Raw genomic sequence first — 115,007 nt, 5'->3', positions numbered from 1 at the left:
AGGGAGCTACTTCGGACTCCTGGGTTGATGGATTAGTTTTCTTCCTCTGTTTGCTGGAATTTGATGATGTCCCAGTTTTGTGTCCCATGTGTTGCTTTGGCCTAACCACCTTTACATAGCTGGGTATCCAAAAGACTTGTCTGCTTGAGGGGCTTGTAAGAGTTTATTGAAGAGCGGTTTGGAATTGTGTTGGGGGAAGATGCCCTCATAAGACTTTGATTTGTTCATGTCCTCTGTGTGATGTGTGCCTCCCTGGTCCATTCCCTTTGCTGTCTGTGGGATGGTTTCAAGTGACTGCCTTGGCACAATTGGTCATTGGGCTGAACACCTTGGATGTCAGCCTGTCCCAGCCACTGTTTCCATCCAATAAAACTCTGTGTATACGTGTGTTGCATAGTAACTTCAATTTCTCTATAGGGTGTGAGTGTGTGTGACTACTGCTTCACTGCCCAGCTGTCATTTATTGTTCCTCATCTCCTATCTTGAAGCTGATGGGGAGGGCCCTCTCTGGATATCTCTAGGCTTGGTGTTGACTCTGCAGACTGGAGGGCTCGAGTCTTTCTACAACCGAATTTGCTCAAGCACCTAATGTACAACTTCAAGTCTGTGTTGGTTTCTGCTTGGAGGAATTATTTTGTGGAGAGAAAATAGCTGCTTTTTGCTAGCCTTTTCACATCTTTCTCCTTAGATTCTTAGTAATGTTTGTAGTGTTTGCTATCTGAAAATATGTCGCTTTGACCCAGTTGCTCTTTTAGATATAGAAGTTGCCATTGAGTGAATCTCTCTTCTCTTTCCTTATTTCCCTCCCTCCCCAAATAACATTTTATCTCATAGAATTTTGGGAACTTGGAACCCAGCTGGTTTCTTTCCATCTGGCTTCATTGTTGTTGTTTACTAGCAGTAAAGTTGTTTACTTTAATGTTAATATTAAAAATGTTAAGAGTCTTCCAGGCATGTGAAACATTCCGGTTCTTGGCTGCTGTGACTGATGCGTACCAGTCCTTACAAGACAGAAAATGAGAGTGATTGCTGTGGTACACGTATCAGAATCCCAAACTCCTGGTCACTCCCGTGTTTGCCTATAGAGAGGCTCAGTAGACATCCCTGCTAAAGGTGTAGCTGTTCATTGTATTTGGAAAATCTGTTCCTTTCTGTGTGAGCTACCCAGGTGGGTCATGCTTCATGTTATTTTCTGTCTTGAGGCACCTCTGAATGCCTCATCCAGATGGTGGCAATCCACTAGGGCTGCATTTTCAGTTCTTGGATTTTATAGTTGTGTCTTGTGGCTTTGTTTGCAATCAAGGCAGAGCATGTTCTTCAACTTGCACAAGTACAGCAAACTTGCTGAGTATGGTACTTGGGGTTCCCAGACCAGTTTCATGAGTTTGTTCAATGAAACGCTTTCCTGAAAGAGTGTCTGCTTTCCTTGAAACTGCAGATAGGTTAGTGTGGGGCAGTGCCTGGTGAAATATGAGAAATCAGGTGGTATTGGAATAAGATTTTCAGGCATTGGGGGAAAGACTTCTGTGTGTTTGAGCTCCATGCTCCTTCTGGTCACTGGCAGAGTTGAAATGAATAATCAAACATCTGAAAATGTTGTTGCTTTGTAGGTTTCAGAATTGGGCTCCTTGTGGGATGGCATTTGAGGGCTTAACCTTTTTATTATTGTTTTTAAACAATAACCTTGAATGCATTTATTTTGTCTCTGCTAATGGACATGGGTGGAAGAAGCTGATGAGCTCTACCCCAAAGCCATACATTGAGTATATGCAAAGGAGGCACTGCAAATAGCCAAGGCCCCAAAGTGGAGGAGGCTAGCAAATGTTTACTTAGTTTTCAGCTTGTTTGTTCAGGCGAAGTACAGTTTCATTCAACTGCCCTTTGATCTAGTTCTTTCATGCATGCTCTTGGAGGTGGGGAGATTATGGTACTGACTCACTGCCACTCTTGCAGAGACCATGTCCTCATCTAAGGCAGCCACAGGAGATTGCGTTGCTCTCGGGGTGGAATTTCTGCCTACCCCATCCAGCAGTTTAGGGCTTCTTGGCTCATGCCACAAGCATCTTTCAAGTAATTTACTTTTGAACAGAAACTTTCTTGCCGTTCATCATTAAGCAGACACAACAAGCCATCTAATCTCAAGACCTTCAGCTAAGATAACTTTGGAGGCTGCAAGAGAAACCATACAGCCATTTCCCAGAAATGAGATTTGGAAGAAGGAGCATTTTTTTTTTTTTTTTGAAGGACAAAAATTTGATCTGTGGTTGGATTGTTCACAAAGTTGGTAGAAGTCACAACGTGACTTTTAAATTTGTAGTCCACCACTTGCCCCAGGTGCAGGTTTGAATTTTCAGGATTATGCTCTTCCCCAATCCTTCCAGATAAAGTGTTAGGGCTAATGGTAATGGACTGCTTAGCAATGAAGCATTGCTCTTTCAGATCTCTTAAATAGAGGCTCCTGGAATACTTTTTTCTAGGGCTGATTCTGCAAAAACCAAGTTGGTTTCTTATTCAGGGCCCTGTTTTTAGATGTGGTCTTGTTAGAGGTGTGCAGACAGCAAATTTGCATGCAAATTTCTCAGGTAAAGTACTGATGAATTCACTTAAAAAAATTCAGGAAGTGTCATCCGCTCCTCCAACATCTTGTCTGTTGTCAGGCCCTGGGATGGGTAAGAATGCAGACTTGTTATAGAAAGACTTCCAACTGTTTAAGTGCCCTGGTACATTAAAGGTACTGCAAAGACCAGACCAGTCTGTAAAACATCTGTAGCAACACATCAGTCAGTGATGTCTCAAACTTGTCCAACTTGCAGAAGCTGCTGGTGTTCAACTGCTAGCATTCAGTATTCAACATGTCCATGGCAGAGCTGGATATGTAGGAAATTCATTTCTGAGGGACACTGAGTTTCTATATGGGGCAATGAGAGTGACCAACCCTTTGTGAAATAGATGACGAGTACCCTTAAGTTGCTCTAAGAGCAATGCAAGATGTAGTCTTGAACATGCTCTTATGTGTGCTTACCAAGAAGCAGCTCCCACCTTGTGCCGTGTACTTGGGAGTAAATACGCACACGCATTGAACCTGTCTTATGCGCACACACCCTTGTGCTGGAATGTTGCTGGCTTTACCCAGAAATGTAGCTGCCTCTTGCACAGGAACAAGAAGTTTTCCAGAATGAGAAGCACCTCTTCTAGGTTGAAAACATAGTCTTTGATCATTACTTATTTTGTTCTGAACACTATCCAAACACCTGTGAAATAGAGGCCTCTATGACCTTTGGGTTATTATGGCATGAGTTTTCATGGCCAAGATCCGACTGTTTTAAGGTATATGAAGTTGATGGAGGTGGTGAATATATACACACAAGATGGGAAGAGGAAGAAAGCCAATTTAAAAGGTGAAATGAAAACAAATGGCCTTATCTTCCTGGCAATAAATACATTACATGGTCCAATTGATGGTAATTGGAGACCTAGTGGAGTGCAGGCATCCCCATCCCTTGCTTGCAATGTTAGTGCTCAGCTTGAATACAAGCCTGGATATTTGTAACACCACGTTGGTGATTATTGTGTTCTACAGTGGAAGACAGAGTCATTGTATTTATACAGCCAAAATATCAAGTTTTGCAGATAATGTGGTGCAAGGCTTCCTGAAAGATATCGCACACATCTGTGTGGGTTTATAAACTGTTATACCTTTCTATCTACTGATTGTCTCAGGAAGAAGGCTTTTGCATGGGAAGGATAATATAGTCATTCTTCAGGGTACCTGGGATGTTTGCTTTAGCTTATTTACTGTAGCGTGTAACACTTCTCACCTGGAATCACTGTAGCTGTGGTTGGTCTGTTGTGCAATTAAGGCCACACATGCACTCCCTCTGTTCCTGCCAGCAAACATCTGTTGTGCTGCAAAGCCTTTGATCTTTTCACAAGGTATTTAGGCAGCTATTTCCCATGTAGTGTCTTAATATAATGGTTATACAATTGCAGGTGAACCTGCTCCTGTGGTTGGTGAGAGCCCTTAATTGTATCTGATCTTGGTTTTCTACCACACATTAGGCAGGTGGTAAGGGAGTTTGTATGCTCCAGTTGATAAATGATAACCCACAGCCCTCCTGAAATAGGTACTGGTTTTATTTGGATAATCAAGTTACCCCTTCCCATTCCTGCACTGGTAACCTCTATTAGTGCTTGAATTTGTGGTAGCAGGGAAAAAGCAGAGGATGTGCTTTCCTAATTTTATATCTCCACTGCCTTATTAAAAAGTAGCTAATGGGCTTGTACAAAGGGGGGCACGCTCCCCCTACCCCGTCCTTCCATAGTTTGAGCACCATGTTGGATATTACCATTCTCCAAAGCACAGAGGAGGCCATCCTATTGTGACCTTTACTGACTCTGATCCCACAGGTGTGGCAAACCACACAGATCCTTAAAGTAAGGGTGGCCTGAATAATCTCCCTAGAGAAGCACCTTGATACTATTTGCTATTGCCAATGAAAGTATGTGGTGCCTGTGCTGTGTTAAATTCCCCCCTAGCAGGCACACTGTATCTGCCTGATCTGTTGCAAAACCCAATTTTTTATTATTTGTTTATGCATGTGAAAAAAATGACACTATTTCCTTACTGCAATTGTTTTACACTGTTTTTGAAAGTTCACATGCAGAAACCCGGTTTGTTTTATTGTCAGAGGTGAGGTTAACATTGAATAATTATGCTGTGAGGGTCTCAAGGCATATGGCCCAGGTGGCCGAAAATGAGGGTTAGTCAGGCTGACACACTCTGGCCATGTGAAAACAAGTGCGGCAGACAGGACTGCACATTAACTGTCTTACTGAGTGGTTGGGGGAAAAAAAATACTTTAAGTGGCTGAGAGCCAGATAAATCTTGTAGTAGGCCAGATGTGGCCCCTGGACCATAGTTTGGAGACCGTTTATCTAGAAAGTGGCATTTTAGGAGAGGCTGGTTAGATGGAGTGGGAAGAATCAGTAGCTTCTCCCTGCACTTGTCAACTTCAAAGCAGCAAAAGGGGCTGCTAATTAGTATTTTGTGTTTGAAGATTCCACTCCTGGAATTTCTATATTGGGTATTGCTTGTCCTTTATTTCATGACATAAACTACTCACCTATTTTTCTTCTTAACCCATTTTTGCCTGGTCCACAGGTGTACACATTTGGTCCCTGTTGCATATATGCAATGTTGGGCAGAAATGGCTTAACCTTGATTGCTGAGACCTTATTCTTAAATGAGATGGGGAAAAGAAACCTCTTCAGGAATGTTCTTGCCTTGAATGCAGTTTGGCTAACTGTCTTAATATTATAGCTACCCACTTCCAGATTACAGAACATTTCTAGACTTCTTGAGGAGTGTGGGCATGTGTGAGTGTACTACAGGGCAGCCACTCCACCCATAATGGTAGTGGCCCTACCTTGGAGAAATATAGTTATTAGTCATTGGAAGGGATAGTGAAGCTGATAAATCTGAGCAGCAAAAATACATCCTCCTGTCTATGTCATGAATTTATTTACAAAATCATATATACAACATGTAACTGCAGGCCTGGGGTTTATCTTCCCCCACCCTTTCCCTGACATTTTAAATATATAAGTGGATCCTCAACTTGAGGATGTGAAGCTCTTGGGGTGAGCTCTGCTGTAAACAAGCCATTTTTGCTCTTACGGCTAGCTGTCAGGAGAGAAAATATACATACAAGGAATGAGTAGTAAGCAGCGTTGATTTGACCCAACCCTCTGTTTTTTCCCCAGGAATCACACTAATGACAAGGGGAGGGCCCATCTTGTGCTTCTCCACATTGACTTTCCATTTGAGGGGGGACACCTTCTGCCTAGATACAGGTGTACTGGCAGCACAGCTTCAACCTTCTGACAATGCTATAAACACATATTGCTTCCTTAACATATATGAAATGAGATGGGCAGAGGGGGCTGCTGGAAGAGTAGAAATACAGGAACAAAAAGGGAAGGAGAAAGGGAAACAAAATGAAAGCGCTTTTAAGTGTTTGCCACTTTGTGGCAAAATACAGGCAAGGAGCCTCTCAGGAGTGTTCAGTGAATCCTGCTCTGGGCGGCTCAAGTCCCAGCCTGTGCAGTATGAGACACAAGGGCTGGTTGTGTTGTGCAGGAGGCAGCCTTTGCCACTGGTTGCACAACCAGATGGACAACTGCCGTGTCAGTGCAAGGTCGGTCCAGCCTTTTCCTTCTTCATGCGCTCGGGCACAGCTTCAGGTACTCCTCAGTGAGGCTGGGCACAGTGACCACTTGGCAAGATGAAGGGCCCCTCATTCCTTAAAGCCTTGGATGCTGCACAGGATACGCTTCTGGTGCCCAGGGAGAGTCACACCCATTTGCTTCAAGTCCCTGAAAGAAAGAAAGGGGGGGATACAGGTGAGGTTTCTTATTTGCCAGAGAATGGGAAGAAGAAGAATGGAGGAGTGTCTAAAGCTGTGGAGTGCAAGAAATTTTGTCTTTTTCTCTCATGATCTAACCTCCCAGAATTTTGAAACTGATCAGAGAATGTTCGTTCATGCAAGTGAAACTGAGGTTGAAGAATGAATTTAGCTCAGAAATGTCACTTCCAGTTGGCTCTCTCTCTCAAGAATAAGCTGGTAGGTATAGACCAGCCATTTTCAACCACTGTGCCACGGCACACTGGTGTGCTGCGAATGGTCTGCAGGTGTGCTGTGGGAGATTGGGAGAGGGTCATTTATTAGTAGGGCCATTGGGGGATGTGCGCCCCCACCAACAGCATGGTGGTGCCTTGTCAATTGTCAGAAGACTGCTGGTGTGCCTTGACGATTGTAGTACCTTGTCAGTGTGCCACAAGATGAAAAAAGGTTGAAAATCACTGGTATAGACAGTTTTTCAGAGAGTTGAAGGTGTTATGACAAATCTAAAAAAGCTAATTATATGGAGGGGAGGGGGAAGAAAAAGTAAAGGGGCTGAATTCATAAAAATAAACTATGGAACCAGTAAGTAAGGATAATGAAATCCATGGTTTTCACCTCTTAAAGCCCCCTGGAGGCGACTGGAGCTGGGCTTTGGTCACCTCTGGAGGGCTTTCTAAAGCTCGCAGAGGCCATGCGCGTCTGCCTGTGGCCTTTGCAGGCTTCAGAAGGGCCTTTTCGGCTGAAGCTTCCTGGGCCTCAGAATGCCTTATAAGGTATAAAAACATCACTTCCAGTTTCTCTGGAGAAACTGGAAGTAGTGCTTTTTGGGCCGAAAAGGACATTTCTAAAGGTTGCAGAAGCCACAGGTGGCCTCTGGACTTCAGAGAGCTCTCCAGAGGTGACCAGAACACAGCTCCGGTCACCTCCAGAGGGCTCAAGTGGGGCCAGGTCTTGCTCAGTGTGGGTCTGGGGAACCTACGTTGAGCCAAATCTGCAGATACATAAGCTGCAGAGGCCCCACATGTATATAAACTTTCCTTAGGATTGTGAGAAACTCCGATCAATGTTTTAACTTTGTTTTCTTATTATCTGGCTACATGTTTTCATGTGTGTCTAGTACATTTTGGTAGCACTGACAGATGTATACTGTTCCATAACACAACATTTTTTGCTGGTTCACTAAGAGTGTTTTAAAACGATTGTGTATCTTTTTATTTTAAATGAACTTGGCTGCAATCCTATACCAGCTCACAGTTAAGTTTCATTAAAAAGAGTGGAACATGCATCTGAGTAAATATGCATGGAGTGTACTATAAGTGAACTTTTTGTGTGTATGTGGTGGGGGAAGAACCTGATTTTCGGAGGTTCTCTGTATCCTTTCCAGCTTTGTTTGGTGTTATGACTGCTATCACTGGCCAGGTTACATGCACTAGTATTGTGTCCTGCTATCATTTGTCTTTAGAAATTGTAGAAGCACAACTGTAAGTCAGACTCTGATTGAGAGGTAATGGCATGCAGGTCGAACCAGACCACTTTCAACTCTCCAAAAGGGGGAAAAAAAAAACCCAGCCATCACCTTGGTGGCCTTTAACCTCAAGTGGTAAATAAGATTTGGGTGGAGATGATTCAAATATCCATTCTTTGCTCTCCCACAAAACAGCATTGCTGTGCCTCTGCTGCGGCCAAGTTGGTTCCTTGCTTATTTTTCAGCCATAGCAGCAGGTGTTAACAAGGATGTGCAGTTGATATAGCGCATGCCAGCTGGGTCTTGCATCCCTGGTGAATCAGGTGCTCTGCACTGGCTATCACCTGCATTTACTTGCAGCCCGAGTGTCTCTCTCTCTCTCTCTTCTCGCCCGCACCCCCATAATGAATACAGGGCAGCTAGGATTTGAACCTTTCTATTGCCTTGCTTCAACAGCAGCTTTACACCTAGGAAGTTGTGTTAGGAAAAGTGTCACCTGTTCAATAGCTGGGTGGTAGCTTCCTGCTCTAGGCACAAAAATGGGGCTAGTAAGAAGCTGGCAACTCTTGAGTCGCTCCGTCCACAGCAGGGACCAAAGATTTTAAGGAACAAAATACGAGCTACTGTCTCATTCTGGAGAGGACTGTCAGTTTTCCAGCTAAGTTTTTGAGAAACGGGCATTGTTACAAATCCTTTGTTAATTCAGTGAGTGTAATTAGTAGGCTGATTTCATAGCTACAGGGCAATTGACCTGCTGTTTTACCCATTCATTCCTCTACTTTCTCCAGCCACAGAACATTAACAAGCTAGAGTGTCCCAAGCTTACTCAGTGGTGAGCTCCAGGATTGACTCCATGGTGTCTAGACCAGCAGTGCGAAAGTTCATGATGTAGCGTTTCATGCGGATAGATTCTAGCCACTCTGAAATAGAGCGATACGGGATGCCATCAGAGCCGCTGCAGCTGGGGAGACGAAGCGTTACCCTAGAGAGCACAAGAAGCACACTTCAGATCAAATGTGACTGTTAAAATAGCAATGTACAAGAAGTTCCTCCCTTCTAGAACTAGAAAGAACTGCCTGTTTTTTTTCTTAAAACAAAAAGCTGATAGTGTCCCAATCTCCTGGGGATGCCACAGAAATGCTGCCATTTTTTGTGCTTAATTAAGACCAGACTCTCTCTGGCACTGCTCTTCTCCATTTACATCTAGGAAGAGAGTTTTATTTTACACCTTAGGGAAGGTACTGTAAGTAGGGTTTGGAGTGTGGTGTAATTTGGCACTCTTTCTGTACTTCTGCAGAAATACATTGGGTATAGAATTCATCTTGCAGAGAATAAATTGTACACAGTAAGGAAGTATAAACTGCAAAATAAGAGATTATGCAACCTTGCATAACTTTTACAAACGCTAGCATTCAGCTTTTTCTTGGCTCAGAAACTTTAAAAAAGTAAAGGATTCACACAATTCTGGGGATTAGCACCTCCTTGCATACTCACTTGGGGTCAAAGTCAGCCACGGCTCGAAGCAAATGTGGGCTGGAGATAAAATATTCCAGCTGAGCATGAATCTCTCGGAAACGGGGCCTTCGTGCCCTATCATATGCCCAACACACTTTCATGAGCTCATAAAGGATGGAGGGACAATCCACAGGTGGAGGGAGACGGTATCCATCCTCTATGCTCTTCATCACCTGTTCATACAAAAAATGGGAGATCTCTGAATAAACTGTCTGGACAATTCCCTAGAAGGATTTAACAAACAAGGTGGAATTTCAGACAGAAGTATGGTCATTTTGTCCAGCATATTAAGAATGCTTTAAAATGCAGAAATTCTCCCTCCTAGAAGAGAGACATGCAGGTAAGTGATGATGGGAATGTGAATTGACTGCTATCTTTGGCTACTCATTAAGGGAAGTCAGAGGGACAATAGGGAGGCTGCATCTCAGGAGCATGGGTACTTTGTGCCATGGGAAATCTCAGCCACATGTTCTACAGAAGGGCTGGTTCTACTTTTGCTCCAACTTTGCTTGCTCAAGAGATGGCTTAATTGACTGGTACCACTTCCCTTTTAAGTTCTTACCTCCTGATTGGTCATATCGCCATACGGCTTGTCACCATACGACAACACCTCCCATGTGACAATGCCAAAACTCCAGACATCACTGGCCGAGGTAAAGATTCGATGGGCAATGGCCTCTGGAGCTGTCCACCGGATGGGGATCTTCCCACCCTATTGAAAGAATTTTATAGCTTAACTAGAAGAAACCAGTACTCAAGCTGCGAACTGTAAGAGTTGCCACCCTTTCTGAAATTCTTGATTTTTTTTATTTTTTCAATTAACAGGCAAAATGTCAAAGGCAACTGACTCCTGTTGCAAAGTGAGATCTAAAAAAGATAATTTCCCCCCCCCCCCCACTGCCACTTTCCAAAAATTATAGAATTGGAAGGTACTCATAAGGTCATCTGATCATCTAGCAGAAAATCTTCCTGGAGCATCTCGAGCAAATGCCTGTCAAGCCTCTGCTTGAAGAGCTCCAGTGAGGGACAGTTTTCCTGCAGGAGTTTTGTAGTTCTTTTTGAAACAGGCGAAGACTGAACAGAAACACATGTATTGCTAAACCCCAAAATCCCTATCTTCATCTCACTGTGTTCATTTGGCATTTTGGTCCAGGTTGTTCCATACACGCTCAAAATAGATAAAATGTGACCTGCCATCAAGTCAGTTTAAGGAGGCTGATGGACTAAACAGGACAGCTGCCTTCTCCTCCAGCTTTATGCAGGGTGTTAAAAAATGAGAATGCTTTTAATATTTATTTTTAACAATAATATGCTCAATTTGTGATATGTTTTTCCAGATCACAAGGGAGCTCAAGATAAGATTCTCCAGTCCAGTTTGTCAGGTTCCAGTGCTGTTTATGCTAATATCCAAACAAAGAAACTAATGACTGTGAAGAATGAACCACACAAATGGGCTATATCTAACAGAGCTGCACTGATTAGGTCAGAGGATGGAAGCACAGTGTAATAGAGCAGCAATTCCTTAAAAAAAGAGTCAGAATGTATTAACACATAATTACATAACGGGGGGGGAGTTACAGCTCGGAGTTAGAGCATGTGGTTTGCCTCTCTTCCACCTCTTGTTCAATGGATCTTGGGAAGGAGGGCTAGGAAAGACCCTCCCCTGTCAGCTTGGAAAGCAAGTGCCAGGCAAGTGCCAGCATATCTAGTTTTAAAACTAGATATGCTAGAAGGATAAATGGTCTGACAAAGCATAATGTAGCACATTAAAAATTTTCAGGACCTGGTGTTTGTGTTTATTCTGCTGTCTATGACTCATGAAGAAGTATCTAGTATGAAACATGTCAGTAGACCAGATTCCCTGATAGTGCCTTCAGAGGCAAGAAGACCACCCATTTCCTTACTAGATTAGGTCCTGGAAAGTTATTTAAAATTACTAGCCTTTCTATAATGTTTCTGCAACCTGAAACATTTATAGTTACCCAGACATACATTCATGTCATCAATTTCCCTTTAGCCTCATCTGCTTCCTACCCGATTCAGCTTTTTCCACGTTACCTTTGTTTCATACGTTCCTTCCACGTCATTTTCCAAAATCCGGGAAAGACCAAAATCGGACACTTTGCAGTGAAGGTTATGAGATACCAGAATGTTGCGGGCTGCCAGGTCTCGGTGTACATAGTTGCGATCTGACAGGTAGGTCATCCCGGCGGCAATGCCTTGCAGCATATTCACTAACTGCACTGACCCAAACTTGTCCATGTTCTCCTGTAACACACATAGATATAATGATGAATCTCCTTACTGTGATCAGCTACTGGCTTCACAGCTCAAAAAGGAGCTTAGAATTATTGTGGCATGAGATAGCTGCAAGTGAAGTTGTTTTCAATCACAGCTAAAAGCCTATGGTTCATTTGAACTACTTGATGGCTGAAGCGCATCAGACTGCATCTAAGACAGGCCTATATAATACATGACCCGCCAAGCCAAAATCAGCTTGCCACCAACAGCCTTGGATAGAGAGTGGTCTGCCAGGTACTGGACAGCTGCCTGGTTTCAGTCCCTATGGGCACCAAAACCAGGGGTTTGATGGAGTCCGTGATTGCCAGTGACTATGGATCAAACTTGAACAGGCCTGATACAAGGGCCTCAACTCCTAAGCTTCCTATATTTTGTTTTAAATATTCTGTCCAGATTTTTAACATAAAAGCTTCCAATTTGGCCTAACAACAGAAATGAAAAACTTGAATTAGTACAAAAATATCCATATAAGTGGAAGCAACTGGAATAAAATATTTTTCCCTTAGTGTTCAAAAGTTAACACAGGTGCCAACAAGAGTGTTTTTGGGGACAGTTCCACGACTGGGGAGAGCCACTCTAGAAAGGCCCTGTCTCTGGTCACTACCAACCTCACCTCAGAAAATGGATATTCAACAGGCCTCTGATGGAGAAGGCAGGACTTTAGGTACTCTGGACCCAAGTCACAAAGGGTTTATAGGTCAAGAACTGGTGCTTCAGCAGAGAGGGCAAAGTGGACCAATTTTCTCTCTTGGACCTACTTTTCACTGAAGTAAAATTTTCTGGCCTGTACCACTGGAGAGGCGGTGAGGGCTGATGTGGCTGAATGATCCTCCAGACAGGAAAAAAAATGTGTGTATGAAGAAAACTAGTTATTTGAAGACATGTTTTGGTCTAGCCCTCTTCCAGAGATGCTGTGTGTGGGGGGGGAGGGGTGGGGAGAACTGTTTGTGTGAAAGAGTATTCCCTCATGGAGTTTCCACTGCCATTCTGAAGTAGGTACAGCCCTGAGGCAGATTTACCAGCACCATGAGAGTTAGTTCTTAAAGGCATGCAAGTTCCTATACCAAATAGAAGTGAAGTCAGATCCCTCACCCGTAAAAATGTGTCCAGGGCCCCATTTTCCATATATTCTGTGATTATCATCATTGGGCTTCCTAGAAAGAGAAGAAAAAATTATATATTGCCAGGCTTTCCCCTTGTTGCTTCAGTTTGCCCCCACTTCACCTCCTACCTATGTGGCAGTGACACTGATTCCATACTAATTCAAGTGCGAGAGTTTTCACCTTAGGACCATACTCAAATATTTTTGAAAAGCCTTTGGTTTAAGATCCATTTACAATGCAATTCTATGAGTGTCCATAATAGGCCCATTCAGTAAAATTTACTCAAAACTTTCCCTTGCATGCCCAAAAACATAGGAAATGGAAGTAAACAAAGGGCCCAATCATACCTAACTAGCCAGCAGAGATGTAGCTATACCAATGAGGCACAGGTTGCATTCTGCAGTGGTAGGGGCAGTCACAGAGGCCTCTTCAAGGTAAAGCGACCTTTGTTTCCTTACCTTGGCATTGCAGCTGCATCAGCACTGGAAAGCTGGATAGGATTGGGGCCTAAGTCTCCTACTTAAGTACAGATCTCTGGAACCAAACCTGTGCTTAGGTTGAAACATCTAATTCTTGGCAGCTGGTACAGAAGCACCACTGAAGGACGTACTGTGCCTATGGGAAAGCATCACTGGGACATGAGTAACAGATTAATCCTAACTTGCAGTAGACCAGGTGGGCCAGCATGCCTGTGCTGTATCCAGAGCAAGTTTCGGGCTGCTTGTGGGTCAGCCTGAGGCAAGGGGAAACTTTTCCCCTTACCCCGGGGAGAGTTGCAGCAGTCCCAATGTGTCTGCTTGGATCTGTACCATCTCAGGAGGTTGCGCAAATCCAAGCAGTCTGGGATGTCCCTGGGCCACCCGGGAACAGGGCTAGAATCTGGCATAAGTGCTGAATCCTGGCCCCACTTCTGCTCCCTGCCCACCCCCTGTAATGCCTGCCGCCCACCCTCCCCCCACCCTGAAATGCCTCCCTCCTGCTTCCTCCCCACCCTCCCCCAGACCCCTGCACCAGCTAAGCTCGGCTGATGCAAACTTACTGGGCCCAAGGCTCATATCCATGCACTGGCCTGTCTCCCCTCAGAGTGGCATGAAAGTGCTTTACAGCACTTTTGCAAAACTCTTCATCTGGCGCAAGTGATTGCACCCTAAGGGAGCCAGTACAGTCGCAGTCTTTAAAAGTTAGGCTCTATACATTCACACTATAATCCTGGTCTTTCAGCTCAATATTGGACTGGAGAGGGATTCATCCAAGCAAAAATTCAAAAGGTGAAGTTTCCCCATAACTTGCTAGAGATAATATATAACAAGCAGAAAAACAGCCTTCCACCATTAGAAGCCCTGAATATTCGTTATCGTATCTGAAACCTCCATTCAAACTTCCTGAAATTTGGCACACAGTGACAAGGTCAGAGTCTCCAGCACAGTCTCCTCCAAAGTGCTCTTGTGGGGGACAGTGTTCAGATGTATAATCTTGAACTCATTACAATACAACAGCCTTGCAAGGTAGGTCACCAGTGCAAAAGACATTGATATGCCAAGCTCTGCCCCAGACATGCACAGAACTCTCCCATGTTACTATGAATGTACCCCTTGGTGTTGAAATAGGACTCTGGGAGTTTTTGCATACACACTGTCCATAAAGCTTACAACAGCCATGCAGGAGGAAGTTTTGCTTGTTGCCAGATTCTTTTTACGACAGAACTACTGAGCCTTCTAACAACAATTCAAATTGCAATTCCATGTGTGTTTATACAAAAGCAACTCCTACTGAGTTCAGCAGGCCTGCACTATGTGTGCTGCAATCCTATGTACACTTACCTGGGAATAAGTTCAATTGCCAAGGCTATGCTGGGACTTACCTCTGAGTAAACATACAACTAACCTCTCCTGTTTTGTTCTACAGTTCATTGTTGCTTTCTTGCTGTACAATATGAAAAAAACCTGGCTGCCTCTCAGTGGGGGTGGAGGGGAGAAACAATGACCTACTTTCCCAGCCCACACTCTTTCCCCAAGGGTTATCAAGGATGAGATCATTTTGAAACCACTATCCCCTTTGATTTGAAATAGGAAGGTAAATTCCAGAAAGTAAAAGTCAGCATGCCCTCACCTTCTCTGGGGCTTTACTTTTAAAAAGCAGGCTATCTTCCATTTTTCTACAGAGTTACCTGCCATTGTATGTGTGTTTACTCAGAGGTAAGCACTAATGGATTTAAAAGGGCTTATACTTAAGTTAGTGTGCTACAATCACACTTTTCTGTGAACAAGCACTATTAAACCCACTCTAGGACTTACTTCTGAGTAAACATGCCCAGATTGCTTCACGCAATGGAACAGGATGCAAATTTCTTGCCCTTAGTGCTCTTCCCATCATCTGCAACCTCTACTGCCAAGCCTAGAAGCCCTTCTATTTCCAATGAAGCAACCAGGAAACAAATGTGGCTGGGAAAACACTGAAAGGGCAGTCACTTGGCTACAGATCTACACCAAACTTTGGGAGGTGAGGGAGTGTGACTTCTGTGTTGAACCAGATTTCAGGAAGCCTGAAAAAGCAGTTGGTTTTGTGAACAGAAGCATGATCAGGCCTGAAAGGGCCATGTCTCACAAATTTCTCAGTGACTACATTTGGCAAGGTGGTGGTTTGTGACCTCTAGTTAAGTCATTTCTGCCCAACATTGCATATACGCAACAGGGACCAAATGCGTACACCTGTGGGCCAGGCAAAAATGGGTTGAGTCATCTCAAATTTCAGAGATGAATGGTGTTGGTTTTATGAACAGAACAATTTTAAATGCAGGCTGCTCTCAGCTCAGAAGTCAACAGCCACATTTGTTGAAGGCAAAGAAAGGCTGTAAACGTCATCAGCGCCTCTCTGCAGACACATGCCGCAATAAATGCCAGCGCAATCAGCCTTTAAAACGATGAGATTAAAAGCCTAATTACATAAAGTACTTGATTTTCTTTAAAAGGATATAATCCAAAATAATCTCAAACACAAATCCAAAGATAATGGAGTCAAGATGATGAAAAACAAAACCAAAATTTTCAGGCTCCTTAGGATTCAGGTATGTTTTTAAATGACTCGTTTCTCAATTGGACTGCAACAAACTAAGACAGGTGGTGGTGACTAATTATGCTGCACCAAATTTAAGGAAGACTTTTCACATTTCACATTTTATGTGCTCACATTTTATGACCACTACAATATCCATGGATTATAAAGGCAGAACACTATCCACATTCCCTTATTAATACAGAACTCCCATAAGAACAGCCCCACTGGATCAGGCCATAGTCCAGCTTCCTGTATCTCACAGCGGCCCACCAAATGCCCCAGGGAGCACACCAGATAACAAGAGACCTGCATCCTGGTGTCTCCCTTGCATCTGGCATTCTGTCATAGCCTATTTCTAAAATAGAATTCCTGCACCTGTCAGTTTATTGGTCCATCTAGCCTGGCAATCAAGGCTGCTTGGCAACAATACTAAGGCGACCAGCAGGGGTCACTCTCAGTCCTAATATCAGATAGCCTTTTCGCTAGAAATGCCTTGGCTTGAACCTGAAACCTCTGACATACATAACACGCGCTCCACCACTGAGTTATGGCCATCTTCAAAGTTGTCTCACACTGACTGGCGATTCACTACTGCAAACAGAGATGGCCTAAGACATTATAATGCCTGAGGCAGAAAATCTAAATAGTTTTTTGCTTGAAAGGTGGGTTATAAATTCATAAAATAAATGAATGGTGCCCCCCATAGAGGCAAAGCTATGATAATAAATAGTTGTTAATTTGCTTCCTTTGTATTGTTATCTCAGTGTCTGCTACCTGAGGCAATCTATCTCACCCTGCCTAATGGCAGAACCAGCACAGGTTACATAGGTAGCCCACTGCTGCCCTTCACGTGAAGAACACTGTTTCTCCCCTCTGTCACAGCTTGAGGGTGGTCCTGCTGGCTTCTCTTCTCCCTGCAGGTTTTCACCAGAACTTTTCTCCCCTTCTGTCACCAAATATGATCATCTGACCAATCCCCACTGAACACTTACGTTTTGTGACGACTCCTTCTAAACGGACAATGTTGTGGTGGTTGAACTGGCCCATGATGGTTGCTTCACGTAGGAAGTTCCACCACGTTGAGTCGGAGTAACTTGACTTCAAGGTCTTGATAGCCACAACAATGCGCTCTTTTCCCGGCAAGCGCAGAGTCCCACGATAAACCTCCCCGAACTCTCCTGAGGGGCAGCCAAAGAACAGACAATGGATATAGAGAAATGGAGAAATAGGGTCTCCCAAGACAGAGACAGCAAGATGAAATGATTCTCACCTTCACCGATAACATTCTCAATGTGGACAAGAGATGGGTCCAGCTCCTTGGTGAACTCTAAAACCCCTCTGCATGGATCCTCATAGGGTTGGAGATCTACATAAGGTTTCAACCAGATCTCATCTGTAATCAGAGCCAGCAAATATAATTTCTCCACAAAGATTATGACGAGCAAGAAAGGTTCATAACTACTGGCTCAAAAACAGAAATGCTCCCCCTATATCCCATTCTTTAACATCTTGACCCATGAGTAAGTCTCACAGGACATGATCAGAGGAACTTGGTAGAATATAACTGTACTGGATCTCAAAACAGACAACTATGGGAGAAACTGAACCATGGATGAAAGCAAGGATCTTTGCAGTAGAAATTTATTCAAGATTGTAGCCACAGGGAGAGAGATGTCCCAAGCCTTTCCCTGAATTTTCTGTTTTTATTTATATAAGGATATAAAGGAACATATGTAAGCAGTGCCTTACTGAGCTGCTCAGAAAGAAGTAGTGTGGTTTTTGGCTTCCATTGTAATGGCTGGGAGTAATTGGGTGACTGACTAGTATGTGGGACTTCATGTTTTTAAACTGTATTAAATTGTATTTTATTGAAACAATTTAATAAATAAAACTTTTCAGTATTATTTGATTTAAAAGATGTATATACCGCTTTTCCCAGAGCTCAAAGCAGTGTACAATATAACAGTAAAATTTTAAAAAAGGGTTTTGTACTTGAATTTAGGCTTTTGCATCTTCACACGGAACTAGAATGCTCTCCCTTACCTTACTGAGTGTGCCCTCAAAGCCACCTCTCCACCCCTAAAGTGTCTGGCAATGGTCTGGGATGTAATAAATAAATAAAATCATCTATGTGGACTGTCCCCTTTCCTGCCCGTGTTGTTTTGCAGAAGTGTATGCACTGATTACTGATTTTTTTTGCCTAGGAAGATTAAAACCTTGATCAACTATTTGATTCCTGAAAGTTTCCCTGTGCAGGAAAGGTCCAAACTATGTAACATGCAAGCTTCTTTATGTGGCAGCCCATTTACTATTATTACTAATAAGAATATATGAAGTTAATTAAAACAACATTCATAACAACATTAATAAAGTAAATACCCCTGCTAACTGGGTAAGAGGCACTTTTTCAAGTGGGTGCTCCTCTTTTAGCAGGGGGAGAGTAACTAGCCCACCTCACCCCAGCAGTGTCTTTTCTAGTGGCTGTCTGCTGGTGTTCTTTTGTATCCTTTTAGATTGTGAGCCCTTTTGGGACAGGGAGTCATTAGTTTGTTTGATTTTCTCTGTAAACTGCTTTGTGAACTTTCCATTGAAAAGCAGTATAATAATAATAATAATAATAATAATAATAATAATAATAATAATAATAATAATAATAATAATAATAATAAATTACATAGCCAAAAAAAAGAAAAAGAAAAAATGGCTAGATGGGCTCACTTTTGGCAGGGGGGGAGAGACACAAAGGAGACACCAGCAAGCAGCTCCTGGAAAAGATGCTATGTAGGAATGAAGAAGTATAGCTGCTCTCCCGCTTCTTAATATAAAGGAACCAAGTGCCTCTTTACCCAGATAGCAGGGAAATAGCAAGAGCCACTTCCGGCAGGGCCAAGCAGGAAGAGAGAAAGCCCAGAGGAATACTTTTTTTGTCTGCTCATTTCCCCATGCTAAATCATACTCCGACACAATTTTCTATCTGTGGGCTTTCAAATGCACATTTGCCCTTGCAAACACATGCAGAGAATCTTGCAGGGTAGGGCAAACACCCTGGGGGGGACACATTTAGAGAGAAAAAAGACAATGGGAAAGGTTAACCATCTCTCCCATGACATTTCTCAACTTCCAGTCACCCCTATTAGGTGTGGCTTTGATGTGGCTTTGGTGTCCTCAACTAGCCATCTCTAGACTATGTTGCTTGAATCTCAAAATGCCTAATCCTGTCATCCATCCCTCAGTCTTTCTTGGTCCAGGGGTCTCACCTCGGTCGTAGCCAGAGTGGTCGTGACATGGTCGTGCTCGATGATGATGAGCTCGTCTGAAAGGGACAACAATAAACATCAGAACAGAATGGGTGATCACCCAAAGAAGTGCGCAAAGCAGGATCCTGCCACCACACTACCCTCCCCCTCAGGGTCTGGCATCTCTACCTTCGCCGAAAAATGATGAGTCCTACAACCAGACCAATAAACAGCAAGATTCCAAAGATGATGGAGACAATGACTCCCCCAGATGGCATACCGGTGTCTGCAAAGTAAAGAATGAGATATACACATCATTATGACAACAGGGCTGTACCTCTTCAGATAGATTATAATTGCATTTCTCTAGGGCAGTATTTCTCAAACTGTGTGTTGCAACCCACTAGGTGGGTCACAAGCCAATTTCAGGTGGGTCCCCTGAAATATTCATTTCAATATTTTATTTTTAAGATATTAGACTTGATGCTACCATGGCATGCAACTGCATTGGGGGAAATGTTACAGATTTGTACATTTAACAAACTACTCTGTATATGCTTTTAACAATGATAGTAAATGATAGTTACTCAGATCACCCTGCTGAAATGGTATACATGGAAAAGAAATAAATAACTAACTTTCAACGGCTGAAATAACTTTTACTTTTGCTTTCCTAGCAAGAAGGCTCGATTCAGGCCTGGTCATTTAAAGGTATACTAACTTAATTTGACAGTGTTATTGACCTGGATTACTGATCCACCCCTTTTCGATATTAAAAATTAAGCATTACTTTGGACAAGAAGGGATGCAAGATAATAAGACTTGGATGACTCTTTAACTGTCTGACTGATTTGACATTGTTATTGACTGGAAGTGGAATATTGACTTACCCCTTTTGGATATAAAAATTGGAAATTAGCCTTACAAGAAGGTGAAACAAGATAATGAGAGTTGGTTGATTTTTTTAATTGTTGGACCATTTTATCTCTGTTTTTTATAGCCAGAGGTATATTGGCTTGATTTGGTATTGATAAGAATGGCATTCAAAAATTTAAAAGATGTTAGTAAAAGCCAGCCCTTATTAATGGATTTGTTGTGGGATTTCAGAAATGAAATGAAGCAACAGGTCAGAAAATTATCTGAACAAATGAAGCAAATAAACTCCTCCCTGACAAGCATGCAGGAACAGATTACAAATAACAGACAAGAAAAAAGAATGGATCAAATGTCGGATGAAACTAAAGAAGTGGAGATTTTTGAAATGAGACAGGAGATGGAAAATGCAACCGTTATTATCAGAATTAAGAATTTTAAGGAAGAAAAAAGAGGGAACTTTCAGAGAGCATGTCGTTTCAAGAAGAGGAAGAATTTTTGGATTAAATCCAAAAAGAATAGAATGAAGAAAGAAGAAAAGAGAGGGATTAAGAAATTTAAGAGAGTTAAGAAGAAAAAGAAGAAGTGGAAGGAGCAGGGGGAGGAGCAAGAAAGAAAACACCAATAAGACAAGTAGATCTTTTTTCTTTTCTTTTTGTAGATATTAATGGACCAAATTCTTTTTAGAAGTGAAGAGTATTCCATTAATTATATCAAATCAAAGTAGATGTAAATGAAAACAAACTTGGAACACAAATATTTCAAAAATTAAAGTGGTATTAAGATAACTAAAGGGGTTATTTTTTAAAAGAGAAGTTATATAAAATATTTTTTAGATGGTATTTAATTCCAGAGAAAATAGTAAAAATGTACCCTGGGTCATCAAACAAATGTTGGATAAGTAAACAATTGAGGGAACTTTTTATTATATGTGGTGGATATGCAAAAAAGCAAAGAAATATTGGAAAATGATATATAAACTGTTACATGAGATATTGAAGTGTGTATTACCATTCAAACTGGAAACATTCCTCTTAAATGTGACATCAGAAATTAAGAATCAGATGAGAAATATTTTATTTTAAATATTAGTTTAGTGGCAAGAAGAGTGTATAAGTAAAATCTGAAGCCTTTTTATGATTGGATAGATAATTTTAGATAAAGAATATTGATTGTTTAGTTAAATTATTCTGGGGAGATGGCTGGAAGTTGCTGCTGGGTATTTTAGAACTGTTTTAAACATAATGATAAATTGTTTTATTGTTTTAAACCTAATCACAATATATTGCATATCTTTGTATATTTATATATATGCTTATATATTTTGACATTCTATATGTGGCTGGTCTTATGACCGTAATAAAGATTTACTACTAGTTAAATTATTAATCATTAGATTAACAAATATGATAATTTTTGTTTTGATGAATAATTTTGTTTTTAGACATTATCAAGTTTTTTTTTGGGGGGGGGGGCTAATGCATGTTGTAATCGATGGCCAATACCCTCATGTGTAACCTGTGTAGTCCCAGCGATAAGTCTAACCTATTTTCCTTACCTGTATCTGTAATAAATAAATAAACTCCGTTGTAAATGATACTTACTCTTGGGTAAATGTGGGTAGGATTTCAGCCTAGGATTGTTAAAAGTTTTCTTGTTTGATGATATCACTTCCGGTCATGACATCACTTCCAGTGGGTTCTAACAGATTTTATTCTGTTCGATTCTAAATTCTAAAAAGTGGATCTCGGTGCTAAGAGTTTGAGAACCACTGCTCTAGGGATTCAGAGTAGACCTGTGCAGTGGGTTTGTGGGAAGCCTGCCATATGGTCAGTTTAGTCATTTCTATGCATAGGGTCCAATAATGTGCATATCTTACTTCCCACTCTGCAGCATATGGACCATGAATTTTCAGGTCTAAGTGACCTCTCTCTACTTGGATGCCACTATATGTTACATGCAGTATATATAATTGAGCTAGGCCCTGGGGCAGGTGTAAGTGTCCTTTGGGCAGGCTCCATTTGTATGTGTGCTTTCATTCCAATCTCCCCCCCTCCCCATCTCTCCCCCCCTCCCCATCTTTTCTTGGTTTATAAAGTCATAAGAACATAAGAACATAAGAACAGCCCCACTGGATCAGGCCATAGGCCCATCTAGTCCAGCTTCCTGTATCTCACAGCGGCCCACCAAATGCCCCAGGGAGCACACCAGATAACAAGAGACCTCATCCTGGTGCCCTCCCCTACATCTGGCATTCTGACTTAACCCATTCCTAAAATCAGGAGGTTGCGCATACCCATCATGGCTTGTACCCCATAATGGATTTTTCCTCCAGAAACTCGTCCAATCCCCTTTTAAAGGCGTCTAGGCTAGACGCCAGCACCACATCCTGTGGCAAGGAGTTCCACAGACCAACCACACGCTGAGTAAAGAAATATTTTCTTTTGTCTGTCCTAACCCGCCCAACACTCAATTTTAGTGGATGTCCCTTGGTTCTGGTATTATGTGAGAGTGTAAAGAGCATCTCCCTATCCACTCTGTCCATCCCCTGCATAATTTTGTATGTCTCAATCATGTCCCTCCTCAAGCGTCTCTTTTCTAGGCTGAAGAGGCCCAAACGCCGTAGCCTTTCCTCATAAGGAAGGTGCCCCAGCCCCGTAATCATCTTAGTCGCTCTCTTTTGCACCTTTTCCATTTCCACTATGTCTTTTTTGAGATGCGGCGACCAGAACTGGACACAATACTCCAGGTGTGGCCTTACCATAGATTTGTACAACGGCAGTATAATACTAACCGTTTTGTTCTCAATACCCTTCCTAATGATCCCAAGCATAGAATTGGCCTTCTTCACTGCTGCCGCACATTGGGTCGACACTTTCATCGACCTGTCCACCACCACCCCAAGATCTCTCTCCTGATCTGTCACAGACAGCTCAGAACCCATCAGCCTATATCTAAAGTTTTGATTTTTTGCCCCAATGTGCATGACTTTACACTTACTGACATTGAAGCGCATCTGCCATTTTGCTGCCCATTCTGCCAGTCTGGAGAGATCCTTCTGGAGCTCCTCACAATCACTTCTGGTCTTTACCACTCGGAAAAGTTTGGTGTCGTCTGCAAACTTAGCCACTTCACTGCTCAACCCTGTCTCCAGGTCATTTATGAAGAGGTTGAAAAGCACCGGTCCCAGGACAGATCCTTGGGGCACACCGCTTTTCACCTCTCTCCATTGTGAAAATTGCCCATTGACACCCACTCTCTGCTTCCTGGCCTCCAACCAGTTCTCAATCCACGAGAGGACCTGTCCTCTAATTCCCTGACTGTGGAGTTTTTTCAGTAGCCTTTGGTGAGGGACCGTGTCAAACGCCTTCTGAAAGTCCAGATATATAATGTCCACGGGTTCTCCCGCATCCACATGCCTGTTGACCTTTTCAAAGAATTCTATAAGGTTCGTGAGGCAAGACTTACCCTTACAGAAGCCATGCTGACTCTCCCTCAGCAAGGCCTGTTTGTCTATGTGTTTTGAGATCCTATCTTTGATGAGGCATTCCACCATCTTACCCGGTATAGATGTTAGGCTGACCGGCCTATAGTTTCCCGGGTCCCCCCTCTTTCCCTTTTTAAAAATAGGCGTGACATTTGCTATCCTCCAATCTTCTGGTACCGTGGCCGTTTTCAGGGACAAGTTGCATACCTTAGTCAAGAGATCTGCAACTTCATTCTTCAATTCCTTAATAACCCTTGGGTGTATGCCATCAGGGCCCGGTGACTTATTGATCTTTAATTTATCAATGAGGTCTGAAACATCTTCTCTTTTAACCTCTATCTGACTTAACTCCTCGGTTAGGAGGGGCCGTTCGGGCAGCGGTATCTGCCCGAGGTCTTCTGCCGTGAAGACAGATGCAAAGAACTCATTTAATTTCTCTGCCATCTCTAAGTCTCCTTTTATCTCCCCTTTCCCTCCCTCACCATCCAGAGGGCCAACCGCTTCTCTGGCGGGTTTCCTGCTTCTAACATATTTGAAGAAGCTTTTATTATTCCCCTTAATGTTGCTGGCCATGCATTCCTCATAGTCTCGCATAGTCATTAGATGGTTGGTTGACAGGAGACAAGGAATGGAGGATATGGATATTTATAAAGTGCATGTCCAATGCATGAATTCCAAATTTATCCCAAATGTTATATTTGGTTTTAAGATGGGGATGAAATTGCTTATGATGCTTTGGCCAGAGTCCAATTAAACTCTCAACAGTGAGTGCCACCTGGACAATTTTTCAAGTTCAATTTTTACAATTCCATTTCAATTTTTTTTTAGAAACCATGGTTGTTTCCTCCCTTTTTGCTTCCCAAATGTCTTCACTGACCTCCAGTGTCTTGTCTAGGTGCCACATGGTCACCAGTGGGTGCCAGAGAAGTTTCACACAATAATCATGTTTGCCACGGACAGTTAACAGTGATGTGTATTTCAGGAAATGCATGAAGTGTGAAAAGAAGCTGATTAGCACTAAAAATCAATTGTGAACCTACCATAAGGTCCAATGGGGCAAAAGCCCCAGGTGCAAGGCACCAGGACTCCGTGGAAGCCTCTCTGAGGCTCCCAATGGGGGTGGAAACTGCTTTTCCAGAAGCACAGTTTAAAGTGTCGGGGAACTTCACAGAGGATTCTCAGACACGTTCCTGGGTTGCACTAGGCTCCGTGAGCCTCAGGTGTGTGTGTGTGTGTGTGTGTGTGTGTGTGTGTGTGTGAATTTCTGCATGGGGTGGTGGTAGCCTACGGGGGCGCCATCATGGACCATTACCCTGGGCACAGGGCTGTGGAGGTCCGCTGCTGCTAAAAATGCAGTAGAAAGGTGCCAGAAAAAGTCAGAGAACTCAGGTCTCCCTGGTAAATGTCCCTAAGGGCTAAGAAACATGTGTCTGTCCTTCACATGCCATGCATTTCTTGCAGGAAACTCCTCTAGAGTAACCCCAAGGTAGCTGCAGAAAACACAAGTGCTGTATAAAGTGACTCTCCATTACTGAAGGAAAGGCATTTTCATTATGCCTTACTTCTGCAACACAGGTTTGAAGACATTTTGAATTCTTTTTATCATGCAGACAGTCAAACCATATTTCAGCAAAGCAGCTCAAAAGGCAGCTGCTGTTTTCTCAGCCCACTTTTGCACATGATGACTGAACAGCGGTCATAAATGCATTTTAACCAATGCTGCTCTGCTTAATTCCCTCCCTTTAGAGCTGGAATTAAACTGTAATGGCAGTTGTTGCCACCACCCAAAGCCAGTTCCAGTCAGGAGGAGGTCCCCTTGAGAAAACCTTCCTCTGTGCTTCTTTTCTGTGTAATTTAAGGTATTAAAAGTCGGCTCACAAATTCCTCATCATTGTCATCTTCCCCTGGTTTTGTTGCTGTTACTGTTGCTGGTGTTGTGTCAAGCACCCTGATTCACTCCACTACCCAAGAACCACTGTTCCGGACAGGAATCAGACTGGTCTCTCTCTCCTCTCTTTCTAACCTCTCTGCACCCTTCCTCTGGGTGCTATTGCAAGCCGCCACTCAAGCACTTGCTGATCTGCCTCTCAAGAAACCAAGGAAAGCAATCTTGGCTCCTTTGCCTTGCTTCCTTCAGTACAAGCCACAAAATGAAACAGTCATGGGTCCCATTCTTCAAAAGAATTGCACAGGAGTTCCACCGCACAATAGTTAGTAAAATGGAGAATATTTCATCATCTGAATCCACTCTTGGGGAGCAGGTAAGGAACAAGGAATTACAGGAGAAAATACCCCCATGAGGAAGAAATCCTCCTTTACAAGCAGGCAGGCACCAGAGTCTTACCTTTCGCAAGAGTGCGGAACTCATGTTCTTGGGAAAACGGTCCGTCTCCTAACAGCGTACTGGAGCGCACACACAACACATAGGCCGTGTCAGGTTTCAGGTTGGCCAAGGTCACTTGGGGCTCCTGGAGGTGCTGGACAGTGTACTGCGTGTCTTCTCCCTGTAGGGAGTGCGTAATTGGATTGTTTTATAGGAGCTCATGAAATGCAAGAAGGATTTATGGAGTTGGTAGGTAAGGGGAAGAAAGACACAGCTTACCTTTTCAAAGTACTTGACCTCATAATTTATGGGGATCTGATATGGTGGTGCTGGCCAAGTCACAGAAAGGCTGCTGTCATTCCGCCTGGCCAGGACGAGATCAGACACTGGAACAGGGGCTGCACATAAAGAAAGGGGAGAGGGTCAAAGCATAACCTGCCCTTGCAATAGGTTGCTAACCCCTTTGAACTTAACATTCCTCCAGCAAGAGTTCTGGCATTTTCAATGGCTTTTCCTGACTCTGTGCAATCACAGTGGTCGGGCCAAATTCTGCACAGAGATGCCCCAGCTATAGGCAAGGCAAATCAGCTACCTCAAGTAGAAGATTTTGGGTGCTGTTAAGGTAGCAAAGAGGCAGACGTATATTTCTGATCCATGGGACATAACATGCCAGAATCTTTCACTCACTACAGCTCCACTTAGCTGCAGAAGCCACTGCACCCACATGGCCAGCTCACTCACTAAGCACATCAAGGGTTACAGCAGTAAGGAAACCAGAATGTTGCTTGTTTCCAGGGTGGTTCAACTACTGCATCCAGTCCAGACTCTGACTGTAACCACCTCCAGACCAGGCCTGTTGCAGTGCCTGGAATTCCTTGAGAACAAGGGTGCTTAGCCCAGTTTGTACATACATACACACATGACATACATAGAACTTTATCATAGCCTATATTGAGCTAGTTATAGTCTGCAGTTTGGAATTGAGGCAAGATCCTGGGAATCATAGGGATACTGTTGAAGGATTCTTGTTGTTCCAAACAACATTGTTTTCTGGAGTTGAGCTGTCATTTGCATAAGGCCAAGAATGCCAAGATGTTTCTTCAGACTTCTAGGCACTGCTCCAAGAGCTCCAATGTCAACTGGCGCAATATTGACCTCCCAGAGGCGCCCACATTCTACTCTCAGGTCTTGATATCTTGTGATCTTCTCATGTTTTTTATCTTCAATTCTACTGTCATCTAGGATTGCAGTATTAATGATCCCAACTTGATTTTTCTTTTTGTCAACTATTGGGTGCTAGATGTTTATCTCTCTGTAAACTGAAGTCCCAAAGGATCTTTGCTTGATTGCTTTCAGTGATTTTATCAGTTTATTATTATTATTTATTATTATTACAGGTGGGTCCCCAGTATCCGTGGGGAATCCATTTTTGGACCCCCCCCCCCCCCAGTTACAGAAAACTGCAGATAAGTAAATCCAGGAGACCTGCATTGAGTCAGCTCTATGGAAAGAAAATTCACAGATACTGTGGCCACACCTGTATTATTATTATTATTATTATTATTATTATTATTATTATTATTATTGGAGGGTTAGTCACAGCCTACCTAATGGTGGCTGATGTTTTCTAAATATCAAGTCCTTCCCAAAGACCTAGGGTACTTAGAGGTATCTGTGTAAAATATGTGCAGTTTTAATATCAAGAATATTATTATATTTAAATATTGATTTTTCAAATTAAAATCTGCACAACGTAGTTTGCAGGAAAAGAGACAGTAAACACAATATAAAATAATCAAATAGCAAAAGCAGACAACTTAACAGAATGACAATATCAGCAAAAACAAGAAAAACAGATACCAAATTAACTTTAACGTTAGCTCTTAGAAAAAACTATATAAAGTTTACACACACACACATACATATACATACATATATACACACACCTCATTGGCATCCTTCAGTCTCAGAAGGCTATGGTATCGCGCTATGAATGGTGGTTCTGGAACAGCATCTAGTGTGGCTGAAGAGGCCGATTCGGGATGACAATCCCTTCCACGCTTGGGAGCAAGTGCAGTCTGTCCCTGGTCTGTCTCCCTGGCTACAGGCCTTCCTTCTTTGCCTCTTTGCTTCAGTCTGTTGTCCAAGTGTCTCTTCAAACTGGGAGAGGCCATGCTGCACAGCCTGCCTCCAAGCGGTACGCTCAGAGGCCAAGGTTTCCTACCTGTTGAGGTCCATTCTTAAGGACTTCAAATCCCTCTTGCAAATATCCTTGTTTCGTAGCTATGGTCTACCTGTAGGGCGCTTTCCCTGCACGAGTTCTCCATAGAGGAGATCCTCTGGGATCCGGCCACACACACACGTATACATATATACGTACACACACACACACACACACACACACACACACACACACGTATACATCTACATACATCTACACACACACACATATATACATACATATATATACACATATATATAAAGATGGCCGCACAATAGGACTTAACCCTATTACAAAAATACATAATATTTTGGATGCACTCCAAGTACAGCATGGCAGCATTACCATGTACAGCATGCACACCATGGTCCTGTACAGCACAACCCAGCACAGCAGTATTGGAAAATGGTTACACAGGTCTTATTAAACATATGAATACCACTTAGGCTGCAACTCCATACAATTACCTCAGAGTAAGCCCCAATGAACATAGTGGAGCTTACTTCTGAGTAAACATGTATAGGATGTGCTGTTAAGCCACCTTGAGTCCCTTCAGGGAGAAAGGCAGGGTAAAAATAAAGTATAATAATAATAATAATAATAATAATAATAATAATAATAATAATAATAATAATAATAAATCCATTAATCCTTTTGTTAAATGATGTACAGGAAAGTGTACCGCCCAGATTTTAAGTCTAGGATGCTGCAATAAAGGCAAGCATTGTTTGTGCCGCATATTGGAAGGTTAAGGTTAAGCCACCTCAATTTGACTGGTTGATAAAGTGGTGGGAAAGAAACAAACTGGGAAAACTATCTGCATATCATATCTTTTGAAGCTTGTGTATGGTTGAAAACAAGAGATTTGGCAACTGGTGGTCAGTTTTATAAGAGAAATTAGAGGGAACCCTCCAGATAGATCTGAATGGCTTAATTCCATTTTATTATTATTATATATAGAAATTTGAAGCTGAAACTTGACATGGTGTATTAATTTTGTATACTAAATTAGTGTTTATAAGATTTTGTATCAATTATTTATAATTAAAACAAAAACACACCTGGTCACTAGTTAAAGCAATGTCTGAAGTAAAAGATCAGGCAACAATCAGTTAAAGGCCATGTGGAACAGATGTTTTTATACATTGGTTCCCAACCTATGGTCCGTGGACCACAGGTGGTTCGCAAGTCCCTGAGAAGTGGTCCATGAGGTCTCAGGAAAAAAGTCACCTTTGATCACTTCCAGTGTCTCACCGAGCAAGTAATTTCCCAGAGATCACCAATGAGGAGGGAGAACAGACTGCCCACAGCCACAGACACTGAAGTGTCAGCAGTGGCTGTTGGTGGTCCATTTTCCGTCCTCTCTGATAGTCTGTGGGGAGCACTTGGGAGACAGACCACCAGAGTGGGCGGGGACCAGACCCCCCATAGCCACATGAGGTTCACAATTATTCCAATTTTTACCCCAGTGGTCTGTGGGTTCTTAAAGGTTGGGAACCACTGTTTTTATAGAACACTTAAAGGCAGAAAATATGAGGGCCTGACAGAACTCTTCAGGAAATAATTTCCTAGCCGCAGTGACACAACTGAAAAAGCCCTGTCTCTGGAAAAAGCCCTGTCACCAACCAAATTTCTGTTGGTGACAAGAAAGAGAGCCAGGCCAGAGAGAAGGACCTAAAGGTCTGGGGAGGCTCCTGTGGATGATCTGAAGATGCTACCTGAAGATGATCCTTCCTGAGGCAACCTGAGGCTACCTGAAGATGATCCTTCAGGTAGCATGGCCCCAGAACATTCAGGACTTTAAAGGTAATAAAAAGCACCTTGAATTGGGCATGGAAACCAAATGGCAGCCAGCGCACTTGACACAAGACAGGCGCGATCTGCACTGAGTGCCTCACATCTATCAGTCATAAGAACATAAGAAGAGTCCTGCTGGATCAGGCCAAAGGCCCATCTAGTCCAGCTTCCTGCATCTCACAGTGGCCCACCAAATGCCCCAGGGAGCACACAAGACAACAGACACATAGCTGCTGGATTTTTTGTGTCAGGTGACATTTCCAGTCTGTCTTTAAGGGTAGCCCAACCTACAGGACTCAATTCAGGATATAACCAACATGTGGCCAACTGAAGCCAGGTCCTCAGAGAGGTTTTGCCAGCACTGGCAACTCCCAAATTCAAGACTAAGAATTTACCTTTCATAAATGCATCAACAATAAAGGTTATGGAAATGTGCAGTTTGTGATAGTGGCCTCTTGGGGGCTACTTGGGATACTAGGGATTTAGGAAATGATTTGGCTGGTTCTTTGAGAGTAATAATTAAGGTTAGGCCCTCCCGAACTACGTAGGTTCCACAAAACACACAGATATGGTTCTGCTGAGGATGACCAGATACAATAGTGCTCTTGCTTACTTGCTAGTAATGGTGAGGAAGAGAGCATCTGAACACGTGTAGGTTTTCTCACCTCTGTGAGTGAGGCTGCACCTGCCAACTTTCCCAGGATAATCACAGTTTTTCCTCAGAAATAAACTACTGAGGTTTGGGTGCTGGGAAAACATGACATTGTCACAACAGAGGCACTTCCTTGGGGAAAGATATCACACTGCTTAGCATTTATATAGCTCCTGAGTGTTCAGAGTGTTTTACATGTGTTATCTCAAAAATCCTTACACCAAGGCAGTGGTTTTCAAACTGGGGCGTCGCGACACCCCAGCCTGAGAGCCCTGGGCAATTCTCCCTTAAGGGGTGGGGAGGAGGGAAGGCGGAGATGTGATGCCCAGCATTGCGCCTCTGATCTGGGCGCAGGGGCATGCTGCCACTCATTGCCGACTGCAGGAGCCTCCTGGGGGTTTGGGGGCGGTGCCAGCCTCAGCGGGCTCCCCATGCCTTCCAGAAGGCGATCACTACCACTTCCAGTTTTGTGACTGAGAAACAGGAAGTAGTTATAATCACCTTCTGGAGGGCTCTGCGCTGCATGGGGAGCCCTGCTGAGGCTGGCGACCCCTGGGAAGCTCCTGCAGGCAGCGGTGAGTGGCAGCACGCCCCTGCACACAGATCAGAGGCATAATGCTGGGTGTTGCGTCTCTGCCTTCCCCCCGCCCCCACTGCCTGCAGCAAAGACTTAGTGGCTCTCAAACTCTCTCTGAGTTTGAAAACCGCTGCACCAAGGTACAATCCACTGGTACTGCTATACACGTATTGCACTGAACCTGACAGCTAGTGTCTTGCCTCCATAATGAGTTCATGGCTGAAGCTTAGCATTTGAGTCACAGGGTCCCTGGCTCACTTAGCTACCATGAAACACCTGCTTTCAACTGAAGCTCAGTAGAACAACTGCAATTTTACTACGCACATTTGGCTGCATTTGGCTAATGAGCACGCCACAAGAAAAAAACACTGTCCAAGTGCTACGATTACTTTTATTTGCTTTGGCTGTTCACTTCCTGAGACTGAAACAATCTCTTCTTTACACTCACGCCTGTGACTCACCTGCATGCCTCACAGAAACCCAGGTGGCAGAACTGGTGCTGGTGCGCAAGGCAGGACTTAGCCCTGACACACCATTATGAGCCCGTACAGTGAAGCTATAATTGAAGAAAGCCTCCAAACCAGCCACCATCACGCTCGTCTGTGTAAGGCCTGATGCACTGGGGTCGAAAGTCACTTTGTTCTCACAGGGTTCACACACCAGGGAATTGCAGCGATGGCAAGAAACATTGTAGGAGACATCTTTGCGCCCGCCCTGGTCAGTGGGTGGCAGCCACCGAAGGGAGAGCTGAGTCCCTTTAAAAGCAAAGGTGACATTGGAAGGAGCTGAAGGAGGGCCTAGAAAGACAAAGGAGAGAGTATGTTAAAAATCAGATCCTGAAAAGAGGTTCTCACTCTATTCATCTCTACTTTCAAGTAGATACAGGATTCAATACAAGCTGGGCTTCTGTGATTCTGGGCACAGATCTGTTCTCTGTACCCTGCCCAAGAGCCCAGCTTGCTTTCATGTATTGGGCACAATGTGTAAGTAGTATCAGTGCACACACAGTCAACATACATTGGGTTGGTGAAATCCTTATAAATCTGGGGGTTGGGGTCATACTGAGAGTAGAATGATTGCAGATTATTGGATGTATTTGCATCATACTACATTTGTCTGTGTCATGTAACAGTGCACCCAAAGCATTCAAACAAGCCAATGCCTGGGGATAGATGGAACAGGGAGGCAGATATAATCTTGCAGCCCAGGTACAAGCTCACTGTATGCATTCAGAGGCTGGTGTGAACAAGGCTTCTGATTCACATGCCAAAAGGCAATTTCCCCTCCATCAACATGCCCAGGACTTACGGGTGCAGGCAACTGTTTGGTCTTCAGTAGGTGCTCGAAAGAAGTCTTTAAGGCAGGGGCACGCTGTGGCCCCAGGAGAACTGGAAGAGCTGTTTGGGGGACATTTCAGGCACTTGTCAGTCTCCAGAGAGTGACGATAGAACCCAGGCTGGCAGGCTGTGAAGAGGACAAACAGAGCATGACACCATGCAGCTCCCAAGTCAATGGCTCAGCACATCTTCTGAATTCTAGGAGACATACCAAATCAATAAAATCTCCAGTTTAGGAATAACATTTCTTAGGGATATCATCTCCCAGAAAGTCTTACAGAATTTTATCCTTCAATGAAAAAAGATGCATAGACCACATGGATCTATCTATCTATCTGGAAATATTTTCTTTCCAACTTCATAGATCCTCAAATGAGAGCATACCCCATCACATGGGTAGAACCACTTCAGAGCCAAGTCTCCTCTGGAGAACTTACATGGTCTCTATGCAACACCACCTAATTTCTCAATTCCTTCTCTCTTTCCACACACCTGTATACAGGCATGTCCCAGTATCAGCAGGGAATCAGTTTTGGAACCCCCTGAGGATAGCTGAAACCATGGATACTGGTGAATGCCCACCGCCACAGTCCAGGGCCCTCCCAGGAGGTGAGGGTAACAGAGCTCCTCGTCTCTCTGGAGGGGCTTCTGAGCTCAGTAGAGGCTGTGAAAGTCTGTCCATGGCCTCTGCCAGGCTCAGACTGAACTGTAGAGCTGAAAACATGTGACTTCTGGTTTGGCCGAGAAACTGGAAGTGATGTTTTAAATGCCTTATAAGGAGGCCCAGGGGGAGCCCTGAGGGGGCTTCTTTATAATGCATTAAAAATATGAGTGGACGCCTTCAGCATTCTCAGCTGCTCTCTATCTTACACCCAATATTTTGTAGGGTCCTGGGGACTCAAACAGCTGCTATGGGGATTTTAAGAAACCTTTTCCTTTTTGTTTATGAAAGTATATATTTCTGCATAACTAAGAAATCCCTCAAGCAAGTAGATCACTTCCAAACTGTTATGCACTTGCTTGCCTGAGTTTGCTGCTGCTGCTGCGGCCCATGACTGTGTGCATGCGCATGTCCTGCCAAACAGCAACTTCCACTGATAATTACATGGAGGAAAATCACATTCTGAATCCTAACACAGCAATTAGAAGCAGAAAAATCTAGCATGTTGCCAGCTCTTTGTCTTCACCCCAAATGTTTCCCAGACCCATTCATATCAGCAAAGCCCCTCTTCTCCTGGGAAATTTTTTTCCTTGCTTCTTTCCTCCCTTCCTCAAGCACCCTAATGCCATGTTTCTCAATGTTTGTCCTCTGCCGTACCACTTCACGTGGTCCACCTATTTGAAGTACCAGTGGAGGTAACTGGCAATGACATCATTGCCAGTTATTTCTGGGTTGGGAGGCCAGATGTGACATGACAAACACCATTAAGAGTCTCAGGGTGGATGGGAGGGCTTTCTCAAGCACAGAAAAGCATGCTTTGTAGCTTTGCCCACCAAGCCAAGCCTCCTACCACTGTTTGTTGTGTCACATTCCTGCTCTTGCTGCCAGGTGGCAGGTCTCCAAGGGTCCCACAGGTACCACTAGAACCCACCTTAAGTATTACTGGTGGTACCCATACCACTGAATGAGAAACACTGCTATAATGCATTAGCTTATATATCAGAGCCAAGAGTCACCATGCTAGGCAGAGCTAGTTCCTACTTCTGCAGACAGGAAAACAGAATAGGAAATTGTTGCGTAGGTGGCACAAAGGAGGTTCTGGGGAGTTGGGGAAAGAGCAAGGAGAACAAGGAGCACAGGGCTGCAGGTGCCAACTAGATTATGTCACTACAAGGAGGGAATGGAATGGAAACAGGGCAACTAACATAATCTACAGAGGTAGGTAAGAGACAGCAGGTGGCAGCACCCACTGTAAGAAGGAAGAATCTTCCTTTAACTTCCTATATATACATTCTCATATATGAGAATGAATAGCAATTTTTTTCCCCAAAATGTGGATGGATTGAATTTAAATTATTTACAATTCACTGTTCACCTTTAATTGCTAGCACATCCAGATTGAACATGTGATGGGATCCATGTGAACCTGGATTACCTGGGACTGCGTTTTCACTCAGGTAGTAAAGCTTCCTTGCTTCAGAATGCAGGTGGGAACTCACAGGATTAACTCCTCAACCCCAAATACAAAAAATGCTTACACACAGAAAAGAAGCCAGGAAAAGGATTCTAATCTAGTTTCCTCTGAAACATTCTGCTATTTTTCTAAGCAGTTTTGCTGAATGGAAGAGCACTCAATCACTTCTTCACTTGTATCTGTCCTACAGTTCAGATAAAGGTTGAACTGCCTCAGTGAGAACTAGGTTGGAAGGATTCCAAAAAGTGATGGACACAGGTGACTCCACATTTTGGAAGGTTGCAAAAGCTGAAATAAGCTGTAGTTCAGCTTTTCCTTCAATGGTCTCCCAAGTTTCTGGAACTGGTTCAACTTGGAGCACAGGAGATAATTACTCCTGATTAAATAGAGATGGATAACCTTGATGAATTCAGAGCAGCCAGGTTGATTTCCTTGGAGAAAGATACAAATTGCTAGGTGTTATGTCTATGCTCAGTCAGGTTGCCCTGAGTTGAGTAATGCCACTTCTAAGTAAGGCTTTCTGATCTGTTTTGTACATCATACAGTGGCCAACTTGGGTTTGCCGTTGAGCACACACTTGACAGAGAAATGCTACCCACCCAGGTCCTAAACATCTGTATCTGAACAATACAAATCTTTGCAAATACTTGCTTGTTGCACTCACATGCAACATTTTAAAGGAGAACATTAAAAAAACCAAAACTTTAATGTATGAAGAAGGTCACAGAGTCACATTCAGGGTCAAAGTGGGACAGTGAACCTTTACCAACTGTGGTTTTCCACCGGATTTGGCAAGAGGTTTCTCAATACCTATCTAGTAAGATACACAATTTCTACTTGTTTTGCTATGGCTGCTAGAATCCTGTCCTGCAAACAGCAGAGGACCCAAGTTCATCAATGCTAAGACAGACAGATGAGAAACTAGATGCAATTTGGGGAGGGAAAACAGAGAGACACCCCTCCCCAGTGTGGGGGTGACAGACAGTGGCACCAGCTCAGCCGCCACCACCCAGCAATTATCTTTAATGAGGCCTGTATGGGCTCATTAAAGAGATTGGAGCTTCCAGCCTTTGCTAACTCAGAGCAGAAGAAAGCTCCCCGTTAGGGAAGGCAGACTGCTGAAGTTCTTTCTATACAACCTTCCCATGCCACCTCTGTACCCTCACAGAAGTCCGTACCCATCGCCAATCAAATGTACTTCAGGAAAAGAGAAGACAACATGGGTGAAATTTGGCACTTCTCCAGTGATCTCAAGCTCCCTGATGCGATTACATTATTAAAGCTACAGAGGTCTCAGTAGGGTCTGTATACTGGATGGGAATCTTCTAAGAGCCATCTTTATGTGACTGTGAGCTTTCTGAAAGAAGAATAAATTAGCAGTATTGTAGCTGGGCCATTTGGTGCCCAGGGCAGGTGACACTATGATGCCCCCCCACGTCATCGCATTACTCCCCGTGCCTGCGCTGTCAACCCCTCCCCGTGCATGTGCAGCAATGACCCCAGAAATGGATCCATTTGGAGATGTGCAGAGCTGAAGGCAGGTGGGAGGGCTGATTTCATGGCACTTGCTGGGCACCTCAGGTAGGAGCTGTCACACACCCGCAGCAGAGAAAGTGGAAAACTGCCACCTTGCCGTGGGGGGGGGGAGGCATGGGGGGAGGGGGGAAGAGGTGTGGCAGGGGAGGGAGCGGAGCGGGGCCAGCAGAGCTCAGCTCCACTGGATCCTGAGCCCTGTCAGGCTACGTGGCCCGACACGGGACTCCTTGATTCTGCACCGGCTCAAGAGCCACTGTAGAATTGAGTAGCCCCATTGTAGGGCTACTTCCCTTACCCAGGGGAAGGGGACAAAAGTTCCAAGAACTCATGTGGATGGCAAAAAATGCACTATAGCAAATCAATTTAAAAAACAGTTTCTTTGCTCTGGTGATTTAAAAATAGCCTTGATGACCTTTGTAAGGCACACAGAGTCAATCAGTCTCTCTCCAGGAGCTTAGGCTTCACTAGGAGACAGCAATCTCTCCTTTCACCAGGAGCCCCAGTAAGGGGGAAAGAATGCAGAAGGTGATAATCACTGCCATTTAGCCTTCTTTCAAGTCCTCAGGGGGAAGGGAGAAGCCTGCAGAGAGAATGATTGATGGATTTTCCCTCTGTGGCATTATTAAAGGACTGTTTTCCTTTAATTTAAAGGGCCCTTTCCATCAGCTTTCAGATAGAAAAATCTGTGGATACTTAGGTTATACCTGTACTCATTTCCATGAGTAAATCAAGTTCCAAAGACACCCATTAAGACTCATCCATGAGTTGAGACAAAGAGGCCAGGACTCTGGACTCAACTCAAGTCTAGCCATGGTAGATTTGCACATCTGTCTGTATGTCAATCATCCTTTTTCTTCATTGACCAGAACACTGGAAGCTGGGAGAGATTTACTTCTTGAGGAGCAACTGGGTCAAAATTCTGCTTACACTTTTTCCTCTATGAGTTCAAAGGTAAAAAAAAAGTTAGAGATGTTTGCAAAATGAATGATAAACATACAGAAAAGAGCCCCAGAAATTTGCTGAGGGGGCCAGGCCCCCTGTGTTCACCCCCTGTCCCCTTCCTGGCGAAGCCAGCAACAACCCTCAGTAGGAGTTAAGTGACAGGGCTTCCATGTTCTGCATAGTCCCCTGCTTCTCCCCATGACTAGCAGAAGCAAAATGAGATGTGTAACCTACAGAACTAGATTTGCATACCATGAATTTGAATGCAGAATTTTTATATTTATAAATTCAGAATGCACACAGCCAGCATCACAGCCTCATTTTTGCTCATAAGAAGAAGGTTCATTATTAGGAAACCCTCCCTCTACCGCAAACAAAAGTGGAAGTTCAAGTAGAAGACTTCCAACCACATCTCCTCTTCCTTCCTTTGCCCATCCCAAGAGAGATCAAAGATCAGTTAGCACACACACACTCACACACACACCATCTGAATTAGACCGTTTCTTGGTCCCATTTGAAACTGACCCCACCCTGATCCTGGATCAAAGGCCAAAAGGTGTATCTCTGGCACTCTCCCAACACTGTGTAGGTGTAGCAAAAGATCTGGATCTAGAAAGTGCACTCAGGTCTGTTGACAACCTGAACCACACAGGACAAGAGCAGCTGCCAAATTTTCATGACTTTTATTGCGAGTCTTTGGAAGCTGGGAAGCTTCGAAGCAGCCAGAAAGGCAAGTTTCCTTCTTGAACAAAAGAGATCCATTTTCCACTGTGATGAGAGGGAAGAGTTTGAAAAGGTGAATGTGCCAAGGGTCAGAAAGCCTCAAGTGTACAAAGCAGTGGAGGTGGGTGGGGGTGGGGCGGGGCGGGGCGGTCAGCATCCTTTTTAAAAGACACAGAGTGTGTACATACAAGGAAGACTGTACCCTACAGAGACTTGACCACTATGGAGTGCAATGTACACCATTTAACCAGTTTCTGCCCAGCCTACAGGTGTATACATTTGATCCCTGTTGCGTATATGCAATGTTGGGCAGAAATGGCTTAAAATGTTGTTTTAATCTGTTGTACCTAATTCTGATGCTTTGTTATTTTGACTACTGTTATCATTGACCCAAATGGAATGTTTTCTTAAGGTAAACATCATGAGCTGTACACCTAGATTGGAACTGCTAGATTATTCACCTAGACTGGGTCACCCAGATTGGGGGGGGGGGGGAGAGTGTCACCACTGCAGTTTCAATCTCATTCGCATGTCCCTGCACTGTTATTTAATTGAAAAAAGGAGTCAGCACATACATTTAAAGACACACCCATTTTTACCCTTGGCTGACACTGGAGTCTGCCTGCACCCTGGGAACTGGCTTTTATGTATAGCAGCTTAAAGAAGACAGGCTGGGCTCATGACACTGCTGCATCTAGAGATGGCAATTACTATTTTTCCAGACATGGCTTGTCTCTCAAGGAAGGCCTCCATTTTGATTCAAACTTCCAACTTCACTCCCTCCTTTTCTACCAGTTTGAAAAGCAGTGAGATTTCCTTTGGATTCACTGTTGGAAGACATCTCTGTCTTTGGTTATAACTAAGCTGGGTAAAGGAGTAGCTAGCATGTCAGCTACTACATAGGACCTGCCTGGGCAAGATGGGTTCTCTATCCCATTCCAGGGAGGGTTCACAACCCAGGAGGGCGGGGAGAGAGCAATAATAAGTAGCAGCTAAGTGGAAAAACTGGCTAGGCTGTGGAAGCAGAGGGAGGGGCAGAATCCAAGGCTGGAAAAAATTTTCAACCCTTCCCCTGATCCCAGGTAAGGAGAAGTAGAAGAAGGACTGCCAGGCTCCGCAATTGCCCTGGAACTTCCAAGCGCTGGAAACGGTTCTCCTGATCAAGTGCATGCCATAACAACCCCACAGAAGAACCTGCTGGGGAATTTGGTCAAGTGGTTATATTAGTATCCTCATAGCTTTCCACAGTAAATACTAGGCCTGAGTGGATTGTTTGGAACTCTCATATTTCAAAAATAAGGTTCCAGGGGTCATGATATTGACCTATGTTCAATTGCCACTATATAGGCAATCTGGGGGTGGAGGCTGCTTTCAAAACAGGCAAGTTTAAAAGCACTGAGATTTAACATATAATGGAAAAGCATATTTTTAGATAACGCATTCATACATTATGGCAGATATCATCTTAGAAGAGGCATTTCCTCCTGAATACGAAAGATAATCATATAATTGTATGATGTTTAAGAGCTGCTTTGAATCCATCGAATCCATCGAATACTTTAATACAGTGGTTCCCAAACTGGTGGATAGTGATCCCCCAGGAACCAGAAAAGGACCATAATGGGGAATGGCCCAGAAAACAGCAGCAACACAATCAGGACAGTTGTGCTTCTGTCAGGGAGGGGAGGGTTTTTCCAACTTACCTGGGGGGCTGCTATGGCTCTTTGGAGGGCCTGGGGAGCCTCCAACCCCCTATGCAGCCCTCCCTGAGGCTACAAAGTTCTGTAAAAAAGAAAAAAGAAAAAACACTTCCAGTTTCACAATGAAAACAGGAAGTGGTCTTTTTCTTTTTTTACAGGACTTTGAAGCCTCGGGGAAGGCTGAAGAGGGGGTTGTAGGCTCCTCAGACCCTCTAAAGAGCCACAGCGACCCCCATGTGTATTGGAAAAACTCCTCACCTCCCCAGCAGCGGCATGATCATTCCAATCATGTTGCTGTTCCCTGCCCCTCCCCTGCTGAGGTTTTCAAAGTCGGAGTAAGACTTTGGGAATATGTTGCCAATTCATCTTACTGAATTGGCAACATATTAACAGGCAACATATTAACAGTGGTATTTGTTTAATTATCTAATTTTTTAAAATAAAAAATAGAGTTGCTGAGCTTTGGCCAGTGGCAGAATATTTTGGACAACATTTTTTGCCCCTTGGTTGAGTTCCACATGCAGCACCTGAGGTGGCAAATTTCGGCTAACATGAAAGATGGCAGAACGAGAACAGAAAGAACTGAGTCATGGGGCACAATCAATAAGAACTTCTTTGTTAATCTCATTGAAATGAATAGGAGCTGCAAGAGATCACAGGACTGCTCTTGCCCTATTCCTTTTTATGGGGCTTGCATGGAAAAAATTCCTGGTGATTTGTTTGTACCCCATGTTAATTAGTATGTGTGATTTTGATAAACACATGTAAAATATTGATATATGGATAACTACATTTTTTAAAACATGCTATTTATGAATGCATTTTTAATTTATATTAGACTGGGGGGCAAATATATGGGGGTGGGGAACAGGAGGTCATCTGGATTTTGTGACTAGCACTAAGAGTTTTCAGGCTGGCCTGCCAGTGGTTCACTTGATGCTTCCACACTGACCCAATTTCTGCTCCATGCAGAGAGTTGGGAATCCCTTTTGGGGTGAGTCAGCATCAGTCACACAGTTCTGCTTCCCAGAAACTGGCCTCTAAACTAGAAGGAAGAAGGAAGCTTCAAAGAAACAGGAGGAAATGTGTGCCCAGTTATTTCACAGTCAGAAGATGAGTAGAACAGTAAAAGTCAGGAAGGTGGAGGGACGCTGACGCATAAACAGCAATGGGAGTCAGATAAGCTGATGGGCACAGTCAGATGTAGACAATGAGTAACTTCCCATACCTCCCACCTATACATGCTGATGTTCTCAAATCTTGACATCTCCTCAAAGCCCCACCTCCTAGTTTATCCCTTTGCACACCTACCTACACATCTTTCTCTGGCATCTTCAAAGCCAGCGATGCATCTGCACCGACCCACCAGTACCAGCCACTCCCCCTCGGAACTGCAGTGCATCTTGGGTGGAAACCCCGCTTCCTCAGTTGCATCCTTTATGCAGACGCCAGGTACAGATATCATGTCCTTTTTCTGAGAGCTGGCCATTGTCTCTGAGAAGTGAGCCAGTCCATGCACAGTTTCTGGGCAGGTCTTGTAGTAGACTCTGACAGAGAACAATGCCACACAAGCCCCAGAGTTCTGAAAGGCCAGGTAGAACCCACGTTGCTGCAGTTTCCCTATAGTGCACACCTCTCTGTTCAACAGCAGGGTGCTCTGCTGCATATCCTGGTTTGTGAAACTGCGGTCTCCTGCAATGGTGTTGATCTGCAACAGAAGAGAATTAGGGTCAGTGTACATATTCAACAGAACCAAGCGGCAAGTCCTTTCCTGCAACACTTCACTTCATGGATGCTCAGCCATATTAAGAAGATTCCCTGACTCTAGAAGATTAGCAGGGTAGGGATGTCATACTCTCCCAAGGACCACAGACCCAAGAGCTTCTTAACTCTTGCCAGCATTTCCCATGAACAGGTAGGAAGAACCTACATAGGATGGAATGAGAGACAAGAGCCATAAAAATCAAGGACATTGAGAGCCTCGGGATGATGGCAGCCAGAGCAGCTGAAAGGATTTACAGGCTTCACATGGGAGAGAATGAATTTGGCTACTGGACTCCAGAGTACATAGAAAAACTGACACTAGATATCTGGGATGAGGAGCAGTGTGGAAAATGCACTGATCATTGACGAATGCATAACAGCCCAATCCTGAGCTTCCTAGCGCATGGGGCTGCCATGGCGACAAAGACAGCTGCTGCGGTATCCTGCATGCCCCAGACAGTTGCCGCCATCTCCCCCAAGTAAGCAAAGTTGCCCCGCAGAGTCCCGTGTCAGGCTGCGTGGCCCGACATGGGGCTCATAATCTGGTGGTGCTGAACTCCACCGCTCCTGCTCCCTCTCTTCCCCGCCATGCCTCCTACCCACCCTCCCCCCACCCCAGAATGCCTCCCCCCACCCTCACTCAGCTTTCCACCACCCAGCAGTCCAGGTGACTGGCAAATTGCGGGCCCAGTGCGGGCTCATGCTATGCTAGCTCCAGCGCTGGGCCCACAGTAATGAACATCCCTTTTTCTAAGGGGAACTGGCTGGGAAAACAATTCCAGTAGCAAGCAAGGCACATAAGGAAGGAGATGTTCATTCTTTCTTTACCTGTTCTGAAAATTGCCCCTTTGAACATAAGAACAGCCCCACTGGATCAGGCCATAGGCCCATCTAGTCCAGCTTCCTATATCTCACAGTGGCCCACCAAATGCCACTACAGGCATTTGAAGCAGCTACAGGCTCCTGGAGCAACACATTCACTTATTAAAAGACCAGGAATGAGAAATCAAGTCTGAGACTCTGACTCGAGTCGTGAAAAAGCGGGTTTTCCATGACTCGTGGGAAACTTGAGTTACACACACAAATGACTCAGGGTTGACTCACGACTCACAGCAGTGATTTGGAAAAGAGTCATGACTTGGATAGACTCATCAAGGCTCATTTTTGTGTGTTCTTGCAACTGTTTTGTGTGTATGCTTGTTTGCTTTTTCCCACCACCACTTCTACGACTTGAATCCCTTCTCAAAAAGTCTTGGACGTGAGCCAAAATGACTTGAAAGATGACTCTATACGAGATGCAATGGCTGCCCATTATGACTCATGAGTGACTCAAGTCAAGGGGGTGGAGACTTGGGACTTGGCACTGTGACTCCAGCACATCCCTGTTAAAGACTATTTAAATTACTATTTTATAATAATAAAATTATTATTAGGGAGGGGGCACTACTCTGTGCACAGGCGGTCCACTGTGTGCAGCATCTCTAGGCTGGCCCAGAAAAGTCCCTTCTCAGCCTGAAGCCCAGGAAAGCCACTGCCTGTGTTGATGCCAGGTGGGCCAAGAGGCTGACACACTGAAGGCATCTTTCTGTGCTCCTAAGAAGGTGAAGGCCCACTCCCTTAATCCCAAGGAAGGTATGCCAGCAGCCCTATAGGTCACTCTTCTGTACCTTCCCCCAGCTCCACAAGCTGTGTCACAGGCAGCACCCTGCAGCTTGAGCTTGGCCAGCATGAAGGGTTTCTAGGGACATAGATGGTCCTCCTACTCCTTCAGGCTGTACCCAAGTGTAGCCTTGCTGGCTCCTTCTGCAGCTCAGAAGCCAGCAATCCTTTAATGCCCCACACATGCTAAGAGGTAGTCCCGTGGTCTCTTCCAGGGGGGAGGTTCACCCCAAACTAACTCTGGGGTCTTTTCTCGGGGTGGTACAGGCTGGGCTAGGCGAGCTCAACTCCCTTTCCCAGAGTACCTGCTAAAGCGGCTGTGAGGGTAGCAGCTCCTGCTGTCGAGGCAGAAGCCTGTTTCAAATTGGTGATTTTCAGAATGAAAAACAGTGCACTGGGCCAGAGGAGAGAATTAACTTTGCCTTCTATTCATGCCCTAGACTTCCCAACATATAACTGGTGCCCCATTTTTCCTTGCTCCAGAAATTGACCTTTTCTCAGAAACCTTTTGCTTGACCCTTTAATTCAAATGAACAATTGTAACCAAGCCTCAGTGCATGCAGAGGAGTCACTATGGTTTCTGTCACCCAATGCAGGTGCTCAGTTTGTCACTTCCATGATGGACCTCCTCCTGTACCAGACCATGCAGAACAAATTACAATATCATACACACAACTGAAATGCAATGGCATCACTAGGATTGGTGTAACCCCATTAACCTTATTTATTCGTCACTTGGGATCCTACATGTTGATAGGAATGACACACTACATCACAAAGTCCTGCTATGTATCTTATGGGGTTAGGCTAAAAGATGTCCCAAAGCTCTGCTAGCTATTAATAAAGCAAGAGACTGCAATGATACTTCAAAATTATATCTTCATTAGAAGGCCTTAGGAGTGGACCTCAACAGGTGGGAAACCCTGGCCTCTGAGCGGCCCGCTTGGAGGAAAGCTGTGCAGCATGGCCTTTCCCAGTTGGAAGAGACACTTGGCCAACAGACTGAGGCAAAGAGGCAAAGAAGGAAGGCCCATAGCCAGGGAGACAGACCAGGGACACACTGCACTTGCTCCCGGTATGGAAGGGATTGTCACTCCCGAATCGGCCTTTTCAGCCACACTAGACGCTGTTCCAGAACCACCATTCAGAGCGCGATACCATAGTCTTTCGAGACTGAAGGTTGCCAACAGAACAGAATACATAACAGTACAGGTCGCCCAACAAATCAGTAACCAACAAAAATCCAGTGGCCAAATTAATGACACTCACACAACTGAATAAAAGTTTTAGTATTGGCTCTGACACATGGAAGTGAGAGGTGACTCATACTAACACCTCATTGTGTGTCCGCCAAACCACAGCTCGTGGGCTGGATCTGGCGTGATGCTGAATTCCTCCCCACTTTGAACAGTGCTTACCATTCAGCTGTGCTGCTCACAAGAAAGCCTTCCATCTGTGTTGCGCGATCCTCTGTGCAGTCACATCTGCCTGGAAACAAAGCCTGCTGGGACAGAGGGCTACAGACACGACTACCCAGAGTGTCGCATGAAAGAGATGGAGGGGCTTCTTGTGAGCTGTGTGGCATAAAGGTAAGCACTGGTCTGGACAGGGACAGCTTTAGCACTACACAGTGGTCATAAGTTTGGTTCCCTTATTGGTTCCCTGCTCTGTCAGAATAACCATCCAATTGCCTCTCAGAACAACTAGTTTCATTGGTCTGTTTTGAGTTAAGGGAATCAACTTTTTGTTACTTTCTGCAATTGTTTTCCTTTTCTGGTTATTTGGCTGTAACTTTTGATACAATACGCATATATTTCAATGTGGTTTGTTTCATTGCATTCTGCATTAAATTACCCATCGAAAGATATATATCATGATGGTATTATTCAAAAATACCAAGATTTTCACAATTTTGGCCAATAGTGGTGTCACCCGGTGCAGCCCACACCCTCCCCCCAGTGATGCCACTGAGTGTATGTACATACAGCAGTATTTTTCCCCATCCATCTTTTGCTATGATAGTCTCTCCAATCTTCCCCTCTCCCTTTGATGTCTTCCCCACCAACCCTGTTGGGGAGGGAAGCAGACAGGGCCCTCTCTTTTTCATGCTTGTAAAATTCTTGCAAAAGTTTTATGCTTGTCAGACTTCAATTGCTTCTGTATCACTAAGCGAAGAATCAAATTTTGAAAAGCTTTCCCACCACTGCAGCCCTGCTGACCTTGGTGAAGAGAGGGCGACGGAACTGAATGCCAACATCTTGCTCCGATTCCATGTAGTAGAGATTGAAAGTCTCCTTACAAGTGACTGCCTCTTCTTTGAGGCTCTTGCAGTCCCGCATGGTGAATTTCAGCTCCACATGAATGGGGGAAGAAATCTCGCCTCGGAATATCCAGTTGGTGCGGAGCCAGTGATCAGTGTCAGAGAGGATATTGCAGTCTTGGTACATGTACATAGCAGTGCCATTGATCATCACTTGAGCTTCACCCCACTACACATGAGGAGGAAGAGAGAAAAGAAAGGGTTATGTTATTTCCCAGTTGAACAAGAAGAATCATTTTTACATTAGTGCTATGATGGGACACACGGAGGAACACAAATATCTAAAGAGAATTTAAAAATTAACAATTTTATTTAATTGGTGGTGGTGGGGAATCAGATGGCCTACAAGAGGCAAGTAAAAATATGCTTTACTTACCTTCTGGTAGGCCACCTCTGGTAGGCCACAGAATCAAGTAAGCTATTTCGCTGGCATAAATTGAGAAGGCATGGCCAGGCTGGGAAAGGGGGATAGGATCCAGCATGCACTAATGCACATTTACTACTTACACGCTTACTACTGTACAACTACAACTACTTTATTTTTAGTCAACTTTTAGGTCACAAAAATGAGCCAATTTAATATCTTGGTTATCTGGGATTACCAGCCATCTCCCTTTGCCACTTAAAATTATTTAGGGCCAAACAACACATACATGGCAGATCCATAAGTGTATCTCCCAGTGGTTTTGGTTTTACTGCAAAGAAACCACGGGAAGCTCTCAAATGGCTCAGAGCAGTAGTGATGGCAGTGGAAATGTTTAACCCTTTTCCTGATGCCATTTTTCCAAATTAAAGGCCCGATCCTATGCCGGGGCAGTGCCAGCAGCCCACGTACTGCTCCGGCAATGGCTGTCACAAACATTCTATAAGGTGCTTCATGGTGGCCAGGAGAGGAAAGGTGCTGGAGGAGAGGCCAACACCAGGCAGCACTGGGCCTCTCCGCCTCTCAGATGGATGGTGGAAGCTTGTAGTGGTCACCAAGCAGCAGGAGAGGTGTTCTGGGGTGAGGGAAGGTGGGGAGGAGGCAAAACTGGGCACAAGGAGGGCAGCTTGAGAGGTGGATCAGGCTGAGGAGGGGAGCGGAGATGGCGACAGACGCTGCTGCAAAATCCTATCCCCCTCCCCACACCTGAAAGCTGTACATGGGCTACTCCAACCTGCATCCAAGTTATGGAGCTGATGCACATCCAACACAGCCCCTGTGTTGGGCTGCCTTGTCCCAACACAGGGTAAGGGAACCAATGTTCCCTTACCCTGAGGAGATCTCTGGATGCCTCCTTGGCCCTACAGGATACAGTGGCGGCCTTTTCAGCATTGCTGTCCCACGATGCCAGCAGCCAGTATAGGATTGGGGTGTAGGTCACCCTCCTGAAGCAGCTATTAGAAGCAGAGCAAAAAAACCAAAACAAAACGTACTCTCCAAATATTTATCTCAGATTGAGATACATTCAAATGTGTAAAACAAAACAAAAACAAAAAAATAACGAACACCGGATAGCCACTTTCATTTTTTTCAAAGCGAAAACCCACTTTAGGAGGAAACAATATGGTTGCTTCTCTGCCTATCACCTTTGTGTTGCCAGGCACTTCTGCTTTCATCTCATTGATTTTGCAAATGTGCTTTTGCAGAGGCACTAGAATCTATCCAGAATCTGGGGATTAGGTGTGAAGCAATTTAGGTATAGAAAGCTGCAGTGGAAAATTGATATATACATAGAAAGGGTTAAGCTTCCCACCTCACCTCCTACCAAAGCTACTTTTATGTAGCAGGCAGGGTTTGTTACACATGTGTACACATAACATTTAGTCGTATCTTCACTGATTCTTCACAACCCAAGAGGTAAAGTCATTTCCATACCAGAGAGGAGGAACTGAGGTTCAGAAGGACTGGGAGAGCCTAGACTTCCCCTAGGTCACCAAATAAGTGCTGGCCAAGTTTGTCTACCTTATGCTACTGCTCTTGCAACATGGACCAAAGCGGAGACATTTGCTTCCACAAAGATACTCACACAGGCTCTGACATGAACATTCTCACTCTTCTATATTTCTTATTTTAAGAAATTGGAAGAAAAAACATCTTAATCAAGGACCTGATCTTTTACTCCCCCCTTTTCTTTTAAAAATAAATTGGATGTATATTTTCAATATCAAGGTAAAAACATACGCTTCTGCCATCAACATTATAGAAACCTAACCGGCTTTTTATAACAGAGTGAGGGGTGGTGTCCATAGTTTTCTTCCACCAAACCTGATATTTTGGGATGAGTTTGTACAAGGAGTGAGGAAGAGAAAACAGAATGGAATAGAATGAAGATATGGGAGGGCGCACATTAGATGCAGTGGCTGTTTAGATTCTGTAGAAATTGGGAAAGATCAGAGTTTAGCAATCTGCAAACAATAGGTTCTGCAGGATTCAGCCTTGCTGCTCACATGTACCATTTTAAAGGTACTGACTAGACCATGGATGCCAAATTTCATACAAAGGTCTGAAGATGGCATTCATAGTGCCTGCTGAGGTCTCCTCCAGCAATTAGCTACAGCTTGCTCATTGTCGGCAAAAAGGGTGTGTGTCCAGCACAACTCTCCTAGTCCCACAAACACACCCTCCAGTTCTGAGGAAACTGACTGCTTGTCGCCCAGCCTGCCCTGCAGGAATGAACACGCTCCCAGGAAGAGGTAGCTGCTGCTCCCTAACCTGCAGGTTCACCACTTCCTTCCTCGCCTTTATCAATAGCAGAAGTAAGACAGGAAGCCCCGCTGAGAAAGGGGGGATCCTTCAGGTAATATGCACATACTGTAATGTGAAGGTGGTAAGGAGTTTAAATACCCCAAGAATCTGATCAAAGCATATGCAATATAACTTTTAATCTAATGTAATTAGATTACCCCTTAATCTTAATGTAATGTAATGTAATTAGATTAATGTAATTAGATTACCCTGCTAATTGGGTAAGAGGCACTTTTTCAAGTGGATGCTCCTCTTTTGTTAGCAGGGGGAGAGTAACTGGCCCACCTCACCCCAGCACTGTCTGTTCTAGTGGCTGTCTGCTGGTATTCATTTGCATCTTTTTAGATTGTGAGCCCTTTTGGGGCAGGGAGCCATTTAGTTATTTGATTTCTCTCTGTAAACCGCTTTGTGTACTTTTAGTTGAAAAGCAGTATATAAATACTGTTAATAATAATTAATTAATAATGTACACTGCTGCAGATTCATATGAGACTGAAGGATTTATTATTAAATTTATTTATATTTATTTATATTTTATTTTATATATATTTTAATATTGTATTTTAAATTAACATAAATATATAAATATATAATAAATAAAATTATATATATATATATATATATATATATATATATATATATATATATATATATATATATATATATATATAACATATTATTTATTTATTTATATTTTTATTTATTTGGATTTAACAAATCCTCTTCTGGTGGGAGTGGGGGAGAAGGGAGCCATAGTCTTGTTAATGGCAAGCATCTGTACAGAAGACTTTTTTTTCTCTGAAGTGCAACCACAGTGGAAAAGACACCATAATAACAGCACACCTAGTTTGCTTCCTTCTCTTTCATATCAGCGCCCATTTGGAGACTATTACGAATATTAGCACTGCCAAGATACCAAAGCTCTCTCTGGCAGAAGGGAGAAGCTGTAGTCAGGGGCTTATCTACATAACAAATGTATATCGTTTGTATAAAACACTCATGGTGCCCCCAAAGAATCTTGGTAACTGGGATTTAGTAGGGGTGATTGATTACACTTTTCTGTTAGCGAATTAAGGGGAAACACTGTCAAACCAATTTATAGTATAGACCAGGGGTGCCCAAACCCCTGCCCTGGGGCCACTTGCGGCCCTTGAAGCCTCTCAATGCGGCCCTCAGGGAGCTCCCAGTCTTCAATGAGCCTCTGGCCCTCTGGTGATTTGTTGGAGCCCACACTGGCCCGATGCAACTGCTCTCAGTGTGAGGGCAACTGTTTGACCTCTCACGTGAGCTGTGGGATGAGGGCTCCCTCCACTGGTTGCTGTTTCACATCTGTGATGCAGTAGTGGCAGAAAAGGAAAGGCCAGCCTTGCTTTGTGCAAGGTCTTTTATAGGCCTTGAGCTATTGCAAGACCGTCACTCATTCATATAAGTTCATCTTTATATATTCATTTATGTAAACGTATGTAAATTTATTCAAATTTGAAATGTAAATTAATTCTTTTTTTCCCCTGGCCCCTGACACAGTGTCAGAGAGACGATGTGGCCCTCCTGCCAAAAACTTTGGACACCCCTGGTATAGACCATGGGTCTCCAAACTACAGTCCAGGGGCCACATCCAGCCTGCCACAAGATTTAACCAGCCCTCAGCAACTTAAAATATTTTTCCCCACACAGTTAGACAGCTGACAAATGCAGTTCTGTCCACCATACTGCTTTCCATATGGTCAGAGTGGTGTCAGCCTGGCTAACCTTCATTTTTACTCATATATCATTTCTCCATTTAAGCACAACACTGTTTCTTTGTAACTGTCACATTCTTTTGTTCTGAATCATAGCATTCTTTGATTGCAAAAAGGATCCAAGTAAAACTTATTCATTCATTTAAATTTTGTTCATTCATTTATAAAACTGAGTCTTTTCGGCCTCCAAAAATGTGTAGAATAGATGAAAAGTATTAGATGAATAGTATTGAAAAGTTGGAGACCCCTGATGAAGACACACACACCTGCATATTCTTTACCACAATGCTAGAGCATCTTTAAAACAACACTCTGCTGCAGAGCCAGGCAATAGACTATGTTACACTCTTGTACTTTTCTACATACACTGACATACGCAACCATACTTCAGATTTAAGTAAGGACACTCCCTGGAAAATTATTTATTTGTTCAGCCCAGTTTATCAACTGCCTCTTTCACATTTCCCACCTACTAGAAATTTTATGGTTTGCACTTGGTCCCTAAAGGGCTTCCTTTAAGTTGAAGGACTTGAAAAGTAAACTTAGATCAAGTGATTGGTGTAGTTTAAAAAACTCTCTCTGCATGCAGAGACTGTGTTTAGAGGCTTCCTGCAGCTTCCTACTGATGAATGAACCAAGCTACTGCCCGGAGTCTTTTCCAGAGATTGCACTCCAATTGTCTTCCTTTCTTTCATTCCAGTCAAAAGCGATTTCTAGAGAGCATGCTGTTACTCTTGGAGAACACAAAGGCACAGCAAGTGGTACACAATAAGGCTTGGAACTTTGTGGAGGGTACACATATCAAGGGAAGCCGGGGAGGAATTTGTTGGAGGAATAAGAAACAGTGACTGCACTGTCGCTCCTCCAATGACACAATCCAAGTTCATGTGTTGGGCTGCAATCTGCAAAGCCTTCTTTGCCCTGCACGGCCAGGGCAATAACATCAGATCAATTAATTAAAACCAGGATGCTCAACTGGGCAGGGCCAATAATTTGGCAGCAAATTATATCCTGTGCATGTAGACGGCGCCAGGTTAAATCTCTAGTATTTCCAGCCAGAGTATTTCAGATAGGAAGTCTGGGAAAGGCCTTTGCATAATGCCATGGATTTATATGGTGCCAGATTAAGTTACAGATATTTCCAGGAAACTATTCCAGGAGTATTTCAGCAGGTGGTGCTGGGTTAGGTAAACAATTGGCCTTATCCAATACAAGGAGATTATTTATTATTAGAATAACAACATGTATCAGCCATGTTGAGAGACCTGTTCTGGGGCGGAAAGTGGAATACAGGTGTAACCTAAAGATCCATGAATTTTTCACCCATGTTTTTATTTCAACCATGAGTAGGGCCCTTTAAATTAAAGGAAAAAGGGCATTTAACAATAGCCTCATTAATGCAAGAGAGGGCAGCTGGCTGACAATCCATCAATCATTCACTCTCCATTCACCCTCCAGGCACTTAGGAATGGCTTCACTCGAGGTAAGCATCCCCTCCCTTCCCCCTGAGCATGTGGAAGAAAGATAATCACTTTGTGTTGGTGAAGAGGAGGGTCGCTGGCTGTGAAACCTTTCTATCATCTGGAGAGAGACTGATTGATGGATTGTCTGCCTAATGACTCTGTCTTACATCACAAAGGTCAGCAAGGCTGCTTTTAAATTGCCTAGCAAAGGGACATTGTTTTTAAATGAATTTGCTTTAAAGCGATGTTTGAGTTATAGAAATGGAACTCTTGCGAATAATGAGACTCAACCTGTACCCACTAAATAAAGTGTTCAGAGCATCCCTTACAACAGCTGTGTCATGTGGTCTAATAATACTATCATCATCCCCATATTCCAAATGGAGCAGAAAAGATGAGAAAAATTGCCTTGCTTGGCCAGTTTGGGGTCAGGGATGTTAGAATCAAGGACTCACAATCTGAAAGAGCATGTTATACCTGCTCTTAAATGAAAGAGACCCAAGAAGGACTTTAGGATCTCTTTTCAAAGGGCAGCCATCAGGTCTGTCACTCAGTCATTGTTTCTTCTCGCGTACTCGTATCTTTCTGTGGTGGTTGCATGCATGTCAGTTTTTTGCTGAGATTACCACTCCAGGGGAACAAACCAGAGTTTTCTGAAACTCAGGCAGAGGCATCCAGATGCCCAGGAGCAACACCCATAATTTCACACTCCCAAACCTCCTGGTTAATTTGTAAAAATTTCTCAGTTCCAGCCCCAATATGCCACACGTCCTCATCTGGCCTATCAAAATCTCTTCAAAAGCATCAGCATTGCCCCAGTCACCAATACTCCTCAGTCCTGAGCACATACCTGAAGCTCACCACTCTCTCCCCAAAGTTTCCTTCATTTGCCATGGTCAGCCTTCCAAATTCTCAAATGCCAAAATAGCTATTCTTCCATCCTACTACCTTAAACATTCAATTCTCCTTTTCCACTGATCAAAGGTCACTCATTCCACATCCTTTCCCTAGGCAGCAACTCAGGGTAGCTCCAGAAGTGAGATGTTTGTAGGGGTTATGTCTGTGCTGATCACAGTGCAGATACAGACATCTTGAACATTACTGACCATGGTGGCATCATTGTGTTCAATGCCAGATTGTTGGCCACCATGGGGCAGAGCCCTGCAGAGACCTCTTTATTGCATGCGGCCCACCACCATCACTACTGGATCGAGCATTAACTGCTACCAATGCCATCAGTACTGAAGGTTCAGTGCTTGACCTGACCAGGATGACCTTTGGGTAAAGAGTAACTCGTTATTTCATTAATTTGGGTTAAAGTAACTACAATAATCATGTATAATTGAACATGTACAGAATACACATACAAAATTGTGCTAGTTCAACCAGTGGTACGGGGGTGTCTGGTGGTACTCACTGAACTCTTGGGACCAGCAGCAAGACCAGCAAAGACTTTGTTTGTGATGCAACACAACAAAGAACGGTAGGAGACTTGGTTCAGTGGGCAGACCTCAAAAGCATACTCTTCTGCTCTTGAAAAAGCCCTCCCACCTGGCTCGAGCCTCTTACTGGTGTTTTGTCACGTTGCATCTGGCCTCCCAACCTAGAAGTAACTGGTGATTATGTCATCACCAATTACTTCCAGTAGTACTTTGAATATCTGAGTCATGTGAACTGGTAAAGCGGAAGGCAAACCTTGAGAAGCACTGTGCTAGTTGCATGATGCCACTGCCATGTTAGTTGCATGGTACTAGTTGCATAATGCCATCCTTTGCCAGACACCAGAGGGGGCACCAAGATGCAGGTCTTTTGTTGTCTTGTGTGCTTCCCAAGGCATCTGGTGGGCCACTGTGAGATATAGGAAGTTGGACTTATGGCCCTTTGGTCTGATACAGCAGGGCTCTTCTTATGTTCTTCTTAGTTTTTATATGCAAGAAATTTGTTTTGCATGGAGAAACTCTCAATAAAGTGAATTTCCACCACACTATAAAGTTTTCCGACCCAAGGACCGACCCAAGTTTTCCCTCTCAATTAGAATAAAACCTAGTTGCTGTAGAATGCGTGACAGGGTAATCAGAGGCCCTGATGAGTGTTGCACTAAAATCAATTCAAGTGTCCTCACCTTTCCAAACTGGGCACTGAGCCCAGAGAACTTGAGAAGAGCAGAACTGGAAGCAGTCATATCATAAACAGTGTGGCTGGGGGATAATCAGATAACATTGCGATGTTGACAATCTGTGGCAAAGACTTACTGTCTCTGCCTTTGGTAGCCCCTGAGCTATGAAGTAGCATTCATTCATCTGATACTGGTGTTTGTGTAGGCAGGGACTTACTGCATAGGAATTAACAAGAAGAATAACAAATTTGCTCTTTTCCATACATCTCTCTACATTTCCCTAGGGTCAGGAAAAAACAATAGTGGAAGAGGAGATGAAGACAAAGTTGTCCACAGATTGACAAAAGCTTCTTCAGTACCCACCGATGGCTAGACTAGCAATATTGGTGGAGAGAGCTAGGGATCTTCAAGATAGGAAAACAAGAGAGATGTTTTGTTAGGACTTAAAGCAGTGGCTCTACCTTCATGGATTTCAAACTGTGCGCCAAGTACAAGCATCCCTGAAAAAAACAGTTACTGATTACTGATCTTCCTTTGTAATGCACACATGATGCACTCTGGGATGGACTTGGGTCAGGCAATGCCATAGTAAATCTGCACCAGTGGTGTAGCTAAGGGGGTGCAGGGGGTAGCAGTTGCAACAGGCATCAAGCTTTAGGGGGGCAAGAAGCTGAGCTTGACACTAGTGACCAAAATTGTAAAAATCTTGGTATGTATGAACAATACCATCAAGTTATATATCATTGGAAAGGTAATTTAATGCTGAATGCAGTGCAACAAACTGCACTGGAATATCTGTATTCTAACAAAGGTTACGGCCAATTAACCAGAAAATGAAAACACAACTGCCTTGTGGAACAAAAAGTGGATTTGCTTAACTCCAAACTGACCAGTGACACTTATTGTTCTGAGTGCCAATGGGATGTTGTTATGATACAGCATGGAACCAATAACGTTTTATTTATTTAATTAATTAAATTTGATTTTGTCATGCGGGGGGGGGGGGCTACAAAATCTTTGACCTCAAGTAGCAGATATATGCCTTAGTTATGCCACTGACTGGGGGTAGGCAGCAGAGCAAGTGGGTGGTGAGCTGCTGGGGGGAGGAGGTGGGTTCCTCCCAATTTTCACTTTTTAAAAAGTCCAGGCATGATGTCATTTCCAGTTGTGACATCACTTCCGGGGCAACATTTTGAACTTGGCACCAGGTTACATGATCATTAGCTTCGCCACTGATTCTGCACGGGTCTGGCTGGAGCCCTGTGAAAATGGAATATGTGCCTCAGAATCCTCTACACACTTGAGTTTCCTGGTAGATCCTCAGCTGGTGGATGCTTGAACTGTGAGTAGGCTGGTTGAATATGGTACATCTAAACATGAGGTTCACATTTAATGTTTTATATGTTATTTTTACCTTTGCTACATCTTTGCTATATGTGCTTTCTCTTGCGCGTGTGCTTTTCTGTTGGGCTTTTCTATCTTCTTTCTTCCCTCAGTCTTGTTCTCTTTCCCAATGATAGTTAGAGTAACACTGGAACGACCCACCCTTAGCAAAAATCATGACCCAAAATCATGTGCAAGCTGAATAACAATACCTTAGAGAAGAAAAGACCAACTAGGCCTTGAGCTTGAAATTGTCAGGTCATGAGTTGAAAGTGTATGACACTGATACGCACTACAGATGGAGGGCTGTAGATTTCAGTGTCCTCAAAATCTTTACTTTTGAACACATTGAAATTTAAAGCCTCCATCAATGCTGCATGTTAGCCTGTCTCTTTCACACTGTCAGTGGATACTCTGATGTTCAAACAACTACCCCGACACCAAAATAGAAATGCACAATGTACCTATTACAGTTGGCACTCCCTCTGTACTGTTTATACCCATAAGGCCTGCTTAAAGATGGATGGCCCGATCCTATCCAGCGCTGGTGCAGTGGGGCCACATGGCTTGTGCTGTATCCAACACTGAAATTGAGCAGGCTGAAGGTCTCATTAGGGTAAGGGGCCATTTGTTCCCATGTCAAGTCCCAGCCTGCTCAATAGGGCTACTCAGATCAGTGCCAGCGACATTGCTGATGCAAGTCCGAGAAGCCCCGTGCAGGGCTTTCAGGCCGAGTAAGGAGATTTTGCTGGTGGAGGCCACCTACATCAACCCCACCTCCCCTTACTGCTCCCTTCCTCATCCCACCCTCGAAACACCCTTTCCCCACCTCTGTTCCGCCCTCCCCCCCCGTCTCTGCACTGCTTGGAGCTGTACTCACCAGCACCAGCTGCCACAGCTCCAGATTCAGCACCAGCAGGATGGCCCAGGCTTTCCCAGTGCCTGGTGCTGCCTACTCCTAAGTCATCACAAATGTGCTTTATGGCACATTTACGCCAGCTGCACCAGTGCAGCAGTCACTGTGCTAGCACTAGCAACCCTTAGGATTGAGCTATTAGTGGGGCACACTGACTAAGGGTGCAATCCTAACCCCTTATGTCAGTGCTTTCCAGCACTGGCATAGCGGTGCCAATGGGACATGTGCTGCATCCTGCAGTTGGGTGTCACTCATGGAGGCCTCCTCAAAGTAAGGGAATGTTTGTTCCCTTACCTTGGAGCTTCATTGCCCTTATGTCAGTGCTTATGTCAGGGGTTAGGATTGTGCCCTAAGAGTATAAGCAATGAGCCAGAAAGTTCCCTCATACAAATCTCACCAGTCATGGACTCCTGAGGCAGTGATCTTAGGCAAATGCCATAACTGTATCTCAGCCCCTGCCTCCCCAGCCATCTGCAGTGCAGGGAGAATATAAATGGCATACTTTACACTACAGAATTGTTGTGAGGATTTCTGAGATATGGTATGCAAAGTATCTATTAGGTGAGGTGATGGAGGTTGCATCAGTAACAGATTGCAAGGGGGTGAGAGAACAGATAATTCAGGGTGCCCTTCCCACCAAGTCTGCCACCACCTCTCTCCCATAGCAGATGCAACCCATACCCATTTCCGGTTTGATTTACAGGACTGTGCAGACAAAGGAGCTTCTTTGTGTGTGTGTGCATAGAGGCAGCAGACCCAAAGCAGTATCAGGTGGTAATCTAGGTCATGCTGCCACTGATAATATTTTTATATAACTAAAAACATAGTTGTTGTTTTAATAACTATTGCTGCAATACCTATTTTATATTACTGTAGCAATAACTACAGCTGCAGGCTTTAATTGGTGAATTAATCAATTAAGGTTTAGATACTTAATCAGTGAGGCCAAACTTAATTGGTAAGAGGAATTTCAATTGGTCTTTGCGTTTTGGGCACATTTGTGTATTTTTAAGGCTATTCTGATATAACAGGAAGAGAGTATCAAAATATTAAATATATCTTTCCCTTGTAATAATAAGCTTTTTGTTCTCAAAATTGTAAGTTCTTTCACACTTCTTTAGTATCTTAAAGGCAATTTTACTGAAAGGTTGGCAATATGTGCATTGATTTAATTGAATTCATTCATAAAAATGAAGATGGTTAATCAACCATTCTTTAATTGGTTGACTAGAACATAAGAACTGCTAAAGTGCACAGTAGAGCATTTATGTAGCCTATGAAATATATGCACGAAGACCAAATAGCACCAACCTCAAGTGTTCCTACAACCGAAAGCAATTAATTATAAGAACTGAGTATAAGAATATAAAAACTGCCTGTGCTCAATTGTTCTGACTCCAGAACAGCCAACCAGATTCCCAAGAGAGAGAGAGAGAGAGAGAGAGAGAGAGAGAGAGAGAGAGAGAAGCAATCCTTTGTCGCCTAGCCCTATATTAACTGGTGTTTAGAAGTACGATGTATTTACGTGCCACTGTTAATAACCACCTATGGTTTGTAAAACTAACTGGGTTCCCCCCCCCCTCGAATTTGACCTATAGAGTTATTCTATAACTCGTTATTGCATCCTAGCTCTTTTTAGTAATTTTGGAGTTGAAAATGCAACCAGCAGAAACAACATTCTAAACTAGGGATGGTGCAGTTCTGACCATTAGAAGTTGAAATGTTGGGGGATGGATTCGTAAAGCAATCTAAACCTTTCTTGGCAGCCTGCCATATTCAAGAGTTGAACTAGCTAGTTGCATCTGGAGCATCCCATCATTAAGAGCACAGAAACTCCATCTTGATTTATGGCACAATTCCAACAAAAACCACTGCTGGATCACATAAATTACAGCAAATCCACATGGCAATTCCTAGCACTAATGTGGAAGCTGAAGGTGTAGAATGGAAGAAGAATGTGTGGGATGTTAACTAGGTATCCAAGTTACTAAACAACCATGCCATGTCCTTGAAATATGAAGCCCGCCAAATTGCTTCATGATGCTCATTGATTTGGTGTCCTGACGAAATTCTGTGGGTGACATCAGGTTTGCTTACCTTGAACTACCAGCCTTTCCAGTTTTCCAAAAGCAGAAAAGGAAGAATCACGGAAACCAATGCTGCTGAGTTGTCAAAGTTTAGAAATTTTAAATTGAATAGCTTTTACATGACCTGAAAACACACAGGTAAGCCAATGTGATGACAACTTGTGAGTTAGTGTGATGACAAACTAATAACCCTGATTATGCAGTCTCAGACATACCTGCATAGCTGTTATCATGTTTCCTGGAGAATATCTGGAACCCACAATATTGTCTGCAGTGCTGATGCAGTGATGGCTTGCCTGGCGGAGTCAGGCATGCTGAGTCTGCAAATGGGAGGCTGTATCATTTGGTGGAGGACCCATAGCTAAGTACCAAAGCACATGCCTCTGCCTGGATTTAGAGACTTCACAAATCAAAGAGCACCTCCACTTGATGAGAGACAAATGGAAGACACTCCTTTTTGGTCACCCCTCCTTCCCCAAAACTCTTCACAGTAATTCCCAGCAGAGATTGGGTGAGAATTGGCAGGCACAGAAAGGTTTAAGCAGCTCCCTCCCATCTGCTATTGCTTCCCCTTAGACGCATGAGGTCCCAGCAGGGCAATGAAATGTTCCTCCCTGAATGCTTCGAGAGTGACCCCAGCCAAAGCAAGTCTGACTCAGCAGAAGGGCTGAGGCCCAAGGCCTGAGGCAGCATGCCAAACGCTGTCCCCACCTTTATCTGGTGATGTGCCAGCCTCTATTCCTCCCATTCCCTGAACTGTAAAAGGAAGAGGGGGACAGAGCAGAAGAGGATGGTGATTGGCTAGAGCAGGGGTGTCAAACTGGTTTCATTCAGAGGGCTGAAGTTAGCATTCATGGTGCCTGCTGAGGGCGAGAAGTAACGTTGTTAAGCAGATGACGGCCAGAAATAAGCACTTTGTTCTCACCTAGAAACTAATTAGTGGCAAATGACAGAAGAGAAAATGCGTAAATCTTGTTCCTATTTTCAAGAAATGAGACAGCCCAGTTATCACACTGAGAGAAACCAATTATAACAGGGGTCAGATAAATTGTTTCCAGGGGCCGCATTCAGCCCACGGGCCTTATGTTTGACAACCCTGAGCTATAGGGTTTTGGCACTCCAGCCCACCATTCCCTTGTCCTCCACATTTCCTCTTCCTTTTCTAATCCAGGAAGTAGGATGTTGTGGAGGAGTGGAGCAAGTGAGTGGAGAGATGTGGACAACCTTTGTGAATTTGCTGCCTGAGGTAATTACCTCAGTCAGAATTATGGATGGACTGGCTGGCCCTGGAAAGCAGTGTGTCATATATTCAAAGCAAAACATTCTCTATTACTACAGTGTTTAATTGTGAGGTGACAACGCACTGGGAGCTTAGTGTACCTACATATACTGAATATATACGTGTAGGCACATCATTATAAATTATTCCAAGTTATTATCTTTATTGCAAATTGTTCTCATTATCAATATCATGCCACAAGAATGCATGATGCTGTCCAAAGTGAAAAAATAAAAAAAAGATAAGAGCTTCTGCTCCTTTCAGAAGACAAAAGCAAGCTAGCAGCAGAATAGTTCTATGGGAAACTGAAATGTCAATTCAAGTGCTAGTATACGAACCAAGTGCGGTGATGCCTCTTGAGGGGCAAAGGAGAGAAGCATTTAAGTCAAGTACCAAGGACTAAATATACAAATTTTAAAAAAAAAAGATGATGATTATGTTATGTTTGGCAGAAGCTAAACTGAGAAGATGAAGTTCTCCGATGGCATGCTCAATGACGAAATCATTTTCAGAGAAATCTAAATTAAATGCTGACAGGTTCCAGCCCAAACCTGTCTACCTGTTTTGGCAGCTGTGAACTTTCCCTAAGTCAAACTCAAGACTATAAAGTGGAGCCCTGAGTGTATCCCTATCCCCCAGCTCACACGCATAGCCTTTGCCTGGAGTTAGAGACCTCACAGATCAAAGAACTCCTCCACTTGATGACAGACAGGGCTTTTCTGAGGGAAGACGCTCCTTTTTGGTCACCCCTCCCTCCCTAAAACTCTTCACAGAAATCTCCAGCAGACTTTTTGGATGGAACCACACATTACAGACTGAAAAATGGGCTTCCCGATCCAGTGTTTTCCTCATAACAATGGTGGAGAAGGGATACCTGAGGGAAGAAACAGTGGGTAGGAGTATGTATTACCCAGTGGTGTTGCTAGGGAGGTATGGGCCGCACTGGGTGATGCACACAGGGGGTGTGCAGCACTTCAAGCCAAAAATTTTAAAATCTTGCTATTTTTGAATAATACCGTCATGTTATATATTGTACAATATGTAATTTAATAATGCAATGAAACAAACTGCGTTGAAATATCTCTATTCTATCAAAGGTACAGCCAAAAAACTAGTGAAGGCGGGCAATGGTACATCAACGTGCCCACTGCCTGAGGCGTCACACTGCCCACTGCATTGGACGTGGTCCATCATGAGGGTGACACACTGGCCTCTTGCACCAGGCAATGCAAACCCTAGTGGCACCACTGGTGTTATGTCTCCCCCCACAATCTTACCTATAAATGTTCCCTTAGGCAGTTTTAAAACATGTTCCCTGAGTTGGGTTTTGAAAAAAAAACAACAAAAAACGAAGTATGTTAGGGTGGCAGTGGGGAATGATTACATGGTGATGTTCAGGAGAGGCTTGGCAGTCACAGATTAAGCAGCTTCCTCCCACCTGCCACTGCTTCTCCTTAGATAACCTGCCATCCCTACATTTGTGATACCTCAGCAGATGCATTTAAGACACGCATTGAAGAAAGAGGGGCTGTAGTTCTGTGGCAGAGCTTTGCATTTTGGAAGTTCCAGGTTCAATCCCTGGCATCTCCATATAGGGATAGACAAGATTCCTGCCCGAGACCCTCCAGAGCTGCCACCATGCACTGTAGCACACACTGACTTAGATGGACCAATGGTCTGACTCGGTGTAAAGCAGATTCACAAGTTTCTTATGCTCCTGAAGAGCTCTGAAACATTGGTTATATTTACATGTCATTTATGTTCCACCTCTTCTGCTATTTGGGTTTGCATGTACAGTAGCTGAAGCCTGGCTGCCTCATCCAATCACTGAAAGATTTATAATTCACAACTGCAAATTCTTGAAAAAAGTGTGGGATGAAAAAGAACAGGAGAGATATGGATGGAGTATTAACATGTTGGAAAGAGGGAGCAGCGCTTAACCTAAAAAGAGAGGCGCCAGGCCTCAGACCTGTGTGAGAGTCTTCCATGGACCTAGAGAGGAGGTATGCTCCCTAATTCTAAGTGCCGGTTCATACACAGCCCTGGCATATAATTTGTACATGTGGAACAAGCCTTGGGCTCATCTGGAATTCTCCACTATATGTGAAACTTAGTGTGCATTAGGGCCTAAGCACATAAACACCCACACAAGGAGGCTTTTCTCACACAATCTTTGCATTCTGTTTTTTTGTGGTTATGTGGTTATGTCAGGTGTGTGAGCCTACTCAGGCAGACTGTTATGCGTGTAAGCCATAGTTCAACATGCAACAGGAAAGGCTGCTCGAGTCTGAGGCTTATGTCCTCATCCCACATAATCTATTTACATTATGGGGCTATGTATGGGAACCAGGACTTAAGTGAATGGGGAGAGGCTGTAGTTGCTTAGTGGTGAGGGGAAGGCACTCAGTTATTATACAATCAGATATTACTGGGCTTTGTCCTTGTGAGTCCTGATATGAAGTAAGACCTGGGTGGTACAGAGAGGTAGGGAATGGACATAGTTGTATCTGTGGCTAGAAAAGTGAAAAATAACTTTTTCTTCCTGCAAAAAGGTGTTGAGAGGGGAACTATGAAGAATCCTTCTTTTAGGAAGTAGACGGATGGTGTTTTTGTTGCCTAGCAAACTGGCAAAGGAGACAAAAGCTGCGCAACTTGTGTCAGCATTTGGGCTAATATGAGAGCCATCTCAAGCATCCACTCTGGAATTCTTCCTCCATAATTCAAAGTGCATAGGTAAGGCTGCAGTTGCTACATAGTGAGGTAAAACACTGTACATTCTCAGAGGCCCTTATATTTGCTCCTTCACATATTTGGGGCCTCAAGCAGGTACTAAAAACAGAACCCAGGAGGGTCTGATGCATGCTGGTGCAGCAATGATTTTGGATTTATTAAACCAATACATTCTTCTGTCATTTAATTAAATCAAGTTCTTCCCCAAACTCACTTTCTGCAAGGCTTAACTCCTTCTTAATATTTCTTCCTAGCTGTAACCACTTTTAAGGTCTGTTCCTGCATCAGTTCACTTTCACTCTTTGTTGTCCTGATCTCTTTCTCTGTCTCTCCCCCTCTGTTGCTCTCTCCACTGTAGGTTCTGTGGAGGCAGGGACCTTTCTTTTCTCCCTTTGCTCATGAAACTGTAAAGTGCCATTAAATTGATACTGTCTGTATGGATAATAAATTATCTGCTTCTTTAACAAAAAGGTTTAAGGCCAGAAGTGAGAGGGGCAATACACAAAATAAGCATGGCTACAGGAGGAGAAGTGGAGTTACAAGAGAGAGCCAAAACCAGTGGTAGTTGCAAAAGATTTTCTTCCATGCATACCACAGATCCAACCTGAAGACCATATCAAATATTCATATTATAGATTTACTAATAGCATACTTGTGAGTCTTGCCCAGGAGACCCCCTTGCTTCATCGCTTAACTTAATCATAATAATATCATTTATTATTTACAAAGCACCCAGACAAAAATTAAAAATAAAAGAGCTCCTGCCCGCAGGCCTTTGGCAGCTGTGTAGCAAGGAGCCTCTGAATGGGTATCCAGGGGTGGGACTTTTACCGGGCAGTTTTGCTTCTACAAAGCAGCTAATATATTTATATTTTTCATCCAGTTGCTTCTTACCCAACACCTACCCACATGCTATTTCTGTAGATCAGCTGTGTCACAGGAATGGAACAGCCAAGCAGAAGTCCTAGAAAACCCTTTATCATCTATCACCTGCTCCACGCTGTACTTTCCCCAACAATGTCTCCTGAAGCCACTCCTATCCACTGAACTTTGAGCACAAGCCTATGCATGTTTACTCAGAAGTAAGTCCCATGGAATTCACTCCCAAGTCAGTGTGTATAGGACTGCAGCCTTTGAAATATGAACAAGGGGGACCAGATAATCGCACTTTCTCTCAGGCAAGCACACACACAAGAAATCACACTCTCAAAGGCTCTATTCTGCTTGGATTTTTGCAAGCCAAAGGTTGCTGAAGATTTGCTGAGGTGTTCTGCGGCACCCACACTGCATTGACTGTGCTTAATTCCATTCAAAGCAAATAGGTGAACAAGGGAGACAAAAGGAGGCACTTAATGAACTTCCATGAAAAACAGGCAAGGTGAGTTGGCAATGTAATTATATGAGTCACTTCGTCAGGCTGGATCTTAGTGTGCAGTCACATGCTCTTTTCTGTGCAAAGGTGGCTACACCAGATCACTTGAAATAAGCCTCCCTGGGTTTGTCCTCATGACAGTACATGTCCCCCGGATGTCATTATTCTCACAGAGTAATGCAACCTACAAATCTCCTTAACGTGTTCCTATTGGTATGAACGCAGAGATGCAAGTGAGAGCCAAGCAACACAGTCAGAAGCCTGACATGATGCATCTGTGCTGTTGACTGCAAGTGATGGACTGAGTATTTAAGGTCTCCCACGCGTTTAAAGCAAAACTTTCACATATGTACCAAACTAGCATGTCATGAGAACATTCTAGCCCAGCCATCTCCCTGGCAGTCTAGTTGACTATCCAGAGGCATGCGTTCCAGGTCTTAATACAGCAAGGCACGAGTAGGCAACCAATGGATATATGTGAGCTACTTAACAAAATGATAACTGCCGAAGATCTACTGTGACGTATGAAGTAGCAAAAATCTGATTCTTTGTTATTTGCATACTTTTTAAAAGCAGTTAAATTATGTTTAACTGTGGGACCCAGTGCTAAAAAGTGCCAAGTTTAGAGTGTATTATCTAGACACTGTGCCACACATGTCAAAAAGCATGCTTTGTTATTTGTGCAAACATACAGTTTGGATACTGGAGGAATATGGAAGTTGGGGTGGCTCCATCTAGCATGAAGATAGATGTATAACTTGGTCCACCTCCTCCAAAAGGTTGCAAATACAAAAGTAAGAACATTACTTGTGTAAGCCATTTCAAGTAGAGAGGTAACATCTCAGGAGGAGTCAGAAATGACTGCAAAGCTCTCCTATGAAATGCCAACACAAACAGAACAGCCTTAACAACCTCTGCCATTCCTGCTACCTAGCCCACCCACCAGCTCCTTGGGGTGTGTGAATGGGCTGAAGCACACAGTCTAAAACACATAGGAGACACTCAGGTATTTCAGCGACAGGGGCCAAGAAGATACCCATTTAAAGAGTGATGCCTGAAATGCACTGTACTCTGTACACACTCAGAGACAACTCCATTTTATTGTTGCTTCACACCTGCCTGCTATCCAAAACAAGTCCCTAATAAGCCCAGGTTTAAATTATTTTCTAAAACAGAACCCAGAATATTGACGAAGTAGCTCACACAGCAATGGCAAAAGCAAAACATTATTCTCTTTTTCAACCCAGGCTATTCTCAGAAAAACACAATCAGCCAGGAGCAAACAGAGCAACTCATCCTTGTTCCTGGATTGTAGCATGCTCTCCCTCTCGCTCTTTCTCTCTCTCTCACCCCAAAGCAGCAGAAGCAAATTAACACAGAACAGGGATCTCATCAGAGCCAACAGAGGGGGATTTTCCCAGATTGCAGTAGACACAGACATTCACCTAGCAGAAGTAAATAACATGGAATCGGGATCTCAGAGCCAATGGAGGGGAGGGGGAAGAAACACTTCTAGATTACAGCAGACACAAACATTCACCCAAAGAAGCCCACTACAACCATGCGTGCCATGCAGAGAGGAAGAAGCAAGCACAAGTTCTTCCTCCCCTCCCAAGTGACCAGCTGCCGGCCAATCACCTGCAGAGGAGGTGGCCGCAGCCCTTTGTCTGCCACAAGCTACCCAAAACAGGCACACAAGCTACCAGTAGCTCACGAGCTACTGGTTGCCTACCTACATGGTAAGGTATTCAAGTATTCAATCTCCCACCTGCCATCTGAAATGGCACACTAGACTTTTCAGCCACACTAGACGCTGTGCCAGAACCACCATCCAGAGCGCAATACCATAGTCTTTCGAGACTGAAGGTTGCCAACAACAACATCTAAAATGAAAGTCAGGCAATCTGAAAGTCAAGCAACAGATACATCATGCAAAGCTGATGAACATACCTTGTAGTCAGTGCTGGTGCCAGGTTTCTAAGGGCCCTGCATGGACCTCCTTCTAGCACCACCTCGCCATTCCCAGATAGTGCACTGGGCATTGCTGCTACCACTGGTATTGAGGGTTCAGACATCAGCTGGATTAAGCAGGCCCTGTGATGGCTGTGGACCCTTGACCAGTGCCTGACTTGGCCAATCCATAACACCACTCCAGCTTTTAGTTTGGCCCCAGAACTGTTCACATGACCTGCCTTTTGTGGGTCCTGGGCTATTCAGAGCTGTTGTAAACCTGCTGCACTAATGACGTTTAATATGGAATTAATTAATACTGTTGGGTAAATCCAAAGGCATTTCTTATGGTCATTCCCTTTCCTTGGTGGAACACCTGGTAACTCTCTTCTGTGCCTGTCAGTCATCTTCTCTGCACCTCCCATCCCTTGGGAACTGTCAGCTTTCCTACTGGACTGTTCCCATGAGAAGCTGAAAATATGGGCCCAAAACAATGACCTCAGCAGCTGCACCTGCCCAGTTTTATGAGAATGGGATGATAAGATTCATTCCTGCAGGTTTACCCCAGAAGCTCATGGATTTGTTGATTCTTCACATGTATCAGCTTAGCTGCACCTGCTAGACAGCCCTTCTCTCAAATGATGGGAACATCTCTTGCTGTGCCACTTTAGCAGTAGACACTTAAGTCTATATAAGTCCCTGTGTTCAGGCATTGCTTTGCTCCCGGGCTTAGCTGATGATGCTAGCAGGCTGCTTAACCTGGTGGGTCACCTGGAAACCCTTAAGTCCTATGCCTGTAGAAGCCTGTGTATGTTTTATGCCTGGACGTGCTCCTGGAAAATTGATACTCTTAGATTTTAGGCAAATAAAGCTCTTTTATGACAACCAAGTTCTTGGATCACCAAGAACTTCCAGCCCACTGCTAGGGTTCAGAACACTAGGGAAATTCTCAGTAAAAGTACATGTTTGAACAGATTTTCCAGTTCCCTCTCAATGCTTTATAGTTTACACAATGCTGTACAGTCAGTTCTCTTTATATGCGAATTCGCTATTTACAAATTTGTTTATCCACAAGGGGCAGAATTGCTACCTTCCCTTGTTATCTGTGCCTCTGTTCTCGTTATCCGCTATGCAGAGACCTTCCAGAGGCTTCAGGGACCTTCAGAATGGTGTCTGTGACCAGTGTGGACCTCTTTAAAATGGCTGGCGGAAGCTTCCTCTGGTTATTTTTAAAGGGGTCTGTGCTGTTTGCAGGCGCCATTCTGAAGGTCCTTGCAGAAGTCAGAAGTATTTTGGCACTTCCTGCTGCACTCTTCTGGCTTTCTGAGGGGTCTGCTGGATTCTTATGATAGTACCCTTCCCACCCCAGGGTAACCCCTGTGCCCAACCCCACGGACCCTCAATGGGGATCAATGATTCGTTTTCTGCAAATTCGCCATCCACTAGGATTTTCAGGAACCTAAACCTAGCGGATAATGAGAACTGACTGTAGTTGTTGAAAATAAAAATGTAACTAACAGGGGGATACAAACAGTTACTACAACTCACGAAAGGGAGCTCTTTTCATCCCAATGCTTCTCAAATTAGAAATATGCATTTTAATCCCCAGATTAATCTTCTATAGTACATGTTCCTTTTTAGGAAAGGCATTGAGTAATCAGAGACGAATGTTGGGTTGCAGGGATACAGAACTAATCTTGTCAATAATCATATCTACTGAAATCTCCAGCTGCAGCTTGTGAACCAGATGAACACGTATTAAGAAGTAAGATTAGCGATAACTGTTTACAAGGCTGTAGAACTACTGTTGGAGGGAGATAAACCAGACTTGTCTCTGCAGATTGCTAATTTCAGGATAAACACAAATACATGAAAGCACAACCCCGGTAAGTACTAGGTAGCTTCACACCTAGTTATATTTGAAGGGGCCGCAGCTCTGTGGCAGATTACACGCTCTGCCGAAGTAAGGTCCTCTGTTGGCTCCCCAATTAAAGCAGCAGGGTTACAAAGCTGGGAAAAACCACGGAGCCTGATAGAGTAGTCAGACTGGAACCAAAATCCTGCCTGTCCCTGGCCAAACCACACATTACCTTAAAATGTGTAGTTTGACCTATGCATGCTTGCTATCTTATTGAAATAGCAGCCGTTGCGTGTGGGTGGAGTGGGATGGAAGGAACTGGATTCATTCTAATTCATTGGAATAAAAATTTTGAAATTAAAATTGGATACATCACTTCCCTCTAAAATCAGAAAGGCAACTTTCTAAGTGTTATTTCAGTGTCATCTTCTACCTGTGTTGGAAAAACCCAGCAGCACTTGACTCGAGTTGAGTCACTGCCCCCTGCAACTCGTCTCGAAAACGAGTCATAACAGGGGCACTTTCTGAGTCTCCGAGTCACCCTTTAGTGACTCTAATGGATTCGAGTCAAGTCCCCCCCCCCCCGTTTAAAAAGCCAGCTGCGGAAAAACAGGGCTGCTGCTGGGCTTTTCCCCTGATGTTCCCGCCTATCTGTAAACAGGGCGGGAGGGGGTGGGAGGTTTCCACACATATGGGTATTTTTCTGCCTGTTATCTTGAAAAGCATCTTACATTTGCAATCACCTATAAACTATGCTTTTTATTGGTCTGCTTAACTGTTATGTCTTTTAGCTTTATTTTTCCCCTTTTGATCTTTGACATCTGATTAATTCGTTTATCAATGGTTTGAAAGCTCCTATAATACAGCATTATTTTTTCATTACATCTTCTATGCATAGAACAATAATAACCATTAAAAATTGGCACTGTTCAAAATTGAAACATGTCAATAGTTAATCGTGGAACACTTCCAAAGATGAAATTGAGGCATTTTAGAGTTTCCAAAGTATAACGCACGCACTCAAAACAAACTCACACTTTTCAACATGTTGATTGTCCAAAAGTATTTTTTTATTTACAATTCTCTTAGAAGTCTTGAAATAGCAAAAATATAAACCTTTGAACGAACTATCATTTTAAAAATTCAGGGATTTTTTAACGCTGAATTTGATATCAAACCTGATACAAAGTATAGATATTTACTTATTTTTTCACATTTATATACTTCTTCCATGGAACATACGGCTTCCCCTTCCTTGTATCTCACAACAACAATATGAGCTACGAGGGTCGCCCAGAAAGTAATGCACCACATTTTTTTTTTCTCAGCCTACAGTAATGGTACAAATGCGAATTTTCAGGAGTGCGCACACAAATTTTTGGTTTCTTTAGACAGACAGCGTAGCTGCAGCAGTGTTTCGAAATGGCGTCTGTAAGTGATGTACGTTACAAGCAGCGTGTCGTCATTGAATTTCTCACTGCGGAGAAAGAAACTGTTGGGAACATTCACAAACGTTTGTGTACAGTTTATGGAGAATCTGCAGTCGACAGAAGTACGGTTAGTCGCTGGGCACAGAGGGTGAGGCCATTAGAAAGCGGTTCAGCAGAGCTCCAAGATTTGCAGCGTTCGGGACGGCCATCCACGGCTGTCACACCTGACAAGACGCAGCTTGCTGATGTGCTCATTCGCGAGGACCGATGCATAACGACTAGGCAGTTGGCGCTGAAGCTGTCAATCAGCAAAGGAAGTGTGGATGCAATCATCCGTGCTCTTGATTACTCAAAAGTGTGTGCACCATGGGTTCTGCGCTGTCTTACGGTGGACCACAAATCTCTCAGAAAAAACATTTCTTCTGAGTTGCTGTAACGTTTTGAAGATGAGGGGGAAGCATTCTTGTCCAGGATTGTGACAGGTGATGAAACCTGGGTTCACCATTTTGACCCGAAACAAAACGACAGTCGATGGAATGGCGTCATCCTCAATCTCCACAGAAGAAAAAATTCAAAGCAACTGCTTCCGCCGGTAAGGTCATGATCTCTGTGTTTTGGGACTGTGAGGGCGTCATACTCATTGATGTGATGCCAAGAGGCAGCACCATTAATTCCGAAGCTTATGTGAAGACATTAACCAAACTCAAGAAGCGCTTCCAGCAACTTCGGCGCCATAACAACCCAGGTGAATGTTTGATTCAACATGATAACGCTCGGCCTCACACAAGTTTGAGGACTTCGGAACACATCACTAAACAGGGTTGGACTGTGTTACCCCATCCACCCTACAGCCCTGACCTAACTCCCTCAGACTTCCACTTGTTTGGGCCATTAAAGGATGCCATTCGCGGAAGACATTTTGAGGTTGACGAAGAGGTGATTCGCACAGTGCAGAAATGGCTTCGTGACCAGAACAAGGAGTGGTACCGACAGGGCATACATGCCCTTGTGTCTCGCTGGAGGAAGGCCATAGAACTGGATGGAGATTACGTGGAAAAATAGGAAGTGTAGAAGAAACATCATTCTTTCTTGTGTGTAAGTTTCATTGTGTTCAATAAATAATTGCTGAAGAAAAAAAATGTGGTGCATTACTTTCTGGGCGACCCTCGTAGATTAGGTCAAGTGACTGACCCAAGGTTACCTAATAAATTTCATGGTTAAGTGCAGATTTGAACCCATCAGCCATATTCTGAACTACTAATTGAGAAAAGGCCAGAAGCTGAAGATAAGAGTTTGGGGACAAGAATCGACAAAGGTCATCATTCTCCTACTTCCAATGGAGAATCTTTTTATATATCAGCCTTCTCTCCTTCAAATAATCTCTTCAATGAAAACAATGCAGGCTACAAAGAGCCACAAGGAAAGTACAGCAACAAAGAACTGCACCACTCCAAGGTGCCGGCAGACAGACTCCAAATAACCCAGTGAAACCAGCCAACCCCCATGCTATAGGGGAAGGCAGGAAAAACAACAGCACAAACCAAATAACAAAACCATGATTACTTAATGCAAAACATTTTCTGGCCACAAATGCTGCAAGTAATAGGTTCAGGCAAACCTATTTGTGATGTAAAAGGCATTGTTTTAGCTGCATGTTTATTTTTAATTTAAAAAAAAAGACATGTGAAATGCAGCTGGATAAGGGGGAGCTGATTGGGTTTGGGATTAGGGTGCTTTGCCTTGCAGCTGTCCTGATTTGGAATGGAGTTCCTGGTGCCTGTGAAAGGGACTAAGCTTTGGAAAACATGCTAGAAAAGGGAATGACTGGTTTAAACTCTAGAATGAGAGTAGAAGGCTAAGAATGGGCCCTGTGGAGCACACCTTGTCTCCTTGCCGTTGCCTCCTCACTCTAAGATTTCCTGACAACAGTAATTTTCAACCAGTTAGCTGTGTCACATTGGTGTGCCATGGGAGTTTGGAGCACAGTGGTTGAAAATCACTGAACAACTCTTCCAAGTTCTGCCAGGGGAGGAAGAGGGACAGACAATTTGTCACTACAGACAGTTGCCCTAGAAACAGAACCACAGAACCCAGAGGAGTCTCCTGGAAGCCAGAAGTGACACCGCAAGAGGCAAAGACCGGTGTGCTGCGAGAAGAAAAACATTGAAAATTGTTGCCTTAGGGACTCTGAGAAGGAGGCTAAAGCCTTGGAATCCGTTCTTGAAGCCTAGAAACCCTAAGTTTGAAGCAAAACCCATCTACAAAGTGTCCCCTTGGAAAGTTTATTGAACCTCAAGCCCAACCCATTCAACATCAATTCTTGATTTTGAATAGGAAAAATGGTAGGAGTAATGGGAGGCACTTCATTCCATCTCCCTTTTGGCCCTGTTCACCTTTAGTGATCAATAATTTATATTTATATGAGAAATAATACACAAATACGCATCGGAAGCTCTGCTCTCTAATCGCAGAGCAGTTGGTGCTGGTTGTGGTTATGTTAATGATAAAGGTAATACAGTTTGCAGATGCTCTAAAGCAGTGGGGTCAAACATAAGGCCCATAGGCCAGATAAGGCCCCCGGGAGCTCTCTATCTGCCCCCATGTAAATTGGTCTCTCCCAGTACCACCATCAGCTGATCTTAGCTGCTGAGCTACGAAGTGATGCAACAGGAGAAGTGGCACTGATGAAAGATTGGTGCTGAGGTGTCACTGCCAAAACAGCGGCCCACACTGGGCCCTCTCAGCACCACCCTTTCAACAGCGTCACTTCTGCTGAGGTGTTGGGAAGGAGAGATGGAAGGGGGCGTCAGAAGACAAGGAATGATATGGAGGAAGAGGCAGACCAAGAGGGGTGAGAAAGAGAGATGCTGCCAACGTGCTGGGAAAGCCCAATTATCACACAGGCCACATGTTCAGCATGACAGCTTCTGCAGACGCATCACTTTGCAGAGCACCTCTCAGCTACTGAGCTGTAAAGTGATGCCTTGGCAGGAGCAGCACTCCTAGATGGGCTGGCCGCATGATAATTGGGCTCTCTCATATCTAGAAAATATGATCAAGATTCACATTTTTTTTTTCTGCTGTCATTTGCAGGTAATGAGTTAAGTGAGAAAAACATGCTTATTTCTGGTCTTCACCTACTTAATGACATTACTTCTTGCCCTCATCCAGTGCCAAAAATGCTGTTCAGCCCACTGTATGAAGTTTGATACTCCTGTTCTAAAGCACATTTCCTTGAGTTCAACTATGATATTCAGAACTGATTCTGGGGGTGATTTCTGAGCAACACTTTCAAAAGAACAAAATAAAAGAACCAACAACCAAAGAAACTCAAGAACGGTTAATCTCAGTACATAAAAGTAATCCAAATATGAACAATACTTTTGAGAAATGGGGATGCTTGGCCTATGGAGGAAGTAGGCCCCAAGGTGTGATCAGCCACTATGATGTCTCGAGTACCCTTATCTTGCACTCCAGCTAAATGATCTATATCAGCCAGGGAAAATCTGGAAGTACCCACAGAAGCCTCCATTCAGCAAAACTTTCCCATTCACTTCAATAGAGCAAGATGACTCACTGCCAGAGAGCTCCCAGAACGTTCTGTAGCAAAGTCACCAACACTCTAGTAAAAAGGGAGACTCCAGAGTGAAACTACAAAAAGGGAATCCATTAAAATGAAAACTTGAAATCAGGAATTTGATCTCAACAAATCCTGGCACATTCACTGCCTAAAGTGCATTTCTTTATTTACATTGTTGAGCTTGCTGTCTTCTCATCAGCAGTGGCCAATAGGCAGGAGCAGAGAACACTGCATTGATTGGCTCTTGTACTCATACTGGATTCTGATTTGTTTGCATAACACTGTGAAGTACACCTACTTCTGTCTCTTTGATTGCTTGACCTCCTGGCCTCATTTTGTATTTCAGCAGGTTTTTTCTGTTTCTCTGTATTCAGCATATGGATGCCCTAGGTGACCACTTCATGACAATGTACAGCTTATACCAGGGGTGTCCAAACGTTTTGACAGGAGGGCCACATAATCTCTCTGACACTGTGTCGGGGGCCGGAAATAAAAGAATTAATTTACATTTCAAATTTGAATCAATTTACATAATTTACATAAATGAATATATTAGAGATGGAACTTGCAATAGTTCAAGGCCTATGAAAGACCTTACACAAAGCAAGGCTGGTCTTTCCTTTGCTGCTGCTGCTGCATCACAGACATGAAACAGCAAGCAGTGGAGGGAGCCCTCGTCCCACAGCTCATGTGAGAGTTCAAACATTTGCCCTCACACTGAGAGCAGTTGCATCGGGCCAGCACAGGCTCCAGCAGGTCTCTGGAGGGCCAAAGGCTCATAGGAGACTGGAGGCTCCCTGCGGGCCAGATTGGGAGTCCTCGAGGGCCGTAAGTGGCCCCCGGGTCGGGGTTTGGGCACCCCTGGCTTATACTATTAAAAAAAATTGTTCATGATATAACTTACTAAGGTGTCCCAGACACTGGCATTCCTGGAGTGGGGGCAAAACAGAGCTTTTGCAGTCACAACTGACTCTGAAGGTGAGGAGGGGGGGCCGCTTTTCACCAGTGGCCAAGCATAGTGTTTTGTCAGGAACACCAGTGGTCCCAGTCCCCTTTGTTGCCTGTGCTTACAGAGGAATGCTCATTTGGATTGGCTCCCTTCATTGAATCCCCTCCTCACCAATAAACACATACACTTTGTACTCAGGTTGAATCTGTGAACACAGAAGTCACCTGGCTGACCTTTGAGACTATGATGGAAAATTAGGAAAGTGGAGAAAAACAGATCAACCGTAGTTGGTAATGGTTCACTCTCCTACAGAGACCCTTCCTAAGCAGGGGTTCTGCAACTTGTTCTCATCCTGAGTGAAAGAGATGTCAAAGGCAATCTACTTTTTTGGCGTGGTGGTGGTCTTGTTGCATCCTAGCCCTTCCAAGGGCAACAATGCACTTTTAAGACCAGGTAGGCAAAAACTGAGAAGCTTTGTTACAAGTGAATCGTACAGCCCACTCATAACTAACTTTCCAACACTGATGCAGCCATGCCAACAGGATGCATGCAGCATCCTGCAGTTGGGAAGAAGTCACTGAATCCTCCTCAAGCTAAGGAAATGCTTGTTCCCTTTCCTTGGGGCTGCATTGCAGCTGCATTGGTGCTGGAAGATTGGTTAGGATTGGGCTGAATCATTTACCATTTACAATTCTGAGGTGGAAACAGGGTGACTGCCACATCCAAACAGAGGTTAACAGCTAGACAACTAATCTCTAGGCAGCAAAAACTCGTGCATGATGAGCAATGGGCCGTACAATACCTTATGTGATGTACTAACAAGCCACTATAGAGATGACTCCTCTAAAATTTTTAGAAAAATCTTTTAAAAAGATGATTTTTCTCTGTAAATTGCTTTGTGAACTTTTTTGTTGAAAAGCGGTATATAAATACTGTATAATAATAATAATAATAATAATAATAATAATAATAATAATAATAATAATAAAAGTTGTTACTTTTTACTAAGCAAAAATTGTTACTTACATGACAAGGAAAATGCCCAGCGTCATGACAGGTTGCGGCTGTGTGGAAGAACACCTTCTGTGTTGCATGGGCCTTTGGAGGATGCAGTGCTACATACAGAGGCACATACACACAGGATGCAGTGCTATTACACTCTCCTACCTCCATTGGCACACTGTCAGTGAGGGTCAGACTAGCCAGTGCAAAGGGTCGAGGGCAGGTTTTGCTTCTCTGCAAGCAAAGTCCAGAGCTTTGCTTTTAGCCACAGAAATGAATGGACACAATACAGTTATATGGGAGTCAGTACAGGAATCCATTCTCAGATACCAATGGGGCTGGGTTTACACTGTCTAATGTACCTATAATGATACAATTGATTGAGAATCAAGTCTCTCCTATTAGCATAGTTCCATCTGGGGTTTTGTTTCCTGGTCATGCCACAGTACAACAGAATATTTGGAAAAGTCTATGAGAGATATTTCCCCTGCATTGCAACATACTCAGAATATGTGCACCCGCCCCAGACAAGAGAAGAATATTCAATCTGTTCAAACTGCAGCAAATGCATTTCGACTAGACCAGTGATTTTCAACCTTTTTCGTCTTACTGCACACTGACAAGGTACTAAAATTGTCAAGGCACACCATCAGATTTTTGACAATTGACAAGGCACACCATGCTGTTGATGGGGATCTCACATCCCCCAATGGCCCTACTCATAAATAACCCTCACCCAAACTCCCACGGCACACCTGCAGACCATTCATGGCACAGCAGTGTGCCATGGCCCAGTGGTTGAAGATGGCTGCACTAGACAATAGCAACACCCCCTTGGCTTGTGTCAGGGCCAAAGTAAGAAAACAGCTCTTTCTATTTTCAGGCCAATCTGAATTTGCCCTGCCCATCCCACTTAGTCCATGCTTTTACAAGGGGACTTTTTTTCCTTGGCAAACAGATGTGGGGGTTCCAAGTTTGATCAGGACTGTAGCAAACAGGTAGAGCTGAAGCCCCCCTGCCCCCTGCCATGGCCCTGATTTAGCTGAGGGGGGGGGGAGGTGTACACACACAATAGAGCTATTTTTAAAAGAGAAGTAACACTAATCAGTGCTAATAGGCTTAATGCAACATGTGCTTTGACCCCAGATCTCACAGTGTTATCCAATATTTAGCAGACATGAGGGCAAGCCACACCGTTCTCCTAAAAGTCTCTGTTTCATCAAGAACATGGCAACTATAATCAGGCTTGGCAAAACAGGAAGGAATGGGGTTCATATGAACACTGCAGGAATATTTCTGAGCAGATGTGCTGTGCTATCATCACTTCTGATCTAGGATTGTGAGCAGAAGGTGAGATTGCAGGAACTGTGTAACTCTGCTCCCCTCCGATTAGGCAAGATTTCACAGATGCCTCTTGGCTCTTTTTTGAAGGGGCAGCTGCAAGTTACCCAAGGGACACAGTCTATACTCTTTCCAAGGACAGCAGACAAGTTAGCAATGTTCCAGGCCCTTGAGTATCAAAGGCTGATCCTGGGCCCTGGACACTTTGTCTTTCTCTGCAAGGAAATAATTGACAACGTATGTGATTGGGGCATGCCTGAAGCTTAAAAGCCAGTTAGAGTAACGGAGCAAAGAAGAACATTGCACAATATTTGTTGAGATGGTTGCCTGGCAACAATATCCAGTTATTGCAGGAGTCGCTAGATAGTGACCCTAATCCAGCAGGAACCACATGCTGTCAGTCACACCCTGATGTAAAAGAATGTTCAATGTTGATTAACCATAGTGTTATCAGGCATGCCCTTGCATTCCTATGAGAAGGATCTTGCCAGAGTCACATATGCCCTGGTGACTTCCATAGCCACCTGTAATGAGCTCAGGGTGGGGCTGCTCTTGAAGACTATTTCGAAACTTCAGTCAGTCCAAATGCAGCTACAGGATTAGTAGTGCATGCAAGGCTGGTCAAGTCATTAAGCGGGCTGATGTGGCCTACATCAGCAGCAGATGGAGGGGGGTGAGAAAGCAGTGGATTCAGGTCAGCGGCGTAGCTAATGATCGTGTAGCCCAGTGCCAAGCTCCAAATGATGCCATGGAAGTGATGTCACAACCGGAAGTGATGTCACTCCCAGGCTTTTAAAAAATGAAAAATCGGGGGAAAACCTCCCTCCTCCTCCCAGAAGCTTGCCACCCACTTGCTCTGCTGCCTCCTCCCAGCCAGTGGCATAGCTAAGGCATCTATTTTCTACCTGGGGTCAAAGAAGATTTTGTAGCCCCTACCACGCAAAATCAAATTTAATTAAGTAAATAAATAAAAAGTGTGCCCCTTATTGATTAGAGACACTATGCTGGGTTGAAGAGGGACAGTTATTCTCCTCCTGCAAAATATAAGAGGAGCACTACCCAGTGTGTCTTTACCCAGTTAGCAAGTGTAACTATATTATGATACATGGAAATGAGAGCTGACTCATATTAACACCTTATTGGTTCCATGTTGTATCATAACAACATCTCATTTGCTCTCAGAACAATCAGTCTCATAGGTTAGTTTTCAAGAAAGAAAAGTCACTTTTTGTTCCATAAGGCAGTTGTGTTTTCATTTTCTGCGTAATTGGCCATAACTTTTGATAGAATACAGATGTTCCAATGAGATTTGATTCATTGCATTCTGCATTAAATTATCTTTCCTTAATGCCAATAAAGGTCTCTAAATCTTAAAAAATCTAAAACAATTATCTTTCCAATGATATAAAACAGGGGTGTCCAAACTTTTTGGCAGGAGGGCCACATAAACTCTCTGACACAAAGTTGAGGGCTGGGAAAAAAAGAATTAATTGCCATTTCAAATTTGAGTAAATTTATCTAAATGAATATATTAGAGATGGAACTTATTTGAATGAATGAAGATCTTGCAATAGCTCAAGGCCTATAAAAGGCCTTGCACAAAGCAAGGCCAGCCTTTCCTTTGTTGCCACTGCTGCATCACAGACATGAAACAGCAAGCAGTGGAGGAGCCCTCATCCCACAGCTCACGCGAGAGGTCAAACTGTTGGCCGTCACGCTGAGAGCAGTTGTGTCAGGCCAGCGTGGGCTCTTCTCTGGAAGGCGAGTGGTTCATTGGAGACTGGGGGCTCCCTGTGGGCTGATTTGGAGTCCTCGGGGGCTGCAAGTGGCCCCAGGGCTGGGGTTTGGGCACCCCTGATATATAACATGATGGTATTATTCGTACATACCAATTTTTTCACAATTTTGGCCACTAGAGTCAAGCTCAGCTTTTTGCTCCCCTAAAGCTTGTTGCCCGGTGCAACTGCTACCTCCTACACCCCCTTAGCTATGCCACCGATTCAGGTTGCTCTTCACCCACATCTGCTGCCACTTCGTTCCACTCTATGGCGCATTCATCTGTTTGAATGATGGAGCTCATGTGGTTCCTTTAAATAAAATGAGAAGTCCTGCACTTCCTGGTCTGTGAAAACCACGTAACAGATTATAGTAAGGGGCTATTTTTCAGCACAGGGCAGAAGAGGCAGCAATGGTGGACCAGAGCAGTGGGTGGAGTCTCTGATCACACTACTCCTGAGCTCCTGCTTGCTGCATGGATCACATTACAGTGGGGCTGGGAAAGCTGTGCTGGCATCTACCTTGCTTCTAGGCAAGGTGCTGGTGTTGACTCTGAAATCCTTTTTGGCTTTGAACTAGGATACTTTAGATAACGTCAACTCAGATCTCCATCCCAATCTCCTCAGATACTCAGATCACCTGGATCTATTCTCACTGCCTGTCTTAAATTAAATGAAGCTGCCACCCACAAGGAGCAGGGTGTTTTCTGTGGTAGCAGTTTTGGAAGGCTCTCCCCCCACCCTGAAACCTGCCTTTCTAGCTCCCTTATGGACTTCAGAATACTAGTGAATTATTTCTTATTTGTTGTTGTTTCCCATGGTATGGGCTGGCCCATCCATGAGGCTGACTGAGACAGCTGTTTCAGGCAGTAGCTTGGTGGGGGATATCCACCTCCATCAGCCCACTCACCACCATCCTTCCTTCTCCAATTCCCTGAATTGGAAAGGAAAGAGGGAGCCCACAGTCAAGTCTGGGTTCAAGCCCACCTAGCTGCCGGTGGAAAGTTGCCTATTTAGTGGACACTGATGGTAAACCGATGTTGCAAGAGCCTTGAAGTCACATCTTACCTGCTTGAATGAAAATTAAAAAGAGAAGCAATTTGAATCTGGCAAGAGGCAGCAGCAAGAAGCAGCCTTGGAGAGCTTCAAGGGTAAGCTATTACATTTGGGAACTGTTATAGTGATAAGACTAGCAGTCCCCACTGGTATGCCTGCCTCTCCCCTACTGCCCAACTTGACCATTTATAAATAAAACAGGTATTACAAAATCTCCATAAGTTTCTAGAATTCTCTTGAAAGAAACTTCTGCAAAAGGAAGACTCTAGAATTGTTGCTTGAGGCTTCATCAGGCATGCACCTTCCTTTATCTCGCTGCATGGGGGTCAGGCAAATACCTCCATACCACAGAAGGCAGTATGCAGCATTGCAGAAACATCAAAAAGGAAGCTGAAACTTTTGTGACAATCCCCAGAGGCAATGGAGATTTATAGTGCATTCCAAAAAAAGATTCAAAGTATAACCAGGTAGTCTTACACAAAGCCATCTTTAAAAAGAAAATAGATGCCTGTGTGATCTGCACAAGAATGTCATTTGGGAAAATTTTTTACAGAAACAGTAAGTCTCCATCTACAGGGCAAGACAAGAGAGCATTGTCATGCTATAGATTTCTGCACTGAAAAGATAAGGCTTTGATAAGACGCCCTATGCTTTTTGTCCCCCATCTAACTGAAAGACTATAAAGAAGCATGAAAAAAGTAAAGGGAATATGATTAGCCAATGTGAACCAAAGCAAACAGTATTAAAGCACACAAAAGTATGTGAACAAAATAGCCCAAGAAAGTCATTTTCCCCAAGACTGTACCATAAGCCCAAGAACATTATACAAAACTATTGATCCACACCTGCCAGTACAGCAAAACAAACAAACAAACAAAAAAAACATTAAGATAATTATCTGTCCTGGATAACATAATGCTTGGCAATGAGGCCTTAGTCTCTAGAAATGATGATTTAGAGCAGTGGTGTCCAAACTTTTTGGCAGGAGGGCCACATCATCTCTCTGACACTGTGTCAGGGGCCAGGAATAAAAAAGAATTAATTTGTATTTCAAATTTGAATAAACTTACATATATTTACATAAATGAATATATTAGAGATGGAACTTATATGAATGAATAAAGGTCTTGCAATAGCTCAAGGCCTATAAAAGGCCCTATACAAAGCAAGCCCAGCCTTTCCTTCACTGCCTCTGCTGCATAACAGATATGAAACAGCAAGCAGTGGAGGAAACCCTTGTCCCACAGCTCATGCGAGAGGTCAAACAGTTGCCCTCACACTGAAAGCAGTTGCAGCGGGCCAGCATGGGCTCCAGCAAGCCTCCAGAGGGCCAGAGGCCCATTGGAGACTGGGGGCTACCTGCAGGCCGGATTGGGAGTCCTCGAGGGCCGCAAGTGGCCCCCAGGTCGGGGTTCGGGTACCCCTGATTTAGAGAATGGAAGATAATCAGGAACTATGGTAGACAAGCATAAAAGGCAATGTCTGTGTGGGAAACTCAGGCCTGGAATATAAGGCTATGATGATGGGCTGCTCTGGAGATTACTTTTAGACTCAAGATAAGCAGTCCAAGATGCTGTTAGTTATTTCAAGTCAATTTATGAACGTCAGCTTCCTTCATCTCTGCAGCTTCTGGCTTTAAACATCTCACTGCTCTCTGTCCATACTCTCCAGCTTGCTTTTCCTTCTCATTCAACTTTCTCTAGCTTTCTCCTCAGCAGCTTAGCTACAGCAGTGCAAAATGGTAAGTAGTGCAGGCTCCCAAATGCACCCATAAGCAGGCCCTCACCCTTGAAGCCACTCAGGCAGCAACAGTATGTTGCTGTTGCTGCCTGAATGGCTGTCAGGGTGAGCCTGCACTACTTACCATTTTGCACTGCTCTAGCTATGTTACTGTTTCGTCTCTTTCTTCTAGGCCACACCTACTTCAAACCCACCTACCCCAGGCTCCTCCCCATTATTTCTCAGGCTAAGGCTTATTCTGCTTCTGATTCTCAAGGCCCTTCTACCTGCCCTCCCCCTCCTTAGGATCCCAGCAATTCAGCCAATCACAGCCTGAGATTCATTTGCCTGTCCCATCTCTCTGAAACATTTGGAAAGCTCCCAGAGGCTTCCCCACTGCGATTCACCATCCCTCAATGCATTACTCAGCACTTCTCAAACTTTTTACCGCTACAACCCACTTTGTCGGCTCTGGTGGCCATGACATGCTCCAGAATGCCTTGTGGCTTCTGGGTAGCGCTGGCACAAGACTCACCAAAAACTGAGATGCGACCCACAAGGAGGCTGCACAATTTGAGAACCACCACATTACAAGGTAGATTGCTTCCATTAAAGTCCATCTACTGGCTACTCACCCCAGATTCTGGCGGATCTGGCAACCAGCCTAGTTCACTCTGAGCAGTACTTGTGTCCAGGAGATTGACTGAAAAGAAGAAAACCAACAAAGATTAGAATAGGCATCTTCTTCTCCCAGGTTATTTTTTCTTGATTTTCCAAGATATAAAATGCATCAATGAACTTGAACACTGCACCCCAAGAGCCAATTCAGTGTCATAGCTTACTACTGTATATCAGGGTTGTGAACGCAACTCAGACTCAAGTCACAAAAATGCTCACTGAATGACTGGCTACGGTGGGATTACTTCTGACTAGAGCTGCAATGGATTGGGTCATCCTGGTAAGCTTTGTAGCTGCTGAGCGTGACCCTCCTCCCTCTTGCCAGCTCTGTCCCCATTCTCTCTCACTTTGTCCCACCTCCATCCACCCTGTTTACAGATGGGTGGGAACAGCAGGGGAGTACTAAAGGAGAACTCTGAAACACACACACACCCTGGCAGCAGCCCCATTTTGTTCCAAGGTGAGCTTTTTGAAGAGGGGGGTGACTCGAGTCCTTTAGAGCAGTGGTTCTCACACATTTAGCACTGGGACCCACTTTTTAGAATGAAAATCTGTCAGGACCCACCAGAAGTGATGTCATGACCAGAAGTGACGTCATCAAGCAGGAACATTTTAAACAATCCCTGGCTGCAATCCTACCCACATGTACCCAGGAGTAAGTCCCATTTACTATCATTGTTAATATACATAGTAGCCTGTTAAAAGTACAGGTCTGTAACATTTCCCCAAATGCAGGCACATACCATGGTAGCATCAAGTCTAATATATTAAAAATAAAATACTGAAATGAATGGGGACCCACCTGAAATTGGCTCACGACTCACCTAGTGGGTCCTGACCCACAGTTTGAGAAACACTGCTTTAGAGTTGCGAAGGGGCAACTCGGCAACTCAGAAAGTGCTCGTGTTATGACTTGTTTTCGAGTCAAGGTGCAGGGGGTGGTGACACTAGACTCAACTTGAGTCAAGCTGTGCTGGACCTTCCCATTCCTGTTGTATATGGTTCCCTCCATCTAAGCATCTTATTGTTAAGGGAAACTAAGAGACTCCATCTGCACCTCCCCTGCCTGTTCTGAGGCTTCCTGAGGCCCACTCTGCTTCAGGTCCTTGCCCTGGGGACTGGACCTTGTCAGCACTTGGATCTGGGCATGGAAAAAGCTATACTCAAGAATAAATTATATGGAAGAACCACAAGGTAAGTGCATTTAGCTCCAAATAAGACAGTACAGGTTGAGCCTCATTATTCGCGTGGGTTCCGTTCCAAGCACTCACGTGGATGGCATAAAAACGCACTATAGCAAATCAATTTTAAAAAACAAAGTTTCTTTGGTCCGGTGATTTAAAAACAACGTTGCTGACCTTTGTGATATAAGATAAGAGTCATTAAGAAGACAATCCATCAATCAGTCGTCCGCCAAGCACTTCAGTTTGCCCCTCCCTTCACCAATGCAAAGTGATCACCTTCCTTTCAAGTGCTTAGGGGGAAGGGAGGGGTCGTCTGGAGAGAGAAGGATTGATGGATTGTCAGCCAGCTGAGTGCTCTCTCTCTCTCTCTCTCTCTCATTAAGGAGGCGATTGTTAAAGGACTGTTCAGTTTTTAAAACTGATTTTAAAGGGATGCATTTTTTCCCTTCTCCAGGGATCAGCACATTCCTTCTCATTTGCAGGGGCCATTCATGTTGAGTCAAATCCGTGTATAAAAAATCCGTGCATAACAAGGCTGGGCCTGTATATATAAATATTCTTAACAACAATAATACGGTGATGGAGCAGGGCAAGGACCTCAACGCCTAAAAGGATCACTTTGTCAACTAAGGGCAGGTCAACCAGCAGTGGATGGTGTCTGATAGCTGAGGTGCCATGGTCAGGAGCAGCGCAATTGGGGGAGGTGCTACCCCAACAACAAAAAAAGCACACTTGCACATGCATTCATGCGCATGCCCCACCGCCACAACCTCATTCTCCAGTTGTCTAAGAAAGTAACTGGGTGGACAAGTTGAGGGGAAGGAAGTAGGGTGGAGGCAACCCCCTTACCTTCTGCTTTGCCACCACCTCCCTGTTCTTACCCCCAGTTCCAGCAAGCTCCACTTATTTTAAAGAGGAGCACACAGAGTAAGAGCAAAGAAGTGATGCCAGAGCAGACATTAAGGGGGCAGCAGTGGGACCACTGCAATCTGCCTCTCTTTGCCCACCTGGTTGCTTTCCTAAGGAGCCAGGTGGGCAAGGAAAGCAAGGAGACAGTGATGATGGTAGCTTCTCCCCCCTTCCTGTACACCACTAGCAATAGAGGTGGACAGCACCTGCTCCAATTTTCTTCCTGCTCACTAGATCAGGCTTGGCAGGCTGCAGGGGGCAGTGGGCAGATGCAGGACCCTTGTCAGTTCACTGGTCCTCCTCAACTCACTGCCTGAAGCAAGTGTTTCAATTGGCCTCATTGTTAGGCCAGCCCTGGCAGTTATTTGGAGAGCCTGGCAGTTATTAGAATGAGATTTCCTAACTGCCAAAATCAAAGCAATAAATAAGTGACGGTGAACCTATAACGTATGTCAAAGGTGATGCGGCACATTTTGGGTGACAAGCCAGCATTCACTGACACCTGACCTGAATTTGTTTTACCTGTATTTCATTTTTGTAATCACTTGACATTTCTTTATATAATACATAGCACCACACATATGATTGGACTGTATTTTTTTTAAATAAATGAATATGTAAAGAATTGATTCTCTCTCATGTGTGTGTGTGACATGCCTGCAGAATCAAGTTAGGCATTTTCCAAATTTTTGACATGCCAACCCCAAAAGGTTCGCCATCACTGCAACAGGAGAGAATCCCAACTCGAAAGCACAGAGAGGAATATGCCAAAATTAGCGCTCACAGTTTTATGTCAGCATTCTAAATGTTAAATGTTTCATTTCAAATGTTTTGCATAATTTCATCAAAGCACTATAGAAAAAAAAACCAGTGTCTTCCATTCATTTTGCAAGTAATCTTTGCCAGGGGGCTTTTATAACCCTTCCTGTCCACAAGGATCTAGCCACCAACCTGATCCACTGTCTTTTACTGTGGCTATCCTTCCAGCACTTCATGGGGCAGCTGCTAAGTTCAGACCCTAACAACAACATCAGTGTGAATTCTGAAACACACGTCATAAATCAAAGAATTTGCACCAGCTGGGCTTAATGTGTTACTGACTCACATGTTGTGCTGCTCATATGAATGCATGACTCTTACAAAAAGTCACCATGAGCTGCCCACTGAAGCAGCATGTAAAGCAACCCAGAATAAAGAAACCCAACAACCTAGTATTATGTGGGACTTATAATAAGGGGTGGGGGTGGGGAAGATGCCTTGACACAAAGGGCAGAGTCATCTCTTCAGCACAGAGGAGTCAGAGCTAGCAAAGGGATGAAAAGTGACAGGGACAAATTACCAGAAAAAAAAAGATCAATTAGTATTGCCTCAGGGAACTAACTAGAAGGAGCAATGAGGAGGCAGGGGATCATGGGAAATGATTCACAAAGATTAAAGGAGTGCAGAGACTCTGCTTTGTACAGCAATCATTCAGCTGAATCCACTATTCATGGTCCTGTATGTTGCCTTACACAGAAGAAAGCCTGAAAGACAATTAAGCTTAAATCATCAAAAACCTCCAGCTGGCAATCCTAGATCCAAACTATACATTTCGTAGGTTGGTCCTTGCTTGTTTTTGTTGTTGTTGCTAAGTATCCATCACTGGAAGGCTCAATCCAGGTTGGGATCATTGTAGGGACGGAGGGAGACTTTCATCTTTTCTATCTACTTCATCAGCTGTGGTAGCTGGGTAGCACCTCAGAGTGCCTTGCAGCGGCCGGATAGTGCCCCAGAATGCTTTGCAGTGCCTCGGCCAGTGCCGGCCCATAACTTTTTTGTGACCCACCAAAAAGTAGCTCATAGCCCACTCATTGAGTCACGACCCACCGTTTGGAAACTGTTGGTTAAAGGGATTATGTGAGAAAGGTACGAGACAAGTGCTTAGGGCAGTAGTTTTCAAATGCTCTAGGAGAGTTTGCACATCTGTAAGTCCTTGCGGAGGTGGGGGGGAGGCAGTAGGGGCGGGGTGAAGGCAGCGACGCGATCCCTGGGATCGTGCTGCTCAGGGGGGCTGCAGGGACTGGGATGCACTCACCAGTCCCTGCAGCAGCCTGTCGGAGGTGTGGGGAGCCTTGTGCGAGCATCTGCAGGGCTCCCCAGCTAGTTAGAAGTTAAAGTGGAGCAATCGTGCTCCACTTCCGGTTCTGCGGAAGTGGAGCGCGGTTGCTCCACTTTCACTTCTGATGACATGGGGAGCCCTACAGGTGCTCGCGCAGGGCTCCCCGCACCCCTGACAGGCTGCTGCAGGGACTGGTGAGAGCATCCCAGTCCCTGCAGCCCCCCTGAGCAGCGCGATCCTGGGGATCGTGTCGCTGCTTCCTCCCTGCTTCCCCCCTGCCCCTTAAGGGGAAAGAGGCCAGGGCCCTCAGGCTGGGGTGTCACGACGCCCCAGTCTGAAAACCACTGGGTTAGGGAACCAGATCGCTGCTGCCCATGCCTGAAGAAACCATGAGGGCAGCAACAATCTGCTTCCCTATTCACTCACCTGGCTCCTTCTTTGCATGGTCCCATTTAAATACAACACGAAGCATAGTCCTGCATAACCTGTTTTGTAGAAAGGGATTGTGCAAGAAGGAGGTATTCTTCTGCCTGGGTTTGGGGGCGCGTGGTGGGTTAGGTATGGCATCAGGTGGCGAATCACATTGGGCCGTCCCTGCCCCTATGGCTATTTGTCACTTTTGACCTCTTTTATTTCTCACACCTTGAAGCTCATTCCCCAAAGTTTCTCTTCTTGACCTTTCCTCTCTTCCCACTTGGCTGTTTGCTCATATAACCTTCTTTCCTTTATTTCTCTCTGAAACCAGGAGCTCCTTCTCTGTTTCACCTTCTCCACTTCACACCTTTATAAGATATACGCCTTTTTCATTTCTGCTTTTAAGTCATCCCTTGCCTGATGCTTCAAAATCCTTCCCTCACCCCCTTTCTTTTGTGTGACCAACATAATCCAAATATTCTTCACAATACTTTCCTAAATAGAAGCAAGCCAATATTATGTAAAAAGGAACAGACACAAATATCTCCATGTTATCTAGTGGAGCTAACTTTTTCAGGTATGGATTCATGCGTATGATCCCAGTTTTTGGAATGGTTCAAACTGAGGTTGAGAGTTCCCCCCCCCCCCAGACTTCCATACAGAAGTTGCCTCTCGCTCTGGACTTGCTGGGCTAAGACAGGCCTATTCAAACTACTACTACTACTACTACTACTACTACTACTACTACTACTACTTATCATCATCATCATCATCATCATTAAATACATTGTTAGGGTGCAATCCAGAATGTGCCTTCAGACGGCGCACGTCCCTTGTGCTGGTCAAAGAGAGTCACAAAAGTGCTGTAAGGCATATCGGCAATGACACTGGAAGAGTGAGGCTGGCCCAAGTCCTGTTGGGCCAAAGGGTAGGTAAGTTCGTGCCTGCCGAGTCAGGCTGGTGTAAGGGTCTGGGAGGAGGGCTGGGGAGTGCAGGAAGGAGGCATTCCGGGGCAGGGGGAGGGCAGGCCACATCGTAGCAGGGGTGGGGTCAGAATCTGACACTAGAGCTCGGAGCAACTCTAGGCTGCTCGGATCTGCACCAGCCAGCCTCCCCATTCCAGCAAGCCTTAGGATTGGGCTGTTAATTTAATAAACTACTGAAGTGTTAATTCAGCTTGAGAAAAATAGCAGAAACAAATTATCATATGAATCCATCCTAGGTAAACAAACTAGGTCATCTAATAATGCTTAAAAGCACTTCATACACATTATGCTGCTAGCCCTTTTAATAACCCTGTACATGTAAGGTAGGTCAGAAGAATTAACCCCATACTTCTGATGGGAAGCTGAGAAAATAGTGACTTGCCTAAGGCAACCCACTGAACATGGCGGAGGAAGGCCTGAACCAGGAAGTTCCCAGCACGACGTTCCTTGCTTTTATACAGGTACAGAACTCTCTGCATTTACAAGCATTTAACAGTATGTCTGAGGTGGTGTCGCCTAAGTAGTTTGGCATTAGAAGTCAGTCCCCAAATCCTATCCTTTGCACTGCTGTGGCCTGCCTATGCTACAACTGTGCGCTGCTCAATGACTGCATGCCTTAAATGAATCTAGACAACAAATTAACCAGCTAACTAAATATGACATGCTGTTTTTGCCACAAAAATGTGCTTATAATTTACAATAAGAAATAACAATGAAACATCCCCCCCCCCCCGCCCACATGCGTGCCACGGGAAACAATTTCCGAACCAATATTATACTTCTGATGAACTAATGGTTTGAGAATTCCTGGAGGATGTCAGCATTGCATGCACATTTCTGTTCAGCCACTCTCTCACACACCAATGACAGCTGTAAAATCAAAGCATGCTGTGAAAGCATGACAGAAAATCCCCAAGGAAAAAACTCCCAGCAGGTTCCCAGCTACTGTCCTGTCTCTGAAGAAGCTTATCTATCTCTGCTATGAAGGCCTAAGGTGATAATAAAATGCTCTTTTAAGCTGAGCTTCACTGCCCCATACACTCTAACAGATTGCAGCTGAAAATACAAGATGCTGGAACATTATCAACACTGCCTGAGCCTTCCCTGCTCCTGCTACGGCAAACAGTTTTTGTTAGCACTGCCCTGCACTGATTTAAAAGAGAACTGTGTGTTCGTTTGATTGAAAATATATTAGTAAAACATTATTGTCTTTCTGATTTGCGTATGTAACTGACCTTTCATCTCACACAATCCAAAGGTGGCTAACAATCTCAAACATGAATTAAACAGATGTTAACAAGAATAAGGGCCCAACTTTCTAGCACCGATGCAACCACAATGCAGCCGGACCATCTGCAGTAGGAAGTTCCACATTCATAGGGGCCCTGCCTAAGGAGGTCCTGTCCCACATGCATGTTATTCTAGTCTCATTCACTGACAGCACACAAAGCAAAGCTTCCCTGAAAGATCGTAACGTGTTAGCATACTGCATTGTTCATAACGTACCTCACCAATGACACTGTGTGAAATGGCAGGCTTTGCACAATATCACAAGTGTGCATTTGCAGCCATCTTGCACTCACAGACTTAACTTCTAGAAACTCAGAAGTGGAGGCTGGAACCTGAATGGGAACTTAAGCAACTCACAAAGGGCATTCTCCAAAAGTCAAAACAGGGATTAATTTATGAAAAACCTAAATGTATGATTCATATTGGCACATATGAATCTGTATTATTCTGGGGCAAACTAGTTCAATATTCTCTATTTTATATTGTGGGCCCTTTGAGGACAGGGAACTATTTATTGATTCAGTGTTTCTCAAACTGTGGGTCTGGACCCACTAGGTGGGTCATGAGCCAATTTTAGGTGGGTAAAACCTACCCATGAATGAACTTACCACCTATCCATGAATATTGAAATATTCATTTCAGTATTTTATTTTTAATATATTAGACTTGATGCTACCATGGTATGGGACTGCATTTGGGGAAATGTTACAGACCTGTGCTTTTAGCAAGCTACTATGTATATTCTTTTAACAATGATAGTAAATGAAACTTACTCCTGGGTGAGTATGGGTAGGATTGCAGCCTAGGATTGTTAAAAATGTGCCTGCTTGATTATGTCACTTCTGGTCATGACATCACTTCTGGTGGGTCCCAACAGATTCTCATTCTAAAAAGTGGGTGATGGTGCTAAATGTGTGAGAAACATTGTATTGATTTATTTTGCTATGTAAACCATTCTGTAAATTACTCGTGTTGCATAGCAGTATATAAGTATCAATAATAATATTAATAATAATACTCTGGTGGGAGAACTCTTTCCAAGGTCACAAGCAGGTACTGTATTACATCTAGCCCTGCTACCCAAGTTCCTTCTAACTAGAGAAGGCCTGCAGGTCTCTTATTTTGTGTGCTCTCTGAGTCATTTGGTGGGCCACTGTGAGATACAGGAAGTTGGACTAGATGGGCCTATGGCCTGATCCAGCAGGGCTGTTCTTATGTAAGGCCAGGGACTGAATTTGGGATCTTCTTCCTGCGAAACACGTGCTCTATGTATTGCTCTCATTGAGCCATGGGTGTTCTATCAAATAGATCTTCTTTGGTTGCTAAGAGAGTATAAAGTGCATAAGGAAGAGTGTGGGAGAAAAACCCGTGGGATGAGAAAACAAACTATGGACTTCCAAACACCCAAGTATCCTGCTCCTTCTGGTGCATGCCCCCTCCCAAAGCATGCTTTGACTAGCAAAAAAAATAAAAAAGGTATCTGGATAAAGGATAGTTAAGTATAGAGATGTGTGAAATCTGGTGCTAGAATTCCATTAATAGATCTGGACCTTCCGACTGGGTAAGGGCAAACAGAAAAGAAAGTGAGAGAAGGGAATTTCTGTGTAATATCATGATCTCTGGGTGAATTCTGCCAGTATCCATGAAACTTACCAGAGCCTTGTAGCTTACTCCCCCCACCTTCAGACCCTTCTGTCCAAAGGCCCATCCTTTACTTACATAATGTATGTGTGCATCAGGACCTACAACCTGGGTAAGGGGACTTGGCCTTCCCTGCTACTCTACCCTTTTAGGATGGTGAGGACTGTTCATAATTTGTGTGGTTAAGGGGCAGCACTCCTATGAAGGCTGTAACCTGCATGAGGTCTTCAGCCACAAGACGTTTGTTGGTATCTAGACATGTGGGATTTCCCCAGACATGGGCAAAACTCAGAATTCAGTAAATTCCCAAACTTTCCAGTGGGATCGGCGCAGCTAAAGCCCCAAAGTCTCACACAAACTGAATATGTGAGAACAGCAGCACACATTACTCTCCTTCTAATAACTGCTTATTTTTTACAACTCAGTAAAATGGATCAGAGCAGACTGGAGAAATAAATACTCTGTAGTTTTTAAACTGGGCCTAGGCCTCCGCAGAATCCTAAGGGGATACGTGCCTAGCCACTCACACTGCTGCAAAAATGTTGCCAGTTCTCTCACATGAGCTGGCTTCTCTTGAGGGCTCCTGGACTTGCTCATTTATTCAGTGTAATTTAATGCATCATTTTGTGTGCAGTTGTGCATTTGTGCGTGTTTTAACTATGGCTTCTGTGCCTACTGTTCACTCTATTTTTCACATTTTTATACTGCCCTTCTTCCAAGGAGCTCAGAACAGGATACATTGTACCTTTCCTCCTTTTTTCCTCACAGCAACCCTGTGAGGTAGGTGAGCAGTGAGACGGTGACTGGCCCAAGGTCACCCAGGAAGCTTCATGGCTGAGAAGGGGCTTGAAACTGGGTCTTCCAGATCTACGCCCAATTACCAAATCATTACACCATCCTCTCTCTCTCTCTCTCTCTCTCTCTCTCTCTCTCTCTCTCTCTCTCTCAGCAAATCATAGGAGACAAACACCCTGTACAGTTTAACCAATGGAAGTTCTAACAAAAATATTACCAGAATTCAACATGATCATCATTTAAAACAAACAAACATTGCTGAAATATTTCATGTCTTTTAGACTGAACCTTCCAGTTCCTTCTGGCATGTCTATAGGAGATGTTTCCATTTTATTATTATTTTTAATAATATACAATGTGTCTTGAGAAGATCTAATGTAAAATTTTGCCTGCTCTCCCACCGTCACTGTCAAATGGTATAAAATCAGAAGGTTTGACCATTTTGAAGCTGTTTGGAGGCCCAGAAGGGGCTCAAAGGCTTTTCTCAAACACTGTTACCCTGCACATGCCTGATCTTGTCTGATCTCGGAAGCTAAGCAGGGTCAGGCCTGGTTAGTACTTGGATGGGAGACCGCCTGGGAATACCTGGTGCTGTAGGCTTATACCAGAGTCTTTCGAGACTGAAGGTTGCCAACCAAGTCTGAGTGAATGGGCGGCAGCAACAGCAGTTCTGCTAGTGAGGAGAGTGAGTGTAGGGGGTGGAGTGGTGGGAAGGAAACAAGTAGTGGCAACACAGGAGAAAATGGGAGAGATTCAGGAATGGGAACAGAAAACAAAAGGAATGAGACATGGAGAGCTGGAAGTGGAGAGGGCCGTTCCTGCGAACAGAAGAATCCCTGGCAAAAGCACCAATAGAGCATTTCTCCTCTGGCTATCCGAACCAGCCCAAAGAGAGAACCTCCTGCCACTCCTGGCTGCTTCAAAGAGGAGACTGATTGTTCCTTTGGCAACAGCTCATGACTGGGCTGAGACAACCAGGAGACTCAGCAGAAGCACTGCACCTGCCTCCCACTGCCCGCTCTGGTCTCCTCTGGCTACTCTGCAGGCATGGGAGGGAAAGAGGAGACGACAGCCAGGAAAGAGAGAGAGAGCAGTCCTTTGTCTGGATTCTCTTTGACTCCTTCCTTGAGTTTTGAGGCATGAACCTCCAAATTGTCAACACAGATGCTTGTGTTCATGTGCAGACACATGGCCCACCTGGATTCACTCAAAATCAAGCAACACATCGTCCATGAGCACTAGAGCATTTCCTTGGACACGGAGGAAAAGAGAAAGGCATGGCAAGGCAGCAGCTGTTGAAACAAACTTCTAAGGGGACACAGGGAGCAAAGCACAACATTCCTTGCTACAGTACGTGGCTGGCTGGTTATTGACAAAACTGCCTGTGTGTGTTTGGGGATGGGTGGGGGAGGATTGCTCTAAAGTAGAGAAAAGTCTTGCTTCCTCAAAATTACAGGACTGTACAGACAGGAAAAAGCCAATCTCTGTGACAGATGTTTTTCTCTAGCATCAAAACTGAAAAAAGCAGGTGTGTTCTCAGCCACTGCTAAAATAAAGCCAAGAAACAGAGAAGTGAGGTTGGAGGGTTAGGAGATGATAGTACATTTGTACACAAACATCAGTCCTTAAATCGTCCTTCTTCAAGCAATGCCAAAAGGTTATCAGCATTTTGAAATATCCCTAAAGTGTCTTCCAATGCAGTCTGATCCTGCCCTCATTCAATCTGCAGAATCAGTCTACCAACAAACAAGTTTTCCTAATGCTAAAGACCAAAAGAGGGGACCAAACATTTGGGTGTATTGGGTTTTCTGCTGTTCTTGAAGGCCCAAGTGACAGCGGTGGTGGCCAGGAGTGCTTTTTAGGGGTGGTACAACAGTGATCATCTTACCAGTTGCCACGGTAACAATCCTACCTTGGAGTAAACCCCATTGAACTCAATGGACCTTATTTCTGAGCAGACACACACAGGACTGTGCTGTTAGTGAAGTCTAGATTAGATTACTAAAAAATGCTGCTTTTGAAGAGTGTCCAGAATCTACAACTATGGCAGAATTTCTTTGTCAGCAACACAACTGGGACCAACTGCAGGCAATGTAGCCTGCAGCCTGTGTGGGAGAACTGGAGGCCAGAAGTGAGACCAAACCAGGAAGATCCATTCTGAAATGTGATTGGTTCTTGAAAAAGAGAACCTCCATGATTGTAAAAATCCCCTTGAGGGATTTAGAAATACCTATGTAAACCGCCTTGTAATGTACATGCCTATGTAAACCGCCTTGAATAAAGTCAGAGGAGTAATCCAATGACCAGAAAGGCGGTATATAAATTCCTAGTTATTATTATTATTATGTATGAAGCCAGTGATTAAGACATGTTCACTGGCCCCCAGTTTGTTTCCCCTCCCATTTCAATCTTTTGCTTTTGATCTTTGAAGTCTATAATGGTCCAGTTCAGGATATCTCAGGGACCACCTTTTCCCATGTGAACCTCTCTCAGATTCCCATTCCATTCGAAGTTGGCAGGGGTTACTTGAGAGACACAGAGAGCATTTTCTTAGGGGTCCCTTCCTAGGGAGGTTTGCTCTGTTCAGTTTTTGCTGAACTTCAAGTATCTGGTGAAGGAGTTCATTTTCAAGGGGCTTTGGAAGCACTTTGATTATTTTAAACCTGAGTGGATTTACCATTGTGGTCTATCCTGATTTTTCCTGCTGCTGTGCAACTTGTTTGAATGTTTTCACTATCTGATTATTACATTTTTTAAAAAATCATTGCTTTAATTTTGCACTATGGATCAAAGCATCCATGTCAGCTGCCACATAAGTCTAACAAGTCAAAAGGTGGGATAAAATACATATACTGTACAATAAAAGGAAGTGAGATAAATTTTAGTTCCTCTGTAAAAGAAGTGTGTGGGAAGGTGAGCATTTTCCAACTTACAGCAACTGTCCCTTTCACCCCAGCACAGTCTCTTTTCAAGTGGCTGTTAGCTGGTATTCTACATCATTTTAGATTATGAGCCCTTTTAGAACTGGGAGCTGTTTAATTATTTGATTTTGTTTGCAAACTGCTCTGTGAATTTTTTTTGTTGAAAGTAGTATATCATCATCATCATCTTAATAATAAAAATAAGGAGGAGGAGGATTCATTAGTCTTCATATTATAGGTCTATCCTACATGAATTGTCCAATCTCTTTCAGAATATTGGTCTTTGTTCAGACTGTATGTGGGCCACTAACTGTGAGCTTTCTAGAGCAGCTCTGGTGGCATCAATAGTAGTAGCAGTATTTTCTGCAAGTGGGCAGAAAGCTGCCTTCCTAGAACAGGCACCTGTTCCAGTGCCGTTCAACTTCCCCTCCATTCTCTTTTCCATAATGAAGTGGAACTTCATGGCCATGTGTGGGTTCCTTGGAGAAGCAGAAATGACAGGGACAGGTAGCAGAACTTGAGTTGGGAAGCCCAGCAATAAGAACATGAAATGAAATGCAGCTATCAAACAGAAAGGGTAGTTTGCTCTTCAACGCAACTGAGTAAAGGGGTTAAGATAATCCAATCCTGAGCAGGACCAGCTTCACCAACCTGATCTGATGCATTCCAACAGTGCAGGTACAAAAGCAGGATGTCAGCTCAAAATAGGTCTTGTTATTACTTGGAAGCATAGAAAGAATGCCAGGGTGATGGAGCTGGACTCATAATAAGAATGAGTGTATTACAAGCAGCAAAAAAAGTGTTTGCACACTTCATCTGCATCACGAGATTAGGTGAGTAGAAGGTGCAGGCCAAAGGGAAGGGCACAGAGGCAGTAAGAGATTTCATGCAATGAGAGAAATGGTCAAATTGGTTTTAAATAAAAATTTTAAGTGTATTTGAAATATAAACTGAGCTTTGAAGTTGTCTTGAAGTTTGTGAACCCTGCACCTGCAGTGGCCGAGGAACCAGGTTCATCACCTTGTAAATTCAAAATTCATCACTTATCACATTCTTTTCTAATCCAGTATTTCATCATTGGTTATGTCAACATTTTAAGTCATTCAGGTTTCATTGGCATCCTCTTTGGCATCCTTCAGTCTCAAGAGACTATGATATCGCGCCCTGAAAAGTGGTTCTGGAACAGCGTCTAGTGTGGCTGAAGAGGCCAATTTGGGCGTGATAATCCCTTCCACACTGGGAGCAAATGTAGTCTGTCCCTGGTGTGTCTCCCTGGCTAAGGGCCTTCTTTCTTTGCCTCTTTGCCTCAGTCTGTTGGGCAAGTGTCTCTTCAAACTGTGAGAGGCTATGCTGCACAGCCTGCCTCCAAGTGGGACGCTCAGAGGCCAAGGTTTCCCATCTGTTGAGGTCTACTCCTAAGGCCTTCAGATCCCTCTTGCAGATGTCCTTGTATCACAGCTGTGGTCTACCTGTAGGGCGCTTTCTCTGCATGAGTTCTCCATAGAGGAGATCCTCTGGGATCCGGCCATCGCCCATTCTCATGACATGACCAAGCAAGCGCAGGCATCTCTGTTTCAGCAGTGCATACATGCTAGGGATTCCAGCTCATTCCAAGACTGTGTTGTTTGGAACTTTGTCCTGCCAGGTGATGCTGAGGATGCGTCGGAGGCAGCGCATATGGAAAGTGTTCAGTTTCCTCTCCTGTTGTGAGCAAAGAGTCCATAACTTGCTGCAGTACAGAAGTGTACTCAAGATGCAAGCTCTGTAGACCTGGATCTTGGTATGTTCCATCAGCTTCTTGTTGGACCATACTCTCTTTGTGAGTCTGGAAAACGTGGTAGCTGCTTTACTGATGTGTTTGTTTAGCTTGGTATCAAGAGAAAGAGTGTTGGAGATCGTTGAGCCAAGGTACACAAAGTCATGGACAACCTCCAGTTCATGCGCAGTGATTGTAATGCAGGGAGGTGAGTCCACATCCTGAACCATGACCTGTGTTTTCTTCAGGCTGATTGTCAGTCCAAAGTCTAGGCAGGCCTTGCTAAAACGATCCATGAGCTGCTGAAGATCTTTGGCAGAGTGGGCGGTGACAACTGCATCATCGGCAAAGAGGAAGTCACGCAGACATTTCAGCTGGACTTTGGACTTTGCTCTCAGTCTGGAGAGGTTGAAGAGCTTTCCGTCATCTGGTCCGGAGGTAGATGCCTTCTGTTGCAGTTCCAAAGGCATGCTTCAGCAGGACAGCGAAGAAAATCCCAAACAAGGTCAGAGCAAGAACACAGCCCTGCTTCACTCTGCTTCGGATGTCAAAGGGGTCTGATGTGGAGCCATCGAAGACTACAGTGCCCTTCATGTCCTCGTGGAAAGACCTGATGATGCTGAGGAACCTGGGTGGACATCCGATCTTGGCGAGAAACTTGAAGAGGCCGTCCCTGCTGTCCAGGTTGAAAGCCTTTGTGAGATCTATGAAGGCTATAAAGAGTGGCTGTCGTTGTTCCCTGCATTTCTCCTGCAGTTGTCTAAGGGAGAATGCCATATCAGTGGTGGACCTGTTGGCTCGGAATCCGCACTGCGATTCTGGATAGACGTTCTCTGCAAGTACCTGGAGCCTCTTTAGTGCAACTTGGGCAAACAGCTTTCCTACGACGCTAAGGAGAGAGATGCTGCGGTAGTTATTGCAGTCACCCCTGTCGCCTTTGTTCTTGTACTGCATGACGATGTTTGCATCCCTCATGTCCTGTGGTATTCCACCTTCTCTCCAGCAGAGAGGATTTCATGCAGCTCAGTGGCAATGATCTCTTTGCAGCACTTTAGGACCTCAGCAGGGATGCTGTCTTTCCCAGGTGCCTTGCCAGAGGCAAGGGAGTCCAGAGCCACGTGAAGTTCTTCTAGGGTTGGTTCACTGTCAAGCTCCTCCAGCACAGGCAGGCACTCAATGTTGTTCAGCACTTCTTCGGCAACTACGTTTTCTCTGGAATACAGCTCAGAGTAGTGCTGCACCCAGCGTTCCATCTGCTGCACCCAGTCCTGGATGACCTCGCCTGTGGCAGACTTCAGAGGGGCAATTCTCTTCCGTGTTGGACCTAGGGCCTGGTCAATACCATCATACAGAGTGACCCAAAAGTAGGTGGACAGTAGGTGGAATAAATGTTATCATTTACTGTCCACCTACTTTTGGGTCACCCTGTATATCCCCTTGATGTTGCCTGTGTCAGCTGCTATCTGTATCTGGGAACAGAGCTGGAGCCAGTAGTCGTTAGCACATCTCCTGGCAGTCTGTTGGACTTTGCTGCGAGCAGCTCGGAGGACCTGCAGGTTGCGCTCACTGGGACAGGTTTTGTATGCTGCTAGAGCTCTCCTCTTTTCCTCAATGACTAGTGTCAACTCCTCAGAGTGGGCTTCAAACCAGTCTGCCATCTTGTTGGTCTTCTTGCCGAATACGAACAAAGCAGTGTTGTAAACAGCATTCTTGAAATGTTCCCAGTTGGATGCATTTGCATCTGCCAGGCCTGGAAGAATTTCCTCAAGCAAATTCCTCCACTTTTCCCCGATTCTGGGTCTTGCTGGTGTCTATGTGAGGTCTTCCTTCCTTTTTCATGTGATACAGTCTCTTTGTTTGCAGTTTCACTCTGCTGCACACCAGGGAGTGGTCAGTGTCACAGGCAGCACCCTGATAACTGCGTGTGATCTTGATGCTGGGAAGGCTGGAGTGTCTGGTGAGAATCAGGTCAAGCTGGTGCCAATGCTTTGATCATGGGTGTCTCCAAGAGACTCTGTGTTGGGGCTTCGTGTTGAAGAATGTGTTGCTGACACAGAGACCATGATGGCAGCAAAACTCTAGCAGGTGTTGGCCATTTTTGTTAATCTTCACAGTGCCGAACTGACCTAAGCAAGTGGGCCACGAACTGTGATCAGCACCAACTCTAGCATTGAAGTCGCCAAGGATGAACAATGGCCCTTTCTCAGGGACTTTCTTGATAGTGGTGGCCAGGTCGTCATAGAATTTGTCTTTATCTTCTGCTGGAGATGACAAAGTCGGTGCATATGCACTGATGAGAGTGACAAGTCCTGCTGATGAGTGGAGCTGCAGGGACAAAATTCTTTCACTTCCCGCAGTAGGTGGGATGATGGATTCCAGCAGGATATTTCTGACCACAAAGCCAACGCCATGTTCCCTGGTCTTATTTGGTGATTTTCCCTGCCAGAAAAATGAGACATGTCTCTCCTTGACAGATCCTGAATCTGGCAGCCTCGTCTCTTGAAGGGCAACGATGTCCATCTGCAATCTGTTCAGTTCCATGTCGATGACAGCTGTTTTGCGTGCGTCGTCTATTTCTTGCAGGTCGTCAGAAAAGCCAGGTGTCATTGTCCTAATGTTCCAGATGCCCAGTTTTAGGGCAGGAGTTTTCTGTTTTCTGTTGCCTGGTGCAGAGTTGTCGATCCGCTTGTCGGTTTTCACCCTAAACCCCACGCACCCCATGAGGTTAACAGACTGTGGTGAGGCAGCACCTTACTGGCTGGGGACTGCCCAGCTTAAGGCAGGTGGTAGCTGCCCAATGAGATGCAATGATCTCTCCCACCATCGGAAGCAGACCGTGGCGTCTCGCTCTAAGCCAATTGAGTGAAGACTTATAACAGGTAAACTGCTGCTTCCCGTGTTGTGCCGACGCTGTATGGCAAAGTTGGAGTTTCCTCTCCAGTGCGCGAAGCCTGGGTAAAGTAGGTATGGAGGATAGGCTGTTACCCATGCAGCAAATCCCCCCTCTCCACATTGCTGAAATGGCCCATTGGAAAGGCAGAAGCCAATATGGTTGGTTCCAGCAGCGTTGCAGGAGTTGCCAGAATGTGACTATATACAGCCGCGAACTGCCTCAGGGACTCCGGCTCCTGATTTTGCCTCAAGGTTAACTCCTAAAGCCTTTTCCAGGTTTAAAGGTCATTTTAGTGCATGTTGCCAGTCACAGAAACAGCAATGTAACCAGGTCAGTCTGTCCCACAAAACCAGTTACACTAAAGTGTCCTGACTGAAGTGATTTTAATCATAGTCACTGTGACTAATGGTGTCAATTATTACCAAGACTTCAGATTCCTTCACAATTAATAATTGTGAAGTCTCTGGGCTATACCTACCCCGTAGACTTAGGAGAGCTGAACAGCCATTATCTTTCCCTGGGAACTATAATTGGGGGGGGGGGGGACAGAGGGGAGGACCTCAGAATCCTGCAGGATCACAAACAATTCTCAACAATTCTCAAGCTTCTAATCAAAATGTCATAGACAAAATCTGGACAGGGGTGCAAGAAGCATCAAAGTTCCCGTAATTAATGTAATTAGTAGCTATTAAAACATCAAATTATGTCATCTTTTCATTTCTTAGCTTGGAAAAATCAGGTATGTTTTCAAGGTGGCAGATGAAAAGTCAGGCATCAGCTTTCTGGGAGGCTCAGTGAAAGCAGCAGAGGAGCAGCTTTGCAACTTTTCCGGACTCTGTGACAGTGGCCCAATATAGTAAAGCAGTGATTCTCAAACTTTTAGCACTGGGACCCACCTTTTCAAATGAGAATCAGACTCACTGGAAGTGATGTCATGACTGAAAGTGACATCATCAAGCAGAAAAATTTTAACAATCCTAGGCTGCAATCCTACCCAGTCTTGCCCAGGAGTAAGTCCCATTTACTATCACTGTTAAAAGCATATACATAGTAACCTGTTAAAAATACCGATGCATAACATTTCCCCAAATGCAGTCACATATCATAGTAACATCTAGTATATTAAAAATAAAATATTGAAATGAATGGGGACCCACCTGAAATTGGCTCGTGACCCACCTAGTGGCTCCCAACCTACAGTTTGAGAAACACTGCAGTAAAGCATAGCCAAGCATCTAACAAGCCAATGAATATTTCTGGCAGTGGTACAATCAGAGACATGTAGCACCTGGGCAGCAGGTTTTTGTATATCATTTTCGACTCAGGAACAGTTTTCATTATTTAGTGGTACCTTTAAAGTATACAAGCTTTCAGAATTCTCTACAGATTTTACCAATAACTCCCTATAGGGGTCAGTTCAGGAGTACTACTGTGTTATACTTTTTATTTCCTATATATCATACAATCTGCTATTGGGACAGTGTGCAGTGTGGAGACACAGAACTGGGAAGAAAATAATCAGTTACAACCCTGGGCTTCTCCAACCTTGACTGCCTGCCACATGCAAGAAGATCAACGATTCAGGTTTGCACTAATGTTCAAGTGTAATGCACTTTATAAGACTCCTTTGAGTTGTATCAGCCTTCCACAACTTACTAACCCAAAATGTCACTATTACCAATGAATCTCTACTTTTCTTAAAAAAAAAAAAATTAAGTAAGCTTTTATGAAAATATCTTAGTTATGGAAGTGAAAGGAAAACAGAGACCTCACTTTGTAAACACCAGCCCATGGATTCCAGACAACCACGTGTCAGGTGGAGGGCCTTTTCATTCATGTGGGGCACCAATGCCTACCCATGTAGGGAGATAACACAACAGTAGACAGAGATGAGGAATGGGGGGATTGAGCTCCTCAGTCAAATCCTACATAGCCCTCATCACCTCCTTCATGCCAGAGCACTTCACACATTACACAGTAGCAAATCCAGGTTTGCCACAGTGCCCAAGAGCCCATCCCAACTCACTGATCACTATAATGTCCTTGTACGATACCCAAGTTTGTCACATTCCTGCTGGTGAATAGAATGTGCGCAGATGCCTTTGCCTAATTCTTCATCTATCCTCACTCCCCCTGGCACACATCGCTGCCTCCTACATGCTCCTCCTTGCTCTACTCTGCTTACAAAATGCTCCACGCATTTGTCTGCCTTCTACAAGTTTTTGAGGGGAAAAGTTTCCTCTCTGTTCTTTTCCAAGGAGTTTCTCTATCCTAAGCCAAAACTGCACAGAACTAGGATCCTGCACCCCCCCCAACTTTCCCTTGTGCAAAGTGCCCTTACCTTCTTTACCAGGTATCCCATGAGGAAGGGAAGCCCAGAGCAGGAGAAGGAGCCCCAAAGAGAGACTTGCCTTCCTGCCAGGGAATCTCAGTTCCATATTTCCCGTGAAGGCAGTCCTGCCCCCAGATCCTTGCAGTGCTTCCTAGCTCTGCCTGTCTATGACTCTCTCAGGTCCTTGGCCAAGGCCCTAGACATCTGGGCGCTGGTGTGCTGCCCTTTGCGTGAGGTTCTCCCCAGAGCCTACTGACTGCAACTCCTGCATTGCAAAACTCTACCTGCCTGGCCCTGAGTTATGATGAAAGACTCAGGCAGAGGAGTGGTGAAACCAGTTTTCTCCCAATCAATTCCCTGGCTTTACTAGCTTTAAAGGGGCTGGCCCAGAACTTCCTATCTGGCAGACAAATAAACTCACCTTAAAGGTAGCCACCTTTTCCTAGAATCATCCCTATTTGCCTTTTCTTCAGTCTTCCCCTGTTTGCAAGGTCCACGGTGCCATCTTGTGGGCTTCTGCTGACATGTTCCGTTGTGTTCCCAACTCTTGCATGCTGTCTATTGTGACTTCCACGTAACCCAGATTTCTTTGACTACAAGATCTCTAGGCTGCATACATAAAACACCACACGAGAACTTCTTTAGGGTTTATTTAAAAGGTATGCCTTTTCTACCTGCACTATGAAGAACAAGACCATCGTAAGACTGGTTGCTTTCTGCATCACCGGAGGCTCACTGACTGTTATGTGGAGACAGCTGCAAATTCTACATGGCTCAGTATGCATATTCTCGGTGGCCAACAGGGGCAGATTGCAAAGAGGCACAGAGAGCTCTGTTTTGTAATGTTCAGGCGAAGGAACAATTCAAGAGCAGAGGGCCATGTTTCTTCTAAAAGAAAAGCCTATGCATCCATCTACATTGTCTCTCCTTAGAGGCCCAATTTGTACATAACCTTTACATCAGAGGTGTCCAAACTTTTTGGCAAGAAAGCCACATCATCTCTCTGACACGGAGTTGGGGGCCAGGAAAAAAAGAATTAATTTATGTTTAAATTTTGAATAAATTTACATACATGAATATATCAGAGATGGAACTTATATGAATGAATGAAGCACTCCTGCTTTACATCATGTTTGCTGTATCACAAAGGCCATGTGGATGATGTTAACCCCTATTAACTATGCTAAGGTTACAATCTTATACACAGTTTCCTGGGAGCCATTGAACCCAACGGGCCTTACTTCTGAGTAGACATGCATAGGCTTGGGATGTAAGAGATACCTTTAAGTGGAGGCTCTTTTGAATTTAGCAGGGGAACAGCAACTATTCTTCTTTACCCCAACACAGCATCTTTACCACCGGCTGCTTGCTGGGGTCTCTTTTGCATCTTTTCGAGGTTATGAGCCCTCTGAGACAGGAGTTCATCTTCCTTTGCTAAGTTAATGGCTTTGTTGAAAAGTCAAATAGAAATATTTTTTAATAATAATATTCTATGGACACTTTCTACATTGCTGTTATATTGAAGCTGATGTGAAAAGTAGTTATGTGAGCTAGGCGTCTCACATGATGTGGCTCTTTGATGGACATTGTGGACATTGATCACAGGGTTTCTCAGGGAGCTTCACAGCGTAGTGAGAATTCAAATCTACCTTCTCCCAGTCCATCCAATACTTTGCAGTTTGATTCTCCCTGGCAGGGGTTTTAGTTCTGGGACTGGTGTGCTGTGACTGGCTGCTAAGTGTAATCTATATCCTATGCTCTACCGGAGAGTAGGCATATGGAGGAGGTGGTAAGAGTTGAATTTTTCTTTTTTTCCTTTCCCCATTGTTTCCTATGCTTTTTAAAATTCCTATGCCAGCTCTGTTGTTAATGTAGCATTTTGCCATTGGTTTGCTTTGCCAGGAGTTGACATATCCTAACCCAGGAGAGTTAGGATATGTCAACTCCTCATCCTTCCTTCATCTTCCCCCATGCGGGGGTTTTATGCTGACACTCATTGCACCAGCGCCTGTGATACGCCCATCAGTGGAACTGCGGCTATAAAGATGAGACTGTTGTTGCACTGGCATCCAAGGGTATGCATACACCATATCCAGTGCCACTGAGACTAACTCCTGAAGCATAGCATTGAGCGTTATACAGGTAATGCAACTGTACCCAGTATGCAAATAACATACAGTTGGCCCTTGGCACAGCTCCCCTTGCACTGGTGGCTTTGGATTGGGGAAGCTGGGATCAATGACGGACTGCTGTATATGCAGTCCATTGCTGTTTGGAACATCTTACAGATGACAAACTTCACCTGCTGAAATTCCCCCCTCTGCACAATTGTTAACGGTCCAGGAGTCCTAAACTTGAAAGGTTGGCCATCTCTGGTCTAACAGATCTCAGAGTGCAATTTGTCCCACTAGCCAAAGCGTTTTTCCCTAAAACGTAAAATGATAAAAATGGTTTTATTCAACCATGGCCTAGTAAACTGAATAATTTTAGGAATAATTTTATTACTGTTGTTAATGAAAGTCTTAGTGCTTGTGACAAGCACTACAGCCTTATACATGCTTACATGGGAGTAAGCTACATTGAATGCTGCAGAATTTACTTCTGAGTAATCACACATAGGATTGCAGATGGTTTTGCCACTTCCTTGCATCTGGATTTCAGAGATAAGCTACCTCTGAAACCTGGAGGTTGTATTTGGCCATCATAACCTGTGATGGACGTTAATAATCAATACACTAATAATCGATAAAGAACTCTGCTTCAAAAGGAACAGAGAACGCAAAATGGAAGTGCTTTGTGCCTGCTTCTATTGCACATTCCAAGCCTCAGGGAGCACTGTGGAGGGCTCCGCAGGGCTCCCACACCTCTTGCAGCCTGATGCAGCCCTACACCATGCCAAGTAAGTCACAAGCACACACCCCTTAGCGACACGATCCTGGGGATCATGTCACTGCCTCCCTCCCCTTCCCCCGCCCACTGCTCTAGTGGTTCTGACTGAAGTGGCAAACGGCATGGCAGAGGAAGAGGGAAGGCTACCCTCTCTTGGCTGTGACTGGGACTGCAATGGGGCTGGTAAAGGAACATGAAAGTCAGCCTGATGCTGAGCTCTTTATGCCCACTATCCTTTGTGCCAGTCTGCGGAATGTTTCATTTTCCTTTATCAAACAGCCAGGCCAGGTATCTGAAGATTCCGTTTCACTTTCCTAGCCTGCTGTTTATCGGAGTCAATGGGCCTCCAATGGGGAGCAAGCAGGGTTCCACAAAAGCTGAGATGCTCCAGAGGTTTGTCATCATGGAGTTCTAGTTACAGAACATTCATATAAAATAATGAACATGTTGAGTCTTGACAAAAACCCTGAAGAGTTCACATATGAATATTTGTCTCAAATGCAAGTTCGCAAAATCGTCCCATTAATTCAGTTGCGATTAACTACCATATGACAACACTTACAGTCACTCCTCATTATCCGCACACTCTGTTCGAATAGATTCACTCACCTGCAGGGAACAAAAGTGCAACTTACCTTCATCATCCACTGCCTGTTCTTGGCTATCCACGGTCCACCCTTAAAAATTCTGGCCAATTCTGAGTTTTAAAATGCCATTTTTAAGCATCCACAGCCACCCTGAAGTTATCAACTGCTAGCATTTTGACCAGGGGCCCAATCCTATCCCATTTTCCAGTGCTGGTGCAGCTGTGCCAATGGAGTGTGCACTACATCCTGTGGTGGGGAGGCAGTCAGAGATGCTTCCTCAAGGTATGGAAACATGCTTTCTCTTACCTTGGGACTGCATTGTGGCTGCACTGGTGCTGGAAAGTTGGATAGGATTGGGCCCCAGGTTAGCTACCCCTCCCCCTACCTAATTGATCCCATAGGATCAATGATTCTGTGTCTGCTGCGTTATCCAGAAATTAACCTCAGCAGATAATGAGAATTATCATTCCAAGAATTATCAGACTGTGGGCCCAAACCTAACCAGTGTGCGCCAGCTCACCGCCAGCATGCACTGTCGCAAATGTGCCGTAAGGTATGTTTGCAGGCCCTGGCACCAGTGGAGAGCTGGAGCTAGCCTAGTGCTGACCGGGCAGTGGAGAGGTAGGTAGGTGGAGGTGGGGGGGAGGCAGGGAGGAGGCATTACGGGGCAGGGGAGGTGGAGGGAGGGTAGGGAGGAGGCATGCCTTGGGAGGTAGCAGTGAGAGAGAGGCAGGACAGGTACAGCTTCACTTCACGGGATCCTGAGCCTCCGTGTGGGCCATCCGCCCGACTATGAATTCTATGCCGACCCTCGGGGCTACTCATTTTACCCAGGGGAAGGGAACAAAAGTCCCCTTCCCTTGAGGAGGAGGTGGCGGCTGCCTGAGGCATGCTGGATGCAGAGGCAGCCATTTTCGGCTCCACTGCAGCCCCATGCGCCAGGCAGCTCAGGATTGGGCTGTGTATCTCTGTGTTACCATCTTTGTACTGGGATAAGTTCTTTGCAAGCAGTCAGATTCACAAAGGGAAATTTCTGCTATTCTCATTACAAAGAATGGACATTTTGTCTTCCATTCACGGTTTCTTTTTAGTAAAGCTCAAATTATTCTGGGAGTGCTAATCAACAACACCACATAACCAGTCCGCTTTTTCAATTTTATATAATCAGTTCCAGCTTGGCTAAACACACAAAATGAAACAAAATGCAAGTTAAACACAGTGACTTTAAACTAGTTGTTAAAATGTTATATTAGTGACTTTGCTCTCACACAATCATTTTTCCTGTAATTTTCAACTTTTTTCCTCAATTAAAACCTTGAATCCCATTTTTTAGACAGCTCTCTAAGGACAGGAAGCTATGCATTTGAGTACATGAAACACCTTCTGCCTTCTTAATGCCTCAGTTAACACAACAACTGGATCTCCCCCAAATAATTTCACTTACCATTCTTATTTGCCGTATTCCCAGCAAAGAATGAGATCCTTATTATTACAAAATGAAGTGCAAGGAATCAAGCACTGGAACCAGGTGCAGCGATGGCATTTATAACAAGTAATGAAAGATGCTGGAGAAATGAAACTAAAATGGTTTCATTTTCTCCAAAAGGTGAGGAAGTACACACCCAATAGCCAGGGACTCTTGCATGAGATTTCGAAGGAATTTCCCTGCCAAAGTGATGATTAGTGCCTCCCCCCTTTAATGTTGCTAAGCAAAAGAGTTGCCCCACACTGGCATTCCTGGACTGGGGACAAAGCAGTCAGTCCTTCAGGTGCTGGGGCACCCATGTATAGCACCCCCTTCCCTTTGGCTTCCAAGCCATTTGGGAAGACGAGAGCAAAGAGGAGGTGATGCCTCCACTTTGCTTTCGCAGCTGCGATGGGCTCAGAAGCCGAGGGGGTGCTTTACACAGGTATCCTGGCGCCTGAAGAAACTTACTGCTTTGCCACCCCTCCAGGAACACCAGTGCTGCCCCAGCCAGGAAAATGGACCTTGAGTCCACATCCAGAGCACGGCCATCTTGCAATGGCGTTTTTCAAACCAGGGACCTGCAAGAGGTTGCCTCAGCAGTTTTGAGCTGCTGAACTTCACAGGGGCTGTGAGGAGGCTAAAGTTGTCCAAAAATACAGAAAAATAGGCCAAAAGAAAACAGGCAGGGGATTCATCAAAGGACCGGTGCTGTTTAACTCGCTCATAGTTCTTCTAGCATTAGTGAAGTGGCCAGATTTGCAGATGAGATCAAACATGCTGGAGGGGGGGGAGGGGGTAAAATCCCAAGGGCCCAGGCTTTCAGGAATCCCAGGCCATTCCAAAACAAACTATAAAAACAAGTGTACTACAAAATGAAAGTAGGTACCTCAATCTCAGCCAATCCAGGGCTGCATTTCCACTACAGCTTTAATTCACTTTCAATGCACCTCTTTTTACCTCAATGCATTCTGGAGAATGTAGTTTGTCAAGGATAGCTGTAACAGCTTTGTTTCCTTAACAAGCTACAGTACAAAAGTGCATTAAAGTGGATTTAGGGCACAATCCTGAGCCGGGCTAGCGCCACTACTGACCTCCAGCTCTGGCACTGGATGTCGCAAATGTGTCATAAGGTACACCCATGACACCCTGCACCGAGTCAGTGCTGGCTCCAGCTCAGCACCATCCGGAGCTAGTAAGAGCTCTGGGTGGTGGGGAGGGCTTTGTGGGCACGCATTCCACGGTGGAAGAGGGCACAGTGGAACGGGGGTGGGTGGTGGAATTGGGCCAGAAGGGGGGGGTGTCCACTGGATCCCGAACTCTGTGTCGGAACTTCTGGTCTGACAAAGAGTCTCTCAAATCTGCACCAGCAAAATAGCCGGCACAGACTTGAGAAGCCTCTTTCCCCAGAGGAGACCTCCGGCCGCTGCAATGGTGCCGCATGTTGCAGTGGTAGCCGCTTTGGTGCTGCTGCACCCAGTGGCACTGCTGTCTTTAGAATTGGGCTTTCCTGCTGTAATGGAAATGCAGTCCAGGTCTTCTCCAGAAACACCAACATATATTAGTATAGTTCAAACATGGGAAAGTGAAACTTACACCTTCAGACCAGAACTACGAGGCTCCAGTGATGCAGGGTCATGAAAGCCATTATGCTATGCAGTTAGAACAAATCAAATGTTTACAAGCTTAATGGGAAAATGTATGCTTAGAACTTAAAATCCACTGTGTCTGTCTGAAGAAGTTTGAAACAGCAAACAGACTGGCAGTTTTGGCTAAAAACAGCATAATGTCTCCTGGCAGAATGCCTAGCAAGGAGATAGCAGGAGAACAATACAAGGCTTTGAAAACAGGCCATGATGGAAAGCATCCAAGCCATCTTAAACTGGAAATTCCCTGCTTGCTTGTATGTCAGTGAACAGATGAGAACCCAAGGCAAAAAGGGAATTTGCAGTCTTAAAATCATAATTCTTTCAGAAGAACAGTGTTATGTGCACATATTAAACACTGGGAGAGTTATTTAGGCCAAAGTTTCATAGAAATGCCAAAGGATCACAATGTTTGCTTGCTTGCAAATAATTTTTCAAAGCCTAATGGTTAGTGTCTTCAAAAGTGTAAATCAATATACATAAAGGCATGGTAGTTTAGAAATGAGTTTAACTGTTAGAATGTTTAATAAAAACACACAGAATAGTAAAAAGCTTTTAGATTTTACTATTAAAGGTGCTTAAGCCTCAAGTCTCAAATGTAACTCAGATGCAACCTTGGCAAAAGCTATTTCCAGCTAAATCAAAGGTCTGTCTCAGCCTGTATCTCTGTAAGACCTTGAGGACTCGAAGTCTTGCATTGATACTTTTAGAATGTGAACAAGGGAGTAGCATCTCAGAGAGACTTGGCAGCAGCATACGGGCAAAGCAAGAGGGAAAGTTGCATCTCAAAGATAGATAAGGCACTGCTGGCACCAGAAGGCAGGTAAATTGGAATGATATAAGGCTGAAAACACACAAACTTGTAACATTTTGGTGAGGGACTTGCCACATTATGGTGGAGAAGCAATGTGAGGGACAGCTTATCTGTTGGCAGATGGAAATAGCATTTTCTACAAAGATGCAAACACAGCTAGACAGAAACAGATATGGGAAAACCCCCTGATTAAGCTAAAACATCCATGAGAGCCTCTGTCTGGGCTACAACAGACAGAGGGAAATGTGATTTAGTTAAATTAAATGACAAAAGACTCCTTAAAAAGGAAATCCCTTATTTACAATAAGAATTTGGTTTGTCTTGTATATAATAAATTACACCACTATACATCAAAGGTAAAAGGTCACATGTGGGATCACAGCATGGAATAGAAAAGGCTCAGTTTAACAAAGGTTGACAGAAAGCCCACAATGTCTGATGGGAACAGACAGAAAAAAATGTTAGAGACAGACAGGTGGCTCTTGCCAAGGCCAATCAAGTTGAGGATACCAAGAGATAAGTACAAAGGACATGCTAAGAAGCCAGTTCTGAATAATAATTGAGGTTACAGTGCTCTCTACTGGTACTTGAAAACAAAGTTTTCTATATGTTTAAATGTATGGTATTGCCTTATTTGAAACCTGTAACTTGAAGCCAATCAATCAGATGTTTGTAAAGCTATCTCTAGCCAACCCAGAGCAAGCCCCATCTATGATGTCAAACTCCAGCCAATGAAAAGTGCAAAACTCCTCAAACAAAGGAGCCAAAATGAAATATAAGGGAGAGGTTCAGACTGGAAAAATTGCTCTCTTTGCTTTGGACTGGAGTCCCTGAGAAGCCCATTGCTGGCAACCAAATAAAGCTTGCAGACAATCACCACTCTTGCCTACTGAGTTTGCTTTTGAACCTTGCAACACCAGTAGGTTACCCGGTTCAGTTCACAGAATTCCCAGGCCCCAGTAGTAAGCTCCACCCCTTCTCCTAGGCTACGTTCTTTTTTTTTACCTAGAAAAAATGCAGAAGTGACATTTCCAGCATGCTGCTAGCATCCTTCCAGCACAGTTATTTAAAAAACAGAAAAATGGCACTCCCTCATTGAAATCTATTGTATGGGTGTCACCATGCTTTTACCATACACTGTATAAACTATGGGGGCCACCGTATTTTTGACAGGTTCCTCCCTTCTTTTGATAGGAAAATAGGCAGAAGTAATGTAACATGGTGGCGGTCATCTTTTCTAGCTCTGAGCTCGCTTGGAGAAATTCTAGCACACCTAGTATGCTAGAGCTTAAAAAAAGAACATGCTGGAAGTGGGGAAAAAAAGCTCTCTAGCGCTAGAACACTCGTTTAGTGTGTGTAGAACAGATGGCATTGGATCAAGTTTACTTGTGTTTTGGCATTGTGTGAAGGTGAAGTAACAGTATGGGGTACAAATATAAGGCTGGAGCAGAGAAGAAAAAGAGAAAAACATGTTTATTTCACCTGGAATTGTTTCAAAATAATCACATAGTAATGAGGGAATAGTGAAAACCAATCCTTGGATGCCTATGCATTCTTTGAAGAAGAAGAAGAAGAAGAAGAAGAAGAAGAAGAAGAAGAAGAAGAAGAAGAAGAAGAAGAAGAAGAAGAAGAAGAAGAAGAAGAAGAAGAAGAAGAAGAAGAAGAAGAAGAAGAAGAAGAAGAAGAAGAAGAAGAAGAAGAAGAAGAAGAAGAAGAAGAAGAAGAAGAGGACTTTGTTGAGGTAGAGGAAATGCAGTAGCACTACACAAAGTAAGGATGTCAGAGGGTGATGGGGATGAATATGCTTGGGAAAGGATGGGAAAGGGGGGCCCAATCAGCCATCTTGCCCCAGGCCCAGTGCCAGCTCTCAGCAGCCCTGATACCAAATTACAAAAGGTGGTAAAAGTGAAGTTCAGGGAAATAAAAATCCCACTTTGGTTTATGTTGCTATCTTCACCATGGCTGATATTCTCTGTCACATTTCCCATTGGTTTGCAGTAGTTTTTAATTCTCAACACACTTGCAGCAAAAGGAAGAGAGAAAACCATGAACGACAGTCTGAGCAGTCTCGGCACGAGCCTGTCGATCCTTGACTTGAGCCACAGGAAGAGGGGGTGGGCAAAGTTGGTGACTTTCATGCAGTAGAAGACACTGAGCCAAGTAGCACATCAGATGCTGGCTGAGCTGAAATATGTCCAGGCACAGAAGAAACTCTCCCATAAATAACTATAGCAATGCATCTATACAGTAATTGAAACATCATAACAACCAATTGCAACAGAAACCTGGTAGTGCCTAAAGCCGTCAGGAGGAGATCACAAGGGAGCATCTTTCTGCTTTGGAGCCATCTGTGACCATTCACAACTATGATAAATCCGTTTGCTAAAAAGGCAACAATGGACTCGATTCCTAAAATGAGCAGAAAAATGAGGGCAAATGGAGTTGTGTTTCCTTCGTCCATTGTGATCACTTTCCAGGAGAAATGTCTGAGAGGAACAGGTGGGATGACTCTCTGTTTCAATATAATATCCAGCTGGGATAATGACTCCTGAGGGCTTTTTAAATGCTCATGTCAACACAGCGAGCAATGCAAATCCCAACAGTATTTTGTTACTAATGACACAGTCAGGTATCCTGTTGCAAGTTGTACCCATATAGCTTGGGATGTATCCAGGTTCATGTGACTGTTTGGACATCAGAGAGTTTTGTTTAGGGCCTCCTTAAATCACTTCATATCCTGTTGCTCTTTTCTCATCTCTACCCCCCTCTGATGTCCTCTCTGCAGGGCAGCCAGTTGGAGAAGTGGCAGTCTTCTTGTTTCCTAGTGTTCTTGAAAGAAATTTTGTGAAGAATATCCTGCAATAATTTAAAGAGAAACTTCTTGATTTTAGGGCCCAGCCCCTTAATTTTTTTTACCTTCTCCTTTATTAGTGAACTAAAAATAAAACAAAAAAGGGAAAAATACATAGTATAATTGATACGCATGAAGATTACAAAGAACATTAATAAACAAGCTGTATATAAATCTCTATAAAGGGCTTCCAGATATCCAGAAATATATCTATGCATTGTTGTCATCTATAAGGCATATATTCAACAGGGATGTGCTGGAGCTACTTCCTCAACTCTCAAGTCGGGTCACGAGTCTCTGCCCCTTGACTCGAATCCCAAATCCCGAATCTCGTGTGTGACTCGCCCACAGCCATTTTTAGAGTCAGTTTGACTCAAGCCCGAGTCTTTTTGAGAAATAAGTCCAGTCATGGAAGTTGCAAAAAAAGCATACAAGAAAGCACACACGCAAAGCAGAGTCACAAGCACTCACAAAAGTGAGACTTGACTTGAGTCTGTTTGAGCTTTTTCATTTTATTTTTAGTGTAAAACCCCAAGTCCTAAGTCAGTGGCCAAGGTTTTGACATGCGTGATTGAATTTGTATAAGTTACAAGAGGCTGTAAAGGCAAGGAAGCAACTTTCCAAAAATGGAAATATTGCCCTAATGAGGAGAATAAAAAGGAGCACAAACTCTGGCAAAAGAGCAGTGGCTTCACTAGGATTCGCGTCACCTGGTGCGGGAGGCCTGCGCGTCACACCATGCAGTGGGCGGGGCAACACCCCAGGTGGTGGGCATGGTGATGTACCATTGCCCCGCCCCCACTGTTTTTTTGGCTGTACCTTTTGTTAGAACACAGATATTTCAGTGTGGTTTGTTTCATTGCATTCTGCATGAAATTACGCATTGATTGATATATAACATGATGGTCTTATTCCTCCAAACTCTGATTTTAGTGATTTTGAAAATTTGTAGAGTCTCACACACACAACCCGTGTCAATTTACTAACACCTTATTGTAGCAGTTCTCAAACTTTTAGCACTGGGACCCACTTTTTAGAATGACAATCTGTTCAGGACCCATTGGAAGTGATGTCATGGCCAGAAGTGACATCATCAAGCAAATTAAAATAAATAATTATAAATAATTAAATTAAAATAAAAGAAATAATTAAATAAGGGGGAGCCAGTCCTGTTCCACCAAGTGAATCTACTCTGAAGTAAGTCCTATTGTGGTCAATGGGGCTTACTCTCAGGAAAGTGTGGGTAGAATTGCAGCCTGTGAGCCCAAGCCTATGCATGTCTACTCTGAAGTAAGTCCCAGAGTGGTCAATAGAGCTTACTCTGTAGCCTGCCTGCAATAACCGCCCCCCCCCCCAAAAAAGAATCAATGAGATTTTCAGCCCTCCCCAGTGCCCAGTTTAAAGTTCTTCTATTTCAGGCATATCAAGATGAAGACCCACCTGGCTTTACAAGTGCAAAATAGAAAACTTTCCTCGTACCAGTTCAAGCCTCTTTTTTGTCCTTTTAGCGGGGGGGGGGAGGCTGCTTTCTGGAGCATTTGTTGCGCTCCAGTTCCATTGGATCAGGACCATTCTGGTGTCCTTGGAGTCCTCTCAGCCTGCCCATTCCGACGGACTATGGCAAGTACGCCTATTCCTGAGTAAACGCACGATATGGCTCACTTTCACTTTCCATAGGGCTCCATTTATTTTTTCTTTCCGGTTTTGTGGCCATAACTTTTGAAGGAAAGGAGCTATTTCAATTCTGTTTTATGCATTGCACTCCGCTGGACATTCTGCATCCTGATCCATTGCACATCTGCTGGACATTCTGTGTGTATGACATGATGGGGTAGCTCCTAATGCCGCAATGTTAGCACACCCTCCCACCAGGGCACGTCCTCCCCCCCGGTGTGTCACCCAGTGCAGCCTGCACCCCCCACACCCCCCACGTGACACCAGTGCAAAAGAGATGTAACAAGACATATGGGAGACCAAGAAAGATTTTGAGAAACACATGGCCAGAAAAATAAAAGGGGAATAATAAAAACTTCTTCAAATATGTTAGAATCAGGAAACCTGCCAGAGAAGTGGTTGGCTGCTTAGACAGTGAGGGAATGAAAGGGGAGATAAAAGGGAACTTGGAGATGGCAGAGAAATTAAATGAGCTCTCTGCATCTGTCTTCATGGTAAAAGACCTCTGCCTGAATGGCAGAGAAATTCTGAACAAGTCTATTGTTATGGAGTTAACAACTAGTTTAACCAGACTTATTATCTGCTAGTTTAAATTTACTAAACTAAGAATTAAGGGGACAAGTTAATTCTGCCTAAAGAATGGGCAGCCCAATCCTATCCTCAGCAGGGCCGCTGGGTGCAGCGGCGCAAAAATGGTGACCACTGTATCCAGTGGCCCCACTGAGGCTGCTGGAGATTTCCTTGGGGGAAGGGAACTTTCATCCCCTTCCCTCAAGGAAAGCCCCCGGTCCCACAATGAAGCTGCTCAAGTCTGTGCCAGCTATTTTACTGGTGCAGATGAGAGAACCTCTGTGTTGGGCTTTTCAGCCTTACACAGAGGATAGGATCCAGCCGAGCAACTACCAGGAACACCAGAAATAGCCTCACTGGATCAGATCAAAGACCCATCTAGTCCAGCTTCATGTATCTCCCAGTGGCCCACCAGATGCCTCGAGGAGAACACAAGACAACAAGAGACCTGCATCCAGTGCCACTCCCTTGCATCTGGCATTCTGACATAGCCCATTTCTAAAATCAGGAGGTTGCACATTCACATCATGGCTTGTAACCAGTGATGGATTTTTCCTCCAGAAATTTGTTCAAACCCCTTTTAAATGCATCTAGGTCAGATGCCATCACCACATCCTGTGGCAAGGAGTTCCACAGACCAACTACACGCTGAGTAAAGAAATATTTTCTTTTGTCTGTCCTAACTCTTCCAACAGTGGATGTCCCCTGATTCTGGAATTTTATGAGAGGGAGAAGAATACTCTATTCACACTCTGCATAATTTTGTACATCTTAATCTTGTCCTCCCTCAAGTGCCATTTTTCTAGACAGAAGAGCCCCAAACATTGTAGCCTTTCCTCATAAGGGAAGTGACCCAGCCCAGTAATCATTTTGGTTGCTCTCTTTTGCATCTTTTCCATTTCCACTATATCCTTTTTTTAAAGATGTGGCAACCAGAACTGGACACAATACTCCAGGTGTGGCCTTACCATAGATTTGTACAATGGCATTATAATATTAGCTGTTTTATGCTCAATACCTTTTCTAATGATCCCAAGTCTTCTTTACTGCCACCACACATTAGGTCGACACTTCATCGAGCTATCCACCAGCACCCCTAGATCTCCAGATCTGTCACAGACAGCTCAGAACCCATCAGCCTATATGTGAAGTTTTGATTTTTTGCCCCAATGTGCATGACTTTACAGTTACTGACATTGAAATGCATCTGCCATTTTGCTGCCCATTTTCCTAATTTGGAGAAATCTGGAGCTTTTCACAATGCCTTCTGGTCTTCACTACTCAGAAATTTTAGTGTTGTCTGCGAACTTGGTCACCTTGCTGATTAATCCTGTCTCCAGGTCATTTATGAACAGGTTCAAAAGCACTGGTCCCAGGACATATCCTTGAGGCACACTGCTTTTCACCTCTCTCCATTGTGAAAGTTGCTCATTGATACCCACTCTTTGTTTCTTCATCCTCAACTAATTCCTAATCCATGAGAGGACCTGCCCTCTTATTCCCTGACTGTGGAGTTTTCTCAGCTGTCTTTGGTGAGGGACCATGTCAAGCACGTTCTGAAAGTCCAGATATATAACATCCACAGGTTCTTCTGCATCCACATGCACATTAACGTTTTCAAAGAAACCTAAAAGGTTCGTGAGTCACGACTTGCCCTTACAGAAGCCATGCTGATTCTCCTTCAGCAAGGTTTGCTTGTCTCTGTGTTCTAAGATTTTATATTTGATGAGGCATTCCACCATCTTACCTGGAACAGACATTAGACTGACCAGCCTATAGTTTCCCAGGTCCCCTCTCCTTTCCTTTTTAAAGATTGGTGTGACATTTGCTATCCTCCAATCCTCTGGCACCATGGCTGTTTTAAGGGACAAGTTGCGTATTTTAGTCAAGAGATCAGCAACTTCATTCTTCAGTTCCTTAATGAGTCTTGGGTTGATGCTATCTGAGCCCAGGGACTTATTTAACTTTAATTTGTCAATTAGGTCTGAAACGTCTTCTCTTTTAACCTCTATCTGACTCAATTCCTTAGTCAAGAGCTACAGTATCTGTCCAAGGTCATCTACCATGAAGACAGATGCAAAGAACTCATTTAATTTCTCTGCTATCTCCAGATCTCCTTTCCCTGCCTCACTGTCCAGAGGTCCAACCACTTCTCTGGCAGGTTTCCGGCTTCTAACGTATTTGAGGAAGTTTTATTATTCTCCTTGATGTTGCTGACCTTGTGTTCCTCAAAATCTTTCTTTGCCTTCTGTATTATCTTCTTACATTTCTTTTGCCACAGTTTATGTTCTTTTTTATTCTCCTCATTAGGGCAAGACTTTCATTTATGGAAGGAAGCTTCCTTACCCTTTACAGCCTCTCTAACTTTGCTCATTAGCCATGCTGGCACCTTCCTGGACTTTTCTGAGGCTTTCTTCCTTTGCAGTATACACTTCCAGTGGGCCTCTATTACCATTGTTTTAAATAGCCTCCACACACTCTGGAGAGATTGGCTTTTTTTACCTTCCCTTTCAACTTCTTTCTAACTAGTTTCCTCATTTGAGGGAAGTCCGCCTTTCAAAAATCAAGGGTTTTTGTGTCAGATTTGCTTGGCACTCTTCTCCTGACATGCATGGTGAAATAGACTGCAGCATGGTTACTGTTCCCCAATGGCTCAGTAACATATACATCTCTAACCATGTCCTGAGTACAGCAGAAAACACACACACACACACACACACACACACACACAGAGAGAGAGAGAGAGAGAGAGAGAGAGAGAGAGAGAGAGAGAGAGGTGGTGCCTGAGAAACAGTGATTAACTGTGGTAGTCATGTTGAAATACATCCAGGCCAGACTGACTCTTTTCCATGCATAGCTACACATGTAAACCTTTGGAGAGTTGATGTGAATATTCTGACCTGTCAAGGTAGCGCACTGCAGCAAAAATCTGAAGATGCTCAGACATGTCAGGAGATGTCTTGCTTTGGAAACCTGATATGGCTGTTCACAACTATGATATATATTTCCTAATAGTG

The 115,007-nt window shown here is 44.2% G+C and overlaps 1 protein-coding gene and 1 pseudogene across 1 annotated transcript; one reads left to right on the top strand and one right to left on the bottom strand.

The window, feature by feature from the left end:
• Positions 1 to 6,296: 6,296 nt before the first annotated feature.
• On the bottom strand, positions 6,297 to 96,876 carry EPHA1 (EPH receptor A1). Its single transcript, XM_066612645.1, has 19 exons — positions 96,831 to 96,876; positions 96,396 to 96,527; positions 80,233 to 80,300; positions 45,024 to 45,293; positions 40,693 to 41,089; positions 32,317 to 32,472; positions 31,470 to 31,805; positions 26,041 to 26,159; positions 25,783 to 25,942; positions 19,268 to 19,364; positions 19,100 to 19,155; positions 17,113 to 17,235; positions 16,831 to 17,020; positions 12,778 to 12,835; positions 11,443 to 11,652; positions 9,947 to 10,096; positions 9,364 to 9,557; positions 8,696 to 8,851; positions 6,297 to 6,375 (listed from the first exon to the last, which is right to left on the bottom strand). Exons 1-19 carry the CDS (start codon positions 96,874 to 96,876, stop codon positions 6,297 to 6,299), a joined length of 2,997 nt encoding a protein of 998 aa, XP_066468742.1.
• LOC136642787 (5S ribosomal RNA) lies at positions 90,074 to 90,192 on the top strand (annotated as a pseudogene).
• Positions 96,877 to 115,007: the final 18,131 nt, after the last annotated feature.

Source organism: Tiliqua scincoides, chromosome 2 (genome assembly GCF_035046505.1).
Source record: "Tiliqua scincoides isolate rTilSci1 chromosome 2, rTilSci1.hap2, whole genome shotgun sequence".
NCBI classification, from domain to species: Eukaryota; Metazoa; Chordata; class Lepidosauria; order Squamata; family Scincidae; genus Tiliqua; species Tiliqua scincoides.
Note: the sequence above shows the minus strand (reverse complement) of the source record. Positions and strands in the feature narration are given on the sequence as shown.

Coding starts and splice junctions, on each gene's coding strand:
- EPHA1 (XM_066612645.1), bottom strand. CDS start 96,876: ATGACACCTGGCTTTTCTGACGACCTGCAAGAAATAGACGACGCAC. Junction 11,653..12,777: donor CCCTGGACACATTTTTACGG/GTGAGGGATCTG, acceptor TGTGTGTTACAG/GAGAACATGGACAAGTTTGG. Junction 6,376..8,695: donor ATCCTGGAGCTCACCACTGA/GTAAGCTTGGGA, acceptor TCTTTCTTTCAG/GGACTTGAAGCAAATGGGTG.